General features: G+C 34.5%; 4 protein-coding genes across 5 annotated transcripts in view; 2 read left to right on the top strand and 2 right to left on the bottom strand.

Annotated features, from left to right (window-relative positions):
* Positions 1 to 2,144: 2,144 nt before the first annotated feature.
* LOC128998989 (serine protease filzig-like) lies at positions 2,145 to 58,208 on the bottom strand. Its single transcript, XM_054425346.1, has 14 exons — positions 57,488 to 58,208; positions 56,215 to 56,376; positions 55,034 to 55,737; positions 40,556 to 40,682; positions 39,448 to 39,573; positions 27,884 to 28,080; positions 24,030 to 24,205; positions 15,599 to 15,761; positions 14,971 to 15,073; positions 9,832 to 12,330; positions 8,473 to 8,659; positions 7,813 to 8,078; positions 3,826 to 3,980; positions 2,145 to 2,839 (listed from the first exon to the last, which is right to left on the bottom strand). The coding sequence occupies exons 1-14, from the start codon at positions 58,206 to 58,208 to the stop codon at positions 2,675 to 2,677; spliced, it is 5,751 nt and encodes a 1,916-aa protein (XP_054281321.1). The 3' UTR covers positions 2,145 to 2,674.
* An 8,922-nt stretch (positions 58,209 to 67,130) lies between these two features.
* On the bottom strand, positions 67,131 to 69,981 carry LOC128998636 (venom serine carboxypeptidase-like). Its single transcript, XM_054424858.1, has one exon. The coding sequence runs from the start codon at positions 69,799 to 69,801 to the stop codon at positions 68,377 to 68,379; it is 1,425 nt and encodes a 474-aa protein (XP_054280833.1). The 5' UTR covers positions 69,802 to 69,981; the 3' UTR covers positions 67,131 to 68,376.
* Positions 69,982 to 73,887: 3,906 nt separating this feature from the next.
* Positions 73,888 to 85,748, top strand: LOC128998483 (transmembrane protein 129-like). Of its 2 annotated transcripts, none has more exons than XM_054424632.1 (6): positions 73,888 to 74,368; positions 77,196 to 77,439; positions 78,802 to 79,032; positions 82,171 to 82,324; positions 84,326 to 84,462; positions 85,416 to 85,748. In XM_054424632.1, exons 1-6 carry the CDS (start codon positions 74,164 to 74,166, stop codon positions 85,549 to 85,551), a joined length of 1,107 nt encoding a protein of 368 aa, XP_054280607.1. In that variant the 5' UTR covers positions 73,888 to 74,163; the 3' UTR covers positions 85,552 to 85,748. The 2 variants fall into 2 exon arrangements, with proteins under 2 accessions (XP_054280607.1, XP_054280608.1); XM_054424633.1 differs by having other exon boundaries at positions 74,262 to 74,368; positions 77,320 to 77,439.
* A 7,221-nt stretch (positions 85,749 to 92,969) lies between these two features.
* The window catches only part of LOC128998988 (dihydropyrimidinase-like), a 14,537-nt gene continuing 1,186 nt past the window's right edge, over positions 92,970 to 106,320 (top strand). The window contains exons 1-7 of the mRNA XM_054425345.1: positions 92,970 to 93,156; positions 98,741 to 98,802; positions 99,467 to 99,561; positions 100,205 to 100,278; positions 102,210 to 102,320; positions 103,614 to 103,741; positions 106,198 to 106,314. Of these exons, the coding sequence (XP_054281320.1) occupies positions 98,764 to 98,802; positions 99,467 to 99,561; positions 100,205 to 100,278; positions 102,210 to 102,320; positions 103,614 to 103,741; positions 106,198 to 106,314 (564 nt within the window). The 5' untranslated portion in view covers positions 92,970 to 93,156; positions 98,741 to 98,763. The remainder of the gene's footprint in view (positions 93,157 to 98,740; positions 98,803 to 99,466; positions 99,562 to 100,204; positions 100,279 to 102,209; positions 102,321 to 103,613; positions 103,742 to 106,197; positions 106,315 to 106,320) is intronic.

Genomic DNA, 106,320 nt, shown 5'->3' with positions numbered 1-106,320 from the left:
TAGACCTGGATACAGTTTCATATTTCAACATATCTTTGAATTTCTTATAAATATACAAACAGTTTAAATTCATTTGAACTAAAATTACATGCCAGTAAATCCACTGTCTTGAAATTTTATGATTCATTATCAACCTGTTGGTAACTTTACGAAATTGTTATCAAGATTATTGTTTACTATAACTTAAAATTTCATATAATGTAACATAACAAGAATATTCATGTCCATTCACAAAAAATGATAAAATATTACAACCACTTCTTAGCAGACATAATCCTCAGTGCTCAATACAAGGAAGAGTTGCAGGGAAAAGTTGAAAGCTATTCAAGAGCATATAGAAGAAGATAGATTTGTGTTGTAAGACGAAACTATTAATGTTTACCGTTGGTAACTAGTTGCTCATAGGCTATGGTTACATCCAGAATCTGTCATTGAAAAGCCTTTTAACTTTTTACATTTGTACAAAACTTTCCTAAAACACTAGTGCTCTCAGTTCATTTTCAATGGAAAAACAGGAAGACATTTAACCTTCAACAAAATATTGTAAATACACTTTTTAATGTCTTTCATGCAGCTTATAAAATGGAAGCATAACCAAATGTTTCAAAATGAACTTCATAACTTTGACAAATAACTAATAGTTGATTTATTCATTACACAGAAATGCTTTTTTGGTACCTAATTTTGTTTAAAAGGTGAGCTTTTTCTTTTTGAACAAATATAAATATGGGTTTTGTTAGTCAACCTGTGGGTTGTTGGAGATAGTTTTAACAAAATTCACCGCAAAATGGCATCACATGGCAGATCTTATACTAAGCTAGTATGACCCCATATTTTGTATCCTTGATAAACTAAAAAAGTGCACACTCGCTGAAGAAACAGCTTTGTGATTATGACCTAATAGACCCAACACTAATTTGAAAATATCTTTTCTCAAAAAGGTGTTTTTTCTGCATGGGACAAAAGATTACCAATGGATATACCCAAGGTTCTTTCAGGAAAAGGAGCTGCTACCAAATGGCTTTGTAATTACTTTCTGCTTATATAACAAATAGGGTATGGTATCAAAATTAATTCACAGAATAGATATATATATATTATGAGTCAACATATTCGTCATATTTGTAACATTACATTCGAAGCATTTCAGCATATTAAAAAGGACGGTTTATTTGTCAAAGATAAAGCCCTTTTTGAAACATCTGTATGAATTCACAGTTATTTATTTTTGGAATAAATATAAGAATTTTATAGGCCTACTCAATTTAAAGCAAATACTATAATTATTTTAAAGGGTAAAGCAATTATATTAAATTTTGTTTAAAATGCTTCAGCCATAAAAGGTTTAAGCGATTGACAATTAACAACTGGGAATATGAGTGGAATTATGTATATCCATCTGCTTGGCTGAAATAAAATAGAGTTTGAATAACTTTTACTATATATCTCAATTCACAGAACCAAAATAATGACATTGCCTTTACAACGTAAGTTATTCATTCATGTTTAATTCTTTAACTATGTTTAAAATTGCTACCATTTCTCTAGTTTTTACTCAAATTTAGTTAACAATCACTTAGCATTTTTTTTTTTTTTTACTTTTAAAAAGTGTATGAGGATACTTAGATATTATTCAGTTTAATGCTTACCTCGAGACAAAATAACTTGCTATTTGGATTCTCTAAGTCTCCAATTGTGCCTGATGACCTATTGACTTACTGTGATTGGTCAACATTGATTGCTATGTAACATCTTTTATGTATAGAAGGTCCCCTGACATGGTCCCTATTGTTTAATTAATATACAGTAGAACCATGGGGATTACAAAATAAGACTTGTTATCAAGGTTGACTTCTTATCAATGTTTTCAATAGGGGTAAAATAATTTCAAGGGGATTTGAAAATTACACTTGTTATCAAAGTTACCATACTCGCCACAACCTTGAAAATTTGCAGTTATAATCAATACACACTCATGTAAAAAAAATATCTCCAAGTATAATTTATTTTGATTAAGCACAACAAAATGGCAAAATAACAAAATAAGAACCAAATTAGCAAAAGAAATTAGGGGGTAAAAAAAGTATATTTATATTTACGTCCCCATCTCAATGATTGATTGATTGATAATAGGAAGGGCTTAAAGGATAGCAACAGCTGTTTCTAATTCCAAATCTATCAGCTGATTTAGTGAATCCACAATAATGAAACAATAATTGAGTGTATTTATTTATAAATCTGTGTTGTATCAATTTGTGTTGTGTCTAATGTAACATTGAATTAAGAATTTATAAATTGGGAACTTAATATCAGTAAAATCTTCAGCAAATTATTCCTATTTAAATTCACCATAAACTTGCCAGTTGCTAATCATACATCGCTTATCCCTTACATTCCTGCTGAAGCTTTTAACTATATACAATTGCATCACAAATTCCATGTAATTTTCATTACACAGAAAAAATTTTTCTCATGTGCAGATTCATAAAGCTTTTAGCATTTGAATAAAACAGTTAACAGTGAAAGGAAGAGTTTTCACAAAAGAACATCAAGCATTAACTAAGACACATAGTGCGTACTCATAAAATTCTATACAATATGGACACAGTCGATTTATACACGATTAACAGTCTTTGGAAGTAAAGTACATATCACAATGTCAGGAAAGCGGGCGTCAGTGGACCCCGGTGATGGTTTGTAGCCATGGTTTGTAATAGGTTGTGCGCATGTAGACACCAGGTAGGTAGGGTGCCGCACACTTGATACCGTGTGATACGGTGCCGGCCAGAACCCACCGACCATCTTCTCGCTCTACCATCAGGGGTCCTCCGCTGTCACCCTACACACACACATAGACATAGCATGTTTTCAGTTGTATAAGTGACACTTTTTAATACAAGCTCAATTTGAAACTAAAGTAAGCTTAAAGTAAGCTTTATAGTTTAACATGTTATAACTTTCTCATCAAAAGTTTTCAACATAGCTTTCATATTATTCAGTAATTTTAAAGATCTCTTTCTAAACTAATCAGCTATTGTATTGCTTGGTTTTAGATTAGACCTTTGACATGGATAGAGCTATAGACATTCAATTCTTATTAGCCAGTTTTGTAATAAAAATGGACTGGTTTCTGTCGAATACACCAACTTTTTTATCCAAGCAAAACTGAAGGTACAGCTTACAAAAAGCTAAAGCATATTTTTTTAATTGACTACAACAGTTCCATATAGATAAGATGCCTTCTCCAGTTTCTAAAAGTCAATGATTGGGATTAGAAAAACAATAGCAGCTAATATCAGTGGTGGCGCTAATAAAGAATCGGGGCCTCCACAAAAAAAAAGATTTCTGGCACGTTTAGCATTGTTTGGCATATCTCGGTTACGGTTAAAAGAATTTTTTTAAGTAGTTCTTTAGAAAATCTAAAGAACAAAATAAAAGCACGAGCAATGTATACTATACTTAATTTTGTCACCAGTGTGGGACACTTCAGACTCTATTGACAAATTAAATTGACTGAGCATTGCGGTAAAAAAAACTCTTGCTATGTTAGTTTACGTCAGTAACCTACAAAATTTTCTTGAGATCTGTACTAAATTTTGTTTAAGCTACTGGAGTGTATATAAAAAAATTCTAAATCGACAATATTTACGACAAAATACCTGCCGCTAACTGATATACTGGACATTATGAACCAACAGAAAGGGTTCCCAAAGTTTTACGTGCAGCATTCCCCAAATAAGCACAAATCCGGCAGAATTTTTTTATAATTCTATATGCAGTATTCCCCAAAAAAGCTCAAATAATTATTTCCTCAACATCACTGACCTCACAAGAGTCCCGCTGACCGTTGGCATATCCTGCACAGAGGAAACTGCTGATGATACTCTTGGAATGACCAGCTGTGTGGAACATTTCCTGGCAGACAGAGTTCTCTATGACTGGGACTTGAACTTCCTGCAGGACACTTGGTACTCCACCTCCTGCAAATTCACATGAAGATTAGTTTCAAGGTCCACCTGATACAACAAACTTAGGGGTCCCAGTGCTCAGCCAAACAGACCAATGCAGACTTTGTGCAAAAAAGGTAGAATCCGCTGAACAATCGTCACTGGATCCAGCTTTAGGCCAGAGAATGTTGAAATTCCTAGGAAAGGGGACCATGATACCAAAGGAAATCAAATAAATGGGTGTTCTACACCTGTTAGGATTGACCAAGAGCCTCGATGGGTTGAATCAAGATGTGCTACAAAAGGCCAAACGATCACAGTAGCTATGTGTAGCTATACCTCAATGTCCTCAACCCCTCCTTAAAAAAGAGCTAAAACCAGTTTTTCTCTTATTTGATCCAACTTACAATGATTGACCAAGACACAGAAGTTGCTTCACTTCCTCCTATCTTAACCAATACTGTTTTATAATTCCTTCAACTTTCAGACATGGTCAGTGGCGGATCCAGTCAGGGGGAGTGGGGGCACGCGCCCCCCCCCCTCATACATAAACATTTTTTAACTATAGGATAGGCCTAAAATGTAATAATGTGAAGGCCTGGCCTACACTCTATTATTACTTAACTGCCAGAAATTGACAAATTTATGTATTTTCCTTGTAAAATACTTAACCCTGCAAGCTATTCCACTTTAATAGCTTTTATTTTGAGGAAGCAGTCACATTTGACTGAATAAAGGACATTTTATTTGCCCACTTCAGAATGTGTTGCACTAGATCCACTCCATTCCATATGAACTAGATTGTATCCGGTATGACCATAAACTGATATTCTAAGCTTTATTCCATAAGACTGTATGGAATGGTTCTGGTATTTATATTAAATTGTATGTATGTATTCTTTTCATCCTATTGTAAATTTTGAAGCTTGTTTTGAGTGCGTTTCATCAGTGGCGGATATAGAATATTTTTTTGTAGGGGGGGGGGGGAATTAATTTAAGGTTAGGTTAAGTAATTTCAAGTAGACACACCAAGATACTTTATCTTAGTTTTGCTGCGGTAATTTGCGCTAAATGTGACCTTTACTTTACCAAGATCACGCTGTATCATTATATAGTTCCATTAAATCATACGAATATCTATTCAAGCCAAATGAAGAAAATATATCAAATTACTAAACCAAAAAACATTGGTCAAGATTTAACAGTGTGTCATCCCATCTATAAACACTTATCCGAACCTAAGGAGTCAAATACGTGATTGTGATTATCATTATATTCTGAGGGGTTCTAATCACTGTATATAAGTATTTTTTTGAGCGAACTAAAGAAAACGTTAACATTTCAGTACAACATATGCCGAACAGATGTAAATAACAAACAATAACAATGGCTACCACTGAACTAACTGAACTCTTCATTACTCCCCTCCCCTGTCGCCGGTAGATATGCTGGTCTCTAGCGGTCACTGCTGCAAGCGAAGATAGCCGGGCAGCGGGCGGGAGCTCGAGTCGGTCTGAATCAAACTGAATTCGCACAAACTATCACTGTCTGCCACGGCGATGACTTTGCGCATGATTCACGATAAATAATTAATATTATGGTACCGTACCTATTTATTTTTCATATCCATTATATTGGGGGGGGCACCACCCCTGACCACCCCCCTCCCTTATATTCGCCCCTGCGTTTCATAATTGATTTTTATATACCCAATATCAAAAACTACATATATATATATTACTTTATATTGGGGTCAATAGTTTCGTATTAGTGAGGTTTGAGAGTATTGACTAAATGTTTTTTTCTCATTTTCTTTTTAGGGGAAATTATATTATTTGCTCTTTATTATTTTGTTAAAATACTATACTACAGGTTAAGTGCTGGATTTATAATAGATCGTTTTATTTGGTTAAGAGTTTAAATAGGCTAAAAATTAAAGGGAATATTTGATAATCAATAAATTTCCCTCTACATAAACCAGTAGGATCTAACCTTAAAATTGTCTTCAACATCTCCCGCGATCGTGTTGACAACGCTATCCTCTCATACGATCGCGGGAAAGTTTTAAACAACCCCGCTATATCGAAGACATTATAATCGTATCCCGTGATTGTGGCGGATTTAAGAGCATCTCCCGTGAACACCAAGACAGAGTTATGTGAATAAAAACTAGTATAAGCAAATACTAGGGGATTTCTTAAGTAAATCCTATGTTTTGTGTGAATAAACACACTAGTACTTGCTAGGGATAGTAAGTTCTAGAGTTTTCCCGGAAGAGAAGTAAATACTTAAAAATTGGTGTGAATAAAACTTTTTAAGTAGATTGTTCTGTAGCATATGCTTCGATATTTTCAAGCCTGGTCTGGAGCATTCTGGACTTTTTCCTAGCATTTACTAAGCATCATACCTGTTTGCTCAGTCCACAGTTTGTTGTTGATCATGGCTCAGTTTATGCCTATTTGTCAACGGAAAATTTATTCTGTTCGCTCTGGAATAAATGAACGTAATTGTAAAGAACTGTTAGGTCTAACAGTGAGAGGGTTGATTTCCTTGCGGACTATTTTTTTTAAGAAAGTCATAGGCCTACTCGTGGCGGTAACTTGATTGTACTCAAATTGAGATACAAAAGCCTGGGCTACACAGTGATGATTATATTTTTAGAAAAGGATATCCTAGTATAAATTAAAACCTAGCATTTACTTGGTCTAGCATGTACTACTCCGCGAGTAAGTGCTTGGGTTTTTCCGGATTCTACTAGACTTGCCCTAGTATTTTCTACAAATCTTTATTCACACTGATTTGACCAAATACTTACTAGAGCTAGCATATGATGGTTAGAAAGTGCTGGTTTTTATTCACATCACTCAATCATCATCTTTTGCAAACACGACCAAATTTTGAACAACCCTGTAGGTGCTAAGTCTACCGCGATTTTGGAAATATCATGAACATCCCCGTGGACGCCAAGACTCGTTATTGTTTCCTGAGATCCGGACAATACCCTGAACACCCACCAGGATTGCAATTTGCAAAGATATCATCATTGTGTTTCGCGATCATGGCTAAATCTTCACGTCCCGCGCAATCGCGGGGACAAAATTATTGCATAACAACCAATAAACCAAAAAGTTTTTCATTAATTCAGGTTTTTTACAAATACCAGTAAACTGAACCCAACTTCAAAAATGGGTTTTATTTTGAATCATCATAAAGTTCACACATTTTCGTTGATATAGCTGCTATGAACTATGGCAAAAATGCCACAGAATTTTTAAAAATTTAAGTGTGCCCCCCTCCCCTTAACCAAGTCCTGGATCCGCCTCTGGATCTGACCAATACTCGCCTTCAGCCAGTTTCTGCACCATCAACCAAGATGATGACATTACTAGATTACTAATAGCATGTAAATTTACTAACTCGCTCCTTTTATATAGTTTCTGTTCATAAACACCTTTAATTATATGATAACATCAAGACCAGGTTTGGAGTCCATCTGAAGCTCTACATATCAATCATACATAAAAGGTCTCTCAGAGGAGTAGAACTTTTTCTCTACCGCAAAAAAACCCTCTACCAAAACCAATACAATATTTTTAAGGCTAAAACCAGGTTTTCATTTTATTCATATTAGCTAAGGTGTTACATCCTAACTCCTTATCAGTGCTAAATACCTTACATCCAACCTTATGTTTCATGACTACCAAACACACTGTTTCTTAACCTGTCCATTTCAAGTAAAAAAAAAATATAATTGCTTGATGTTGGAATACACTAAAAAGTGTATTCAAATTAATTTCAAATTAATATTTTGAATCAAAACATAACATAACAAAATATGCATTTCATAACAAGTTATGTTACTTACCATATTTTAATCTTCCCCAGCCAGTGACTGTGGCCATTCTTCCTGTGAAATCGTCAGTGTCTTGAGGCATGCAGATAGGTACAATGTGTGAGTCAAACGCGACTGGGGATTCTAGTTCAAGAAGTGCAATATCGTTCTCAAAGGTAGCCGCATCATACTGTCTGTGCACTATGACTCTCCTCACATTCTTGCTGACACTGCGTTGGGATTCTAACTCCCCGCTGATGTCGTACTCTCCAAACACTGCCACTAGCGAAGCCAAAAACCTGTAAGATCGAGAATTCAATTTTTTGTGAGTGGACAAAAAATTCACAGTCAGTGTTGTGCGAAAAAGAATTACTTTTTGCACAGTTAAGGAATTGCAGATTTTCACGAATAATCTTTTTTATTGTCTAATCATACCATTAAATGCTATTCTGCTCTTAAAGTATAAGAGGTTACTGGCTTCAATATAAAATATTTGAAACTGAAGCCATCGTCATGTTAAGAAACGTTGAGATTGGCTCAGCATACAAATGCTTTTACAAAAATACAAAAGCTTTCCAAAAAAGTATGGGAGAAACTCCTATACACAAAGAGTGTCAGTGTCTTTCGTAATGAATTAGTTGATTGTTTTCTATGTTTTAGATGTATGCTCCATTACTGTTAATAGCAACTTACCCTGGTTGGCAATGAGCGGCTGTGATCACGTATCTACTAGTGATCAAAACACCTCCACATTTGTTCTTGGTGAATAGCCCAAGCCATGTTGCCTCTCTCACGAGAACTTGCCACGGCCATTCTCCAAATGTTGCTCCCTTTCCCCCAACAATTCTTCCATTTTTCATCAGCGGTCTAACACCACACTCTACAACATTTTCCGTTTTCAGTCATAAATAAAATATCATTGCTTACACAGGGCAGTTTGTGATGGAAAGTAAATAAAAATAAATATAAAAACACTTGAAACATATATTTAACACTTAAACTATTAGCTCACGAGACGGTAAAGATGGTAAGAGGTGAATGATTTTGATTCGACACTCATGATTGGAGTGTCCAAATTATATGATAGGTTACGTACCTTTTAATTCTGTCTCCAGTCCTTAATATAGTCAAGGGTGACTAGTTTTTCAAACCCATGTCATCAATTGGTTGGTCCATGAATCCGACAGAAGTCTTCGTTGTAAGATATAAATACACGTCGACACATAAAGTTCACACATTTTTAACACAAGACATTTAATGATGGTAGCCGGCCACATTTATTAGGGACACATTGAGCGGAGTGTTCAATCGAAATCGATCACCGCTTACCGTGTTTTACTTATATATACTTATTATTTTGTGGGTTAACGGTGTGAGTGTGAATATATGTTTCAAGTGTTATTAGACATATTTTTTAATTACGTTCTGTAAATTAAATAACATGTACGATGCTAATAAAGCTTTTATTGAACTTTTTTGTAAAAATCATGGAAATATTAAATATGTTCAAATATATATGGCTTGACAAATATAAATTGTACTGTATATGGCATAGCTTAACATCAACTGAACATGGTATTACAGTAAATTACACTACTGTACAAGGACTTAATCTAAAATTCATTATGTAAGTAACAAAAATACTAACATCAATAATACCGTGAAGCTGATGTCAGCTGCCTGCAGATCAGGATGACTTCAAGGAATTGGAAATTCAAAGCAGAAATGGACAGGAATAAGGATAAAGATAGGTTAAAGAAGCTGAGATAAAGTGGTTGAGACAACATGAATAGATGCAAGCTGATGATCTTCCATTGGGATCAGCAAAGGATTATGTTTGTTTATTATGTATTGGATTTAACTGAAGCGAAAATTCAGGCCAAGTTTTTCTATAATTTTCTGAAAATAAAATACTGATGTATAAAGATGATTTACCTTTGGGTATTTTACGTTTGTACTTCTTACAATGAAAATTATTAATTTGGGAAAAATCTTGATGGGCCAGAGGTATATAACGTGCAGTTTGAAACATATACCAAAACAATCACTCACCCTTCTTGTAGTTCACTTCCGACGGTGGTTTTGATGGCGAAGCTTCAGTTTGTTCTTCGACAATACTGATGTTGTCTAAGACAACTGTTGTTGGCGTCGGTCGTTTTGTGGTCGTCGAGGTTGGGCTCGATTGATAAACAACCAATGTCGAGGGTGAAGTAGGTTTTTTAGTGGGTTTGTTTTCACTATCGTCTAGTGGTTTGTAGTTGGTAGACAGTAATACAGTCGTGGTTGGGCGATTTGTGTAAATGGATATATCCGGCTTAACCGATGTCGGTTTTGTGATTGATACAAGTGGTTTTGGAGTAGTAGGTTTAGTAGAGGGTTTTTTTGTGGGTCTGGAAGGTTTTGAAGAAGTTGACACTGTGGAAGGCTTTTTCACTGGTTTTTGAGACAGTGTAGCATTTGGCTTTGTTTGACCATCTAATAGAACATTTTCTAAGTCAACAAAGTTCCCTTCAAGTGACTGAACTATTTTTTCTACAAAACCGTGGACTTTGTCATTAAGTGTGTCATCTTCAATGAAGTTCACCGTTGATTGCTCTTCGTCGATGGCAGTGGTTGAAGTAGAGAGGTCCGGCTTATCAGATTGTGAGAGGAGTGTGATGTTTGGATCTCTCACTGGAGGAAATGCTACAAGAAGACTTGAACTATTCACCACTGGTTCATCATCAGATTGTGTTATCACAGACACTGGCCTCACAGTGTTGACAGTGGGTCTGTATTTATCTGAAGGTTTAGGCTTTATGTAAGAAGACTGGACAGGTTTGCTCGAAGATGTATCAAGACTTGAAACTGAGTTAGTTGAAACAAAAATAGGTCTATTCTGTTGCGGGTATCCCGGTTTTGAGGAAGTAATAAGAACTGGCTTATTTGATATGTAACTCCCAGGCTTTTGAGATATGTAAGTCTGGACTGGTTTTACAGTGGTGAAAGTGATCGGTTTGTTGGATGAATAAATCGAAGGATAAGGTTTAGGAGGTTTGGTTATAAGATGAACTGGACTGGTCATCTGTTGAGATCCACCAGTGGATGGGTGAGTAACAGAGATGTAGGGAGAAGCAGTGGTCCACGATGGTTGGTGATTGTAGGTGGAATGAGGTGGAGGTTTCACTGATATCACACTGCCTGTTGGCTTCACAGTCACTACGGTCGAGTGCTGGAAGGGGGACAGAACAGTCACGGTTTGTGACGGTTTCTGTTGATTGTCGTTGTAACTGGGAGTGTTTGCTGGTTTCACTGAGGAGTAAGTGTTGAAAGGACCCAGCACTATCACTGTAGGAGGAGGCTCGGGTGTAGTGTTGTCATGGGGTTTTGGTGTGATGTCTACTTGTGGGGTCACTTGGAATGAAGGTCCTTGAACATGTTGCACTGTCGTACTCACAGAAGGCTCATTAGAGGCTTCATATTCATAGTAGTGGGAGGTTGTGTATGAGGAGGGATATGAACCGGTTTTCTCAGGTTTCCCGTTGATTGAAACCCAGGTTGATAAACTGGGTGAACTTGTTGAAATAGGTTCAGGAACTGGTTCAGTATCGTTCAAAAGATGAAGGATGTGATTTATAGATACAGCATCAGTTACATCCTCAATTCCAGGTTTGCTGTTTGTTATGGTAGGAATGAGGAGCATATTGTCTTCATGTGGTAGGGAATGAGTCGAGTAGCTTTTTTCAGTAGTGGATTGAGTAAAAGTATTTGATGTAACAGGTTTTGGTTTCAGGGGTTGGTTGCTGGAGGTGTAAGATATGGGCTTTGTAAACAGTACAGGTTTGTTGGAATCTTTTGTAGGGCCTGGTTTTGTGAAGTAAACATAGGACGGTAACTTAGTAGTAGAATGTGTTTGCATACTGAGTGTGGAATGTTTAGTAACAGTGTCATCGTCAGTTGTCGAAGGAAAGTTCTCCTCATCATGACGGGTGGTGCCCTGCATTGAAGGTGTGACTGCATTGAATTCGGACTGAGTGGTTTTAGACATGGCCTGTGTATTGGAATTATAGGGGTGTTTGGTTACCCAATGAGATGAATCGTCATCGGTTTTTGTGAAAACGTTAGTTGAAGACAGATGATTCTCAAGATCAATTACATAACTTGGGGTATTGACTTCCGGTAATGGAGAACCTTCCTGTGGCTTTTTCAGTAAATCAAATTCCTGTGGATCATTTTGATCGACTACTACAGAGCCATTTTTGTGAAGAAGAATAGTTTCTCCGACAGGATGAAGAGTGATTGGCTTTGTAGAAAGGGTGTTGTGGTCAATAGGTTTGAGAGATGTTGTTGAAGGGGAAGAGGAGGGAACATCAACTCCTGGAGGAAGATAGACGGATCCCGGTGGAAGTTTGCAACAAGCACCGAAGAGGAAACCGTCCATGCATGATCCGACCACTTGACCGTTTCGTTGTGCACATTCATAGTTGAACATGCACACTCCCTTCGCCTTGCCATTTGATGTTAAGTCTGCACAGGTCTTTGGCACAATACGGTAACCTCCAAATTTCTTTCCTGAAACAAAAATTTGTATTTAAGATTAAAGAGATTGAACAAACATTTTAATTTTATTTAAGAAAGTATTAAAACCACTAAACAGTAGTGGCAAAAATACGTTCTTTGAACTAAAACTATTTTCTCCTTAAAACTATCATTGCTGTTTAAGTCTACGCAATTATCACCTCTTCTCCCCCCCCCCCCTATCAGGCTATCACTTTTACCATCCCACATAGATAATTCTAGTGTAGCGCAGTTAAAATCTGTTAAATAATATACATGGATAGTATTTTTTATACACTTTCCTTAAAACAGTTTTAATTTCAAAACATTAAAAAATGTTTACTGGAGAAAGAGAGGGGGTCATGGAACACCACTACCTACACTTTACGTGGTTTAATTTCACGCCTTTGATTTTATTTTCCTCCCTTTTTACTTAAGGAATTCAAAAATTGATATTCCAAATTGACTACCTAGACAATTACGTTTTAGAAAACCACAATCCAGGTAATTAACACTCTAGGTTACAGTAAGCACACATGTTATTGAAAATCTAGTTTTCCCTGAAACTTGGACCAGAGATGCAAAAGTCCCTTTCATCTAATCCTCCATTTTGTATAATTAGCCCAAATGAATGATTGTTGGACTAGTTTTGTTGCAAGTTCAACATAATATTGAATCTAGGTACTTTGGCATAATACGGAGGCCACCCTTATACTTTGCGCTGCAGCGGTTAGGTTGGGTTATCATAAATAGAAAGTATGACTCATCTGGTATGTTCGATTCATAACGAAAAGAGGAAAGTCCTACAAACATATTTATGATAACCCAACCTAACATTGCAGGCTGTAAAATAAGTGGCCTCTGTATAATACCAAAGTACCGAATCTACTTCCAGGACCATTCTGTATGGTAGCGCTATATTTTTAGTTCCATTTTTATTTCAAGTTTTAGCGAATTTCCTTATAGGGAAGTAGCTATTACCGTAGGTCTCATGGTAAGACTTAGGCCCGGGACTGATTTACTTTTTCATTTTGATGTCCCCAGAGGCCAAAAACACCATTCGTTCAAATTTTTATATATGTATATATATATAGATTTATATATATATGTGTCCGTGAACACGATAACTTGAGTAATTTTTATCCGATTTTTATGAAATTTGGTTTGAAGGTGTAAGGCGGGATAAACTTGAATGAGTTTGCGATCCAGCATGATCGGACCATGGGAACAGGATTTTATGGGGGGTTTTATGGGGTAAAAATTGGCTTTTCTCACTTTTGACCCTCAAAACACAAAATTTTCCAATTTTTCTCTTAACCTTCTTAAAGAGCTTAAAAAAACAAACAATTCAGTATATCAAAGTGTTTTTGTACGGTTATTGGTTACGGAGAAAACTAAAAAAATTTTAAATTTAAAATTCCCATGTTATTCTTATGGAGAATATTGTAAAATGTTGTAGTTTGCTTGTTTATGGATATCTTTTGATCAAACTTGGCAAATATATTCATTTTATACTAAGCAAAAATTATTTTACTTAAAACACACACTTTATTAGTTTCCTTGTAGCAGCAAACCTAGGTACTCGTTAAACCTAATGTTATTTAAATAGATCGATTGAAAATCAATTCAGCCAAATGGAAATTCGCTTAGACGGCAGGTTTGCTGCGGCGGGGGTATTTTATCATCTTATGACTGGTACAGAGACCGTTTTTGACGATTTGCACAAAAATCAGCACAATTTGGTTGAAGGAGAATTTTGACTGCAGACGGCAAAAGCTCAGGAAGTAAGTCTATTTTTTCAGGATGGTGTCCAAGGACTATCATATAAAAATGAAAGTAGACTGTATATGAATCTAAAATATTCTGGGGATTGGACATGAAAAAATACTGACTGACGTTTCTTAAGCGTAGAAAAGAATCTTTATAGCAACACTAATCCATTATCCAGCTTGCTGATGCGATTCACCATAACCTACCCAAACAAGATATTTTGCTGACCCCACAACCCAGCCATCTTGGTCGATCGTACACGAAAGAATGCTGTATACAACAACGTTACAATAGTTTTGAAGTGGTGCCGACCACCGACTCATTGCGCATAATCCTGCCACGCGTAGTACTGCGTCACCGATCCAACGCGCATGCTCACTGCTCCGAGCCACGACGCGCCAAGTTCACTTTCAGGAGATTAGTAGGTCACATAACGGGGGCCCTGACCTTGCGCCGCACTTTCATTGCCACTTGCCGCTTCCTGCCCTCCTCCCTCTGGTTTACTCTTCCAGAAACACGTAAATAGTCTCAGTCTCAGAGTGTCAAGTCGGTCATTCTAGAAGAGGTTAGGACACTGATGTCGAAACGTGTCTGATCCCACTACAATTGACCGTTACAGCACTTTTCACATCTGTGAGATATTAGGGTAGTATTATACGGATCGTATTGGATTTGGTGGGAAGAATAGCCGTTTGTGTTTTTGTATATTTCTACTTTTACATTACGTAAAATTATCCGAAACAGTACATCATATACCTTTCCAAGGTTTAATTGATCATTATTAGTCAGTACTTCCTTGCGACTCGTAAGTTCTTTTCATAATTTTAACATTGTTTGGGTACAGACATGACTTATACTTTTAGTAAATCAAATATGAAGATTTACCTTGAGTTGGGTTCTGATCGGAGTATAGAGCGCTGAAGCCGGAGACAGAAAACGCACAGGCAGATAAAAGTATCAGCAAAGGGAACATTCTCGTAGTCACATCCTGAAAACAGAAAAAAACGTATGAAATACAATTCAAAAATACTTTATGCCCACCAATCTTTATTGAGGAAACAATCTTACCTAAAAAAACTTAAAAATATTTTTGAAGTTATATTTCTTACAAATCTTTAAAAACAAGATGCTCGCATTTACAAACGATATTTGAAAGTTCTTGCGTTATTAATTTATTTTCAGTTTGATTGTTTAAAGTGTAGTTGTCAACATTTTTTCAAGTCATATCGGATGAACATTTTACGATGTATTTTCCCTGATGAAACAGAAATCGTTTACATTATACTGACTCTTGTGAAACCTAAATGAGAAAACATAAAATAGATAAATGGCAGAAGAAAGCAAAAGTTCAATTCTTCTATACAAACAACAGTGAGTGCAAATTATACAATGACGCCATAGAACTTTCCACCAGTTTACATCACAATGAGTGAAAACTATCGGATGGTATTTATGGGAATCAGGTGAAGGCTGTCTACAGTATTAGGAAGGTGGAGAGGTGCTGAAGACTAACTTCCGGTAGAGCTGAACCACAAGTACTTCTCATAAGTTTCACCACGGAGAAGATGACCGACTTAGAATAATCGGGGATCTCATCAAGATAGACTTCCTGAATTTTAAACAGCTCTTCAGCTCCCGAAAAGAGCTTTCTTCTCTTGTCACCAGGACTGATTATCCTGCAAAATGTGGATACGCTTGAAAATCTTGATTACAATTTACATTTTTAGACTGTAATCACTTGAATCTGACACGATGGGTTTTGAGGACAGAGCTCTAAAATAAAATAAAATTAAGGAATTTCACGAGAAGAGAAAGAAGTCGTTGATTGAAAATCAATAACCTAAACCAAAAGATAGACGAATTTCCACACTTAATCATTTTAACTAAAGACAGTGACTTTCCTGGTTCACGTTGACGTATTTAAGTCAGAATATGTGCGATTGTTGAATGGAGTGGATGATCTGGGTAGTTCTGTTACTGACTAACGACTAACATCAGCTGATTCTTAAGTCATATCTATATAATTAATACGCGAACACGAAGTTTGTCGGTTGAACTCCTCCGCCATTTCTTAACCGATTTTATCCATTGACGTCTCATTGGAAAGACCGTCTCACGTAGATTTGCAAACTGGCCTTACATTTTTGAAAGAGCCCCTTGGGCTCTGCCCCAGTGGCTTTTAAAGTTCCCATGTTATCCTTATGAAGAACATAATTGTTTACATTTTGATCAGCTTTATAATTTAATTGCTATTATTTATTTTTCAATTCAACGAAACGCATTTGGTACATTTACTGATTTTGTTGAAAATAAATATTTACTATTTTAATTTACACTCGTACATATTACAATGTAAAAAATCGAGAGAAAGCCTGGGCAATTTGATATATTTTACCAAATAAGAAAAATAAATTGATAGGTTACTGTAATTCTTGATCAATCATTGAAAGAACCGACTTGTTAACCGTGTAAACATATGAAAGTAATAGAACACCACCAAGTAGAAGAAATAGAGATTAAAAAAAATACTATCGTTATCATCCTATATAATGAAGAACAGCTACAATATGAAGATTCCCACAAAACTATGAACAAGGATGTTAGCCGAAGTGCTACTATTTTGTAGGAAACACGGACTTAACTTTATGATGATTGGCAAAGGAAATAACTTTTGAGGCCGAATTAAACTGTTACGGCAAGGACATTAAATATTATGTTTTCATAAAACTCAAGTGATTTTAAAATAATATGACTGCATCCAACAAACCTTAATAATAATGTCATTGAAGGATTCGCATTATTCCCATTCAAGGGAAACAAAACACCATCTGAACAACATTTGGCCTTTCAATTCTGCATTTTTTTAGGTAAATATAACTTACTTTATAACAGTAACTAGCCAAATTAATGCCAATTGAAGCAAATAAAATTGTGACAGAGAGGTTATGCAGAAAATCAGGCAGATCTTAAGTAATGTAAACAAAATTTTATCGCTATAAAAAATGACTGAAATTTGTTAACGTAATGGCGACAATGGGTAGTTGGGTAGTACCATGCTGACTACATTATCATTGACGAAGATCAACATGGACAACCTAATGCGGCTATAAGTGGGAAACATTTGTAGAATACACTAAAAACCATATCAGCTTTTGAAAAATGACAAAATATTTACAAGAAATGTTTATTATATGGAACTGTTAGGTACGTAATCTATGAGTTGAGTCTTTTAAACTCATCGGAAATTGTGACTTTATTTATTCGTTTTTAAATAAGTTATTTGTTTTTAAATAACTACTTTACTTTTTTGCAATTGCTCGATTTCGAACAACATGCACACTAGTTCATTTATTAAAAGGCCAACGATCAAGTGCATATGTCTAGTTTTTAAACAATACAGGGTAAGGGTGTACCCGATCTCTCTACCGACCTAAGGTAGAGGTAATATTCCTGGTCCAAAGAAAATCACTATACCGTTAAACATTTCCAAAACTCAAAATATAACGGCTTGTAAGTAGACATTTGGTACATATATCAACAATGCAAAGACATATATTGAAAAAAATATTATTTTGTAAGTGCTTATTTTCAAAATGGTGATTATTTATCATTTGAAAAATAAAATAAAAATGTCATGCAAACAAAACTATTGTGCTAATCGTTTTATTAAGACAAGTTTATTAGAATTGTAACGACAAAATATAAATTCACTACACAAAGACGTTAACAAATAAAAAAAATACTAGGTGAAACCCGTCTAAATCTACGGGTTCTGTTGAGGTTTCAATCATTTAACTATCAATCTATGATAAATAGCTCCATTTTTGGAGAATTCTGTGTCGTTCGTGATTCAGCAGCGAACATACGTCCGATCTTAATAACGATTAACTCAAATGAAAGTTTGTATTTCACTGAATAGTCAGATAAATATAGGATATGACCTTAAAAAATTGCAAGAAAACGTTTTATGGTCTTATTTTGTAGTGCTGGGCTTGCAGAATGACATACTAAAAGTTGCCAAAAATCGGTGCACGAGAAAACCACTAAAATCATAATTTAAAATTGCGGCTTTTCCCAACATTGGACAAATTAAAAAAAATATATTTCACATGCATTTTTTGTGCACATTTTTCGAGATATTGACTTGGGACCACCACCTGTATTAATTTGGTAGTTAGTACTTCATTTTGATAGGGAACACGTTTTTGGCCACCATCTTGGATCCGCCATATTGGACATAGATAATTTTTTTTCAATGTAATGATAGTGTTGTGACACATCATTACAAACTAAATTTGTACACTGATTTCAATGCCGAAATCGGGTTTTCAATATCTTTTTTAATTTAGAAGATATGCTCAAACGAAAACTCTTCCCCATACATTTCTTATGGACGTTTTGCAGTTTGATAATTTTTCTTATATCTCCAGTTCTTACGAACGCTTGCAGTTCGTTCTAGGCTTAAAATATTCAGTAATGTCAGGACTTTCATTTGAGCTCTTGAGCACTAAAATCAGACGAAGAGTTAAAGACCAGTTACGAACCTCAGAACAATATTAATTTATCTTTTTAGGAATATATTTTTATTAAAAGATTTATAACTCGGGTTGTTAATACTTCACCAAGTTCTTTCTGGTCTCAAATTACTCAGTAAATGTTTCGCTTTGATTTCATTAATCATTAACCAAAATATGACAATTTTAAAATGAGTCATGAACCTTAATATAACATTAAAATGTATTTATTTCGAAATTTGTCTTTAGTTAAAGACGTACATCCCTAATTCTAAATAACTCCCAAAACTCTTATAGTCTTAAATAATTCGCCAATTTATTGACTTTAATTCTAGCTAAAGATTACTTATTGGTAGTTATTTTTAATTGGGGATATATGTCTTAAACAAAAGACAAGTTTCAAAATAAAAATAATTTAATGTTAAATGAAGGTCCACGACTCACTTTAGATTTGTCAGATTTAATTTAGTGATTAATAAAATTGAAGCCAAACCTTTGCTAAGTAATTAAAGACCAAAAATAACTTGGTGACGCCTTAAAAACTAGAGATATAAATCTTTTAGTAAAAACTAATTCCTAAAAATTGAATTTAATATTGCGTTGGGATTTGTATTGTAGCTAGTCTTTAACTCGTCTGATTTTAATACTCAAGAGCTCAAATTAAAGTCCTGACATTACTGAATATTTTAAGCCTGGAACGAACTGCAAGTGTTAGTAAGAACTGGAGATATAAGAAAAATAATTTAAAAAAAATATCAAACTACAAAACGTCCATAAGAAATGTATGGGGGAGAGTTTTCGTTTGAGTATATCTTCTAAACGAAAAAAAGATATTAAAAAACTGATTTCGGCATTGAAATCAGTGTAAAAATGTAGTTTGTAATGATATGTCACAGCACTATCATTACTTTGAAAAAAATTATCTATGTCCAATATGGCGGCCAAAAAACGTGTTCCCTATCAAAATGAAGTACTAACCACCTAATTAATACAGGTGGTGGTCCCAAGTCAATATCTCGAAAAATGTGCATAACAAATGCATGTGAAATATATATTTTTTTTAATCTGTCCAATGTTAGGAAAAGCCGCCATTTTAAATTGCGATTTTAGTTGTTTTCTCGTGCACCGATTTTTGGCAACTTTTAGTATGTCATTCTGCAAACCCAACACTACAAAATAAAACCATAAAACGTTTTCTTGCAATTTTTTTTAACGATCCCTGTATAAGTTTTGTTAGTTTGCTTGGACTAGAAGGTTCTTAGGTTAAAACATATAGGATGACGTAGTTAGAATTGAGTAAACATTTCTAAAATAATATTCCATATCCGAGAAATAATCAAATTTATGTTTTTTAATTGAGTAATACAATATCTTGAACATAACTGATTCAAACTATCAATATCTCAAATGAAATCCTTTATTTCTAGGAGTATTTAAAGACCAAGACATGTAAAATAACTTAAATAAAAATTACAAGTTACGTATCATTGATTTACTTTTGTATCATTGAAAACTGCTATTTCACCGAAGGTTCTTAGATCTAAACATAATGTAATTAGAACTGCTGAAATACAAATTATAATAAAAATTCGAAAAAATAAAATTTATGTTTTTTGGGCGAGTTATACAGTAGATAAATGAATGATGATGCTTGATGGCAAATCTGTGCTTGCTTTTTTTTTAGACCAAAATTACGTAAAATCGGTCGGGTAGAAGAGCAAAACGAACTCGGAAAAGTAAAATCAAATTTAACTCCGATAAGAAATGTACATGGAGGAAGTTTTGTGCATAGCTCTAAATATACGTCAGATAAATGAATGCCGATGCTTGATGGCAAATCTGTGCGTCTATACCTTTAATTTAAGACCAACATTGAAGAGTCCAATGTTGGAATGAAAAAACGGGCTAACCCTAAAAAAATTCAAAATTTTTTTATGAACGGTTTTGAATACATTTTTAAAATCTAAACACTTTGCCAATTTTAAAATTGACAAAAACTGGCTCTTTATACTAGTAAATTACTTTTGAAAAAAGGCAATCAGGGGAAGAACGGGACAACCCACAATGAGCGTAGGCAAGAACGGGACAACCTCCGTTCAAATTTTAAACCAATGGGCTGGCAATTAGTTCCTGAAAAACCTTCTTTTGGCTCTCATGAAAAACTTACTTTCGCGGGGTTAGCCCGTTTTTCCCTTGGGCTCTTTTGCTGATGAAAATTGGTTGGATAGAAGAGCCAAACCGACTCGGAAAATAAAACCCAATACTTTTTATATAGATTTTTGTATATACAAAATGGGGACTGTAGGGTAACATTAGAGTTTTCAAAATTGTTTACGTGATAATCTAGTTTGTCTATGGTCCAGAGTGATACCTTAAAAGATCGGTAGAGAGTTAAGGAACACTCTGTATAAAGCTTCTAACTTCTCTAGAATCGACCTTGTAGCCTTCTAATTGCTAGGCGAGCTCTACAACCCTCAGTTAAATTCCGCAAGGTTTAATTTAGATGTGTAGAAAAGGTAGAATGTATAGGAAGATGACTACGTGGTCAGGCCGAAGATCATAAAGGTGATGGGTATTTAATTGAACAGTATTTCTGCAGTAGCAACATTTTGATACTTATTTGCTCTTTCGCTGAACTATTAAGATTAAATATATCTCTTAAAAACCACAGATTGACTATTAAACTTGATACTTTGTTTCTCTAGGTTAAAGAGGTTAACTATGGCGATATAGAGGTCGGCGAGTTTTAATGATACTCAAAAATAACGGAACCTCTCCTAGTTTGTCTTAATGGCCCGCATAGATGGCTATTCTGATATTCTGATCACTGGGTTGCACCAAAATACAAACAATCAAGCACATGTCTATATTTTTACGGAGAAATGCAGGTTGACGTTTATTAGGATTTTGATATTGTAACAGTATTTTGTATGTTTAATATACAGACTGTCCCAAAAGTCATGGAACGGTTTAAAAAATATTTAAAATAGAGCTACAAAACTTTGCACAAAGTTTCTGGACATAAAAATCTATTTTATCACATATTCAGTGATCCACACTTCCTCAGGGGGACGGCCCGCCAGAAGTTTGAAGAAAATCAAAACCGTATGCAGAGGTCGATATGCAGATAAAGTTAAAGGGCTTTATTAGTAGAATACAATGCCGCAAATTTTATCTCAAAATAACAACTGAGTAAAAAATGGCAGTCGTTCAAAGATTCAAAATGGTAGATTCAAGAAATCTTTGAATGGCTGCCATTTTTGACTCGGTAGTCCGTTTGTGTTCAAATTTGTGGCATTGTATTCTAATAATAAAGACATTTTATTTGATATGCATATCAACCTATGCTTGCATTTAAGATTTTCTTCTGTCCCCTAGTGGGCCGCCCCCCCCCCCTAAGGAAGTAGTGGATCACTGAATATGTGATAAAATCAAAATCAAATCAAATCATTTTATTGGGCCAAATTAACAATGATACAGTTTGCATTAGCCAGGTCAATAAAAATATACTATATTATACATCAATTACTAATTCTAATATTTACAATAATAATTACAAATTAGAGCTTTCAAAACATTTCAGGAATTCTTGGACGCTATAACAGGTTATACTTAGCAATTTATGTTTTAACTGTTTTTTGAATTTTGAAAGGCTTGGTTCAAACTTAAGGGATAATGGAAGTGAGTTAAACAGCTGTATGCCAATGTACAATGAGTGTTTTTTGAAAAAATAAGTTTTGTGTTTAGGAATTGGCAAGTTAAACGAATTGCGCAATGTGTATTGATTTTTAGTAGAGAAGTCAAATTCAGGAAAGTTTTGTTTCAAAAAGGTCAAATAAGTTTCTATAGATTTTTATGTGCAGAAACTTTGAGCAAAGTTTTATAGCTCTATTTGAAATATTTTGACATATAAATAAAATACCCCCGCCGCAGCAAACCTGGCGTCTAAGCGAATTTCCATTTGCCTGAATTGATTTTCAATTAAATCTATTTAAACAACATTAGGTTTATTTATTTATTTACGGTTACACCATTTTTACAGGGTTACATGATGACATTATGATACAATATTGAAAGATTGAGAATATAGATGAACGAAAAGTGATACATGAATGCGAGTGAAATGTGAACGGATAACATAATTTGCTTACCTTCTGCCTTTTCTCATGCTTTTTTACTTTTTTTGTTATTTTGCGTTATTTATTGAAAGGCAGATAAGGGACTAACATCACATGCTAATAGAAAAGACTTGGTTGAATATCAAACTTAACAATAGTTAGAAATTAAGTACCTAACAACAACAATCAATAAAATACTACAGAAAAACATGCGACTAGATAAAAAAATACATAAGGTTTAATGAGTACCTAAGTTTGCTGCTACAGGGAAACTAATAAAGTGTGTTTTTTAGTAAAATATTAATAGCTTAGTATAAAGTAAATAAATTTGTCAAGTTTGGTCAAAATATATCCATAAACAAGCAAACTACAACATTTTACAATATTCTCCATAAGAATAACATGGGAATTTTAAAATTACATTTTTTTTAATTTTCTTCGTAACTAACTGTACAAAATCACTTTGATGTAAAACCCCGTTCCAATGGTCCGATCATGCTGGTTCACGAACTCATCCTAGTTAACCCGCCTTCCACCTTCAAACCAAATTTAATTAAAATCGGACAAAAATTACTCAAAAGCTATCGCGTTCATGGACACATATATAACTATATATGTATATATCTAAATTTGAACTAATGGTGTTTTTGTTCACTAGGAACATAAAAATGAAAAAGTAAATCGGTCCCGGGCCTAGGTCTCACCATGCCACCTATGGTAATAGCTACTTCCCTATAGGGAAATTCGCTAAAATAGCCTTGAGAAAAGTACGGAAGTGGCTGTGAGGCAGAGTAACTATAGGACTTACTGCTAACCTGACATCAAAAGGTCACCCTGACCAAACTAATTGATTGATTGATTGATATCACCGATTGATTTGGTGATCCTGAGAAAAGTCAGCCTCTGTTGATGGCCTAAAACTTGTAATAAATGTTTCTGACTAATGAATCAGCTGATTTTACTGTAACTATTATAAGATGGGGACGGAACTGGGTGCATTTTTAACCACATTTCAATGAGTGTATAATTGAGTCTAATGCTTTGTAACTGACTAATATCAGCTGTTTCTTAGCCTTAAAATTGAAACGTATAATCTAACTCTATTAAAAAAAAACTTCTTGCATTTACATTCGAATAAAAACACGGGTGGCGTTGCTGTTAAAAATGATGATAACGAACAGCAATCATCTAGTTTTAACGGAGCACAGTTGTCTGGTTTAAACTGCATTTAAACAACAACTATACCCACTCAGATCTAGCCAATGTAAACATCCGCATACTGAATTGCACTCAGGGTTAAGTGTGTGAGTACCGGAGAGCAGTTGTCAGCCGGACAGAGCCGGAGCAGGGAAAGTCGGAAACCCAGAAGTGTAGGGAGGAATGGTGGAATGGAGAAATGGAAGGCAGTAGGTCGTGGGTCATACTCGAGCGGCCGGCCATAGCAGAGCCTCGTAGAAAGGCCTTCAATTGCTCTTTTATCGTATCACTCTACATAATTGTGAGTCGGACATAGCTAAAACAATAGAGCAGATCAGTGACTCGACTAACTAGGCGGTGAAACTCCCGCCGAAATTGACAATGGCGGGAGATGAGAATGGCTGGTTAGAACAATGGTTGAAGAGTCGTAATGGGGATGCGGACATTGGCAGTGGCGGGTACTGATAGTCGATGTCATAATCGGGTGGTATGTCCAATGGGACAGTAAAGACGAGACGATTCCTCCGTCGGTGGATGTCCCTAGTTCCCTATCAAGAAGGGTGTTCATCTCGGCGTTTTGGCCAGAGCCACCCGCTAGCGATAAGGTGCCCGCCACCTCAACTTTTTTTGGTGGTTCTTTGCCGGGGTGGCACCTTGATGCGTCCCAACTAAGGAAGGTTTCCGATGTATTGAGTACCCCAAGAGGTCCGGGAAAAGCAATCCTCCCCGAACAACGTCAAGATGAAACATTTTAAAATGTATTCCAAAATGTTTAGGATCCAGCACTATCTTTTTGTTTACCATAATATTAGTTTGTCTGTACAATATTAAGCTTTTAAACTTTTCATATGGTCAAATTGTGCATGTGCCACGGCTTATTTCATCTATTAAAACTATTATGACACAAACCAAAATTTTACTTGGCTCATATATATTGCAAAAACCTTAAAAAGCTTGATGGTTCGTTCCATTTTTATCACGGGTAATGCTCCGTATCGACCCCTCCAATATCCAACACGACCATTTTTTGCGGGTTGATTACACGCAACAGACTCACTCACTAATAATAGCTCCAAGATAGAGCCGGCTTGGAATTAAACCAGTTACCTTTAGATTTGAAGGTGATCACACTCAAACACTCGGCTGTCAAGACTGTGATTGACATTCGTGTAGCATAATACTTCATTAACTCCTGGATTGATTTAATTTGTGTCCATTGCTGTTTTGGAAAAGACTTTCGTCAAGACACTATAAATATTATTGTTCACGAGCCTCCTGCTCAAATCTGTATTGAAACGTTACTAGAAACTTGTCGAAGGTGTCAACAAAGCAACGTGCCACCGAACAACAGGGAAAGTATTGGAACTGCCAGAGAAAGCTAATCAATTGATTTTACTTCGCTTTTTGTATTCAAGAGTGTGTGTCGTGTTTAAGTTTCTATTCTACTGTATTGAAAGACAGTGAAACAGACATACCAACAAATGTTACTGACGTCACATGAGCGCCTAAGAAACCCAAAACCAAAGATCGTGTTCAGCACATTAGAACTTAGCACAAATACGAGTCATTTAGACCTCTTCAATTGAACTATCCAGAGTTGTCCGGGGGGTACTACCAAATGATTTGCTCGAGCTCGACTAACCTCAAAAGGTTTCACTGGCATAATCAGAGTAAGTTATAGATTCCAGAAAGCATCCGACCAGGTCTAGGTAATAGAATGGAACTATATTTTAGCCTCGAGGTAACTTTCCAATGGGTGCGTACCCCAATGCGTCATGGGCCGGATATTGAGATCATCTCATCAGGTCGAAGACCCCACCCTTAGCTTAACAATAAACGTATTGAACATGTTCAGGGATTTAAAAGATGTACTGATTTAAATTATGCAGTTTAATGAAATTAGTTGAACCAATTTTCTGAAATAAAGGGCGAGACAATGAAAACGTTCTAATTTATAAATTGTAAGAATTCATCATATACCCTCAACTAAATAAAAATAATACATATAACAACTATATATGAACAGCAACAATGAAACAATTATACATAAAAACGTTAGCACATAAAAACAGAGCTTATCTTATGACATTTTAACTTGATGCAGCCATTTTTTCACTACTTGAAATCAACGTTCAATTGACGTTCTTGTCCTACTTTACATTCATTTTAGTCACTTAAAAATTCCATCGAATACTCCTTCAAGCATTACTTCAAAAATAGCTTTAATTTCCCGAACAATTCTTAGCTTCAGTTCAAGCAAATCTCAGGGGTGACTTTGAAAAAAACCTTGAACTTTTAGTAGCTTATAAGGAGAACCCCCCCCCCCCCCACAAAGAATGAAAAGAGCCAACGTAAAGCTTTTTTCAACGGAAGCTTCTGGCAAACCTTGAACTTCAAGTTACTATAACTCACACTCTTTCGACATTATTGCTGGTATACGAAGAGTGTTGTGGCTTACACCAATAATTTTTAGGGGTTAAGCTGTCCTCTTAAATAATTCTACCCATTTCCGATCTTGAACAGCGCCATGTTGACCAAGGAAGGAATGTGGTCCAAACAATGTCTGGATGTTTGCACAAGAATCACTGTTTTAAAATAGGTTTCTACAGCAAAATCATAGTGTTAATAGCCCCATAGCACTATGTTTACTGAAATGGCATAGTTTAATTGATGTTATAAGCACATGTGTTCATTCATTGTTGCGTTACTTATCATGTTACAGCGAAACAAATTTGGGGTGTTCTCATTGCCTCACCCAGTATAATATACATACCTTGTTGCTGTCCCAATGGGTTAATACAAATTAATATCTGAAAAAAGATACACGTCTAATAACACTTGTAATATTATATTTACACACTGTAGACTCACAAGACGGTAAATAAGATGGTAAGTGGTGGTCGAATTCTATACGAATTCGAAGATATACGTCTAATAACACTTGTAATAATTTATTTACACTTATACTGTTGACTCAAAATACGGTAAATACATATGAAAGGTGGTCGATTTCGATTGGACACTCCAATCATCATCAGACCCAACAGGCGAATGTTGTACCTCCCTATGTTAGATGGGAGGTATTGTCGGAGGTATTTGTTAGGTTCTCATTCGCCTATTGGTTCTGATGATGATTAGAGTCATCATCAGAACCAATAGGCGAATGAGAACCTAACAAATACGGAAATACCTCCGACAATACCTCCCATCTAATATAGGGAGGTACAACATTCACCTGTTAGGTCTGATGATGATTGGAGTGTCCAATCGAAATCGACCACCACTTACCACCTTTCATATGTATTTACCGTATTTTGAGCCAATAGTATAAGTGTAAATAAATTATTACAAGTGTTATTAGACGTATATCTTTTTTCAGGTAATTTAATAACACGTATAATGTTGATCAAGAAGTTACAAATTAAAACACACACGATGGATGCCATTTAAAATATTCACTAGCATCAGTGAGTCATGAGCCAGTAGCTTGGTTTCGCGTCCTGGCATGATATCTGACGTATATATATAATATTGGGTTTATTGAAGGGGCAAATGAAAGATTAAAAGATGCCACCCCAACATCATCTTTAGTAAAAAGATTTTTGGAAAGCTTAGAGATCTAACGACGTTCCAATTGATGTGAAGATTTTCACATTTTATTTTTTGTTTATCTATGACCTTGGTATTTTCTCGTTTTAGCAGGGGGATGATTCAACCCCTTGACTTACTATCTAACATCCATCTTTAGTTAGTTAGCATCATTAATTGATAGCATAATGACAATACGCATTAAGTGGGTCCAGAACCGCTTGAAATCTAACCAACGACCTTGAGATGTAAAAGGCTTGATTAATGAACCAGACAGTTAAACATGAATAATCAGGTTAGGTCAAAAGGCTATAACACCATCGCCTCTTGTTCGCCATTGAGCTAAGAACCAGGACAAAATCCGATACGTTTACACAATACCACAATGTCTGGAGGAAATTGGAAAAACCGAATGCCATGGTGAAAGTAAGCGGAGTTGTCTCCAGTCTTAGCTTTCCCGGTCGAGCTCACTCTCCCGATCGACTTCTCTGGACCTCGTCTTCTTGTCATTCCCGTCATCCTGTCTCCTGGACTCCAGGGCGTGCGGTCTGGTCTAGAGAAAGAAGAAAACTTTTCTCCTGCCACATTGGATGAAAATCTAGCCAGTTTCCGATGTTGATAGTGTTATGACAAATCCAGTAATCTGGACACAAAGTCGTTCCCCTTTCAAAAATTATTACTTGAAATTATTGGGCTCAGTTAGTGTAAAATACCGACGGAATGTTTCATACATTCAAGTGGGTGACATTGAAAAAGATGTCGGAAACAATACACATTTAGTAATTTAGAAGTACGACGATATTTGTATGCTATGTATTTCATCGTCAGATATATTAACAATTATTTATTTTGTAAGCAAACTGACCAAACTTGGTATTGTTTTCATCCTATGTCAACCTGTCACTAAAAAGCAGAATTGAGTTTTAGTTGAGTGACAATCAGCAGCTTGGTCCATAGTCGAACAATTTTAGAGTCTATACAGTACCGGTAACCGTAAAACACGAATACTTGCCATCAAACAACCCAAATTTAAATGTTAGCTTAAGTTCTCCAGCGTTTACAAACCCTGTCTCAGTCACCTATTGCGTCGTCTGCCACAGATCCCACAAAAATATGGCGCAAAAGCCATCTATCCTATTAAATTCATTATTGTGTTTGAAAAATACATATTATGAGTTGAACTAGCAACAAGTTCGAATGTTATGCGTTAACTATAAAAGATCTGGTTCTTAACTAGTGGAAATATCGAATACTCTACTTGTGATACCTAAACCATCTTTGTTTGTTTGGAACAGTTACTCAAAACATGCAGCGTGAAGTAGCTGTCCGGTGATACTGTAGCTAACTGTCTGGTACAGTTAACAATTAACACGTTTGTGGATCTTCACGCCGATCAGTCTCGTCCACGAGACATGAGACTCGTGCGGTACAGGAAAATAATCCTAGGAAGCACAGAGTATAAAGTATCTAGTGGTCACTGGTCAATAATATCAACAAACACACAGGGTATGAAATTTCTAATAGATGCAGATCATGGTATGTTTAGTTGGGCGCTTAATGTTTTTTGACAAGCTCAGAGAATGAAAAAATTAGAGTTTGCTCAACAATACTGACAAAGAGTACGAAATACCCAGTGATCAACAATCTTGAGAAGCACAGAGTATGAAATACCTAATAGTTGCAGATCATAGTATATCTAGTGGTTGATTGAGATTTTTGACATACTCAGAGAGTGAAAAATTTATGAGGTAGTTTAATAATATTGACAATCAAAGAATATGAAATACCTTGGACTTTTATACACGCCGTTTTGTCACTCATGCACATTTTGATCTCTTTGCTTTAACTGATTGAGCATACCATGTCTTATGGTGTTCGCCTTCAAATCTAAAGTCTGATAATGATGCTGAAAATGATGGATTATGTACCCAGATTAAATTTTAACATTTGTTACTAATGGAGCATTCAAAAATTTGACGTAAGATATTAACAAGACCACGAACAAAAAGTGTAAAAGTGGCCTACCATTGGCTTCAAGATCAAAAAGTTAAAACCGTCTGTATTTTATTTTCACCAGTCCGTAGAGCCTAGAGTATTACTCCCTTGTGTTTAATGATTTTCTTAAAAAACTAATGACATACATGTCTTATCCTGACCACCTTTAAAACTCAAAGAGTTGAGACAGTTAAACAAATATACTATAGACAGTAAAAAAAAATTTAATTTGAACAAATTTTAGACGGAGATAAGTTGAAGGTCGTAATTTCAAGCGACAGTATCCCTACAGACGCACTAATGGATGCTTTTGGACTATCTAGCAGATAGGCACATTCCTTACCCTATCTGGATGCTGTCTCGATGGATGGGAAAGACTTCCAATCCATATATCAGTCTTATGCGCGACCTAGGGCATTGTTTGATAATTTTACCCTTGCAAACCTCAACACATAATCATAAAAAAATACCAAATTTAATATGAGAAATCTTTGTTCAAAAAAAGTTGGACACCGGATTTTTCGAATCAAGGATAGACATGTTGTAAAGAAAACGTATAACTTGTAAGCGTGTATTACAAAGTGTGCATTTAATTATAATTTCAGTATAACAAATCGTCAAATATGAACCACATTATACATATACAGTTGGTGTTTTTATTGGTTTTGTGGTATTTGGGTTTTTATAAACTATGAATTTATGTTAGGACAGTCTCAACAAAATAGAAAAAAAGATTAACTCAGACTTAGAAGGAAAAAGCGTGGTTTAACGTAAATTTACGTTCTAAAGCTTTATGTTTACAAAAATAAAACTATTTTTTTACATGATCTACTTTTATTTTGTTCCCTTTTTGGAACTTTCGTGAATGGTGCATTTGATTCCCCAATTTTTCTTGAGTGCAATAATCGAGAATTAGGACATGCGAGAAATACCTACGCATTCAAGTAGACGAGTAACCTAGTCAAGTAGTCATGTAGACAATACAACCGGCCGCTGGACTAGCGGAAGACGACTTGTTTCATTTATCATGTGAGCACTTTCTGCGGAAGACTTACTGTCTTTCCTGTCCTGGTTTCCGCAGAACAAACGCAATTACAACGCTAATTAGCATGAGTAATTTGCCAGCCCGGTGACCATGTTGACATGGATAGCCGTCGAGAAAGCCGGCCGGCTACACACTACACGGCCATAGAGGATAGCGCGGGAACAGGCTAAGTGGACAACAGCATCCTGCACAGTGGTCATGTTAGGTCCATTTAATTTTTAAAAGCCAAGTGTATAGCTACATCCGGGGATTAGCAAAGCCCAATGAAAACAAATAAATTGCTATTAGGGATGGCCAGCTTCGTACACGCTGGTCCATTTAAATTTTAAAGACCAAGTGTATAGCTACGTTCAAGGATGGCAAAGCCCACTGAAACCAAATAATTTGCTGTTAGAGCGAGCTGGTCTATATAGTGGTAGAGCTCGGGACTTCGGTGCCCAATGTCCCGGGTTCAAATCCCGCCAATCACCAATGAATTTTAGGTACCTATGTGATAATGCTGCAACCCAAATCAAAACTAAAGATGAACAGCTTCCTGCACGATGTCAAGTTGGGTCCGTTTAAATTTTAAAGACCAATTGTATTACATTCTGGAATTAGCTAAGCCCAAATAAATTGATATTAGAGATGAGTTGGCCTTACTACTATTTTGGAATATACCTACCAATTAAAATACATCGTTATGATTTTAAGAGAATATATATTTCAAAGATGTAAGTTGAACATTTTACGTCTGGGTGGTCTGGGGTGGTTAAAGTGCTCGCCTTCAAATCTCGTAACTACTGGTTCGATCACGCGGGGTCAATTCTGGGTTTGGGCTATTAATTAATTATGTTATCTATCAAAAGGTCAAATTTAAATGCTAATAAGATTAAGGTTTGGACCCTTCTATTACGTAAAAACCTAAAAATCACGAAAGGCTTAGAAAAGCACAGATAACACCGGTGTCATCATTGGTATCTCAAAACAATGAAAATTTATATAAATCTTTATATCCAATTTTTATGATTGTTGTCTTAAGCATGTTAATGCCATTTTCGTCCTTAGATTTTTCTCATTTTTTAAAAAATGTTCTCAAAATAAAGCCGATCTAAATCTCCCCACTCTCAGCTAATACCTCATAAATTGTTAACTTGAAGTGATTTCCGAACATGAAATACGTCTCAAAGTTGCATTTAAAATTTAAATCAGTCATAGAGATAGAGGTTTTGGTAAGAATGTTTTACGTTAAAATAAAATAGCTATTTTTGATTTTCATTCAAAATGAGTTAATTTCCAAATTCAAGATTTATTTTCTGAATTTCCCTGAGAATACAAATGGTGTAAGTCGTCCACCCTGTATAGCCAGTTCTTCTCGTTATTTACACATCTACACGTAGCAAGACTACACCTTTAAAAACTTATCGTGTGCGGGACCAAATATTCTTTCAAGATATAATACGAGGGATGGTAACGCCAAACATCTACGTTCAAAAAAACATAACACAACTCTGTGATTCAGCTTAGAGAATGACAAAATAACCGAAAAATCGTACAAATTTGAAATAATAGGTTTCAATCCAGTTAGGCTCTCTAAGATAAACAGGGCGCAATTTCGCTAGAAGGAACATTTCACGACCACATTATTGCAAAACTCATGTCAATGATCTAAGTTTTGTAGACAACCATAGAGATCGTGTTTACATTGTTGTCATGTGAACCAAGCCAGAGAAAATAACAAGCACGACAGGTCAAACAATAAGTCTCATGGGAGAAAGTAATATGAATTTGCCGTCCGACGATTGACCCCGTACAGGACAAGAGGAGAAACTCGAACAAATAGAGTAAGGACCAACTTAGAGTGGCATAAACGAAAAGACTAGAATGACTAAAACAATGAAAAAATTTATATCCAAGAATGTTGAAAGAATTTATTTTTTGTATTATTTTATCCGTGCCAAAATCGACGTGTTGTTGATAAGGTGGTAGTTCAATTGCGACAATTTGACCTGCACTGATCCGAGGCTCTTAGGGAGGGTCATAAACAGTTTGATCGTGATAAGATCAATAAATATCTGGAAATTGTAAATAATTTGTAGCGTACAAAAATAAACTGTATCAGCAATCTGACACATGCTTTCTCCCGTAAGCTTGTCAACAACCTTATCATGGGTAAACGGTGGGAGTAACTATGATACTTTATAGGGAAAATCACAAAAGTGCAATAACTTTTGAACTGTAATTGTTACAGCAATGAGGGTTGCACTATTTTGTTTAGAATTATAAGGACCATAACACATTAATTTTAATCGAAACCTGCTTTTTTCCTAAAATCTGATTTTGTTATTTTATGGGGTTTTATAGAAAAATAACATAAGTTACAATAACCCTTGAATAACCTTTGAACCTTAATTTTTACGGAAATAGGATTTGTACAATTTTGTTCAGAATTTAATGGCCTATAACATACTCTTTGAGCGTTTTTGTAGAATATTAATTTCAAAGTTTTTATGCTCGAAAATAATTATTAATGTAGTATACAGTTTTTTTATACACATAAATAATATATTCACCATTAGAACCTTGGGAATCGCACATTAAAATATATTGTATGTTTTGTTTACATTTATATAACAGGTTATTTTCTGTAAATCCAACATAAACATTGTTGAGAATTGTTCTTGATCATAAGCGTATATCAATCTTTGGATATTTAACTTTGATAGGCCTATGTACAATGTTCGTTCTAAACTAGCTTTTAGTGAAGCTCATAGTTTAACGAAGTGTGAACCACCTTCGTCAACAAATAGTCACAATTGACCTACCTGCCCATGATCGTTGTATCAGTTGAATTACCCATTTATGGCCCTAGGGACATAATTGTCGCAATCAAACAACTCACTTTGATAATGCACATTGCACAATCGACAAGTAGGGAACCGATGATCCGCTGTTATGGATCATCTCAAAGATGAGGTAAGACGAGAGCATGAAAACCTGTTGTCACATGTTTAACTGGCATGAAACACTAAGCACTGAGGATACAATTCTAATTATGTTTCTTATCAATTATTAATTGAGATGGGGATGCCACCTAAGTGCGTTCAACCAAAATATGAGTTAAGGATGGGCGTAGAATTGAGTGAGATGATATGTGTGGCTTTACTGACTAAAATCAGCTGTTTCATTAGCCAGGATCATTTATTTAAATTCAAATTATAAAGTGACAGCTGGGTCTAGTTTCGAGTCATCGAAAAGCTGTCTTTTCTCAAGATCGATCGGCGACCTTTTGATTGTTAGGCGAGCACTATAACCACTCAGCTACCCAGCCTGCAAACCCTAATCTTTAGTAAAGTTTCACATTTTAGTGAGACCTTCATTTCATTGGGCACTAAGTAGAACCTGAAATTTTAGTACAACTTGCATCCTAATGATACCTTCATTTCAGTAGGATTTTAGTGGTGACTTAAATTCATGTTAAGTTCAAAATTTCATCGAAAGCTTCATGTCCACGATTTTTAGTGGAACCTAAAATTCAATCAAATTGAACATTCAGTAAGACCTGCATTTCAGTGATATTCTACAATGTTTCAGTGAGACCTCCATTTCAGTAGTATAAATGACATAGGTTATCAGTGTGTCAGAGTCGGTGCCCTCGCAACAGCTTTGGAATTCGAACTAACGGTGGGTCTAACTACCAACAAGGTCTACAACCTACGACCAACCTTAATCCTGTTCCTCACGTGATTTTACATTTTCCGAAATCAATTTTTAAGTTATTGAATCAAATTTATATAGCAGGGATTTTAGTATAATGAAATTAGCAATACAGAAAAAAGTTATTAGGAATGTTATGTTGTTTATAGTCAAGTAAACCTTCTATCGCGATTTTTAATTCCTGGAGGTAAAATTGTATTCAGTTAATTCTGTCGATTTTAGTCACATAATAATATATAGATTACGAATTTCAGGTACTGCATATTCAAGTTATATGAGTATGTTCAATAAACAGTTAAAGAGCTCAAGCATGATTAATTAATATCATTTTACGTTAAAGGAAAAAAATATAAATAATACTACAGTATGTCTCTTATATTTAATTAATATAAATTCCTAAAAACTGAGTTGTTAAATTCGCATGTTATGCTAAACATTGCGAATCATCGGAAATCGGTACGAAGAAATAAAACGGGTTTTTGGACCCTTGTATTTATTGGATCATACTTTTATTATAAATCTAATTATTCCACTTGCAGTGGAAACCGAGTGTAAAACACCCCTGCCACAGCAAACCTGCAGACTAAGCAAATTTTTATTTGTGTGATTAGACTTTTACTAAAATATCTCCTTAAAATGTCATATCAATTCCCTATTAAAATAACTTTAGTTTAACGAGTACTTAGGGTTGCTATTGCGGGGAAAATATACAGTTTTTAATCGAAATTGTAATAGTTTAGTATGAAATAATACATTTTCCAACTTTGATCACATATTCTAAATTATGGTAAAATACTGTATAATCAAACAATCAAACTAAAACAGTTGTTATTCTTCATAAAAACAACATAGGAGTTTAAAATTTACAGTTTTTTTTACTATCCCCTAACCATCAAGCAAATAAAAACGCTTCAACATACAAAATTATTGATTTTTCTAGTTCTACAAAATGGTTTGAAAAAATGCAAAATTATATGTTTTCAGGGCTAAAAATGCAAAAACATAATTCCCCCCACAAAAACCTCCGTAAAATTACGTATATCTATCATGTCCAATCATGCTGGTTCGCGAACTCGTTTGAAAAAATGTAAGTTTACAGGTTTATACCAAATTCCTTCAAAATTGGATAATTTTTACTCGAGTTATTGTGCTAACGGGCATATAATATATATATATGGTTTTTAATGGATTGTGTTTTTGGCCTCTGAGGACTTATAAACGAACAATTAAATCGGTCCCGAATCCAGTTCCTACATTGCGACCTACAGTAATAGCTTATCCTCTACATGGAAAATTCTATAACAACGGATTTTATTATCAGCATGAAAATCATACAAACCCAACCCACTAAGCTAGAGAAAGTAGAAAGGTAAGTGCATACCAACACCGCTGTTAGTTTTGCAAATTTAAGAAATTCTCACGTTTACCACCTTGGAAAGTTCATTCTTGGAATTAACAGAGTAGTAATTTACCTCTGGGTTACTTTTATTGCCTATTTTTTAATTCTAGCTATTCGCCATTCAATACCATATAGCCCATATAAAAGTCGTATAACGTTTAGCCGAATTTGCTTTCACTTTTGAATGGCACTGATAACCTCAGGAAGGTTTATGGCATGATTTGGTGTAGAATAAGGAATTCCTGTAAGTAGGTCTGCAAAAACGTGTATACTTGATAAAAGTGACTATATCTATTAGGGTAAAATGTGATAAAATCATGGTAAAGCTAAGGGGAATTGCAGGTTTAGTGGTTGGAACGCGGAACTTCAATCCTGGGGGACCGAGTTCAAATCCCGCAAATCACCAATGCAATGACGTGGTCCAGTGAATCAGACCCACTTTAAGCTGTAAAGTATCACTTAAAGTAAAACATGTTTTTTAAAGAACAGTCTCTGTGAAGAATTTCCACGAAAATGATGAGATAATTTAAAATAAACAAACAACTATGGTTAAATTTTGAAATTATGTTTTACCATATTTTTATATATAAATACTTTGATTCCAGTTTCATTCTTGCGAGTTCGCACACGAATAAACAACAACAAATATCATTACAATAAATATTACATGGTAAAGTGGATGAGTTAGTATCGAACTTTGTTCTTGTCAAATTTTCTTGGCTGTCGAACAATCATAAACTTGTTACCATAGTAATACGGTTATACAAAAATGTTGTGTAACAATGTAAAATGACTACACAGCAACACATCTCTCATGAGTATTTATTTTTTAATCACAATGACCAAAATTGAACACGAAATAACTTTAGGCGTAAACAAAACTACCCTTGTAAAAGAAATAAAATCCAGCATAAGTAGATTCAAGTTAAATTCTCCACCGGAATCAAATGTTTTCAACTTTGCTTAGAGAATAAATAGTATGGATGTTTCTCATAATTTAAAATATATATTTTAACAATAACTAGTACCTATTTATTATGACTGTGCCTTCGTTTCGGATTGAGCAGGCTTGTAGTGATAATCGTTCCGAAACATTTCGTAGTTATAACTTTAGTATGTCACGTGATATGTATTTTGAATAGGAAGTATATATTTTAGTATATAATAAAAATTAAATAACTATACTAACTAACTACTAACCTGCTCAAACATGCATTACAATTATTTTCGTTAACAGATAGAGTGGGTGAATAATGAATATACCTTCTAAATATAATATGTTCATTCACATTGTACAATTATATTACAACATTCATACTATGGTATCAATATTACAATTTGTCGGTAGCTAACGGAACCTAAGCTTCGGTTGAAATTTCCAATTCGTCTAGGAAAGTTCAATTAAAATAATAAAACAAACCAACAAAATATTTCGCATACATCTCGTTGGAACATCACATGGCAATAAAATTCGTTCTGAACACACAAAACTATAGACTAGCCACAAACCGTTGAAAAACTATGATACCCTGCCGAAGCGTTTCGTCTGATTGGATTTCTAGTAAAATATAACCAATAGTAAGGTAATTGGTGGTAGGTTTCAATGGTAAGATTTATTTCCTATTTAAATAACATTTATTTCATTGAGTACATAGGTTTGCTGCAACAGGGAAGGTGCTATATAAAGTGTTTTTTTCAGATGGTAATAGCTTGGTTTGAAGTAACCATTCGTCAAATTTTATCAAAATACATCCCTGAACAAGAAAGCTACTACAGTTTATCAATTTTTCATAAGTATATTAAAACAAAAGTTTTGAAATAGTACAATTCATTATCTTTAGAAATCGTTAGTATGCCTTTAAATCATTACCATTACCAGCCATTAGTAGGACACACACCTAGGTACCTACGCCTTTAAAATGAATATAAATGCAAGAATGCATAATGTAGTGAAAATCTAGCTTTGTACCAGCTGTTTCCATAACTGTGACCGTTTATTAAAAGCCCAATAATCAAGCACAGCTGTGAGCAGTTTCAACACTTAAACCATCAAATAGCTGATTAATTTCTCAGGTATCGGCAACATATTACTGTGCCTCTCAGCTGTCCAGCAGAAACAATCTATTGACGAAATATATTCTTTGTTATTATACAGACTGTCCCAAAAGTCCCGGACCGGTTTAATATTTTCTAAACGACAACAGATAAATCAATAAGATTTTGCACTTCAACACCACACCTAAAAATCTACTTTTTTAAGGAACTATAAATTTTCTGTCATATCATGGGGACGTCCCGCAAGGAGTCAGAAGGAAATCTTAAATAGAAGCATAGGTTGACAATCAAATTAATGGTCTTTACTAGCAGAATATAATGCTGCAAATTTGAACTCAAACGGACAACCGAGTCAAGAATGACAGCGGTTCAAAGATTTCTTGAATCTGCCATTTTGAATCTTTGAACGACTGCCATTTTTTACTCAGGCGTTTTTTTTATCTTGAATTTACGGCATTGTAATCTACTAGTGAAGACCTTTGATATGCATATCGACCTATGCTTACGTTAACAATTTTCTTCCGATTCCTAGGGCTGTGCCCCCCGAGGAGTAAGCGTATAATAGCAATGCAAATTAAATGAATAAATATTAACAATTAAACAATGAAAATTAGCATGCAAGTGTAATTTTTTATTGCAAACCCTGTTAGGACAATAATCAATTCTAAGCTAATAGAATCGGTGTAATATGCAGAAGTTCTGCAATGAGTTGTTGCATATTTATCGTGAAGATGTTTTATCGAGTCAACGTTTATTTACATAACATTATAAAATTTAGAGTTTTTACAGAAGTTGAAAATATTATGTACAATTGTTCCTGGTGCTCCGAATCGTAACCATAATTAAAAATTACTACTGATCACAATTCCATAACTTGTCTTTCAAATTAATTACCCGTCGTGGAAATACAGAGTGAATTGTATAACTTTATGATTATTAAAAAAATGTAGGTACAATGTTAAAAAAATATTGTAAATAATACTATAAAAACATTAACAAGGGACATCATTAAAAATCATTGTTTAACATCATTAAAAAAGGGAAGATTGTGGTAACACTCTTATACCATAAAGCACCAAGTTTATTATTTTTTTCTTTCTGAGGCAAAATATTGAATGTTTATGCAAAAACATGTTTAAAATATATTTTTTACATCGGTAATGTTTTCTCTCTCATAAAAATGTAAAGATCGACATTTATATATTTTTCTAAATAACACCGTTTCTGGAATAGCAATAGTGGTGCCGAGTTTACAGTGAGTATTTGTTATATATTATAATACCGACCAAACGAATAACTATTGTTATGTTCATTTTATGGACATCTAAAGGGATCGACCCCGCGCTTCGTTTACGTTTATATTTTTTAAACTTTGCCGAGAACGGCTCAATAATAACCCCCTAGAATCACCCCACAGCTATTAAACCGATTGAAAGATATCCAGTTAATGAAATCTTTTGTGTCAAAATAGCACATTGGATTTTATTTGATGAAAATTAATAACTATTCAAACGCTGCAGTGAAACCTACACCAATCTGTGGAAACCCAAACAAACGGGAATAGCGAACAAAACAGAACTTCTCAATCCTTTCACCCACAATCGGTCATGCTGTCAGAAAGATAAAAACGTGTTAATGGCGGTAAAATGCTGCCGGAACCTCTAGGCTAGGAGGTAAGATCCAGAGGCCCGGCGGTCGCCAAAGAACATTATACTATGGAGGTCATGCACTTTCTCCAGACACTTTCACACTTACCAGCATCTGTAGACGGGGTCTCTAGTATTCTGACGGGGTGGTCGATCTGTAGGAAGTCCTGGATATCTGGAGAGGTCCTGGAATCCTGGAGAAGTCCTGGATATCTGGAGAAATTCTGGAGAGGTCCTGGAGAACGTCAGATCGCGAACCCCATTACACCCCGCACTCCCCACACATGTAGTCTACAGCACTGAGAGTAAAGTCTTCTTCTGCCGTCTAGAAGACGCTAGATGTCCTACACGTCAAGGGAGTTGTAAAACACATCACCGATGGATCATCCAAGAGGACGATGATCCATCGGGATGATGAGTGTTTCAAGTATGTTAAACAGTGTTGTGTAGTGTTGATGAGGAAGATGTTTGTTCGCAATTCAGCAATTAAATGCTGTACTGTATTTTATAACCAAAATATTTCACGGATGCGATTTTATTTAGGTATATTTTACTGTTCTAAAATGCTAGGACAAAAATAACCGTTGGTCAGTTTGCAGGTTGAATTTTGTATATATTATTTTCCAAATCTTTCTTGGCAAAGGTGTACACGTACAATCCCTTTCATATTTTTTGTTGTCACACAAAATGCACACAAATTGTCCACTATTTGAATACAAGTTACGCATTTTAAACAATTGGTAATCAATAATGCTACCTTTGTAATTCAGGAATTTTAAATCTCATCCTGTGAAATTTGAAGTCCGTGAAGAATTTTGACACTTGACGTCTGTGGAAATAGCTTATTGTAAGCATTTCATTCGAAACGATATAAACAAGAAAGAGTTTGAAAATAATTCATACAAGATTAAACTAGCAAACTTCAACGGTTATTTTTGTTGCATTTTAGAACAGTAAAGTATAGCTAAATGAGATTCGAAAGCTAAATTTATCTAAAATACCGAAACTCAATTAAAGTTTTACCTTACTGCCAATAAAATACAAAAAAATACTGAATTTACAGTAAATATAATTTTTTCTAAAATAACTGTCCTATATGAATTTATTTGTAAAATGTAATGTTAATATTAACATATGACTATGTAAATGCACGTGTTATACAGTTATGGAAGGAGACGACAACTTACTGCCTGCAGACGGGACTGTGGCCTACTGACTCAGAGCGGCAAGCAGGGAGTCGCAGGTAACGGTACTGAAGATTTCACTTGGACCGTCCCTTCCACTACCACACCACTCCATACTCCATACTTCACAGTCCTGGAGTGACAGGTGTACTCCATCTGTCTGTGGTCAGTACTGGAGTCAGCTGGGAGTTTAATTCATTTGTTTGGACGTGCAATCCAAACTGGAAACTGTTGTGGGATTACTTCGTTTTCCCCCTGGTAAATACATGGAGGGATTTGAAGATTAAAGGAAATTATGCTCTACTATTTTGTTAAGTAAACCCATTTGCGAAAGGATAACACTACCTTGATGTTCCTGTAACTAACTCGATGGAACCTCGATTCTAAGCAGTAAATTGTTGGTGGATTACAACTGTGCTGTTGTTTCTTTCTTCTTGTCAATCCGCCTGTGAAAATTCTATAGGAGCACAACGGGCCCTTTTTCGGCATCTACCTTAAGTTTCGGGCCCTTTTCCGGTGCGCCCAAAACTGGACCGAACTGATCATTGACCCCTTGATCATTGATCGTTTAACTAACGAATCTGGCCAAACAAAATAATATCTTGCAGATTTAACCACCGGGACTACTACGATGCTCTCGATACCAGAGGCAAGAGTAAACTGGATATCACAACACAGGTTGGCCAAATAATAAAAAAATTATGGCAAATCGCTTAAAACTAACTGTGATAGATTTTGTAATAGGCTACCTCAGAATGCATAACTGAGCTCGTTCAAACGCTTCAAATCCATCTTAAAGGATTGGCTTATAAATAATCATTTTATTCACTCGATGAGTTTGCAATGTGCACATTTAATGTAAAATGTCCACTTAATGTACATAGATTTAGTTAATTTTAATTAGATGTATTAGCAAGTACAGTATTAAATATTGACTGTTTCTGATTCTGTAACCTATAAATCAATGAAATAAATACTCTCGACTCTAGTAGGCTAAAGCTCCAGCTGATCTAAGTCAGTTACAAAGCTAGCACAAGTACACCGCTGTCTCAGTGAACTGATTAAGAAGAGATTTCAGAAACTAGACGTATACGTAATTCTTTTGATCAATACTTAGTCAAAAGTTCTCTAAATAATTGAGATATTCAAATTTATTTATTTAATATTCAAAGGCAGTATACGTCTCGGTAGTTTCGTCTTGGATGCGTCAGCTGATGAAACGATTAAAATTTGATTTGTTTTTATTAGCGAATTTCCCATATAGGGAATAAGCTATTACCGTAGTACTCATGGTAAGACCTAGACCCGGGACCGATTTAATTTTTCATTTTGAGGTCCCTATAGGCCAAAACCACCATTCATTCAAATTCATATATATATATATGTCCGTTAGCGCGATAACTCGAGCAAAAATGATCCGATTTTGATGAAATTTGGTACAAACGTGTAAACCTACGTTTATTTGAACGAGTTCGCGATCCAGCATAATCGGACTATGGGAACGGAGGTTTATGGGGGGTTTTATGGGGTAAAAATGGGGTTTTCCTATTTTTGACCCTAAAAAAATAAAACTTTGCAATTTCTTTCTAAACCGTTTTGTAGAGCTTAAAACAAGAAATAATTTAGTATATTGAAGCGCTGTTGTATGCCTAACGGTCACGGAGAAAATTCAAAAATAGTGTAATTTAAAATTCCCATGTTATTCTTATGGAGAAAATGAAAATTATTGTAGTTTACTTGTTTATGGATATACAGTACATATTGATAAAATTTGGCAAATTTATTTATTTCATCCTATACTATTGACGTATGGTCAAAATACACTGTTTACCTTCCCCGTAGCAGCAAACCTAAGCACTCGTTAAATCTAATGTTATTTAAATAGAGAATAAATATGTCTTATTTTATGGAAATATTTGAGTAAAAATGTAATCAGACTAGTAGAAATTCGCTTAGTCTGCAGGTTTGCTGCGGCGGGGGTATTTACTATTTAAACACGGTTTCAGCCAAGTAAGTACAGCTACTATGTAAACTGAGCGGTGTTAAAGCTCACCTACATCAATTGTTATTATACTGTTATTGTTATGTTATTGTAATCGTTATTGTTATAAACGAATTTTATTTACTTTCCTTAATCAGAGGGACTCTAAAAAAAATTATTTCAGCTGTTTTATTGTTCGAAACTGGACCTTGTACTTGATCCTTCTAACAATAACCTAACGAAACAGATGATGTTAGTCAGTAACAAAGCCTCCAAAGGCTCTCTCCATTTTTCATCCTTCACTGATCATATTCGGGTAAATTATGTCTATATCCCTATGTTAAATGGTAGTAATAGTGATTCAGAGGCTAATTTGTCGAGAAACACATTTGAAACTGAACAATACAGTGTTTAAGTGGTGACCACAGGCAATGTCGGTCTCTCTATAGCCGCAAGCCCGCCGTAGTCTGCTATGGACAAGTGTGTCGAACGTCGAACGCCGCCCTCAAAACGACGGCTACAAAAACGGCCCTCCAGATATGGGCTCTCAAAACGCGGTAAAACACTTAAACAAAGGGCAAAGGTAATCTTTGAAATTTTGATTATCTATTGTCTGTCATCTTAGTAGCGTGTAAATATGATCTACAACTATTTGAGGTAATATTGTTACCATACATATATAATAAGATACTTCCAACACTTTCCTATGTATTAATTAATTATTTATGTAAGTAATTACTTATAATTTACCAATATTAAATGTACAATTCCCCTGCAGACTAAGCTAATTTCCATGTACCTGATTGAATTTCCAATTAAATATTTCCTTGGACGTGTACGATTTATTCTTTATTTCAATAACATTAGGTTTAATAAGTGATTAGGTTTTGCTACAAGAGAGACTGTTATAAAGTGTGTTTTAGTGAAATGAGAACTTAGTTTGAGATAAATATATTTGCCAGTTTTGAAAAATCATATCTATAAACCTACAACTGTTTGTATTTATTCGCCTTAAGAACATGAGGATTTTAAATTTAATTTTTTTTTGTATTTTCTCCGTAGCCATTTAGCGTATAATAACGCTACAACATAGACTCAGTTCTTTTTTAGTAAAAAAATGGGTTGTAAATAAATTGCGACTATTGCGGAATTGCGAGATTTAATGTTTTGACAGTAAAAATGGGGAAAACCAATATTTACCATACATAAAACCTCCCATGCAATCTCATTCCCATAGTCCGGTTATGCTGGTTTGCGAACTCATTCAAATACATATAAAGACATTTGTACCTCATTTAATTTCATCAAAGTTGAGAGATTTCTTTTGTTTTTGTTCCTCAGGTCAAAACGAAAAAAACTCACACACGTGGGTCTAAAATGTCTAGTTTTCTGCCTGTTTGTGATTTTTACCAAATTATCAATTCCTTTTGAGCCCCGATTGACTTAAAACTTAATATAAGGGTAGGAAAAATATCAGATGTTATAATTAGTATAAATTTAAACGACAACCATTTACAATTTTAGCCTAGCCTATATCTTAAATAAAACGAGTGATCGTACCAAAACTCTTATCGAGTGAATTCTTTTTTGGAAGTCCATGAATAATAAAAGGACACTTATATTGTAAACTGGTTCATAAAAAATAAGATCTTCCAAGTTATATAAGACTGTACATGGTCAGGAATTTTAGTACGCCTTCTACTTCACTGACGCGGCGCAAAAATGGAATAATAATAAGTCAATAAGTCATTTATTGGGCCAAATTGACAATACTTGCATTAGCCAAGTCAGTACAAGAAAAATAAATTTATTACATCTTAATAACAAAAATTCCTTACTGTATAAAATTCTATAACTAAATAACTAAACATGCGCACATGACTTTGTGAATGACCACTAAAGTAGAAATTCACGGACGCTGTAAAATGATCTATCTAACAACATGGACTTTAGACCTGTTCTAAACTTTTTTGGATCTTGTTCGGCCTTCAATTGAGGTGGAAGTCTATTAAATAGTTTTACAGAATTGTAATGGAAGTTTCTTTGAAAGAAAGAAGTGGAATGCCGGGGAATTGGTAGATTTAAAGTATTGCGCAATGGATACCTGGAATTTTTTGCAGATGAGAAAAAGGAAGTATTTTTGCTATGGAAAGATAGAGTTTCGAATCAAATGAAATCATAAAATACGTATTCACAGTTTACAAAATTAATACATTATACCTTTAGTTGTCCCAGAAAGGTTTATAACAATTTAAGCAACAAACTTTTAGCCATAGAATTTTCTAAAAAACATTACCGGTACTTATAGTTTTTACTGAAATCACTCGTTTTAGCGGATTTCCTATTTAGATAATGTAGATCACACTGAATTCGTAGCATTAATTATTCAGGCCAAGAATAGATTATAATTATGGATTAACTCATAACAATACCATTAACCTATTTAATGAATGAGCAGTAGTAGCATTGAGTTACAATTATTAATTTTATTCAAACAGCTGTATTTATCATCGATTTAAACTAATACAGGGTTATTACAAATGATGTTCCTGATTTTGATTATAAATATTACTGGGTTAATTTGTTTCAAGACAATTTTAGTTGGTACCATTGGAAAGAAAAACTCATAAAGTTTCATTTACATTGGTTTGGGTGCATATAAGCTGTTGTCAAGTCAATTGTTGTAAGTGTTGTGTAATGGCTGAATTTGAAGGCAGGAAAGCTTTTTGCTAGTTGGAATATTACATTAACCATTAACCAATCTGTTATTAGTGTGCAACGACACTTTAGAACCGGGTTAACGATTATCCTCCTAGTAACCACTATATTGGCAATTGACACTTCAAATTTAAGAGAAATGGCTGCATTTGAATGTTACTTTTTAGTAGGGCTGAACTTACAATGTGCTGCCTGAGATATGGAACGAGCTCGGTGGTCCGAATAATGACGCACCCCTGAACTGGCCTACAAGATCTCCGGACATCACCCCCAGATTTTTTTCTTGTGGGGATACATCAAAGATAAGGCGTACACACCACCATTATCAGATAGCATACTTGAGATCCAGCAACGGATTACCAATGCTATCGAAACAATAGACCAAGACACATTTTCCAAAGTCTAGCAAGAGCTTGACTACATTATTGACATCTGTCGTACCACAAGGGGTTCCCGTATCGAGCATTTACAGTTCTGTGTATCTGTGTCGAAACTTTTTGAGTTTTTCAAAAGTTGTAACCATTTTATTTCTTTCTATAACAAATAAAACTATAATTTATGTATGTATGAAATCATGAACATCATTTGTAATAACCCTGTATTTATAATACAATTAAGTACGAACAGTTCACTAAAAACAACTGAAAAGAGCTAATAAGCGACGCTAACGCATTCTGTTGGTTTCAGAGCACACTAACATCCTACTTTACCGACATACCTTATAAGCAATACCGTACAACCATTTACTATAAATCCTTATAGTCAATGGTACAACTCTTGGCAATTAATTGATTGCAAATTGTATCCATGTTTGTAAGTTGATAGTTAATTTTTCATTGGTGAATTACATTAATATAACAATTTGCATAATGTCTATAAATATGTGTTTATACTATCTGTGTATATTTATACCATACCATTCAAGTAAATGTAGTTTATAATAAAGGTTGTCTCTCTATCACCCACAGGTCATTGTGACTCATGTGATATTTTTATTTTTGTATGTGCTGCAAAATAATTTGTTATAAATAAAGAATTTCTCTCTCTCTCTCTCTCTCTCTCTCTCTCTCTCCCTCTCTCTCCCCTCATTCTCTCTCTCTCTTGTTGGTTTTACAAAATTACCTCTTTAGGGAATAAGCTATTACTATTACTATTTATTAAACTATTTATTAGTAGGTCTCTTGGTAAGGCCTAGCCCCCAAACCGATTTACTTTTTCGTTTTGAGGTCCCCAGAGGCTTAAAACACCATCAGTTTGGATTAAATAAACATATACAAGGGTCTGGTCATAAGTTTTTAATAACAATATTTGTCAAACTAAACGATAATGGTGATTGAATAATGCCTATTTGAGGTTCCCAACTAAAACAGTAAGATTTAATGATAAAATAAGATTTACAAAAATAATATAGTAATTGTTATGATAACAAGTTATATTACTATGTAAAGAATTACATTTATTGTTAAAATAATGGTCATTTTTAAATCCTCACAAAATTTACAATAAGAATAATACATATAAACTTTGGGGTGTTGTTTGAGTTTCATCATTGTTTAACAAAGACAAAAACTCAACAAATATTAAGAGCCTTATTTTTAGGTTGTAGAGATCCGCTGGAGACATAAAATATTATAAAAAACTTTCTCACAAAATAAACTTTAAAATGATGTATGATAACCTTTAACTACTGTTACATAACCTAATGCAATTCATACATCATTGTAGGAAAAAAACATGGTCATACTAAGAACAGGTACAAGTTGCTGTTACCATGTCTAAATTTCACAAATTTGTAAAGTACACACTACTATTACTTTTTAATTTTGCAAAAGTGTCCAATGTATTACAACCCATTTGCTATCAAAATTTACTGTAAATAGCTATAGATATGGTAGAAGTAAATTCTAAGGGTATAAAAAGAATGATTACAATAAAATACAGTACAACAGAAATTTATCTTTTCTATACAAAGTTGAAACATGAAGCACATGATAATAGTTTAGGTCAAAGTTTGCGACCTTGAGAGATAAGACTGTATGTCCACACATATTGATATAAAACAATAATAATATTGTTATTCTCGGCATACAAGTCAAGAGATATGCAATATTTCTCTGTGAAGCAAACTAAGTATCGAGAGAAGAAAATTCTTGCTTTTGCAATAAATGACAAAATATTGATATTTATTGCTACTTAACCTGTTTTAAGGTACAAACCGACTTTCCAAACCAAAAAAATCGGAAAGACACGTTGACGTACAGCAAACATAAAAAGCTGAAAGTATTTGGCATTTTTTACGGAAAAACCTACGTTTTCAGTGCAAACATGAACTTAACAAGTTATTCTGGAAGTACAAAGTTGATAGCTATTTTTTTTTATTCCCCACTTACAACACACAAAGTGAATCAACCGATTAAGGCATTTCGATTTGATTCGAGACCCACAGTTTACCTATAAATTACCAAACAATGGAGGTCAACATGGTCAAGTATGGCAGATTTTAAAGTCTCTCTACTTCCGAATGGCTAGTCAGCCAGATTTAAAAAAACAGCTACTTCCGAACGGCTAGTCAGACAGATTCGGAAACAGCTGCTACTTCCAAACAGCTAGTCAGACCGATTCGGAAACAGCTACTTCCGAACGGCTAGTCAGCCAGATTCGGAAACAGCTACTTCTGATTGGCTAGTCAGACAGATTATGAAACAACTACTTCCGAACGGCTAGTCAGACAGATTCGGAAACATCTACTTCTGATTGGCTAGTCAGACAGAATCGGAAACAGCTACTTCCGAACGGCTAGTCAGACAGATTCAGAAACAGCTACTTCCGAACGGCTAGTCAGACAGATTCGGAAACAGCTACTTTTGATTGGCTAGTCAGACAGATTCGGAAATAGCGATGTCATTTTCCTGGGTTCCTGTTCTACCGATTCTGATGGAAAAGTATAGGTCATACTGTGTTTGTTTCAAGTACCACACACTGTGGTAAAAGCTAAGGCAGCAAGTGTAGGTGACGACACAGACAGACACTGCCCCCCCAGTTGCGGCAGACCTTGCTCCCTTTGCAGTGGTGGCAATAAAAGGGTGTTTTTGTCTAAAGACCTTTTTATCATCTGTAATCGATATAGAGGTAGATTCAATAAATGTCCAATTTCCGATACTGGTTTTTATCAGGAATTATCACATTTGAAGAGTTATTTTTTATGCAAATATGTCGATACAAGTGTATATCCGATATCAAAATAGTCTGATACTTTCCAAAATCAATATGAATTACCATTAAATGAATGCTCGTTGAGACGAGTCTACAAATGATTTTATTCTACTGTCTTTGTGTGGTATCAAAAAGTAAGTTTTGAGATAATATTACTGAATTCTTCATTCTTGACACCACACACAAGATGTAGAACGGCAACATTGGTAACAGTTTTGTATAAATTTTCTTTTTGCTTTCTTGCGAAATTTGATAATGAGCTACAGGGATGATAGAATAATTTTGGTAAAATATATGATACTTCGATGTCTACTAGCCTAAATGATTTGTTTCTTCATGACAGTGCCCTGTTGTATGATTTTTTTCACCAACTAATTGTAATATAGGAAGGTTTTTCAAATTAATTTACTTTATGTATGTTAATCATAACTTTTAAAATTGAACCATGTAGTGATAAGTGTCAGTGCTAGTCATTTCACACTAGGTAGACTAATACATTTTCACCACTTACCTGAATAAAAAAAAATACTTACCAGTATATCAAATTAAGGCGGTTCAGCTGAATTTTGTTTCTAAATTGATGATGGATTTGTGACTATTTCATACGATGAACTTGAAGAACCAATTTTTTCTCTTCCGTGTCCCCTCCCAATTTTAAAGCACGGGGAGTATATATATATACTATACTATATATATATATATTATGCTATATATATATATACTATACTATATATATATACACACACATATATATATATATATATATATATATATACATATATAATACATACACATACATATCTCATGGTTTGTTGGATATCATTTTGTCTTGCTTGGAACTGTAAACAAACATTTACTGAATTGGTTCATAAAAATCATCCCTAGTACCGTAGCACAAATATGTATTTTATAAATATTTTATATATTTAAAGTTGTATTTGATAGAACCTCGAATAAAATATATAAATAATATATCTTTAATAATAGTTTGATATATTCAAATATATATTAAAAATATTACCAAAAAGCAATGCAAAATATAAATTAAATATAAGTTTTGAATATATAAAATAGATTCATAATATATATTGATCAAATAAGTATAGAATCTATAATATACATATTTTATATGTATATTTTTCCTATTAAATATTTAAAAAAAATATGTGTTGAAAATATTTTAAATATATATATATAAAATATTTTTGAAACTATATTATATATATAAAGTATTTATAAATATATTTTGAAACACGTCAGATATTTTTATTAATAAAATAATAATATATTTGTAGAATATAGGCTATAGCCTATAATCTTTTATAATTAGCAAATAAATAATTTGCATCATTTTGTTTTTTATAGTGTCTATCAATTTATACATGCATTTTTTGAATGATAATTGCTGTTGTGAAAGCGTTAAAAATAAATTAATAATAATACGTACTCTGAATGGTGTCACTCTATCATGCACGTAAAGAAAAAATACGCATATGGTTAAGAGGCAGTATACATGTTCGGCAGCTACATTTGGGTCAAACGAAAAAAAGTGTTGATGGGTTTTATTTTTTAAATTGCAATATGTGACAATGAATGTGATCATAGAAATCTCGAATGATTGGCTAGAAAAGGGTGCTAGCGACTGGCGACCTTTTAAGAAACGAATTACGGAAAAACAGATTAACAGAATCATATTATACTGTAGTATCAAACATTTTTCAAGTATTGCAACCATTGCAACTAACGGCCGCTCTTTCACCATTTGAAAACTAAAAAACTCAAACTCAAACTCTTTATTTGCCATAAAAAACATTACAAATTTGAGCATAGCTCATGTAACAGATGGCATGTCAATTATGCTAGAGTGTAAATTAATTATTACAATTAATTACAATTACAATTATTACAATTAATTATTAAAAAATCAAATACAATGGATAAGATACAGTCTAACAAAAATGAGAATATATACAGTACAACACCCCTGACTCAGACAGATGTGCTCATTTAAAAAAAAAAATCGTCCACTTTATAAGGACATGTTGCAGCTAGATGAGTTTCCAGTTTTCTTAAAAATGTGTTAGTTTTTTTTCTTTTTTTATCTCTGGTGGAAGGTGATTAAACAGTTTAATTGCCATGTAATATGGACCCTTCTCCAAAAGAGACAATCTATGTTTAGGGTACCGCAGAGTGTCTGTGTTTCTTGTACCCTGAGTCCCCAGACTGTTATTTGAAAAATATTGTTGATGTTTTTTAAAGAATTTCAGAACTTCAAAAATATAAAGAGCTGGTACAGTTAATAGTTTAGAATTTTTGAAATATTGTTTACATGATTTTCTAAATTTTAGTTTAAACATTGCTCGAATGGCCTCTTTTTGTAACTTGAATATCTTGACAATTACTGATGTCCCACCCCAAAGGATGATGCTGTACCTAACAATTGATAAAAAATAACCATGATAAACCTGAAGACATGTCTTTATATCTGAGATGTTGGCAATAGTTCTAATAGCATGAAGAGATTTATTAAGTTTTTTTTGTATGGCCAGAATTTGATCATGCCATTTTAAGTTGTCCTGAAGTGTAAAACCTAGAAAGTTCACACTAAGGGAATTTTCACAAAGTTCTTCATTTGGCATGAGGAATTCCTCATTTATTTGTTTGTTTCTATTGTTAGAAGTGAAAGCTAAGATTTTTGTTTTGGAGCAATTCAAACTAAGACAGTTTTTGGATAGCCAGTCAGATATTTCTTGGAGAGTATTTAAAAGCTTTACTTTTGTTATTTGTTTGTTTTGACCCATAATTATTGCTGTAGTGTCGTCTGCAAAAAGGTAAAGTGGAGTATTAATGTTGATTGGCAAATCATTAATGTACAACAGACAGGGCCGGATTTAGCATTTTTGCGCCCCTAGGCCCAAATAATTTTCCGCCCCCTAGTCTGGTCACAGTTACTTTTCTTCAAACCTTTATTAAAAACTATATCATGCCCATTGACCTAAGTTTATTGCTTAAATACCACTCCTCGTTGGAATCATTGCAAGTTTTTTTTAAGAATTATAGCCTTAACAAAATGCCGTCTTAAACACTTTTGTCAATTTTATGCTTTTGGCAAATGCTCACGCTTGTGGGACTGAAACAAAACAACTCAACCCACCGAGCATTCCTGAAAAAAAACATGGCCATTGATTCCAATTCCAGGCCAAAAAACATGATCTCCAAACAGTACGTGATACCATAGATTAAACATACTCCTTTAGTAGATTTGTCATCATTTTGGATTAGCTGAAAACAATTCTTGTTATTTAATAGTACCTAGTATGTTTGATCTATGTTTAAACCACGATTACTAGAAAAATACCTGTATGGATCATAAACATAAACAAATGACAATTTTGGCCCGAAAAAAACATGATTTAACATTGCTTAAATGGAACTGCCAAAACATATGTTCAATGCTATTAGTATAGGATTCGGGCCAACAACGTCATTTGTTTATGTTTATGATCCATAGCGGTATTTTTCTAGTAATCGTGGTTTAAACCTAGTTTATCTAAAATAAAACGATCTAATCATCAACAATAGGTCGTCTCCTGGTTATATTAAAAGAAATTGAAACACACATCATAGAACTAACCCTAAAACAATGGAAACAAAATTACGTCAAAACTAACGTCCAGTGTCACCAACATGAACTAGACATTAAAAAAATTTGAATTAAGAAGTCGACTTGGGTTATATTTAATCTATGGTCGTACTGCATCTAGGTTATATATTTCCAAAGCAAAACAGAGAAATATTCCGGCCAACCGTCGATCCTTAGGTCTGAGGAGAAAATGACAGCATTATTGGTGCTTTGGAGGGTATTGAATTTTTCTAATGCAAACTGAGATTAATATTTTTGGTTAATTTTAATGGTAAATTCATCGTTGTATTAATATTCAACACAACTTATTAACTTGATCCTGCAGATTGTTGTAAACTAATCAAAAGATTAGTTAATAACTTTTGTTTTGTGAGGTAAGGGTAGTAACAATGTCTAGCACGCATGCGCCCCTAATCACTCTGATCAGTAGTGCCGAGCCCAAACCAGCATAGTGGCAGTGCAGTGGCAATACGATGCGTACTCCTTGGGCGCTCGTAAACGTCAACATCCCTACAGCCTACTCCCGTATAACCAATGTTCGTTACCAATTTTGAAACGAAATTGATACGTAATTCTGAAAAATAGTTTAGATTTCGTAACAATTATTTCTTCTTATGAACTTCAGAATCACAATGCTTTGGAGTTTTTTTTATCAACTGTGACTATTTATTTTTTTTTTATTTTTAGATAGACTAGGTATAAAAAAAAAATACTCTCGGCCGTGCGCCCTCTGGGACCTTGCGCCCATAGGCCCGGGCCTACCGGGCCTATTGGGAAATCCGGCCCTGACAACAGAAACAATACTGGCCCTAAAATAGATCCCTGCGGCACCCCACAGACAACCTCCCTCCAAGTTGAGAAGTGAGCAATTCTGTCATCATCGAACATTTTAACTCTTTGGAATCGTTTTGTCAGATAAGATTCAAACAGGTCATGTGCTATGCCACTAAATCCATAATAACTCATTTTGGATAGCAGCAGTTCGTGGCTGACACAATCAAAAGCCTTGGACAAATCACAGAAAACTCCAAATGTTGTCTGTGATTCATCCAAGGCCCTCAACAAGTCACTCACCAGCTCAAATACTGCCATCTGGGTTGATCTTCCCTGTCTAAAACCGAATTGTTTTTCGTTAATAAGATTATACTTTTCTAAATGAGTAACCATTTGATTTAATATGATCTTCTCCAAAATTTTTGAAAATGATGGAAGCAGTGCTACTGGTCTATAGTTATCTAAACTTCTATTACAGTTTTTCTTATAAACTGGAAAAATGTTGGAAAATTTTAGTTTATCAGGAAAAACTCCAGTATGTAATACAATATTTGAGATGTGCACCAATGGATTCAGAATGATACTACTAATTTCTTTAATTAATGAAACTGGGATTTCATCCCATCCAGATGACTGTTTAGCCGACAAGCCTGCTATAGTCTTAATCATATCTCTTTTTGTGATTGGACTAAATGAAAAAGTTAAGCTTTGTATCTTTGCATTATTTATGTAATTTATTGCATCCTGAACTGAACCCCCTATGGAAGACTGTTGCCCCACACTACTAAAATGGTCATTAAAAACCTCAGCTATATCTCTTGGATCCTTTACAATGTTATTGTCACCAATTAACAACTCATTACAATGAAAACCATCTGAGATAAATCCAGTCTCTTTCCTAACTACTTGCCATGTTGTTTTTGCAATGTTATTAGAATGCTTGATTTTTGAAGATATACTATTTTTTTTGCTGCAAATACAAGTCTTTTAAAGATCTTTTTGTAGTTTTTATAGTACATTTGAAAACTTGGGTCAGAAGTCTGCTTTGATTTTTTATGGAGTTCTTTTTTATTCCTACTTGAGATTTTTAATCCTTTTGTCATCCAGTCACACCCATATTTAGAATTTTTATTTGAAGTAAATGTTCTAGTTTGAAAACATTGCAAAAACAAATCATAGAATACAGAGAAAAAACTATTATAAGCTTCATTACTATCTGCCGAAGACAAACACATAGACCAGTCCTCCTTACTTAACAGATTAGAAAAATGTTCAATTCTTTTCTTAGAACTTAACAATCTGGTTGAAATAATTTCCTTCTTAGTAACTATATTTTTGTTTTTTACGAACAATAACTGAGCAGTGTGATCAGATAAACCCAATTCTATTACCTCTACCCGTACATTTCTGGTCCCTATATTAGTGATAATGTTGTCGATACATGTCCTAGAAAGTTTTGTTATTCTTGTAGGTGTCAGTATAGTAACTTTGAAATTAAAAGACTTCAGAACAGAATTAAAAGTATGCTTTTCATTGTCATTACTCAGCTGGTTAATATTAAAATCTCCACACAAAAATATGTTTTTATTTTTTTTTTGAGTTTGCTAACAGGTTTAGAAGATGAGTAAGTTTATCTATGAAATGCTTAAAGCTGCTGTTTGGTGTTCTATATATGGCTACAACCAAACATTTTTCTCCATTGCATCCTACAGATAAATCGAGAGTTACCCCCACACATTCAAAAACCGATTCCTCATAAATCTTTTTATGCTGCTACATTCAGTTGCTTTTATATCATTCCTAACCAATATACATACACCTCCCTTCTGTTTTGTATCTCTTACACTTATTGAAATTAGCTTATAGTTATGAATTGTATGTGCAACATAGTAGTTTGACTCATTTAGCCAGTGTTCACAGATAGTCATCACTGCTGGACTTAGTTTGTTAATATCTAGAGATAATTCTAAATCAATTTTTGAGCTCTTCAGGCCCTGTATGTTAATATTCAATATTAATAGACTCTCGTCTTTAAAAATCCTTGTTTTATTTTTATGTATAGCTGTTATTCCGCTGTGAACACTGCCTGCCTTATCTCTAAAAAATTACATTCTTGAATATTATTTGTTTTTGAGGTTTCACTATAAGATGTGGGTTGACAATTAGTATCTACTCCCTTTACCATCTCTGAGAAGGAGAAGGGGCCATGAGTGATAATGGGGGGGGATTTAACTTTATCACATACTTTCTCAGACTGCTCATTCACTTCACTGGACACAGAGACACTGCTGCTACTGCTACTACGGCTGGACTGGTGCAAATCAGACGGCTCATGGTTGTTGTCATCAGGATAGCTGCTGCAGCGCCTTGGGTCGGACAATGTAGGAGGTGTCATTTGTGTTAGGTTCCTCATCAGTATATCTTGTAGGTTTGTAGCCATATTAGGTGACTTGCTTCCAGTACTAGGATTATTTTCTCTTCGAGCCATGTGCCTTTTGTTGTCAATTACAGCAACTGTAATATTTACCCCAGTATATTCTTGAAGTTTCAACAAATTCTTCATAAAAATTTCAGGTGGTATTCTGTCCCTCATACATCCGAGTGGTGAACAGATTAGTTGTTTGAGGCTATTCTTTTTAATGTCTACTGCTATCTCCTCAAACGCCTTTTCATAATCAGTAATAGAGGGTTTTTCAAAGTATTTTTGTTTGGTTACTAAACTGTAAATAGTAGAACCATTCTTTACTTTTTGCCTTGCTAGGTGTTGGTTTATAAAGTCATCCTTTGTTGGTTTGCCGAAGTGGTTCCTAAACACTACAGCTACACCTGCAGACATATTGTTTCTGTCCCCAATATCTGCAGAAATACAGTGTGCGAAGGCTGTGTCTGGTTGATCAGAAAATTGTTTAATCATCCCTGACATGTGGGCATTATTAATTTGAACATTTCTGATGTGAGAAATTGAACCTTGTTCAGTAGGAGAAGGATTTAATTCAGCAGTAAGCGGAGCTATTTTGACTTTTTGGTCAGATCCAGTATTCAAGGGTTTAGAGAGCCAGTTTGCGATGCTTTTGGATATTACTATCTTTCCTGCTTTATTTAAGTGCATTCCATTTCTAGTATAATGCTTTTTATAATTTAACAAATGGCTGAACATCAAGTACTTAACATTTTGTTTTATTGACAGGGATAATAGGCAAGAATTACAGTTTTCAATCTCAAAAAACTGTTCACCATTCTCTGGTTGTTGATAAATATAGGGTATTTCTGTCAATATAATTTTAGCCTTAGTATTTGTTATTAGATTTTCTATTTTGGACAGTACAATTCGAAAGTGGTCTGCATCTGTTCTGTTGGACCCACCAATAAGTATGATACAATCATTCTCCTTATATCTGTTGTTGCACTTCTCCAACTGTTCGACCACGTATAGCAGTGAGGCACCTGGATAGTAGCCGGATGAGACGGAGTACTGGGGCATTAGTGGAGTGAGGAATTGAGCTAAATCTCTTGCATGGCTGTCCCCTGCAATATGAAAACGGGGTTTATTTTCCATCTTAGTAGGGGGCTGTACATTTCTGGTTTGACTTACTGTATCATTTAAATGTCGGTCACGAGATTCTATTGATGGTTTGTCCTTATTTTCTTTAGTGATTGGTGGTTTAGCCTCTGTAACTATAAACTTATTAGTTCTGTATGTTTTTTTGTAGCGTTTATTTGCTCTTAAGATTCCATTTTGTTGGTCTGTGGCTTGTGGAGCTTTGAGCTTAATCAGTCCTCTTGATGTTTTACTGTGAGGATATTTTTCCGCATCATCTTCATGAAGTTCAACCAGGACATTAAATTTGTTTCTAGTTTCTGTGTGATTTATTGATGATTCAAATTCTTTCCTTGTTTTTTTTCTTCCTAATCTTCTTACAGTTTTCCATGTGTAATCATGTTTAGTTTTAGTGGTCCTGTCACATGTCTCCTCTATATGTTCATTGATTATCCCATTTTTAACAGGGTGAGAGATCTCACTCATGTTTTTGTTAACACCAGAGGCCACATTATCACAGGAGGATCCAACAAAAAAATGAATTGAACCACTCATGAAGAGGCATTGCACTGTTTAATGGGCTTCTGCAGAAACATTCAGCTACCAGCTTTGTGTTAACCAAGACGTTTATGCCACACTCAAAACTATTTTTCTGTTGAGTGCAGGGGATATTCACGAGAGTACTGTTATCAAAGTTGAGTTTATTCATCAGTGATAGGGCACTGGACTTATTAAAGTTTGAGTTAGAGTCAAAATGGTATACCAATTTTCTAATGTTGTCAAAAATCAAAAGGCTCCAGTGAGAGCCAGAGTCATCATTGTCAGGATTAAGGCTGTCGTTCAAGCAGCATAAAACATAATTATGTTTCATAAACATTAAAGTATCCATTTCAGATTGGGCCTCTTCCTGGCTGCAATGTTTAAGTATTTGAGTTGAAAAAGGGCCAAGAAACAGGACGGAGTTGTTAAGAGCGGGATCACTACTGAACGCATGAAAGTATGATTGGAGAATGGTATCATCTACCCAACGGGCTTTGGACCATGATGCTTCATCCGATTTTAAGAGTTTTGAAACTTTTGTAGCATTTGCAGTGTCACCAGCTTCTTTTTTCGACTCTAATTCTAAAATTTTCTTCTCTAAGAGGGTTTTTTTATTCATCAGCAAATTTATCTTTGTTTTTAAATCTTCATTATCCTTCATGGTTAGCTGGAACTTAGATTGTTCATTACTAAGTTTATCCATCTCCTTTTTGCATGATTTCAATTCCTCTTTCTCTTTCATGTGATCCTTAAGTTGAGTCCTATACATCAACTTGTCATCTTCTAGCTGAGAAATTATATTATTCTTATTTTCAATTTCAGTTTTCATTTTTTCATATAAAGATTGAGTTTTATGTACGTGAACACTTTCTTGTTTATTTATTTCTTCTGTTAGGATATTTACTTTATCCCGTAGTTCCTTGATTATTTCTTCAGCCTGCTGTTCAGCCTGGTGTCTGTCATTTTTCAAGTCATGAATTTGCTGTTTTAATTTGTCATTTTCCTCAAGCAGTAGTGAGCCTGCTTCAGCAGCAATTGTAAGTAAAGCGTTTAGGTCCATCTCTCCATCAATATCAATATCTTGAATTTTTCCTTTTAATGTAGCTAGGGAATTATTGTGACTAGCCATAAAACACTGTAAGCCATAAATTTCTGTAGCTAGTGAGAGAGAAACATTACTGTCATAAGTTGTGTCTAGTTTATCCTCATCAATAGTTTCCGAAACATTATCTTCCCTGCAAGTTGGACATTTCCAGACCTTAATCTCATTGCTGGACATACTTTTTACCTTTGAATACGTTATATTAATACATTTAAAATGAATCCATTTATTACAATGTCCTGTGCAAAGTATAGCTGCTTTCTTAGCATATTTAAAACAAACTCCACAGTTGCTTACTCCAATTTTATCCATCATTCAATAAATAAACCAATAATGTCAAAGTTATTCTTGGCTTAATGTAGGCAGCAAAAGGGTTATGTACAGGCAAGGCCTAAAATAATTGAAATTGTCTGCAATTCATTCAGTAGTAAAAAATAGCCAAGGAATATTTAGCACAAAAATAAAATATTATAACATCAAAGATTACAGCATGCACTTAAAATACCCCCGCCGCAGCAAACCTGCCGTCTAAGCGAATTTCCATTTGGCTGAATTGATTTTCAATCGATCTATTTAAATAACATTAGGTTTAACGAGTACCTAGGTTTGCTGCTACAAGGAAACTAATAAAGTGTGTATTTTAAGTAAAATAATTATTGCTTAGTAGAAAATGAATACATTTGCCAAGTTTGATCAAAAGATATCCATAAACAAGCAAACTACAACATTTTAAAATATTCTCCATAAGAATAACAATGGGAATTTTAAATTTACAATTTTTTTAGTTTTCTCCGTAACCAATAACCGTACAAAAACACTTTGATATACTGAATTGTTTGTTTTTTTAAGCTCTTTAAGAAGGTTTAGAGAAAAATCGGGAAATTTTGTGTTTTGAGGGTCAAAAGTGAGAAAAACCAATTTTTACCCCATAAAACCCCCATAAAACCCTGTTCCCATGGTGCGATCATGCTGGATCGCGAACTCATTCAAGTTTATCCCGCCTTACACCTTCAAACCAAATTTCATCAAAATCGGATAAAAATTACTCAAGTTATCGTGTTCACGGACACATATATATATAAATCTATATATATATATATATATATATATATATACATATATAAAAATTTGAACGAATGGTGTTTTTGGCCTCTGGGGACATCAAAATGAAAAAGTAAATCGGTCCCGGGCCTAAGTCTTACCATGAGACCTACGGTAATAGCTACTTCCCTATAGGGAAATTCGCTAATAGCTGTGCACATTAAAATAGGTTATATTTTTATTTCACCCATAGTTAAATTGTTCCTTTCCTTAAGATTAACTGTTTAATATTATATTGCAGGTAGGTTTACATAGGCTCAGGAATATTGCTTGCCAACTAACAATGCCCACTGATAAGAGATAAGACCTTTTAGTCCTGCATCATTGTTGGCCTAGGCACAATGACCTTGCAGTTTATGTTGATTTATCTGCAAATCCCACATTATTACATTGATGTTCAGTGTCTATCAGTTACAGTGGTTCAGTTAATATTCACTGGAGAAGGTAAAGTGAGGTCCGTGAAGTTGGCGTACCCATATTAGCGTATCCACTTTTGATCATACCAATCGTTAGTTCATCGTTAGTTCTCGATAGTTCCCAAATTTTTTTGTTAGTTCTCAAAAAATTAAAAAGTTATAGCCGATTATAAGTGGGTACGCTAACTTCACACTTCCGGGTTCTAGCACGCACCGTTTTCCGAGGAGAAATGTTTACATCTATATATCAATCGCTAGTTCTTCGTTAGTCCTCGATAGTTCCCAAATTTTTTCGTTAGTTCTCAAAAAATAAAAAAGTTATGAGGCATACAAAGTGGGTACGCTAACTTCACAATTGTACAATTTCCAGCGGGAACAGTTTTTTTACTATAAATGCCTATATCTATATACCAATCGTTAGTTCTTCGTTAGTTATCGATAGTTCTCCAATATTTACGTTAGTTCTCAAAAAATAAAAAAGTTATGAGGCATACAAAGTGGGTACGCCAACTTCACAATTATAGAATTTCCAGCGGGCACAGTTTTTTTTACTATAAATGCCTATATCTATATACCAATCGTTAGTTCTTCGTTAGTTCTCGATAGTTCTCCAATATTTACGTTAGTTCTCAAAAAATAAAAAAGTTATGAGGCATACAAAGTGGGTACGCCAACTTCACAATTATAGAATTTCCAGCGGGCACAGTTTTTTTACTATAAATACCTATATCTATATACCAATCGTTAGTTCTTCGTTAGTTCTCGATAGTTCCCAAATTTTTTTGTTAGTTCTCAAAAAATAAAAAAGTTATGAGGCATACAAAGTGGGTACGCTAACTTCACAATTGTACAATTTCCAGCGGGAACAGTTTTTTTACTATAAATGCCTATATCTATATACCAATCGTTAGTTCTTCGTTAGTTCTCGATAGTTCCCAAATTTTTTCGTTAGTTCTCAAAAAATAAAAAAGTTATGAGGCATACAAAGTGGGTACGCTAACTTCACAATTGTACAATTTCCAGCGGGAACAGTTTTTTTTTACTATAAACGCCTATATCTATATACCAATCGTTAGTTCTTCGTTAGTTCTCGATAGTTCTCCAATATTTACGTTAGTTCTCAAAAAATAAAAAGTTAAGAGGCATACAAAGTGGGTACGCTAACTTCACAACTATACATTTCCCAGCGGGCACCGTTTTCTGACTATAAATGCTTATATCTATACACAAATCGTTAGTTCTTCGTTAGTTCTCGATAGTTCTCAAAAACGTACACTCAACTATTCTTTCAAACATTCACAGCATCGTTCTTAAACAGTTTAGAAATACGTTTAAAATTAAATGTGTTGGATTATTAATATATACCGAGAATAAATATTTTTATCTTATGATAAATTAGTTATATTAAAATAATTAATTAAAATTTAGTTTAATAATTTGCAAAAAAGGGGTTTTATTCAAGTTCCATGCCTATAGCCGGCTCCAGACTGTACCTACGCTCGCAAGTAGTATGACAGCAAATGCTCGTGCTCGTGTTTTCCGTTCATTGCCGGTATTTTTGCACACATCAAAGTGAACGAATATTTTTGCCATTCCCGAAACGAACAGTTGTTGGGAAAACAACACATGTGTGCAGACGTTTGTTTTACTCGTTAAAAGGCGAATAGCAAGACAGCTATATCGTCGAACGGCAAATATACGACATATTTGGGAGTGGTTGTTTTGGGAGTGGCGCATGTCTGGAGACAGCTTATTTTGTTGACGGAAGAACTTGAAATGGCGTTTGACACGGCTTAGGAAAAGTTGAAAACCACTCTTATCTAGTAATATAGGAGTTTCAATATCTAAATTCATAACAAACTCTCCATATAATAAACATTTTAAAATACTTTTAGATTTACATATGGTAATTCGATTGATGATTTGATATAATATTAAGTCCTAAAGGAAAGCAGGTAATGTACAACAAATGTTAAGTTTGAAATGTTCATTTATAGTCGAAAAACGGTGACCGCTGGAAATTCTATAATTGTGAAGTTGGCGTACCCACTTTGTATGCCTCGTAACTTTTTTATTTTTTGAGAACTAACGTAAATATTACAGAACTATCGAGAACTAACGAAGAACTAACGATTGGTATATAGATATAGGTATTTATAGTAAAAAAAACTGTGCCCGCTGGAAATTCTATAATTGTGAAGTTGGCGTACCCACTTTGTATGCCTCTTAACTTTTTTATTTTTTGAGAACTAACGTAAATATTGGAGAACTATCGAGAACTAAAGAAGAACTAACGATTGATATAGATATAAGCATTTATAGTCAGAAAACTGTGCCCGCTGGAAATTCTATAATTGTGAAGTTGGCGTACCCACTTTTTATGCATCGTAACTTTTGTAATTTTTTAAAAACTAACTTAAATATTGGAGAACTAACGAGAACTAACGAAGAACTAACGATTGGTGTATAGATATAAGCATTTATAGTCGGAAAACGGTGCCCGCTGGAAATTCTATAGTTGTGAAGTTGGCGTACCCACTTTTTATGCTTCGTATCTTTTTTTTTTTGAGAACTAACGTAAATATTGGAGAACTATCGAGAACTAACGAAGAACTAACGATTGGTGTATAGATATAAGCATTTATAGTCAGAAAACGGTGCCCGCTGGAAATTGTATAGTTGTGAAGTTAGCGTACCCACTTTGTATGCCTCGTAATTTTTTTATTTTTTGAGAACTAACGTAAATATTGGAGAACTATCGAGAACTAACGAAGAACTAACGATTGGTATATAGATATAGGTATTTATAGTAAAAAAACTGTGCCCGCTGGAAATTCTATAGTTGTGAAGTTGGCGTACCCACTTTTTATGCTTCGTATCTTTTTTTTTTTGAGAACTAACGTAAATATTGGAGAACTATCGAGAACTAACGAAGAACTAACGATTGGTGTATAGATATAAGCATTTAAATTGTATAGTTGTGAAGTTAGCGTACCCACTTTGTATGCCTCATAACTTTTTTTATTTTTTGAGAACTAACGAAAAAATTTGGGAACTATCGAGGACTAACGAAGAACTAACGATTGATATATAGATGTAAGCATTTCTCCTCAGAAAACGGCGCGTGCTAGAACCCGGAAGTGTGAAGTTAGCGTACCCACTTATAATCGGCTATAACTTTTTTATTTTTTGAGAACTAACGAAAAAATTTGGGAACTATCGAGAACTAACGATGAACTAACGATTGGTATGATCAAAAGTGGATACGCTAATATGGGTACGCCAACTTCACGGACCTGGTAAAGTGTACTTTTAGTTTATAGCTCCTATTTCATACATGTAGATTATTTACCTAAAATTCACTGTAGGTTATGTGGTGCTGTTTTATGCTTCTAAAAGAAAAATTTTCACTAAAAACTGCAGTCTATCCATTCAATTTGCAATAAATTGGTAGAACTTGAATATACAACAAAATTTTCAACATAAAACTTGTTTAAAATTTAGAAAAATATCAATTATTCAGGATCACAAACAGTCAGACTGTATCAAGTTAACCTCACTTTCATGAAGGTGACTGTTGCTAATGCTAGCAACAGTCACAAGTAGCTCAGAGGTAAGGTAAGAGGCTCATAAGTCGAAGGACCCAGGTTCGAGACCCACCCGGGCTAAAAAATATTTATCCAGTAATTTTTTCAAAATTTGTTTTTATGAACTATTTAATCAATTTACTCAACTGATAATTGTGCTTTTCATACTAAATCTTCATTATTTTATGTTTTTATGTTTAGGCCCCATGAGATGTTTGGAAGAGATATTAAATACATTTTTATTTAAATATTATTCACTAAAATATATTATTGGAACATATTTTTTTAATATTTAATAGATTCAAAAACATATTTTTTTATACATATAATATATTTTAAATATTATATAAAATTGACATTAATACACACTTGAGATATAAATAATAGATTTTGAATATATTTATTCATATGTATTTAATATATATTTGTGCTACTAGGGATGAGAAAGATTTAGGGTTGAGAGGAGCTGAGTAGTGTATTAAGATTGAATTTATAACAATGGTATTATTCAGTCATTGAAGGTGGTTTATCAGTGATTGTTTGTTGTAGTGTAGGGTCAACAGTCAGGTTGGCCCAAAGTGATAACAGCCTGGGTATCCTCTGAACCCAATTCTAAAAGCCACTCAAATACACTTAATAAATTAAAGAGATGGACAATTTAGAATGTCAACATTTTAGTACATTTCACATATTAGATAGATAATTTAGGTTAAATGAAAGCAGTTTGTTTGTGAAAATGATTTTATAAAGTGGAACTATACCAATGTTTTGAGAGAAGCTCTTGTTGTGTGAATGAGTTTTTTTCCAAGGGTATCTAAATTTGTAATTAAATAACTTTTGATAACAACTGTGAAATTCTCAAAACTCTTGATTCCACAAAAAGGTTATAAGTTTAATTTCTCAAATGTTTTTAAAAGCAACTTTTAGTATTGTTTTCTGCACTAAAAAAGAGGCAGCAGGATAGTTTTACAAGCACCACCAAAAGTAATCATTCCAAATGATAACAATAGTTGAATAGTATATACACAGAATGTGATTTTAATTTCTCCCCCTTCGAGAATATCATTAAGTTGTTTAAATGCACACATAAATATATTCATTTATTTTCCATGTGTTCCGACCACTTTATCTTTGAATCGAAAACAATACCAAGGTATTTGAATTAATTTTTCTCAATTTTACTAAAAAAACGCAAGTTATTAAAATGACTTCCACAGACATGGATGGTTTAGCTTTTCAAGTTTGTTGTCACTCCAGCATTCTAAGATCAATCTGGGTATAATTAACACTACCACGTGAAATGGAAGTAAATGACCAAATATATCTGGAAAAGTCTGAATCTGGATTTAAAATGTCCCAGGTCCATAACTGTATAGTTCTAAATCTGTATCTATCTGTTCTATCTGTAGTTCTGTATCTTTCTAAGCTGTTTGCCTCATACTTGTTTGGGAATTCACCCAAATATCTCTGTAACAAATACACTCACTGTATATCATTATTAGACCACTGGTGTTATCAAAGCAGACCCCAGAACAGTGGCCATAGACAAGACATTGATAAGGATATATTTGATAGTTAATTTACTTCCTTTATATAACCATCATGGTACTAAAAATTTACTCAGATTTGCTTAGAATGCTAGAGTATAGTTGTAAAATCCTCATATGCTTCATATGGATTGTACATACAAAAAATACCCATGCCACTGCAAACCTGTAGGCTGAGTGAATTTAATTTTGTCTGATTGGATTTTTAAGTAAATATTACCACAAACAAGTCATAGTTATTTCCCACTCAGATAACATTATATTTAATGGGTACTTAGTTTTGCTGCAATGGAGCAGGGAAAAGTGTTTTTTTTTTTAATATAATGTTAGTGTCATATTTAATAAATAATTTGCTAAATTGTAAAAATAATATATATAAAGAGTTAGGCAAAAGTCTGGAACCCCCCAGTTAACTTTTTAACGCGTTGCAGTAGGAAAACCAAACTCGGTACATCATACATACATACATATTTACAACATAAGAAATTGCACTTTTTCATCAAAGTTACAACTTTGCCCTAGCCCCCAAAATGGGGTATTTTGGGGGCAGTCCCAAATTTTCAAATGTAAACGCCTATCTTGTGCCCCTCATTTTAAAGGGTTTCTCAAGACAAATTAAATGGTCCAAACTAGCTAGGTCAATATCGCACCTCTAATCAAAATGGCAGCCATTTTAATTATTTAAGATGAGCTAGCCAGATACAGTCTGGACACCCCCAGATAACTTAAAAAATTAATATTTTAATACTGACCAAAAGGTGAATTCTCTTTTTTTATAAAGGTATGCTGAGTTTAGTTTTCCTGCTATAACCTGTTAAAAAGTTAATAGGGGATATTTCAAAATTTCAAAATTTTAAAAATAGGGGAAATTGGAAAAAGTCCAATTTCTTATGTTGTAAATATGTGCCGAGTTTGGTTTTCCTACTGCAACGCATTAAAAAGTTAACTGGGGGTTCCAGACTTTTGTCTAACCCTGAAGATAAATCCAAGTTAACTTCAACCGCTTTCTTTATCTCCATAAGAATAACATAAGAGTTTTAAGTGTAAGTTAAAGTTTTTTCTTATTTTCTTGGTAACCTATTGTACAGATATACTTCAATTTACATTTTTTATTTTTTAAAGGGCTCTACACAATGGCTGTGATAAAAGTTAGAAATTTCCATGTTTTAAGGGTAAAAATTTGAAAAAGCCCAACTTTGTTTTTCACATGACAAATCCAATGAACTATGTAACTTTTATTGTTTCTTAACTTTTATAAATGACTAGCCTAGATACTTTTCGGTATTTACTCAGGCCAGGGCTAAATATCTGAGTAAATATCCATTAATAAATACCCTACCCACTGGGTATTTTCCTAACCCACATCACTGAATGGGCATATCGTCAAACCAGGGGTATAAATGGAAGTTCAAAGGTTGTAAGAAAGTTTAAAAACAGTAGTTTAATACTTATTTGGTTTTTTATACACACAATTATAATACTGTAGCAAGTACAAATAGCTTAGGCCTGGTAAGTTAAAAACTTCTTATATCAAAATAATTTGATGCTGGGCAGCAAGTGCGGTTAGGCCTATGGTGATAATCTGACATTCTAAAGGTCGCCAGTTCAGTCTGAGAAAAAGTAATTTTCCTACAGTTACCTAACAATGTACATGTTCTCTCACTGATTTGAGAAAGCAAAGTGGCCAATTCGCTCATCAGTGAGACAATGTTAACATTGTCTCACTGTAATTACTTTTTCTCACTCCAGATTTTCAACGTGAAGGCACGAAATAGTGAGCGCGTAACATGCAGGCAACGCCGTATGCGCGCGAAATTCCGTGGCAGCACTGGCTGTAAATCAGCTGGTCAGCTGTTGTACTGTTGTATTTGTCACTTCACATTAAATGTTAATATTAAAAGTTCACTTCTGTGTAAAAATAGGTTATGTTTCTTCACCAATTTATTTGTTTAATGGTAACTGTAGGAAAAGTATAATGTGTAACTCGAGTTTAAAGTACAATTGCCTCACTCGAGAAACCATTCCTCACTCGCCTACGGCTCGTGAGTAAGGATTTCTCCTTTTGTTGGTTCAATACTGGCCCATCAGTCCTCAATTATTGTTCTTTTCCTAAATGGTTGTGGCTAAAAAACTGATATTAATCAGTAAACAAATTTACACAGTTCGTTCAATCCCATTCTACACTCATGTTCTATTCAAATTTAGCTGAAAGTAACAGTAGGCACCTAAGTGGCATCTGTCCAGGGTTGCATTAAGGGTCAGTGGAGCCCTGGGCAAACCCAAAAGCAGTGCCCCCTTTTTTACTAGTGCAGGCAGGCGGTGGTTGAGGGGCACCCGGTGGGCGCCCCCAAACCTCCGGCGCCGCTGGGCATATGCCCAGTCTGCCCGTTTATAAATGTGGGCCTGCATCTGTCCAAAATTATGATCAGGTTGTAATTAAAAGAATAATTATTTTTTACCAAAATATATGTATTTTATTTTCCAAAAGGTTTTCTAAAACTACAGAAATTTTTTTACATGTTTGAATCTGGAATATACAAAAACATAATTTTTTCAGATGGACTAATAGAAGAAAAACAGTTTGATAGTACCTATATGTAAATTATACATTAACATTCTTAATAGATCCTTTAGTTCTGATTATAACATTTTTAAGACAAATTAAGTAGGTACTTTTATTGACTTTTTTAACAAGAAATACACAGCCTATTGGAGGAGACATAAACATTGATTATACAAATTATGATAAGCACAAATGTTTATAATATATGTTAAAAAGCCGTAATATGAGGTATTTGGTTACATTTCCAAATAGAACAACTGAAAATTCCAAATGAACCACAGATAATTTGTTTATAAAAAATACAGAAAACGATAACATTTCAATATAAGGCATAGTAAACCTGCTTGTCAGATCATGATGGACAAGTATCTTTCAATAATCTAAATCCAATAAAAATACAATACACAAGATGTAAAATCAGGAAGTATGTATATATTTTCTCCAGAAAACATTGTCCACTTTTCAGAAATGAAATAACTTATGGAGAGAAGTATATTTTGCTCCAGTGGAAGGAAAATGTAATGTTTTCCTAGATATTTTCAGTTAGGCTACGGTTACCTATTACATTTAGCTTGCATTTCCTAAAAAAAAATCTAACTGGATGTAAAAATAAACAAAAACTGTAAGACAATAATCACAAATAACTACACCTATTTAATGAATTCAGGAGTAGGCTAAATAATAAATACAACTAATGAATTCAGGAATAGGCTACATAAGAAGTTCAACTAGAATTCATGCAAAATATAAAGACTCCAAATTAAAACTCATCCTAATAGTTTACAATTTGACGAGAAATCCAACATATTAGAGAAAGAATTTTTGTCAATTAAGTCTAAAAATAATAAAATTAATAATTCGAAACACATCTCAAGCGAAATATGCAAATTGAATCCTTACTCATACAATTATGTTTCATTAAGATTTTGTGAGTTAGGCTACATGAAGACTATAAATGTACGGTATCTCATTTATGAAAAATTGCTAAAAATATTTTTAAATTCTGCAAACCAAAGATGAGTTAATTTTATGGCACTTATAAAAAGATTAAACTATGTACGGAATGTACAGTTTGTATACCTACAAATTTTAAAACTACAATATGAAAATGAGCTCTGCACGTATAACAGTTCAACTTACTGAAAAGGGTTTGCCTCTGGTGAATCTGGAGATCAAATCTACACTCCACTTAGGTTGGTCCATCGGTACCATATGACCAGCATTTCTAACAAGAACCACATTCAAATTTCTTGCTACTCTTGAATAACCAGCAAGTTCTTTTCCAACAAACCATTGTTTTCTTTGGGCGACTTTATAATCCTGGGCACCATTCCAGTTTAAGGCATCCACAAAACTTTCAGTCAGAGGAAAAGCAACAATTATATCCAACTGTCCGTTGTATATAAGCACCCGGTAATTGGCATTCAAAAGAAATTCGATTGTAGGTTTTACAGATTGCATGATATCTTCGATAAGATTTTTTTCAACATCAACAGCTTCAACATGAAAGGTGGCATTTCCAACATGGAGGTTTTTCCTGATATTTACATTAGAAAGGAATCTCCCCATATCTCCATAAGTGCTATAGTCTTGATTGTAGAGATAGTTGAAATAAAATGAAAAACCAGTCAAAGTTTTGAAAATTGATGTTCCATTGGTGAGATCGCCGTTTAACAGAGCATCAAATTGATTGAAGGCAGATTTCCAATTCTTTTGCTGAATGCTTTTTACAATCTCTTGTTCTTTTTTAAGAAACAAATTTCTACCATTGCTATCAAGCAATCCGATCTGGTACAAATAGTTACCATACTGCATCATGTGTTCGGGGTCACATAAACCATTGCCAATAGCCACTCCTTTAAGATTTATTTTGATTTCCGCTTGTTTATTTAGATTGTGAATTGCGTAAGCAGTAGATGGTACATACTTCCCAGCATAAGATTCCCCTGTGACAAAAAAGTCATTCTTTTGGTATTCTGGGAAAAGTGTAAAAAACTGATATAAAGCTGAATAGAGATGCTTACCAACTTCAGCCTCGTTTTTAACATAGCCATCGGCATTTGTAAAACTAAATCCAGTACCCACAGGATTATCAATATAGATCACATTATGATCGTGAGTCCAAGTATATTCGCGCAGCTTGAGTCCATGTTTCCTTTTCACTGAAAATGGTCCATGTTCGGCAAAGAGTCCATACAGTGATGTCGCACCTGGACCACCTTGAAGCCAAAGTATAACTGGAGCAGAAGCATTATTCTGGTAAGCAGGAAAAAACCAAAAAAACATATTTGAATTATAAGCTGGATCAACAGTAAAAAATCCTGCATAACTAGAAATGTTGCTTTTCATTGGTGTCATTTTGCATGCCACACGAGCTTCTTGAATTTTTTTTGCTTTTATGAGTGGAGTTAGGATGAGGGGGAGTCCGGGATCATCCCCAAACCCACCTTGAATTGGGTAATCATTTATCTTCGGGTATATGTGAAAAAGTCCGGAACAACAGTTTGCAATACAAAGAAAATACAAACCTATAAAAAATGAATAGAAACTGAACATTTTGTTGACTGTTTTCGATTTAAGTATGATTGCAAATAAAAAAAAAAACTTATTAAAAATCAAACATGCCGAGTATTGGTCAGTAAGCTAACAGCACAAATCAAAATGAACTCAACACTCAAAGTCACTGTGCACCACTGCAACTGCACGCACACACAACACAAACGACAAACACAATGGTAATGGTTTGGTTTTCGTTTTGTTTTCACTGTTGTTTTTGTTTTCAGTCAGGGACATGACAGTTGACAGTTAAGGCTTTTGAAGTTAAAAAAAAGGGAACGGCTGTGGGGTGGGGCCGGGGCAAACCTCAAAGGGTCAGCTGCGTTTGCTCTTCAGCGTTGCCAACGTACTGGCAGTTCAAAGTAAAAAACACTCTGTTAAAGAATAACAATTCCTAATGTATACTTACAGTTCCAAAACGAAAAAAGTAATTTTATTTTTGTATTTTATGGAGTGCTACCTTGTAAATATATTAAATATCATGTCGTATTAGATCATCATCAATTCCAAATAAAAATTCTTTATGACAATATCTTTATGACAATCAAGTATGACAATCTATATGGATGTCTTAGTGTTTTCAAAACCACCATAGTAACAATAATACGATTAATCTTGTAAGATAAAAGATATAACTTTTCTGTTAGTATGCTTTCCTAATACCTAGAACAGAATAAAATAATCATCTCGAATGTATGTGTTTTGAAATGAAATTACACTTTCACCGCGATGGTCGTCCTTCTCCTTTTAAGACAAAGGAGTAGACGATCTTGATTCAACTCAGCAGGATTTTTTTATCTGAAAAAAGGTGCTTGATACCGTGGATCACGACCTGCTGCTCCAAATAATGAGTAAGATAGGAATACGAGGCCATGAGTCGGGCTTACCTAACCTCTGCATTAGCATAGATACCAAATGGTATATAGTCAATAGCATAGACTAACCAACACCAGCTAGTATTTGCCCATATTATTAATAAATGAGCAGGTGTCACATGTCTGTTATGTTAGTTTATGGAACGTTTGCCAATTCTACCAGGCTGCGGCTTCGAAGGTGGCCGTGGACTGACCTTAGATGAACATCATTACCTCCACGATCAGTGATCACATCAATATGTTTAATAAAACATGAGCCCTGGAATTTCTGTGTTGCGTTTTTTAAAGAACACTGCAAACTACGACGTTAATTATATCCATACATAGGACTCATTTATCCTCAATTAGCATATGCTTTATCTCTATGGGGCCATGAATAACAAAGTTTCTGTTTAAATTCCCAAAAAATGTCCAGTAAGAAAATTGTTTGCCTTCCCAAATGCCGATCCTACAGACAATTAATTCTTCTACGAATCAATATTCTAACTCTTCCATCCATCTATAATTGTTGAAACTCTCACTTTTGTCAAACAAAATCTTCAAATCTCCAGCTGTTGCTGTTCTCCAATTTAGAAAAAACACGTCGCATTATACCATATTCTCTTCATAATTTCCATTATTTACCAGTTCACTCAATCTGTTTACAAAAACATTATTGTCTTTACAATAGCATCCACCCGTGTGGCGTTGTTGGTCTCCCATCGGGTGCCTCTCCCCGGGTGGATTGGGGAAAGCTCGTCAGATATGACGGGTGCCAGGGAAATAAAATACCCCGGGGCGAACCAAAACTAACACTGCTGCCTCTTGTAGTTTGGGAGAGGATCATAAAGGCTAAAGGAAGAAAACCTTGAGGAAAAATTACCTGGTCCTCCTGGAAAGGTGTTAGGCGTAAGGTTAACACCCTTACCCTGGATAATGCATTTGTTAGGAACCATTCAAATGAGCCTCAGAAATAATTTTGAACAGTATCACAATTTTTAATAGTGAGAGTTTGATTGTTTAACGTAAATGGGGTAACAGAGTGCTCGATCGAAGGCTAGGGTTGATAAAGGGTCATGAGGATAGACTCCCAAGTGCACAGTAGTTTCATCCAACAGGACCTCATCATCAAGCTCTCTTTTAGCGAATTTCCCATCATAGGGGATAAGCTATTACTGTAGTACTCATGGTAAGACCTGGATCCGGGACCAATTTACTTTTTCGTTTTGAGGTCCCTAGAGGCAAAAAAAACCAACCGTTAAAATGCATATATATGTGTGTGTGTGTGCGTGCGTGTGTCCATTATCACGATAACTCGAGCAAAAATGATCCGTTTTTGATTAATTTTGATATAAACCTGTAAACTCACATTATTATTCGAACGAGTTCGCGAGTCAGCATGATCGGACTATGAAGAACGGTTGTCAGACTTCGGAACGGTTATGGGGTGAAAGTATGGCCTATTTTGACCCTAAAAACATAGAAATTTGCAATTTTTTTATTATTTTGTAGAGCTTAAAAAACAACTTTGTCTGCGATCCCCGTTCAGGGTGATGTACACATTGAGGATCTTCGACAGCATCTTCGGCTAAACCACTGAGTTCTCGAAGGCGTATTGCTTAAACCTGGTTTTCCTGAGGAAGATTTTCAATGCAGAGCTTGACTCTCCTGAGCTGCTGAGCAGAATCAACGAATCAACTTTCGCTGCTCCAGACCATCCCGATCCCAGGACCTATTTGAGAGGGGGCATCTTTCTACAGTGTATGCCTACAACAGCACACTACCAAGACAACATTGTTTGGGAAACAGTATTCCTCCAAATCTCGACTTTTTCTCCTCATGTTTAATAACTTCCAAGAAAGAGCTGCTTGATTGTTTTTCATAATTAATTGCATCCCTGGTGATAGAGTTATCCTATGGTCCAGTTTTTATTGCATTTCTTATTTGCTTTCATATTTATCAAAATGTTGTTGCATATTTAATCAGCTCCTGAGCTTATCTTGTTTTTTCAACTGATGAATTATTTGTTTGATTTCGGATTCTACTGTTGGGAATTAAAAAAATGCGTTATGGCTACCGGTAATGTTTTGTCTAAAAGCTATAGTGTTTGTGGCTCTACAATTATATATACAGGGTGTTTATTTAAAAACTTGCATATTTATTTATATAAAAACCGCAATGGATAGAAATATGCAGTTTTCGGGAATCATCTATTGATGTAGGGGGCCCCATTGTTTTGAATTCAACGTTACATTCACATTCCCCCCCTTTCCCCCCTGCCCCTAACTTAATTTTTTAAATAGCAAGGTACCCCTTGTGACATATCAAATGAAAGAGCATGAAAAAAGAAAATGTTTGGTGAAATTTATTTTTCATTTGATATATCACAAGGGCGGGTACCTTGCTATTAAAAAACAAGTTATGGGTAGGGGAAAATGGGGGGGGGGATTATCTCACAAATTCATAAGCCGATTTTAAATTTTTTTCACCAAAAATTTTCTTTTTTCATGGTCTTTCATTTGATATGTCACAAGGGATACCTTGCTTTAAAAAAAAATTAAGTTCCGGGGGGGGAGGGGGGAATATCTCACAAATTTATGAACCGATTTTCAATTTTTTTCATCAAACATTTTCTTTTTTCATGCTCTTTTATTTGATATGTCACAAGGGGTACCTTGCTATGTAAAAAGATTAAGTTGGCGGCAGGGGGGGAAAGGGGGGGGAATGTGAATGTAACGTTGAATTCAAAAAAATTGTGCCCCCTACGTCAATAGATGATTCCCGCCAACTGCATATTTCTATCTATTGCGGTTTTTACATAAATAAAGATGCAAGTTAAAAAAAAAAACACCCTGTATGTATATTTACAGAGTGATCAACTCAAGGAGGCCACCATTGGGATATCGGAAACGGTAAGAATTATAGAAAAGTTTAAAGAGGGACATTCCTTTATTTTTTGTTGCAGTTAAAAATATGATTTTAGTTTTTTTTTAATTCAGCCACCATTTTCCAAAATTAACTCTAAATTTCAAAAAACTAAATTCATATGGTGGCCAGCTAGCGTTGATTACCCTGTGTAGTGTTTTACATTTAGTATTCTTAAGTTGCATGATTACAGAATTTGACCCGCTTAAGAAAAAGCAGGAATTAAATAAATGTAAATGGAAAAGGAAAAATGCGTCACAGCTGTAGGCTGTAGCCACTGTCTTGTCATTGTCCCCATATGAGTCATTACTCAATACTCATTAGCCAATAGCCAATAATATTATCCATGATACATTGATATATTATGATATTATCAATTTATTATTGTTATTGTTGATGTTTTGTTAGAGTTTATCCATCCATCCTATTCCTATCCTATTCATAATCATCACATCATCACCACGACCACATCACATTATACTTCTCATTTTAAACTTAACCTAATCTAATTTCAAACGAACGTTTCTGATATATAGTGTATATTTAATTAATTAGTCTTCTTGTATGCAATCCAACATTGACGATGTACGAAACCGGGACCCTGTTTACCCTATTTTATATAATTTGCTCATATTGTTTCGTATTCAAAACAAATGAATTTCTTACTGCTGGATTGACTGTAGAAAGCCTATTCGGAAGGATCATAGGCAGTGAAACGGAAAATTTTGTTTTTTATCACATCAAACGATCAACATACACAATGTTCATTCACAGTTTTATTCCAATAGGTAAGCATTAATTATTAGAAAATTAGCGTAGCCCAGTTAAGAAACTGTACCCGAAAACTGGTCCAAATCATATGGTTTTTAAGACAAGAGGACAGTAGGCCTAGTTTACCCAGTTATTTTTCTGACTATGTTTTATTGGTCACCTAACTTACTGGTCCTAAAGCTAGTCTACTAACTTAGACCAGGTATGCAAGTACCTCTGCATACTAAGTTATACAAAGAGAAATAATGATTAAGCTGTTTTGTGTAGATTATAGACCTAGGCCTACCTTACCTTTGTCTTAGGCTGATAAGCCAGATTTTGCTGGTCTCTGGGAGACAGGTAGCTTTAACTTAAGGTAACTCTCTTATTGCTTCAGCGACCACTGGCTGCCCACATGACTTATACATAGGCCGAGACCAAACTGTAATCCACTGTTTCTTTTTATCACTCATAAGGCCAGTCTCAGGTGTATGAGATGAGTGGTCAGTGCCGGATTTACCACTAGCCCATGGCCTAGGGCTGCAAGCAAAAGGAGCCGCAAAGGCCTGACAATTTCTTTTTTCAGAGCAAAATTTTTTTTCTAAATATCAATGCTGAGATTGCGGGTGAAAATTATGATGTCCCCGTGATTGCGACCCATGGGAGATATTCACGATGTTGCCGGTGTTGCGGGTGTCGATGATAATGCCCCCGTGATTGCAAACAACGGGGGATGTTTAACATTTTGCCGTTGTCACATGTGTCAATGATGATATAGCCCTAATTGCGGCCCACAGGAGATATTCACGATTTTGCCACTGTGGCGGGTGACGCTGATGATATCGCCGTGATTTCGGCTCATGGGAGGTGTTCATGATTTTGCCGTGGTCGTGTGTGTCAATGATGATGTAGCCCTGATTGCGGCCTACGGGAGATATTAACGATTTTGTCACCGTGGGGGGAGACGGTGAGATCGCCGTGATTTTGGCTAATGGGAGATGTTCATGATTTTACCGTGGTGGTGGGTGTTGATGACGATGTCTCTGTGATTGCCCACAGGGGATGTTCACGATTTTTTCTGCAATCACCAGGAATTTCCCCCATTGGGATGGGGGCCTCTCGATTAATTTGGCTTAGGGCCGCAGGTAGCCTAAATCCAGCACTATGGGTGGTTGAGGTTTTTATTAAACCTCACCAAAACATCACCACTTATTTTTTATTTGTTTATCTCAGTAAGTTAAAAGCCGTGATCACATTAAAATCCAAATCTCCTGCGTAACTGTGGACATGATCATCGTGGAGTTTCCATGACCTCAGGAGTGCGTTCATGGAAACTCGTCATTGTTTCCGTTGCAACATCTTGTACATCATCCGCGGTCTTGAAAACATCATCATTGTCTCCTGTGGTCACAGAAACAACCTTTTTTCCACGATTGTACCAAAATGATGAATAAACTATCTTCTTCGGTCTTGAAATATCATCTTTGTCTCCCGCGGTCACGGAAACAATGTCACCTTTTTCGCGATCGAGTAGTGACAGCTTGACCTTCTGGACAGCAGCACCCCCCCCCCCCATGGTGGGTGTTATTTACGTCACTGCTCTTTCCATGTGGTATGACTATGTGAAGCGCAATATAGCCTACATGCAAGGTTAGAGGAACCTGTGACTGTACTTTCAGACTGTTTTAAAGCATGTTGCATACCACACAGTTCGTCACTCCCTGCTAATGGGGTAGTATTCCTCATGTATTTGTCTTTATGCAAACGGAGACCTGTGATTGAGTTTTAAAAAAATTTCGCTTTAGCCTATATCTTTTATTTTACATTAAACTTAATAGTTTTTATAGATCTCTTAACTTAGCCTAGTCCTTATTTTTCATGCTAATTGTGATAGTAAAATAAAAATAAAAAATAATTTAGTTAATGGTTTATTGGACAGAAAAAGCCGTGAATAAGTTTGACAATGAAAAAACTTTATTGATTTAGTGATTTTTACCATGCTTCCAACTTTAATTATTATTTAATTTTTCTATCCGATCTTTTAGCTTTTTAGCGACCTTGTTGCAGCTAATTTTTGTTGGGTAGCCAACACTCATCAGCTGTAGGTTGCAAATTTTATTACCAGGACTAAGGGGGGGATAGGTTTATTCGCTAATAGTCCAGAATTTTAAATTTACTTTTTGTTAAAAAAACTATTAAGTTAGGTACCTATATGTAACCTTTTATATCCTAAGGCAAAGGCCCTAGCCCAAAACCGTTGTACTTCAGGCTGGGCCTAGAAGCTTGTGGTGTATTATAATTTATGATAAAATCTTATGGTGGTTGGTGGGATTTGAACCGGGGACTACGTGGACTGTAGTTCTGTCCTCTACCAAAAGACCAGCTTACTCCCCATGGTACATGTTATTACATTTACAGAAAGTTCGGAAAGTAATTACTGTACTTCTAATACACTTGCAACATATCTGTGCTATACTAACTTACTGACAAAATAGTGATCGATTTTGAATAGAAGAATAACATTGGGCAGGTTATGTAGCTTATGTAGGCTAGCTCTAATGATGGTATCGAAAAATTGTATTAATTTCATAGGGTTAATTTAGGACTGCCAAATGAATATTAATTGTGCATTTAAAAATAAATTATTGTTTACATTTAAGACACATTTGTTTACATTGTACATGTTTTAAGTGTTAAAAGACGTTTCTTTTATTTACTTTCCGTAAATTTAATAACACGTACAATGCTGATCAAGAAGTTATTTACATTTAAGAGGCTAAATACTTATCTAGATGCCAATTTTCATTTGATCTTTCAGTTTTGAAATATATAATTGAATTAAAACAAATTAGTTCTTTTCTGTAGGTTACAATATTGGTATGTTTTGGATTGCATACTATCCCTTGATACAGAAAGGTTTATGCCTGATGAACATTATCGGAACGATTGGCCTAATTCTTCCGATAACAACAGGAGTCATTGTGTACAGGTGGAGGAAAAACAACTGGGAAGAACATCCAATATCAAAAAGGCTTGCTTTATTCAGTGGAAATGCTGGTCAAATGAATTGGCGAACTTTGGCATCTGATATCAATGTTGAGTTCCGAAGGTGAGTAAAACTTAAGAAGGCCTATTATCACCAGTAGTAGTAAATGAGTTTGCTAAGATATTGGTGTACCTTTTCACACTGGTTGGTTATGTTAGACTTCATGATTTAAAACTCTAACATTATAATTAGGTATACATAAAAACATAAACCTAAAACATAAAAACTTTAAAATGGACTTAATGTTCTAAATCATTGCCAGTCATCGAAACTAGGATCATCTGTTGGTACCGTAGGTAATTACCGGTAAGATAATAAGATAATTACCTTAATAAGATAATTACCTTAATAAGATAATTACCGGTAACTATTGTTTGGTTTAAATGATACAGTGGCTGGACATTACATTTAATTTAGCTAAAATAATTAGGCCTAGTAGTAGTAATTAGTTTGTAAAATTAATTTTAAAACTAGAGGCCTATGATTAAATTGATTTAAAAAAAAATTTTAAAAATAAATCTTTATAAGTATATTTTTTTCTTTATTGGGTTAGGATTGCTTTGTTTGCAATATAAAAAAAAAAGAAAGTATTCTCCCCCGTTGGTTGTGATTGTTGGCAAATTTTTTTCCAAAGTAGTGTAAAAAAAACATCAAATATAGCTCCAAAGTGTGGAGACAGGTAAATAGACAAAATATGATAGCTCTGTGTATTTAACTGCCGGTTTAGAAGTAAGGCATAGTGACAGTAAAATTACAGAGAAATACATGTACTGAATTTTCACTCAAAAGTTTTAACTCTACTTTCTTTTACAACATGCTTCGTGGTTAATAGATTTTAATGTGAAATTGCATGGAAGATTGAGTTATCCATTAATAGTGGTGTTAACACAAAATAGCTATAACTGCAACAGAGAGCCGTAGGCCTAAAAAGTGTCGTGAGAATTGTGGTTGCACTCACAAAAATGGTAATTTTTTGATTGATTTAGGTATAGTTTTATTTTATTCATCTTTGCATCTTGAATTGATTTGTGATAATATAAATAGATTTACATACCTTACGTCATCAATCTTTATTTAGTCTTTGGCGACTAGTTTTTAAACAACAGTTTCATTTTTAAGCCTCTTACTTCATAAAATCATTGGAAGACATTTTCGTCGTCAATAGACAAAAATATAACATGTTCGTGTGTGTTGAATGTTGTATTGATGGCGACAATATGTTCCAATGATTTTATAAAGCAAGATGATTGAAAACGAAACTGTTGTTTCGAAACTAGTCCCCCAGGACAAATTTGGATTTATGATGTAAGGTATGTAAACCTATTTATATTGTATAGTTGTTAGCCCACAGATGATAGATTTTAATTGCAGTTAAAGTTCCTTTTCTCAATTATATTCAAAACTAACAGTAAATCCCCTTTCCAGGGTGAATAAAATTATCATTAAGTGTGGTACACTGGTGGATGTGGTAGTGACGGAAAACTGGATTATCAAGGTGACTCCTTACAACATGTACTTTGCCCATCAGAGCAACACTACACTCTCACTGGACACAGCTGATACTCACGCACTAGCAGTGAACGGCTCAGGGTCTGCGCAGTTCCTTAACATCAAGGTATCCTTCACTCAGAGAGGTTCCCATCATTTCTACATCAGGTAATCTTAATATCACGTTTGTTTATTGATTGAATTGGTTTTGAGTAGGCCTAGCTACTTAGATTTTTTGTAGTCTTAAATCACTAAATATACAAATAGAAGGTTATTTTACCTTGAATTTGTCAAGTGCTTCATTCTTTGACCTCATCTAAGGGTGGGTGATAATGTCGCCTACTTCAGGTATGTACTGCAACAAAGGCCGCTACATGGATACTGCAGAGGAATACAAAATTAATGAGGACTCTAAGGAAAATCCTGGAGAAATTCTTAACAATTAAATGAGTTTTAAATTCAATGAATTAATTCAACTTAAACTACAACAGTGGTAATAAAAGTAAAAAGGTCATCGCCCTACCAACAAAACTGCAGTCTGCACATATCAACTGAGCCTAGTGTTTACTGTTGGCCTCAGCAGTTGTCAAATACCGTATTTAATTTTTATGTATGGTCTCTTGGCAAGAACCGTATCAAGGTAAAATAGTCACCATCCATCCTTAGAAGAGGGTTGGGAATCACTAGACAAATTAAAGGTTAGATAACCTCTTATTTACAAGATATTTAGGATTGTTTTCAGTGCCAAATTTAAGTTACTTGCGGCCCTAGGTTAAAATAACCCGAGCAGCTCCTGCCTCCCAGGTGAAATTGTGAACATCTCTTGTGATCTCGGGGACGCCATTATCATCACCAGTGATCATGGCAAAGTTGTGAACATCTCCCACTATGTGATAGAGGCAATTAATTAATATTACACAATGAAAATTCAATTTTGTTTAATAAAAGTTGTTTTAGTACAAAACGATGCGGCCCCCTTTTGCTTGTGGCACTAAGCTGCAACATAGTCGTTGATCACTCTAATGGCATAGCCAGAGCCATTTCACTCACTTATATTCCAGCTGTCGAGGGTAAGACGTACACTTTGGTCTTGTTATTATCAGTCACTCTTACTGTCTTAGTCACCATCCTGGTTTGAACTGTACAACATCGAGGTTATGCTGTATGTGTGTATTTATATTTCAAAAACTACAACTCAGTGATAGCAAAGCTAACCACATTTCTACTGCAGATTTTTCTAATATAAAAATATTTTCCCCAAGTGGAATAGTATATTTCATTACTAGAACCGAAAGTGGTATTTTCCGACACTCTCACAAGTCTCATGAACATCAGACAGGAAACCCAAATCTCACATGCAAGGCAAAGCCGAGCAGGTGAGAGTCATTTTCACGTACGAGGCAAAGCCGAGGATGGGAATAATGGAGCAAGTATCGGATAATAGCTTTCGGTTCGAGCTATGAACGATACTTTTCATCACGACGCAAAAATACACACATACTGAACAACATATCTCAGTAGAAGTTTTAGACCACTCTTTATCATTGAAAATACACTTCACAACGTACATAAGTGTAGATTTTTTAGATAAATACAGAGTGGCTGAAAAGTAACTTAAACCCCCCCTCCTTAACTTTTCAACCATTTGAGATATTTGAAATCTGTTTGTGGCAACCTTCTTAGCTATGAGAGGCTACAATAATTATGGTCAATTTTGAAAATTTTGCCCTTAAGAGTAGCGGGCACCATCAATAACAAAATGGCAGTTAAAAATCACTTTCAACAACCATTGTCTTCATCATTTTTAGCTGCCATTTTGTTAAAAGGTCCAATTTATATTTTTTTTATGTTAATTATTATGTTTCGTCAAGACCTGTAAAATGATACCAAACTCGACTATACTTGCTATTTGAAAATTTTTAGCTACCCCTAAGGGCAAAATTTTCAAAACTTACCATAATTATTGTAGTCCTTCATATCCAAACAGGTTGCCGCAAACCGATTTCAAATATCTTAAATAGTTAAAAAGTTAAAGGGGGTGCAAGTTAATTTTCAGCCACCCTCATGTTATTTGGATTTGAAATGTTTTAGGGCACCATTTTGTTATCAGTGGGCCGATTTTGGTTTCTTTTATGTCAACTGTTATGTTTTGTCAAGACCTGTAAAATGATACCAAACTCGACTATACTTGTCATTTGAAAAATTTGGGCTACCCCCTACCCCCGCTGCCCCTAAGGGCAAAATTTTGCTATTGGCTAAGAAGATTGCCACAAACAGATTTCAAATATCTCAAATGGTTGAAAAGTTAAGGGGGGTGTAAGTTACTTTTCAGCCACCCTGTATATTAATAGATATTTTGTCACTTACCGTACTTTAATTGACTTCACATTTTGTTATTTGTACCAGTTTCTAAGCTTTCTGTATTCCCCTTCTTATTCCCGTGGTTTATCTGGTGGAAGGTGAGTTACCTCTGAAACTATTTTCATCAAATCATCAGTAATGTTAGACAAACATTGAGCAATTTCAAACACGCACTATGCTAAAAGCCAACAAAACAAACTAACGCCAGTTTCTGTATAGATTTAGATTGTGCAACAATAAAAACAGCTGATTTCAATCATTAAAACAAACCTAACAAAACACTAGCACATATAAATGGAGAACTAATCGAGAGCGAGGGAAAATCAGCTGATCGTTTTTCCCTAGCTCTAAATTAGAGCTTGGGAAACAACTACTTTCTTTCATATCAACTGTTATCGAAAATAGTTACTTTCAGTAAGGAGATATGAAAACATATTTAGGCTATATAAATATTTACATTAATATTGTCCAGTGTTCTCAGCAGTTCTATGCTGTCAGTTTTTCTCAGTTTTGATAGTGCTACAATTTTTGCAACTTTTGCAACCCACAATGGTTTTATGTTCACTTTGCGCAGAATAAAAAACGCCCACAAAAAGCTGATCACGTTGTAATCACTTACTTGTAGTTGTTTAGATACACTCACTCAGCATAAACTATATGTTCTCAATGTTGTCTATATGTTGAATGGTGAGAATGAACGGGTATATGGGGTGCATGAGATTTGGAACATTCGTTCACCTTGGATGACTCGCTTGAATCAAATCTTGACCGAAAGACTTACCTCTACTGCAATTAACTTGAGGCTGCCTCTGGAAAACTATACCCCGGTCCCTCATGACGTAGAAACCGGTTTGGGAGGTAATATACCGGCAACCTGCCATGTTAGTGTACAAGTAATGATTATCCTTCTCTAAAAAATTATGTGTTCAATATTATTTTTTTCAGATTAAATGCTCTAGACTATAAAGATCTGAAAGACAAAGTTCTACGACCTATCCAAGTTGCCCAAGATATTGTATTCCACCAAACGAAAGCTGAGCAGTTTGTGGAAGTATTCAAAGAGCAAGTTTACCTAAACCCTCGACATCACCCTACTGAGGTAACATAAAAACTATGATAATAAATGCTCAATGCTCCTGTTTTTTATGTTAAAATATAATAAATTTAATTAGTAAGCCATGCCATCCCTAAGTTTTTTATATTCAGTTTTAATTAGGAATACTCTTTTACACCGTTGTAAGCTACATGGGAAGCAACTTTAAAACTGTAAAAAATATTGGGGAGGGGCTCAGTTACATTGTTTGTATAGAGTAGGGTCACGTGCTGAAAACATTGCCTAAATTGATTTTTGAGGGATAATGAAGCAAATAAAAAGATGCATTATAGGGTCAAGTTCTCTGTTTAGTGCTCCTATGCAAATAATATTAAGGTGAGTCGGTGGTTCAGTTAGTAGCGTCACGGACATCGGGCCAAAGGCAGTTTTCGGATCCTGGTCACTGCCACTACTTTTTATCAGTACAGTTCACCCTTGTATTGTATTGGCTCACCCCATGCTTTGCTATATACATTCCACACACAGGTTCCTAGCTTATGTGGACGGGAAAATGCAAAGTTAAAAGAGACCGCCAACCTTATAAAAAAATTTAAAAACAAGAAATACCAAAGTACACATTTTGACAACAGCGACACCTATTTTAAATGTAGGTTATGATCACTGTATCTAATGTATATAAACTTACAACACTTAAATAAGAATAACGATAAAAGTTACCGAAATAATGAATGGTTCAATTTATATGTGGTTTCTTACTTTATTGTTTTTGTTTATAATATGAGCTCAGTAGAATTCCAACTATTCAAACTCCAACCCATCCAAATTGCCAATTATCTGAATTGCTTTCAGGAAGAGTTGAAACAAACCTTAAAAACCACAGTACAGTAATAAGAATTCTTACAGAAAGAAGAAGACGTGATCGCGACTAAATCCAAAATTTCTCTCGGTCGTGTGGACACCATCATTGTCACCAGTGGTCATGGAAACATTGTCATCCTCTCCTGCGGTCTTGTAGACATGATCTTTGTCTCCAGTGGTCCCGGAAACATCCCCATCATCTTCTGTGATCACAGCAAAATGTTAAATATACCCCATGGTCGTGTTGACATCTTCGTCTCCCGTGGTCACGGAAAATCTAACCGTCCACCGTAATCGCGGCGAAAGCGTGAATTTTGGGATTGCAAAATCGGTAGATGCATTCTGCCATCACAATGGTAAAAGATCGACTCTACTCGGCCTATTTTCTGTAAAATACCCCCAAATTCTGTAAAAATCCAATTTTCCAAATGTTTGACTATCCGAATGTGTTATGGCCACAATGATTCGGATAATTGGAGTTCTACTTTAGGTTACTTCAAAATCTTGTTTTTTACCTAGTCTTTCATCACGTGCCTGCCATTAGCAGATTTTAAACTAGGGCAGCTTGTTTTAACTTAATCAATTAAATTATCTTTGTTATTCTTTTCTGTAATATATTTAATTACCGGTACACTGTAATATTATTATGCAGAAAAATGAGAAACCCTATTGCAATGTAAAATTCTTAAAGGGTAATCGAGATTCTTATTCTTCTTATAGAGGGGGAGGCTGAAGCCCCTTAGATATCATGCAGGCAACACCCTTGATATCTAATGGGCAAAGTGGTAACTGCATCAGAAATTGCCTCAACCTGTAAACCATTGTGTATTCGGAAAATAATTTCTCAATTGACTACTAGTTTTTGTCTTCTTGTATAATGCATCATTCACTGGCTACTTTAAAGTTTTAAACTATATTAGTTCATCGATCCTTTAATTATTTATTTATAATAATTTTACACTGCATATTAACAATTTTTTAATAGTAACAATGATTGTATTGTTGAAATGGATGGAGTTACCAGTTATCTTATTATCTGTAAATAAATTTGTTGGCTTTAAAATATTTTTCACATCTCTAAAATCGTTAAAACTCATTCCCTCAAAACTTTTATCGTTAAAAAATTAATATAATTAAATTTTTCTTCCCATATTACTATACAATTTTACTTAATCTGTTCTGTTTTAGGAATTAGAAATGTGCATTGGATGTATGGTGAATTTATCCAACATCAAATTAGTGAAACACTGTATAGATGAAGGAATTGACCCATGCGGTAACTGTTACTGCCGGCCCATGTGGTGCATTTCCTGCATGGGACGATGGTGAGTTTCTACATTCCTTGTTGGTAGAAGTTACTAATATTTAGCTCTGTTGACACTCTAGAGGGATATTCAATCATTGAATGTTAGCTAAACTATTGTTTTATGCCAGTTGGCCTATAGATACAAGCTAAATCACATGTGAAATTTATTTGTATGATCATGACATCTTATTGGGTAACCTTCATCCAATATTATTGGATGAAGGTTACCCACTCAATCATGAAAACCGTAAAATCGGTTTGAATTAAGTCAACTGGAAATAAACCAGGGTTGAGCCATGCAGTTAAAACTCAAAAATATGGGTGGGCCAATTCTGATTCTTCAAAAAGGTTCCCAATACTTTATGACTTTAGATTCTAGAATCTCCCGTGATCGCAGCAAACTCATGATCTGCTGCATTTGTTGTATCATCATGTTGGTGGTGGCTTTTATGATTTTCGTTTGATCACGGTGTAAGGTACCAAATTTCAACGGGGGTTGCGTAAACAAACACTAGAACTTGCCAATTTACATCCACTACAGCCTACGCTTAGGTCTATGTGTTTGCCATCGTTTGGCTATGTGCAAGGTATCAAAGGCTAAGGCTTAGAAACCAAAACGTATAAACACACATTCACACTAAATATTTATTTGCAATCACATTCCAAACCAACCGTATTCCATTTTACTTTGATAAAGTATCCAACATGATTAATGTTCTACACCACCATTGTATTAAATTTAATTCATACGTTCTAAATTTTAAGTGCTATTATTTGGCTAGCAGTAACCATAGCAAAGACGTACGCCCAACCATTCACATTAACAGTAATGATTGTGTGCTATTGAACAACAATGACAAAAATTGTAGTTTACAGTGGCAAATTCTTGACTTTGCGGGAAAAAATGTTTATAAACTGCTGTTCGAATGGGGTGAAGTCAGATTAATAAGGGTTTGTTGTATCATGTTTCAGGTTCGCTTCTCGTCAGGATCAAGATCATCCTGAAGTATGGTTGTCCTCAAAGTGTACTTGTCCTATGTGCCGCAGTGTATTCTGCATCTTAGACGTCAGTTTGATACAAGAAACACAAGCGGATGAACTGAACTGAGTTAATAAACATGACAGTTACCAAGGAAAATGTATATTTTGGAAATAAGTGCTTAACTTTGTACCGCTCAGTTTCAGCTGTGATTTTATAAGATTTTATATTTAAAGAGAAGAAAGAAGTTTAAGTGTTTGTTTATAGGTTTTGAGAAAAGATAGAAGTTTTCATTTATTTTTGTTCTGAGAGAGCAGGAAGTCTCTGTTTTTAGAGAATTTCCCTATAGGGAAGTAGCTATTACCGTAGGTCTCATGGTAAGACTTAGGCCCGGGACCGATTTACTTTTTCATTTTAATGTCCCCAGAGGCCAAAAACACCATTCGTTCAAATTTTTATATATGTATATATATATATATATATATATATATATATATATAGGTATATATATATATATAGATTTATATATATATATATGTGTCCGTGAACACGATAACTTGAGTAATTTTTATCCGATTTTGATGAAATTTGGTTTGAAGGTGTAAGGCGGGATAAACTTGAATGAGTTCGCGATCCAGCATGATCGGACCATGGGAACAGGGTTTAATGGGGGGTTTTATGGGGTAAAAATTGGTTTTTCTCACTTTTTACCCTCAAAACACAAAATTTCCCAATTTTTCTCTAAACCTTCTTAAAGAGCTTAAAAAAACAAACAATTCAGTATATCAAAGTGTTTTTGTACGGTTATTGGTTACGGAGAAAACTAAAAAAATGATAAATTTAAAATTCCCATGTTATTCTTATGGAGAATATTGTAAAATGTTGTAGTTTGCTTGTTTATGGATATATTTTGATCAAACTTGGCAAATTTATTTATTTTATAGTAAGCTATCAATATTTTACTAAAAACACACTACTTTATTAGTTTCCTTGTAGCAGCAAACCTAGGTACTCGTTAAACCTAATGTTATTTAAATAGATCAATTGAAAATCAATTCGGCCAAATGGAAATTCGCTTAGACGGCAGGTTTGCTGCGGCGGGGGTATTTTCTACTCCGAGAGAAAGTGAAAGTTTTAGTTTTTTTTAGAGAAGAAAGAAGTTTAATTTTGTTATTTTGCTCTTATAAATTAAGTACTGTTATAAAAGGGGTAGACCATAATCCTCTTTTCCCTGAGGATCGTCCTTACTTATTTGTGGTTTTACGTGAAAGAAGAACTGCCCATCTGCCTTATCGACAGTTTAATATTTCGCAATAAATAGTTTAATTTGTATTTGTGTTTAAGTAAACCATTAGTAGTCCATAAATAAAAATGTTTCTCAGGTGGATCAGTAGGTAAGATGTGTTTTTGAATGAAACCTCATGATTAAAAATATTGTAACATGTTGACTTCTGGTTTACAAAGAAGTGGACAATAGTGTAATACCCAAACCCCAACTAAGAAAACAAAATGTAAATAAATTGTCGCTCAATGCATTATTTCCTAAATTTTTTCCAAACAGTTGTGTAATATTAATACTTTTGCATAATGATGATTTCCCTTAAGTTATCAAAATTTAATTTTTGTTATTTAAATGTGCATATTTTGTATGGAGTTTTATGCTTTCAATCATTTTTGTTATTTTAATGAATTGTAGAAATTGGGTTTATAATCCAAGTAATTTTTTAAAGATAAGTAATTGTTGTTTTGTTCCATAATCTTAGTTGTGTCTCAACATAATTGCTATTTTCACACATTACCAAAGTCTTGCACAAGTCTGTATGTGTTTGTCCCACTGTATTATGTTAATGTCCTAATAATATTGAAAAGTTTGAAACAGGTAATAAGGAAGAGTATTTAGTACATATTTATAATCTTGCAAACTAAGTTATAGAAAATTTAACTTATAGCTTTTTTGTAAACTAAATACTTGAAATACTGTTTCAAGTGACGTTATTGTGCATGGTGTCTACTCTCCGGGAAATTCGGGAAAACCGGGAAAACTCCGGGAATTGTATCTTACCTTGAAATGTCCTGGAAAACTCCAGGAATCCACCCAAACCTCCGGGAATCCACAGCCGGTCATCGGAATCGTCGGCTAACCAAACACTGCCGCTTTTGTTGCCGAAATCGCGGGAGACAATTATCGGTGTCGCCGAAACGGCAAGATATCCTCACGGGTATTGGCACGATCGCGGGAGACGATTATCGGTGTCGCCGAAACCGCAGGATATGCTCACGGGTATTGCCGCGATCGTGGGAGACGATTATCGGTGTTGCCGAAACCGCGAGATATGGTCACGGGTATTGGCATGATCGCGGGAGACGATTATCGGTGTCGCCGACACCGCAAGATATTCTCACGGGTATTGCCGCGATCGTGGGAGACGATTTTCGGTGTTGCCGAAACCGCGAGATATGGTCACGGGTATTGGCACGATCGCGGGAGACGATAATCGGTGTCGCCGAAACCGCAAGATATTCTCACGGGTATTGCCGCGATCGTGGGAGACGATTATCGGTGTCGCCGAAACCGCGAGATATGGTCACGGGTATTGGCACGATCGTGGGAGACGATTATAGGTGTTGCCGAAACCGCGAGATATGGTCACGGGTATTGGCACGATCGCGGGAGACGATTATCGGTGTCGCCGAAACCGCAGGATATGCTCACGGGTATTGCCGCGATCGCGGGAGACGATTATCGGTGTTGCCGAAACCGCAGGATATGCTCACGGGTATTGCCGCGATCGCGGGAGACGATTATCGGTGTCGCCGAAACCGCAGGATATGCTCACGGGTATTGCCGCGATCGTGGGAGACGATTATCGGTGTTGCCGAAACCGCAGGATATGCTCACGGGTATTGCCGCGATCGTGGGAGACGATTGTCGGTGTCGCCGAAACCGCAGGATATGCTCACGGGTATTGCCGCGATCGTGGGAGACGATTATCGGTGTTGCCGAAACCGCAGGATATGCTCACGGGTATTGCCGCGATCGTGGGAGACGATTATCGGTGTTGCCGAAACCGCAGGATATGCTCACGGGTATTGCCGCGATCGCGGGAGACGATTATCGGCGTTGCCGAAACCGCAGGATATGCTCACGGGTATTGCCGCGATCGTGGGAGACGATTATCGGTGTCGCCGAAACCGCAGGATATGCTCACGGGTATTGCCGCGATCGTGGGAGACGATTATCGGTGTTGCCGAAACCGCAGGATATGCTCACGGGTATTGCCGCGATCGCGGGAGACGATTATCGGTGTCGCTGAAATCATAAAATATGCAAACCTATTTTGCCGCGATCGATTGCCTGTGTTGACGAGACTGCAAGATATGCTCACCGGTATTCCCACGATCGCAGGAGATGATAGCTGGTGTCGCCTTACCTACTAGTTATACTGTTTTATTATGTTGTATAAAATATTTTCTTTGGAAAAGTTTTGTTTTAAATTAAAATAATCATAATAGTAATAATAAATTATTATTAGCGGGTTGCGATTAGTTGAACGGGTTCCGATAGTAGCTCTTAAAATTCAGGAATTTGTCTTGAATTCTCCTGGAAAACTCCTTGAATTTTTCAAACCAGGTTTAGTAGACACCATGTTGTGATAAAACTAATAAATTATTTCTTAAAATTATGTGTGTTTTTATTAAATTTCCATTTTCCCAGTTATAAAATCAATGTAGCCTTCGCTATTGAAAACTAGATTTTTGCGGAAAGAAATTTATTAAATTAAATGCAAAAATACACAATTATGGTAAATAGAAGAAGTCTGCAATTATAAAATCATTGTTGGTTGAACTAAAATCATTTTTTAGTTCTAATATAGTTAGGGAATAATAAATTAATCTTAATCTAAAGTGGACATGGACTAGATACTATGGACTTTATGGGGATACATGAAATTCCATGTAATACCACTTTCGTGAGAAGAACCATAGATGTAATACACTTCCAAGTTTGGAACATTAATTCAAAGTAGATACAACTACAAAAAATTGCCACACTAACTTGTATTAAATGTTCACTGTTCATTCTAAATATTACAGGAATTGAAAAGGTTGAAGAATTGTTTAGTGAAAAATAAGTTACAACTTTGGTAGGTAATCTATTTGACGTTTGGAAATTTGTTTGCTGGTTATTTTCTGAGTCAAAATTTAGTTTCTTCACAACATTTTTCCATGATACCATTGGCTCAAGTAGACAGTTTATGTAATAATAATGTATTACTGTATATTTAATAGAGACTACAGTGCTTGTATGATTCAGAGGGACTCACTGTGGCCATGGTACAATGGTATGTGTAACTTCTTGATCAGAATTGTACATGTTATTAAATTTACGGAAAGTAAACAAAAGAAACGTCTCAAAACACTTAAAAAATATATATTTACTCTGACTTACCATCTGGCATGATGGTTACCACTTACCATCTTTTTTCTATATCTCTTCTTCTTTATATATTCGTCTTGTGAATAACAGTATAAGAGTAAATATATGTTTTAAGTGTTATAAGACGTTTCTTTTATTTACTGTCCATAAATTTAATTTATAATCTAATTTACAATCACAGTAAATATACAAAAAAGATTGTAACTTACGAGTAACAATATAAGAGTAAATATATGTTTTAGTGTTATAAGATGGTTCTTTTATTTACTTTCCGTAAATTTAATTTACAATTAAGGTAAATATACAAAATAATGGTAAGTGGTTACCACCATCTTTTTTGTGCATTTACTGTCTTTTGAGTAACAGTATAATAGTAAATATATGTTTTTAAGTGTTGTAAAACGCTTCTTTTATTTACTTTCCGCATGGTTGTGTGTCTGTGTCAAGATGGACTGGTAATTTAATGGGGTACCGGATTTCTACCCCCGGATATTTACCCCCATGAAAAAACGCCTATGCTACACAAAATATATAATAGAATAATCAACATGTAATTGTTTGCTTGTACTGTAAGTGATTTGCCATACCACTGAATTTTACCCCCGGAAATAATTGACCCTCAGAAATCTATCCCCATTGGTCAAATCAGAAATGTACGACCCCGGAATTCTACACCTGGAAATCTACCCCCCCCCCCTGGTCGACTACACCACGTGTCGGCCAGGATTCATTGTTTTAATTGATTTTATTCATTGGTTTATGTAAATCAACGGCTCTTCGATTATAATAATTACCTTCTAATATCCAGTATTAAGCATGTGATGTTTCGTTGTCTTGTTTAACATTATCTGTTATCCTAATTGAATAAGTTGTAACAGTCCTTTTTCACCCGACCTACTTCGCCGATTTTTACGATTGAGTTGTCATTTTAAAGCTTAAGATCTAGCGCAACAAAATGGTAATTAAAAAGGATATTTCGATTAGGGCCTCAAAGGTTGGCCCCTAAGCCTTTGATTTATTCCTAGAAGGTGCTTTCAATGGTTGACCAACTTTCACACTATTCAGTAACAGTTTTAAAGGTGAAATGTGAGCTGATTACCATCAGATGATTTTTGAAGTGAGGTTGAAAACATAAATAGATCGTCTGCAACTGTAAACAAGAGATAAAAAAAGTTATTAATATAATAAAAACTGCACACCTTGCGCATGGTACCCCTGTAAGTGTTACATCGTACTGAATCATTGTTTTTACACACATTCTCTAAGGGATAAAGATAATAAACTGTGGTGGACTTCCGATTTATTCAATATACAGATGATTAGTATTACAGTATACTAATATTATAAATGTGAAAGTATATGTGTTTGTTTGTTTGAAGTTACAATCACACGAAACTATTGGTAGGATTGGGCTGAAAATTGGTATGGTGATAGCTCACATTCACTAACATATATTCTTATCTCAAAAATCCTTTCAGGCTCCACCCCATTTGCTCTGGATTTTCCCATGTTAACCTTGTGAGTATTCACATTTAAAAGGAATTAAAGAATTTTGTTAGCTTTTTCAACTACAGAAATTGAATCTATCATATTATATAAATAGCATTAAAAAGTTATAAGGTTTACCAACAGGGTGCAGCAATATTATTTTTTTCATTTATGACAACAGCTAATTTGAACCAACCAAAGCAACAAAAAGCTGTGATCTAGGCTACAATGAGACATTTACTTTTTTTATTGTTTACTTGCAGTGGTAGAACAAAATGCTTATGGTATATGTGCTATAATTATGGCATAGGTAGATTAAATTAAAAGAACCAAATTTGTGTCCTCTCCCATTGCAAACGCAAAGCCAAGTATAACTGCAATACGCATTTTATACTTATACGCCAACTCATCTGTACGAAGGACGGGTACTCTGACAGTATTTCATAAATGACGTATGTGGTAAACATTAATATAAAACTTGAAATCGCACTAAATTGGGTTTTTGAACGTCCATTATTTTATTTCAAGAGTAAGTGATGCCATATATTTTAATGGCTAAATCCACTCTCGCCAATCCAGTGAATACAAAAAGACTATTTGAATCCCGATCGATGCTTTTGTTTTTCAGGAGAAGGCCGCGTAAAATGCCTGCTGGGCCGTTACAGACAGACAGAAATTGAGATAAGACTTGTTTCGGCTTCTTTGACGTATAAAACATAAAACTAACTATAAACTTATAAAACATAAACCAATTAATAAAATCAACTACTGTACAACAATGAATCTTGGCGATACGTAGCACGTAGCGTAGCCAATGAGGGGGGGGGGGGGTAGATTCCCGAGGGTAGATTTACGGGGCTAGATTTCTGGGGGTAGATTTTCGGGGGTTAAATTCCGGTGTTAGGTTTATTGTTATTTTGATTAATCACAACTGTTAAGTAAACCGTGAAATGTGAGTTGATTGAAATAAATAATCATTTAATAAATTTATCCGTCCTAAAAGTTCGTGGCCGGAAATCTACCCCCAGACATGTGACGTCAAAATGAAGTAGGTGTTTTTTCATGGGGGTAAATATCCGGGGTTAGAATTCCGGCGACCCCAATTAATACCGGTAATTGATTTGATGAATTTAATGTGACAGCCTATTTTTTGGCTCCTTTGTCTATGCTAAATGGCCAAATAAATAATTGAATCAAATAGTGTCAAAAGAGTAAAGAAATGAGGTCTTCAGTGGTAGTTTACTGGTTTTAAGCCCTTACTACAATTAAGTAAACTTAATCAATGCTTAAACTGAACCCATCATACACTATACAAACTGTGTATGCTAACGCATTTTCCCGCCATTTTCTATAAAACAAAAACATTCATTTCTTGTAATAAAACTAAGAAGAGGTTAACTGTAAGAAAGGCTATGAGGTTTTCAGTTTTCCGTTATAAATAATAATTGTCATTTTAAGCTTGTGTATACTAAAGTTTTAGAGTTTGGAGTGGTTGATAGTAGACGTGTTGTATTAACTTTGATTTAGTATCATAGTAATAATCTCTAACAGTAGCTCATGTGGTGGCTAACCTGCAATATCGAAGCCAAGACAAGGCAGAAAAAAATCCTCAACTCCCACTCCTACTCTCCTCAAAATTTCTAGCAGCATTTGGTTTGGCCTGTCTGATTGAATGTGAGATTTTAAATTGAGGATTAAAAGTGCAGTTAAATCGAATTAATAAACTTAGTTTTGTATTTGGTGTTGGTGTAACGAATTACGAACTGTCTCTGAACTCTAGTTCTAACCAAGCCTTCATTACACCGAGTGTAAGTTTTACAAAACATATTCGTATATTACCCGCAATCAACCCCTATTGAAATATATATATGAGTTGCTGTAGTGTAGAATACAAGAGCAAAGTCTCCTACAGTCGATTCAATTTTTTAATTTGTCTGTTCTGAAGCTATAATAATTCATTTTGAAGTTTAGTGCTCTAACTCCTTGTATGCATAATACCAGTAGGATCAATACACTGCAGGTATCTGCTTGCACTTCAAAGGTTGGCTAGAGGAGTCAAACCTGTAGGTTAAAACTACTGAGCTATAATCATTCGCATGCTAGTGCTTGCATTCATTCACTAATTAATTTGAAATTAACTTAAACCATCATTAAACTTAGGGCTTTGTTGCCATAAAGCCAAGCAGCATCAAAGTGGCCTAGGCTTATGTTAGGCCTAATTTATTGTGATGTGAGCAGAGAAACCTATCATCAGTTAAACCTAATTGATCAGTAAAAGAGTTTCCATAGGACTAAGACAGGATTGAGAAAGGCAGAGGATAAGCGTCCGGTAACTGGACATGGATTAGGCGTCCGACAGTTACTGTCATAACCTAACCTAACTAACCAAACTTGCTGATAATGAAAAAATCGAATGAAGGTTAAATTCTGTTCATAAAATAAAATTACAAATGCCTCAAATTCTAACAAAAGATGTAAGTTACAGTTAAGAAGAAATGGCATTAGGCTATAAGCAAAATCTTTGACAAAAAGTTAGTGTCTCCGATGGGATTCGATCTAGGCTAGATACCTCTTGTATATTAGCCGAGTACTCTATCCACTACAACTTGAGCACCGATGGCTGTTCATCGTATCGTTGTGGTAATGGTGTTACGGGCCTCCACGACCTGGTGATGTCACCGCCGGTCGCCTAATCCACGTTCGGTTACCAGACACTTATCCTCTGCGACTGAGAAAACCCTGTTAGGCTAGGCCTAATTGATGTTTTTTAAAATGTAGGTTAGGCCTATGATTTTGTAAATAGAGCCCTTTAAACCAGGCTATAAGTTAATGTTGTGCTAGAATAATTTAAATCCATTGGAACAGTTTTTATCTGGAAAGCATTAACCTATTCAAAAGAAAATCAGGCGTCAAAGCTTAAATATCTGTTTTATCCTGTGTATCTGTTCAACCACCACACATGTTTTGAAATTCCCATTTTAGGGTTAAAATGTGGTGCATGGAACCATTGCTAGCCAGCCTAGCAGCACTGCTGCTCTGTCAGTTCAGGCTGCAACATGTCCTGCCAAGAACTGTACAAAGTGCTCATAAGTTAGAGTACCAAAGTTATTGCCTATGATAATATAGCTTATATCTGGATTTTTTTGGTGATCTAACCGTAACTTAAACTTAATAAGGTATTTTTAAAGTCTTTCATATGTTACCACCTAGGATAGGTAAACTTACAATCTATAACTAAGATAACGGTAGGCCTTGGAGGTTGGAGGGTGTACAATTCACAAGTTTTGTTAAGTTAGTTGTTCTTAATTCTTTTAACTTATAATTCAGATTTCACTATCATTCAGCCTCCTACGATTTGGATTTTGTAGGACATGCCCTACAAAATTTAATAATTAATAATCCTACCTACATAATGAATCAGGATCTTTTAAGCTACCCATTGTACCCACTGACTTATAGCCAGTGTTTCAACACGACCAGACCTGGGCGCCCACAAAAAATAAGAAATAAATTTAATACCCAAAATGTTCTGTAATCACTTTTATTAATCAAAAGTGAATTATAGAAATTTATCAAAGTACGTTTCATAATGGTCATTTCTGAAAAAAATGTTTTAAATCAAATAAGATAAGTACTTGACTCACACATGTACCATTCTTATACCGGTACGGTACTTAAAAAAAAAACACCATTCAGAAAACAAAACATTAACTTTCTTTGTTCTTAGGCTTAAGTCAACTGTAAATTTATTTTTCTTTTTAATTGCTTGGCTTGTGAATTTTACCATATAAATTACACATAACAACTTAACTTCAAATAGCTTATTAATTTAAATGTTGGCATGAAGAACGATGACTTACCCTCCTTATGATGCACAATATACTTTTATTTGTTGGTCGTTGGTTCTATGTTTTACCAAATAGTGTAAACATGTGTTTTAAAACACTATATTTTCAGAAATCTTCTTGGGGAAGGCCCCAGACCCCCCAGATGGTCGTTATATATATATATATATATATATATATAAATAATTGAAAACACATTAGTACCCTTTTAAATTCATTTTTAATTAATAAGCGACATGTTTCGACACTTAGGTCATAGTCATGTTTACATTTACAAATACAATAACCTACAATAAATAAATATATAAACTTATATTATATATGTATATATATTGCACCAACCTGTTCCAAATCCACGCCCATGCGACCAGAACTTAAGTAAAATGCCGCTTACCGGGTCAAGCAAATCTGATCCATTACACCTTAACCCTAGGAGTGGCGAGACAAATTTCAGTATATGGTTTGTGAAGTGGCACGCTTATTTTGGTGAATTTGTAAGGGGATTTTTCAAAAATCTGTATACAATTGATATTCCTAAGTAGAGATAAGCTATTGAATTGTACGGTACATTCATTTTGTTCGTAATAGTCAGTAGAATTCAAAAATGGCAATAAAAACCAATTTTAGGAAGGAGGAGTTTTAGAAAAATGTAAAAAAAACCACAAATATTTATATATATTTAAATTTTATTTTAAAAGCAAAAACTTGTCACATGTAATATAAATTTATTGCATGTGTTTAATCCAAAAAATGCAAATTGTACAGTTACCGGTAATTCATTTCTCTACATAGATGTACACAAAATCATAATATAGGCTACACAAAAGAATTATTTTTTAAGATTTACTAGCAACAATACGTAATAATTATTGGAAAACGTAAATTTCTGCAACTACACTTTGATAGATCCAAAAATGCCCTCTAATAATAAATCAATATCATAAATCCATACATTTTTTGAAGCCAATAATATTATTTTAAATAAGAATATTTATCTAAATAAGATAAGTAATAGAATAGTTTGTTTTCACATGAGCAAAAATGTAAACAAAACATTTGATCAGCTGTCACGCAAATTCACTGACTATTTATCCTGTTTTGGATCACACATGTGTAAATATTTATGCAAAATAATGAATAAATATTAGCCTACACCTAATGGGTCATTACGTATGAAATCAACCAATAAAAATTCTTTTCAACCTGACCATCTTGGATTTTGATGGATTTTGAGTCCTGAATCCAAATATTTTTTTTTAAATCTATGTTCATAGTTTCAAAGATATAAATATTTCAATATGGTAATATTTTTATGTTAAATTATTAGGCCTATGTATTAATTATTAATATTAATATTATTATTATTATTTATATGTTTAATATGTCAAAATGGAATAACATGCAGCACATAAGAAAACACTAAACTAAAACGCACATTACACCGTAAAATTACGGATAAAACTCACACTTCAGGAAGTTATCGGGCAAAAACTCACGACAACGCCGCCATTTTAGGTTAGACGATGACAAGTGTTCTGTTCTTTCAGCTTTGAAAAATCCAAGGCTTCTATTTGTGTGACCAGCCTGACAACATTGAATTATACTTTTCAAATTATATATTACAGTGGAGTCCCGATAATCCGAACTTCGGTAATCCGAAAGTCCGCTTAATCCGAAACCAAAAAATATATTTTTAAAATTTTTTTTATAAAAAAAATTAAAATTTAAAAAATTTTTTGAAATTTTTCGAAATGTTTTTGAAATTTTTTGAATTTTATTTTTAGTTTTTTTTATTAAACTTTTAACACAGTTAGCTGTACCTTGTCAACGTATTCTGTAGCGGCCGGGCGAGATAGACTTTTTTTTAGAGTATTTTATTAAATATTTCACCATTTTTGTTATTACTGTAACATTTTTCATTTTCGTCCGACAAATCACAAATGAATTTTATTACTGTAAGTGATAATGCTGCAGCCACTAGGTCTAGCCTTAAGTAATTTGAAAAACAATCCCGGGCTCGTGCCTGCGTCCTAAGACAAAAAAAAATTTTAAAAAAATTATTTTGTTTTTCAAAATGAAAAAAAACAAAAAAAAACGTTTAATCCGAAATATTTGGTAATCCGAAATGGGCCTGGTCCCAACCATTTCAGACTAACGGGACTCTACTGTATATGCGTTTCAGAGATCGACAATTTTTGTCGATTCACCTAACTATCCTCACGTAAAAATTGGCTATTTACAAAAAATGTTTATCAGCTTTGTATTATGGCACTTTGTACAATAATGAAAGTTTACTTCCTCCTTGTTGCAGTGGTATCACTTGTCTTTGCTAGAAACAAAAATTAAGTCTACTATGATTTTTTAAAATTAGCCTACTCATCTTTCACAATTTCACAACGAAACATGGTGGTTGCGAGTTTGCGTGTTATTTTCATTCAAATGTAACTCATGATTGGATTGATTACTTATGTTATAAGGTTCATTCTTACAATAAAATGAAACTTCCGAATTTCATCTTTCCATTGGTATAAGAGTAATGTAATTTTACCTACTATAACTGTGTGTAAACAAATTTTACGTTAATTGACAAATTTTGTTGACTGCCACTTCAGCAACACAGTTTGTGATCGATATTTTTAGTCGATTCACCACTCATAAGGTTAATTCAATAAAAAATCCAGTTTTATCCCTTCATGAAATTTCCTGTTCTGTCCCGAGTAAACTTTATATTGTATAATGCTTAATAGCTCTTTAAATTTAGCCTAGCTATGATACTTTCTAGAATAGTCTGACCAATTAGTGTTTAGTTTTTATCTGAAAATTTGTAAATAACTAAAAAAAGGATCAGAGCCGACAATCTCATTTCATCCCACATCCCGTTTTAAACCTGATCAAGGTCTGACGTAATTGAGTTTTGGGATAAAGATTCCATGTACCTACATGGAAACATTACTGACTGGGAAATTATTTATAACGTGACTATGGGAACCCATAACGATTTTCACTACTGTTAAAACAGAGAAAAAAGTTATCTGCTTACAAAAATTAAATGAACTAGCCCAAGTTTTGAATAAGTCTTTTTGTTAAAATTCTTGTCTGCTTGCTCCATTACCTTACATTAAACTTCTAAACCGTGAGTGAACATACAAAAACTAAGTTAAATAGTTATGATGTTCAACTCTTCAAAGAGATAAAGAAGAAACGTCAAATCATTTATTTCAAGGCATTTGGAATTCAAAGATTACAGTACCAAACGTCAAAGATATGCAACTCTGTTTTTTTAGCTAACAAATTTTAAAGCTAGTGAGTGAACCAAAGGTTCCTTTTCATTTCCTTTATAAGAGTATAATGTACTCTTGCGATATATTAGCACTTTTTAACAAATACTGCTAAGGGTATTTATGTAGATATGAACTTTTAGAGGTGATAAATGCTTTACTTCTGGACTCTGAGGTTTTTTAACACTTAGCCTATATGACTTCACCATAATTAACATGATTTGTTTGTTTTTCTAATAATCTGATGCGATATTGCTTGTTATGTGCAGGATTGATTTCAAAGAAGATAGCCATGAGTAATCCAGTGAAGAAAGTTCCGATTCACCTACAGGTAAACCTTTTGCCCAGATTCTTGTAAAGGCTGTGACAATTTTAATATATTTTTATTTTTAAAATTTGAAATGTTGTATGCCTTACTTTTATTTTCAATAAACAATTTGTTTGGTATATTGTTAACTGTGCTAAAAGTTTTATTTTCCTACCGTTACCTGACAAAGCGGGCTTCATAGCACCGATTTTAGCACGTAAAGTAGCTAATTGCTACATTTACTTTTTTGCCGCACTCCAGTATTCCAGCCAAACAACACTAAAGAATCTGCTTTTATTAGGCACGTAATATGTGTAAGCTTGAAAATAAGCTGGCAACACCTAAAGATACAACGACTACAATCAGCTAGTGCAGCGTTCCCAATTTCGTTCAGCGCTTGGATTTAACCTAACCTAAAAACGTGCTTTATAGTGTTTGAAAGACTGATTATTTTTATGCGTTATAGTAGGCCCCTAACTGTAGGAAAAGTATAATGTACAACGCGAGCACATTGATTACTAAGCTCTAGTTTTCCTATTGGATAGGCCTACCTTAATCTACAGACCAACCTTGTGGTGAAATTGTAAAGCTTAGTTTACAGTTTTTTTTAACGAAGAATATGATAGATTTTTCTATTTTAAGGATGGTTTTCCCATTACACAGTGCTTATTTAAATCATATTTTTCAGAGTGCTCAAAATAGGCTTCTTATCAAAAATGGAAAAATTGTGAATGCTGATGAAATAATCGATAACGATGTTTACATTGAAGATGGTGTCATCAAGTAAGTATGGCATGGATAACTAAATGTTTCTTCGTGGTGTTTATGTAAAAAATATCTAGGAATTTTAATAATTGAATGGGAGTAAAGGGTCACTGATTTGTCTGGCGCAGACAGTTTGAAAATTAAATAACATAAGCTGTAGTTGACTTATGGTAGCCTATATTTATGTCTCAATATTATAAATTGAAACAAGAAATTATGTTTATTAAAAATAGGTATTTACCTTCGTCTACAGCTCAAACTGTTGTAACTTGAGGATTATGTTTATTAAATTATGTTTGTCAAATTACCCCTACGTGCAGCACTATACACATCAGTCCCCTTGATGACATTTTCTATAACCTTTATCTTGTGCAATTGTTATGGAATTGGATCTCATCGTTCAGTTCCAGTATTGGGGAATTTCAAGAGCACACTGAACATCTAACACTAAAGATGTTACATTAAAGTTATGAATAATTTGTTAATAAATTTCCCCCTAGTAGAAGCTATTATCGTAGATGGCAAGGTGACACCTAGACCTTTATCCTATTTACTTTTTTAATTTTTATGACCCCAAAGGAAGACAGGTTTGTATACTGTTAAGTATTTTGTCCTCTGTTAAAAGATTTAGTTAGGTAGTAAAAATGTGAAACCTTTTCAGGCAAATTGGGCGCAACCTCATCATTCCTGGAGGTACCCGAACTATCGATGCCAGGGGAATGTTACTTCTACCTGGTAAGTTTTATAACTATAGTTTAAATATTGCTTTCACCACCGACCAATTTTCATCAATAAAACTCATTTTGGAAATAGGCTACTGTACTCCAAATATGAAAGTTTTTCTGAGTTTAAAAATTAACTTTGTTCATAGCATTCATGCAGGGTCAGTTATGATTGTCGGATCTCTAGCAAATCCATCAAAATTAAACTCATCTGCCTGTTATCTTATGGTGATGAGTAGCGTTACAGTACACTTCACATTTGCTTACCATTTACCATTTGACATTTGGAGTCTTCACCGCAGTTCTTGAAAACCAGGGAATTGTCAATCTCCTCAACCATTCTTCCTACTTCTTGATTTGTGTGTAGTATTGTAGTGTGAGTGAGTGTATGATTCGTGTGTGAACATAATTTTATAGTAATTTTAGTGATTTTATAGTAAGGTCGATTTATGAGGTATTGTTCGAGCTTTTTTTTTATATATATATATAGTGAGCGTATTTACATCTTTAAGTTTGTTAGGCAAGATGTTGCTAATTTTTATTCCCATATAATTAGGGGGTTTGCTGGTTTTTGTTAGTTTGTTGATTTGATTTGGATTAAAGTTTGATTTTACCCTGAGGTTGGTTGTGATCGTGACAGTTTTTATTCTAAGTTGAGGAGGCTTGATTTGAGAAAAAAACAATGATTTCATAAAGATATAGAGATGTTAAGGTGAGGATCTGATTTTTGATGAAGAGAGGTTTACAATGTTCTTCTGGCTCAACTTGTTCCAGGATTCTTATCGCTTTTTTCTGTAGAACTAGTATTTTGTTCAGATCGGTTTCATTGGCAGAGTCCCATGCAATTATGGCATATCTGATATGTGAGGAGAAGAGAGCATGGTACGCGGTTTTGCAGATCTCTTTGTTTGAGATTTTCCTGATTTTTCTCACGGCATATACAACTTGGGATGGTTTAGATTTTCTAGATGGTTGTGGCATGTCAGTCGGTTGTCCAATGTGATTCCGAGAAATTAAGCGTTTTGTTTATTATTTTCTTCTACCAGTGATGAATGGCTAGTCAGTGATAAGACAATGCAGGAACTGGTTTCGGCCCAGTTGACCTACCGTCTCTGGTGCTTGTTTTATCAATGTTTTATCTATTTTACATAACACTTCAAATGTGATTGGATATCCCTATGGCTTGCCCAAGTATTAATAGTAGTTTATTCTAACAAATGCGTAAAGATAGCCTTTACGACACTAGGAGAAAAAACTTCTACGAAAGTCGTAAAGTCTAATTACGCGAGTTGCTTACGCTACTTTGTCTACAACCGTTTTTTCATTACGCTTGTAAAACTTCATTACCTATACAATTGCTGTTACTTTTTTGGCAATAGGTATTGCTAGCAGCATTCTTACCATAAGTAGGGCCTACTTTCAGATACAAGCAGACACATATAACATATTGATACTTTTTACAACACTGAATGTCTTGAAACAGTTAATTTACAAAGTACGTTAATCCCATACATTATCGTTATTATCAGTGAAGGGTAATCAATAAAAAAATTGCAAACCGTTTAATTTAAACCTTTACTTCTATGTCGTCTATTTCACTTTAACTACAGTATATTAATTATATTTTTTTCAAAATTCCTTCAATAAACCTTCCTGCAAACTTTTGGGTTAGCGAATAATTTATTTTTAGGTTAAAGAAAGAACTTGTGGTTTGGAAGTCAAGAGATCAACAATAAAATTGCTTGTTACCAGCTAATAAACTGGTAATTGAAGCGTTAAAATTTTACATCTGTTCTCTCAATCCTTGAATCCCATTTATCCGTTACTTAACATACTAGTGCCGTAAAGTAAGTAAACAATGCAGTGAAGTGAATCTTTTCAATCATAAAAATTGAATTTAAAAGGCTGGCTTTTTAGATTGTTACATAACTGTTTTGTCATCAGGTGGTATTGATCCCCACACACATCTTGAGTTAGAACTGATGGGGGCGACATCTGTCGATGACTTCTACCAAGGCACCAAAGCTGCAATTGCTGGAGGAACCACGATGATAAGTAAGTGGCCAAACAATTACCAACTATAGGCCTAAGGCTATACATTTTTCATTCTAAGAATATTAGGGTAATAATTGTTTAACAAAATACACAAATATTTTTTCCTATAGTTACCTAAAAATGTACATGTTCTCTCACTGATTTGAGAAAGCAAAGTGGCCAATTTGCTCATCAATGTTAACATTGACAATGTTAACATTGTCTCACTCTAATTAATTTGTCTCACTCCAGATTTGCAACGAGAAGGCACGATATAGTGAGCGCGTAACATGCAGGCAACGTTGTATGCGCGCGAAATACGTTGGCAGCACTGGCTGTAAATCAGCTGGTCAAGCTGTTGTACTGTAGTATTTGTCACTTCACATTAAATGTTATATAAAAAGTTCACTTCTGTGTAAAAATAGGTTATGTTTCTTCACCAATTTATTTGTTTTATGGTAACTGTAGGAAAAGTATAATGTGCAACTCGAGTTCAAAGTACAATTGCCTCACTCGAGAAACCATTCCTCACTCGCCTACGGCTCGTGAGTAAGGATTTCTCTCGAGTGAGTCAATTGCTCACTTTTCTCACTAGTTGCACAAATAACTATTAACTTTGTCTTGTTGTGTCAGTTATGAAATTTATTTTGATGCTCTGTAACAAAGATTGCTATAAGGAAGATAAGTTGGAATGCTAAGTTTTTATGACATTTATTGCAGCATAAAATGAAATGTAGTATTTTAGTTGTGCATGGAATCAGAGGTGTTTACCATTAATGAGCATTGAACAAAATTATAACCCTTAAAACCCTTAAATTGATAAAACCCCTATTTTAATGTTTGTTTCCTTATGCCCCTCACAGAATTATCAATATACTTACAAGAAGGGGTTTTCTCTGTAAACCCCTTTTCCAGCTGTCCTACTTAACCAATTTTTACGATTGAGGTGTGATTTTAAAGCTTATGATTTAGCTGAGTGACAAATGGTAACTAAAATGGCAATTTCCTTTAGGCTTTGCCTCCCTAGTGTTCACTTTCAAAGATTTAATGGTGCTGACCAACTTTCAATGTGGCACCTCATTAATCCATTGCAATGGAAATACTTATTCATGACTCACTAATATAACAACCTAAATATTTTTCTTACTACAAATATTTTTACTCAGAGGTGAATTCGCCTGAACAACAAACCATATGACACAATCAGAAAGGAATATGGTATTCCAATATCACTCTTTTGTCATTCATTGTAAATATGAGTTCAATCTATGTTTAATTTATGTTCAATATTGTAGCTATGTTCAATTTTCGTAGTTGACTTTGCACTTCCACAAAGAGGGGAGTCTCTTGTTGAAACATACAACAACTATAGACAAAAAGCCGATGAAAAGGTTTGCTGCGACTACGCTCTACATGTTGGGGTCACATGGTGGTCTGAGCAGGTTAGTAATAAAACAACAAACAATCTTAAAAACCTTCAGAATACCTATCAAGATGATGTTGAGTTCAGTTTGAATCTGGTCAGCTGATCTCAATTTGCTTTTCCTGACTTAGTCCTAAAATGTGTTTTAGCACATACTTTTTCTTCGGTGAACACAAGAAAACTTTAGTTTGTTGAGCTTGAAATTGTCTGAATATTCCCTATATGGGAAATTTGATAAAACATTTATAGCTGATGATATTTATGCATAAGAACTAACTTAGAACTATTTAACATATAGAATTTTAAATCGAAACATACAACAAATTGAACAATTAGTATAGAATAGCCATTGCTTTTACAACGAATAAAAGTCTGTTATTCTGACAGAAACATGCCATTATTTACATAGCACTACTAGAGGATATTTCTAGAATTGAATGAAATAACATATTATTTCTTTTCTTTTTTTACATGCACTATTTACAATTATTGCTCAATAAAATCCAGAATAATTTGAAAAAAATCTAATTGGGTTGAAAATAAGTTGAAATTGAATTAGCACAGTGTGTTAGTTCTCATGATTCTAAGAAGTAGCAAATTAGCTTACGATCAAATATCAATAACTAAAAAAAAACATGGCTTATAAAGTGATGTACTCATTTTAAAGTTACTTTAATTAAGGCCTATTTAGGCAAAACCTACGGTTTTTATTTAAAATATACATGATTCAGAGTGTTAAGAGGAAAAAAACAATGGTTTCATTATCATACATAATTTAAAAAATAAAATGGCTCAGTTCAAAATTTAAATAGTCTTTCCGATAATTGTTTTATAATCCGTGTGGACTTGGAGGGAGGGACGGAAGGAAGTGAACTAAGGTCAAAGACATTGTGTGTCGTCACACCTCGTTGGTATTCATACCTGTCGCCTTTGAATGGTTGTGTACTCATGACCTTCACAATGGTTGGATTGATCGTTGTGTTTCATTCATTATTCTTTTCTTACAAGACCCTATTTTTTCTAAAGATCCCATTTATTATTTTATATATATAAGATAATTCTTGATAAATATTTGGTATTTTTTTATTATTTGAGTTTTAGATTCTTGTGTTTTTAAAATTAGTTTAGATTCAGTAGTGGTGACTCGATCTTTAAATTAAAAACTGAAATGAAATGTGTTAGTTGTCTTTTGCATTTTTACAAATTATTGACAATGTCATAAAACAGCTAAAGTTATACCATAGTCACTTAATGAATACAATATAGCTAATGACACACAAGGAGACATGTTATAATACATATTTTAAATATTACAACCAAATAATCTTTTTGTTAAGAAAAATTCAATGCATTTGGAATAGTGGAGGTGATTAAACCCCATAACCAACTAAATCTAACAGTAATTTGGCCAATTTGCAAACTGACACAATTAGCCTATTACAAAAGAAAACAGGTTGTTTATAAAATGATGGTGCAGAAAAAAAGTTTAATTTTTTGGTTACTGTACCTTGATTAAAACAGCTAATAATGCAAACAATTGGAAGAGCAGGTTTACAAGTTAGTAAACCTCCCTACCCAACGCATCATTCACAGGACAATCTTTTCTTATGGCTATTATTTATTTGTAAAAAAAATTTCGGTGGCCTCTTTTAACTTTGAATTTGCCTGTCCACTTGAGCCTGGGCATAAAATTTAAAAAGCAAAGCAAGGGGTGAAGGGGTGAACCAGTATAGTAAAAACAATGCTGATAAATATTAGTGGTTGCAGCGGGACTCAAACCCACGACATCACTGCCATGGTATTTGTACCGACTGACCCACCGATTCACCAAATCCATGTAAATCTATTAACCTACGACTATTTTTTACTTTAGCCTTTTAAATTTAATTTTTTAGTATCTAACTAATTCACTTTACCACATTGTTTACTTTACTGCACTAGTGTAGGCCTAGTAAAGTAACGGACCAATGGGGTTTAAGGATTGAAAGAAAAGAATTTAAAAAATGGTAATGCTTCGAAAGCAACTTATCAGCTGGTAACCACCAATTCAGTTGTTGATCTGTCACTTCTGCCGGAAACCCACACATTCTTTCCTCACACAAGGAAAATTAATCTAAAACATAATATGTGTGCAAAACTTTTTATTGACTATCCTTCCAAATAAAAAAAGATTGTAGCCTACGTAAAGTAGTATAAGTATCTCACATAATTATCTTTTTCAAACACTCGTAGAAGTTTGTAAGGCACTATAAAGTTCGCGCCTTAAATTTCTACCTGTGACGTAAAGAGGACTATCTTTACGCAATAATTGCGTAAACTACTATTACATTTGAGTCTCAAATTCTATTTTGAGTATTAATCTTTGTGAATCCTATAGTTATCCAATTTATACTTTTGGATATGTCATTTTAAATCTCGTGTGATTCAATTTGAGTATTTGTGTAAGATTTTCTCTATCATGTCGATTACTTATAGGTGAGCAAGGAAATGGAGGAGATAGTGAAGAACGGAGTGAACTCATTCAAGGTGTTCATGGCATATAAGGACATCTACATGCTGAAGGACTCAGAGCTGTACGAGGTGTTTGCCCGGGTGAAA

The sequence above is a fragment of the Macrosteles quadrilineatus genome, unplaced genomic scaffold (assembly GCF_028750875.1).
Source record: "Macrosteles quadrilineatus isolate MER2022 unplaced genomic scaffold, UCM_ALF_1.0 Scaffold_7__1_contigs__length_78375512, whole genome shotgun sequence".
Classification (NCBI taxonomy): domain Eukaryota; kingdom Metazoa; phylum Arthropoda; class Insecta; order Hemiptera; family Cicadellidae; genus Macrosteles; species Macrosteles quadrilineatus.
Note: the sequence above shows the minus strand (reverse complement) of the source record. Positions and strands in the feature narration are given on the sequence as shown.

Bases quoted from the DNA above. Each gene is read 5' to 3' on its own strand.
- LOC128998483 (XM_054424632.1), top strand. From the start codon at position 74,164: ATGTACGAAACCGGGACCCTGTTTACCCTATTTTATATAATTTGCTCA. The intron at 74,369-77,195 runs GTAAGCATTAAT...TCTTTTCTGTAG, and splicing joins TCACAGTTTTATTCCAATAG to GTTACAATATTGGTATGTTT. The intron at 84,463-85,415 runs GTGAGTTTCTAC...ATCATGTTTCAG, and splicing joins ATTTCCTGCATGGGACGATG to GTTCGCTTCTCGTCAGGATC.
- LOC128998989 (XM_054425346.1), bottom strand. From the start codon at position 58,208: ATGTCCAGCAATGAGATTAAGGTCTGGAAATGTCCAACTTGCAGGGAA. The intron at 40,683-55,033 runs GTAAAGGGAGTA...TACTGACCACAG, and splicing joins CCTTCTCCTTCTCAGAGATG to ACAGATGGAGTACACCTGTC. The intron at 2,840-3,825 runs GTCAGTGATGTT...GTGTGTGTGTAG, and splicing joins GTCAGCGGGACTCTTGTGAG to GGTGACAGCGGAGGACCCCT.
- LOC128998636 (XM_054424858.1), bottom strand. From the start codon at position 69,801: ATGTTCAGTTTCTATTCATTTTTTATAGGTTTGTATTTTCTTTGTATT.